At 32.4% G+C, this 138,915-nt stretch overlaps 4 protein-coding genes across 6 annotated transcripts; 1 reads left to right on the top strand and 3 right to left on the bottom strand.

Annotated features, from left to right (window-relative positions):
- Window positions 1–23,197: 23,197 nt before the first annotated feature.
- Window positions 23,198–51,691, bottom strand: LOC139481773 (transmembrane protein 41B-like). Of its 3 annotated transcripts, none has more exons than XM_071265270.1 (10): window positions 51,043–51,691; window positions 40,896–41,049; window positions 39,043–39,171; window positions 37,767–37,860; window positions 37,094–37,198; window positions 35,616–35,754; window positions 29,920–31,884; window positions 25,799–25,936; window positions 25,315–25,607; window positions 23,198–24,925 (listed from the first exon to the last, which is right to left on the bottom strand). In XM_071265270.1, exons 1-7 carry the CDS (start codon window positions 51,176–51,178, stop codon window positions 31,715–31,717), a joined length of 927 nt encoding a protein of 308 aa, XP_071121371.1. In that variant the 5' UTR covers window positions 51,179–51,691; the 3' UTR covers window positions 23,198–24,925; window positions 25,315–25,607; window positions 25,799–25,936; window positions 29,920–31,714. The 3 variants fall into 3 exon arrangements, with proteins under 3 accessions (XP_071121371.1, XP_071121372.1, XP_071121373.1); XM_071265271.1 differs by lacking the exon at window positions 51,043–51,691 and adding an exon at window positions 44,620–44,722; XM_071265272.1 differs by lacking the exon at window positions 51,043–51,691 and adding an exon at window positions 44,620–44,722 and having other exon boundaries at window positions 23,210–24,909; window positions 25,294–25,607.
- LOC139481772 (polyglutamylase complex subunit TTLL1-like) lies at window positions 44,854–83,979 on the top strand. Its single transcript, XM_071265269.1, has 15 exons — window positions 44,854–44,983; window positions 48,381–48,518; window positions 49,637–49,702; window positions 53,700–53,842; window positions 54,738–54,842; window positions 56,286–56,361; window positions 59,828–59,962; window positions 63,032–63,140; window positions 70,273–70,353; window positions 71,454–71,516; window positions 72,670–72,710; window positions 79,263–79,308; window positions 80,775–80,884; window positions 82,212–82,265; window positions 83,581–83,979. Exons 2-15 carry the CDS (start codon window positions 48,394–48,396, stop codon window positions 83,696–83,698), a joined length of 1,272 nt encoding a protein of 423 aa, XP_071121370.1. The 5' UTR covers window positions 44,854–44,983; window positions 48,381–48,393; the 3' UTR covers window positions 83,699–83,979.
- A 14,704-nt stretch (window positions 83,980–98,683) lies between these two features.
- Window positions 98,684–102,082, bottom strand: LOC139481770 (uncharacterized). The gene has a single exon (XM_071265267.1). It carries the CDS (start codon window positions 101,259–101,261, stop codon window positions 99,969–99,971), a length of 1,293 nt encoding a protein of 430 aa, XP_071121368.1. The 5' UTR covers window positions 101,262–102,082; the 3' UTR covers window positions 98,684–99,968.
- A 187-nt stretch (window positions 102,083–102,269) lies between these two features.
- Window positions 102,270–137,953, bottom strand: LOC139481771 (RNA ligase 1-like). The gene is made up of 8 exons (XM_071265268.1): window positions 137,820–137,953; window positions 118,080–118,315; window positions 117,639–117,793; window positions 116,631–116,715; window positions 113,875–113,962; window positions 111,674–111,783; window positions 104,354–104,526; window positions 102,270–102,537 (listed from the first exon to the last, which is right to left on the bottom strand). Exons 2-8 carry the CDS (start codon window positions 118,285–118,287, stop codon window positions 102,328–102,330), a joined length of 1,029 nt encoding a protein of 342 aa, XP_071121369.1. The 5' UTR covers window positions 118,288–118,315; window positions 137,820–137,953; the 3' UTR covers window positions 102,270–102,327.
- Between the last annotated feature and the right edge of the window lie 962 nt (window positions 137,954–138,915).

Here is a 138,915-nt window from a genome sequence, read left to right as displayed (position 1 = left end):
ACATTTCACGAACAGATCGTGCAGGTGTTTTATAACTAACAGGTAAGATGTTGTTGCAGAAAAAATATTCATTTCAACACAATTATTAAAGTTGTATAACGTAAAATAGGTTTTGTCATTCAGTTTCTTCATATTGAACTGAATTCCACTATGATGCTTTATGTAGAGCGATTCATTAGTATTGTATATGCGGCGCATATTTACTGTATGATATATTTATTTTTTTATCTATTACAGCGTATTTTTTTAAGCACGTAAAGCAAAACTTTAGTTAGCGTGCTTCTTTGTTTTTTTTTGTACAATCATTATGATAACACCCAATTTAATTCAAATATAATAATTATATAAATACAGGTTAAACTATGCCGATACATATTGTTTAAAGATGTCAATCTTATTTACAAAGTTTGTATAAACAATTATACAAACTAAGCAATCAAGTCAACCAAAGTTTTGCTTTACATGCATTAGGAAATTAGCTGTAAAGCCTTAATTTAGCCGACTTGCTCAAATAATAGATAAAGTAAGACACGGATTTGATAAAATTTAACTTACGGAGGAAAGTTTGGTTTTAAAATACTCTAAATAAATTCAATAGAAATAACATTTATTTCAAATGTATTCCATTTTTAAAATTTCTTATGAATCGTATAGGGATCTTTATCCTTGTTTTTTTTATCCATTTCCATATCCTTGTTTTTTTAATCCATTTCCATGACACTTCACCACTAATTACGTACATCTTGATAAAGATTGAATCGTTTGTTTTCCCGTTTAAAAGGTTTTACACTGGGCCCTTTATAACTTGCTGTTCGGTGTGAGCCAAGACTCCATGTCGAAGACCGTATTTTGACGTATAAAGGTATACTTTTATAAATTGTGACTCGTTTTGAGAGTTGTCTCATTGTCACATATGACATCTTATCTATCTGTGGCTCAACCCGATTTTTTTGTAAGCGTGGCACGTGATAGTCAAATGATTGTGTCGTGAAAACGAGAAATAAAGTAAAGCGGGACACGGAAAATTTAAAAAAATGAGAACTGCATAGTATAAGCGGGATACGGGAATCTGATAAAGCAGTAAGCGGGATCAGGGATCAGACCCCCCCCCCTCAATGAGACCCCAGAATAGATATTTTTTTATCTTCATCCTATTGTTACAGTCATGCCTTCAATAACAAATGTATCCCATGCATGCATTTTTATAGACAAAAGACCTTATGGATATTTGGGGTTCTTTGACATGCTGAATCTAACCTTGTCTCCAGTTTGGGGATTTTTACTAAGTTACCGAAATAGCCCACATAGAGGTCCAAAGGGTCTAAGATCACCAAACATGAATTGTAGCATGCATGTTGTGTACAATTACCCAAATGTGCATTGTTTGACCTCTGTGGTAGTATCCACTCGCGGATCTAGAAATTTTTATAAGTAGGGGTCCAATGACTACCTAAGAGGGGGCCCGCTCCAGTGATTCCATATAAAAGTAATCAAATGTTTTCCCAAAAAAGGGGGCAACCCCCTGTCCCCCTAAATCCTTCTCTGGCATCGAGCTGTGCATTACGGATATTTTTTTTTGTATCAAGGGTGCTCTACTTCACGTACCAATGCAAACAAAAATGTTCGCCCACACCTTACATTTCATGTTTTAATGACTGTGGATAATTTATGTCGCATACCGTTTCACCTTATACAGTTAAAATCATGCAAGCAACAATCGAGTCAAGAACATTTGTTCTACCAAAACTGTCTTTTTCAGAATATGGAAATTAAAGCAGTTGAGGGTACAACTGGGAAAAGTTAATCTTTTATAAGCTTTTCTGTCACCATTGCGTTTCAAGATGCATATTTCTCTGTTCGCAAGGGTATTTATTGCGTGGAAGATAACGTCCTCAAATGTACTCGTCTCTATTTTACACAGACTGCACTTAAACTCCGCAATATCAATCTTTGACTTCAAAAAAATACAGAAATATCTTTTAAATTTTTTTTTTAAATCAAGGAAAAACGTAATTTGAAGAATACAATATGACATTTTGAGAAGCGTTTTTGTTACAAGTTTGAAAAGCTATATATTTGATAAAGAATGAATGAGGAGTTTGTATTTCAATTTGAAAATACATTTATCATAAATTCTAAAGTCATCAACTAAGTTTTTTCATTTGTTTCAAGTGCATTTATCACATAATTCTACAATAAAAATTCCTCGCATCTTCGAAAATTCCACATCAGAAATGACTGCACTAACAGTGATAATTCATCGCATCTATAGTTAAAATGGATCGCTTTCAAAAATCGATATGCTATATTATGTTGCTTTTATAACACTTATTTGAACTTTAATGCTATGTTTGTACATAATAAAGACATATCACAATGAAAATATGTAAAAACTTTCCTTCAAATCAATTAATTTGGTATTTTCAAAACGTAAACAAATACAGTTTTCCCATGATCCTTTATTCTACAATAGACATACCCGCATATGACAGTGAAAATGAACTAGCTGGATTTGCACTTTATATACACTGTATAAGTCAAAGATACTGCTATATTTTATTATATCAATGCGATGTTTGTCTTATATCATAGCGATGTTTTTTTCATATCAAAAATTTATGAATGCGATACTTTTTTAATATAACTGCTTCAGTTTTCTAATATAAAATGAATACGATGACACGTTACAATGCATGTCAAGAAAACCGCAAACATAAGTCACAAATTTAGTTCATGACCGGCTTAATGTTTGGGGATCAATATCACTAAAATTTCGTATCTGTAACAAAATTAACGCTTACATGAACTTATCATTTCGTAAATGATGCTTGACCCTATTGATAGTTGAAAGTGTTAACAACATGCATGTTCAGTCTTTTGTTTTCAATCACATGGTTTTACCGACTAATTCTATTTGAAGTGATGATCCAATGGCGGAATTTAAATGCGGTTGTAAATAGTTTACCGACCTATTAGATTCTAATATAGATCCAGTGGCGGATCCAGGGGGGGCGGGGGTTGGAAACCCCCTTTTTTTGCCGATCAATGCATTTGAATGGGGACATATGGTTGGGACCCCCCCCTTTTATCTTGTGTTTGGACCCCCCTTTTGAAAACTGCTGGATCCGTCCTTGAGGTCACACTGCTATGGATTTTCCACATGGGTAATATCGAAATAGACAAAAAATATCATTACTTAAAAGAAAAAGAAAAAACATTCATTCAAACAGCTCCAAAAAACAATGAATTTTCAAATGGTAAAACAAATATTCCAACCAAATTAAAATGTACAAATGCTGATGTCCCGAAGTTAAAAGATACCAACTGAGTAGCCTCAGACTATAAATTGAACAACTTCAGATACAACGGAAATCAAAAATCTTGTCTAACAGAAAATGTATTTATTATTAACATAGAATAAACATATTGAGAAGGAAAACAGTTCTTTTTGGATATCAAATAATTTTCACGTTGTTAAATCGATATATCTATGAACATAATCATCTCGCCGCGTGGAAGCTCTTTTACATCGCGATGACCGTAAGGGCATTCCGATGTATTGTTGCCACAGAGATTTGACTTTCGTTTTTGACTTGTAATCGATCGTATAAATACGCGAACATTTCTTGGTGCAAAATAACAATCCGTATCGCTTGTTATCAATTCCTTTTTTCAATGAATACTAAAACAAATATTTAGAAAACAAATTAATAAGATGTATATGTCTGTTGACGTTAGAAATGTGCATTTATCTTTTTCTATATTTATAAATTAAGATCGTTCAGTTCTCCGTTAACGCGTCGCCAGTAAACTTAATTTGCGACCATCAAATCCCCAATTGATACCGTCGGAGCTTAAAATACAATACAGTTATCTCCATTCTAATGAAACTGACAGAAAACAACGTTAAAACTTGTATTTAAAATCTGTCATATGCCGTCTGCGCTTGCGCGTACGTCCGATAGCATCAATTGTCAATTGATGCCATGTAAATAAGTTACGTTATCCAATCAAAATGAACGTTACAAGCGTTGTTGCATTAGAATTGATATTTTTATCGACGTAATCGTTCTTGTACCACCATAACTGTCGTTACCGTTAAAGCTTTAGAAGTGTGCTAGTTCATATTGCACTTTACAAAAGATTCAGCACCCAAATGACGTTTTTGGAGGACTGGAAAGCAGTTATTAATAACGGGAAATTTTAAAGATTTATAGATATAAGAAGATGGTGCATTAGTTCGAATGAGACAACTTTCCATCAAAGTAATAATTTGTTTCAAGTAAACCATTATAGATCAAAGTAGGGCCTTAAACACGGAGCCTTGGCTAACAGCGAACACCAAGCTATATAGGAACCAAAAAATTACTAGTGTTAAACCATTCAAACAGGAAAACCAACGGTCTAATTTGTATAAAAAGGAGATTCAAAAGTACAGGTCAGATTTTGTCGAATCAATCTGAACGAGGACAGTATGATTCATCTTTGGCACAAGTTAGTTTCATTGTTATCAATAAAGAAAGTCTTTCATGTGTGCGAGCATATCAGATATATATTATTTCGGTGCGTTCATTATAAAATTTGCTAAATGTTATATGAGTATGTGAACAATAATTTTGATACTTAGCTATTTGATTACGACAATGTTTATTAAACCACATCGGTACAGGCATTCAGTGGCGGATCCAGGGGGGGGGGGGTTCCGGGGGTTGGAACCCCCCTTTTTTTGGCCGATCAATGCATTTGAATGGGAGCATATAGTTGGAACCCCCCCCCCTTTACTATGGGTTGGGAACCCCCTTTTTACAAATGGCTGGATCCGCCCCTGGCATTTTAAAATTTTAAAACGGTGAATTGAACCTGGTTTTATAGCACTAAACCTCTCACGTGTATGACAGTCTCATCAAATTCTGTCATATTTACAACGATGCGTGAACAAAACAAAAATATCATTTTGGTCTCTTGTGGACAGTTGTCTCATTCGCAATCATATCACATCTCCTTTTATATATATAATAGGTAAAATTGTAAAAATATGGGTACAGCAGTCAAATATTTTTACTAATAAGTACTAATATTGATATAACAAAAACACCACTATGATATTTTAAACTCGAGATTTTAAAAGTATCGCATTGATATTAGAACTAATAGCATTTGTATATTTATGTATATAAAAAAAAACACAGCACTTTAAATTTTACACGGACATAAACGTTTGCTTCTAACTAACTTCTGAATGTATATTTAGACTCAATTGCTGTTTATATTTGAACAATAAGTTTTAAAGTTAGTATTTTCTTAATTTTTCGTTGCCGAAAACAACATTTTCCGAATAGGAATGTCTGCATATTTACAATTGATATTAGACAATATCGCTATGTGATATAAGAAAAGTTTTTATCGATTCGCTTCTTCAAAAGACTGAGCACATATTTCAGAACTTGTGATTCTACCTATAATTGGTTATATAATATGATGTCCTTACATAAGACATGTGGTTTATAGAAGATGTTTTCGAGTTTTACTATTGATATACACACTTAAGTCTGCTATAGATATAGCGTATGGTTTACAGAAACTAGTATGTTCTTTTCTTTATTCATGAATATGATATTTGGCCTGACGTTGATCGGGTTGTTTTTCATATAACTTGCTATATTTTTAACATTATTTACCCTCGCCAAATTGTTGTTTTTGTCCCAAGTCAGGAGCCCCTATTATTTGTTGGTCTTGTGCGATTTTTAATGTTATTTTCTTTTATATATTTCGGATTTAGTATGACGTCATTATCAAAATGTAAGGCACCTGACCCTACTTATTCTTATATAAGAATTTTGTTGTTGATATTATCATGTGTAATATATGACAAGGACATGCAGTGGATGAATTGTATATTTTGAATTGTGCATAGATTTATGATGTTATTTATTTGAATGTTCAGCATATGAAATGTGTTGTTTAGACATGCAGCTTTAAGTATTTCCAGTCTGTTTGTAATTGTTCATTTTAGAATACAAACAGTGACATAACAGAAATAGAACATATTTTATTATTGACTACAAAATTTCATCACTGTAATATTTTCATTTTGAATGATTCATGGCACATAAAGTTTAACTTTTCACAGTTTAAATCTTTGAAACTGTTATTAACAAAAATAAAGTGGCATCACATACTTCCCAATATCTGTATTATTACATGACCAGACTCAAGCTAGCGAACAATTAGCCAGCGAACAATAAGATGAATCAAGCTAGCGAACAATAAGAAAACGCACCCACATGATCATGCCTAAAAACCGAAGATTGTTTGTATTATATCTATCATGGTATAATTTTGATAGTATTATATCTATGGTATGTAACATTTGGTTATATTACGGATATATTAACCCACTTATCCTTTTTAATTCATCTTATTGGTACTTGTAATCAAAATTGACAGGAATCCTTTTGCGCCAATTACTGTTTTTCAGGGGTATCATTTGCGCCAATTACTGTTTTTCAGGGGTATCATTTGCGCCAATTACTGTTTTCAGGGGTATCATTTGCGCAAATTACTGTTTTTCAGGGGTATCATTTGCGCCAATTAATGTTTTTCAGGGGTATCATTTGCGCCAATTTTTTTTCAAATGTATCAATTGCGCCAATATTCGGAACTCATTTGCGCCAATTCACCTGTACACATAATTATCATACATATTAATGTTTATTATTATTTTGGCTTATAAAGTATCATTCTTAAAATAATAAATCAGAGTGGGCGTGTCGCCATAAAAATTGACAACATTGAAAATAAAACTAATACTTTTAACCAATCAGAAGACAGTAAATACACCAAATTTATTTATATACGAATAAATTTATTATTTTTATGAAATAGTCTGAAAAAAGACTATTAACCGGTTAATAATTTCAAAAACTATTAACCGGTAAATAGTCTTTTTACGGGAAATTTTCCTGTACTTTCTGTATCGTTTGAATTGAATCCTCTCCCGAAACTTCCGAATGATTATTTATACTACAACTGTGCTATTTGTGCATTCAAATTATTATGACGTCAATACAAAATATAGCTTCGCGGAATTTTACGGCGTCCGATTCAAATTTAAAAAAAAAATATTGGTAACCAAAAATATTTCATTTGCACTGGTGGTAAGCGGATGGTCGTAACTAAAAGTTACGACCATCTGAATATGGGAGACAACTCTAAGGATAAGTTTTTCTTTTCCGATTTTCGTGCAGTAAAAGGTTAATTTGAGTCAAACCGCTTGTGTCACATACCCATATCGTGGGTGTGTTGATTTTGAAACCAAATTTGACGCATAAAATCATTCCAATTTTCGTAAAATAGTCATTCAAAAATTCGAGCATGATGGTCGTAACTTTAACTTGTGATGGTCGTAATGTCAACTATAGTATTTTGGATGATGGTCGTAACCGACAAAAGATGGTCGTAACTTTGAAAGATGACCGTAACTCAAGTATTTAGACGAACTTTTATCAAATTATTTTAAAAGTACTGTACACATGCATAACCATGTTAATAAACTCAGTTGTTATATAAAGTTTACTACAAAAAATATTTTCAATTGTTACTCTGATAATGGTATGCAGAAATTAAGTTAAAGAATTATCAAACATTACATTTTTGATATGTTCCAAACGACCACCATTTAGGAGAAACATTGAAAACTAATCAACTCGCATTAAGCCAAATAGTATGTTAGGGTTGAGTATTAATATATTTTTACTGTACGTTAAGGCATAAAATTGTTGAATATTTGCTTTCAGATTTTTGTTATTTACGACTTTTTATTACCTGCAATCATGTCGGCAGATGAAATTATTGAACGTACAATTTTGAACAATCTTCTTTAATTTTTAATTAGCTATTGCAGTTTTTATAAACCATTGGCTTTCAAATATTCGGCTTTTGGTGAATCATGATTAATGAAAATCCACAAATGCCTGGTATTTTTAACGTGTTGTCTTTATTTTTTATCGATTGCATGACGATCTTGCGGTACATCATTGATATTTGTTCTAAGTATTGGTTTAGAATAAAAAGAATTTAAGAGTAAGATCAAATATTAGTAGTTTATAGACAGGCTTGTAGCCAGGATAATATTACAAGGTAGAACTAAATGTACTGCGGCAAATATTACATACATATGCAGGTAAATATTTTACAATGCTACACGCTTTGAATTTAAGAATTAGATCAAATATTAGTAGTTTATAGCCAGCCTTGTAGCTAGGATAATATTACAAGGTAGAACTAAATGTACTGCGGCAACTATCACATACATATGCAGGTTGAAAATAATGTTTATGTTATATGTTTATATTGTATGAATGTCCTTAGATTTAAAAGACCAGCACGCTGAGTTGAAGCATAAAGTTCTATATTTTAAATATTATCCTGGCTACAAGCTATGTATGAATACTGTTTGCTGAAATTCAAAAAAATACATTATCATCAGCATATAGCAAACAATGTAAATTGCTAACCCCTTTGATATTCTTTAGAAAGAAGATTAAGGATTCATATAGTGAAGGATTTTTTTTAATTGTGTAGTTATTTTGACCCTAAATATGGCTCCTCTAGTAGTGGAAAGATGGTCCCAAATTGTCAAGCCTGTGCTAGTATATGATTATAAACTTTGCAATGTCAAAATACAGAGTGAATCTACCGAGTTAAGAAAGATTGGCAAAATGTGTTTCTCTTTTGTAACACCAAGTAAATGTTCACAAAATTTCATGCGTAGTCTTTCTGAAAGAATCTTAGGATAAGCCTGATCTACATTTGTAGTCATAGATTATTTTTTTTTTTGAAAGGGTTGAAATATCCCCAAATTTTAGTACTATATAAGAGAATAGGTTTTATTGTATGCTCAAAAACATGAAGACTGTTTTTTAAAGTTGGATTCAGTGACAGAATGTCCTTGCGTAGCTTATAGTAGGCTTTTAACGCCTTATTATAAAATTCTCTCTGAGCGAAGGAAAAAAATCCAGATGCACTAAAAGTTATTCCTTAATATTTACAATGTTGAGCACAATCAATGAGTCTTTTATTAAAATAAAAATCATGTTTGATATGTCTGCCTGTCTTGTTAAATACAAGCACCTTGGTTTCAATGGGATTCATTTTCAAACACCGATCTTAATCCATCAAGTTTACTTTGAAGTCCTTTTGCTGAGGTTGAAAAAATGGCAATATCATCAGCATATATATAGTAAAGAATAAACTGGTCGTGAATAAACAACAGCTTGAGAAGGGGAACTTTTAATACAATCAGGAAGTTCGTTTATACAAATTTTAAACAAATTTGGAGTCAAATTGTCTCCTTGTTTTACTCCAACTTTAGTTCTAAAGAGATCTCTTATCATACTCTTTAACTATATTCAATAGCTTAAGTTTTGTCCCTGGGAGAATGACAGTATCAAAAGCCTTCTGGAAATCAATAAAGCAGGCAAACACTCTACCTTCTTTTGTATTACAATACTTATTAATAATAGTTTTTAGAATGGACATATGGTCAGATGGTCGTGTTTTTTTTTTTTTTGATAAACCCTATTTGGCTATCACCAATGATATAATATTTATTTAAGAATTTACAAAGACGTGTATCTTATTAAAAAAGCTTCCCCAATGAATCAGTAATTGTAATTCCTCGATGGTTATTAAGATCGGATGCATCATTCCCTTTGTGAATTTGGAATAAAAAACCTGTGGTCCAGGGTTCATGGTATTTTCCATAAGAAACACAAAGATGTATAGCGGATAGCATGGCGTATTCAGAACTTTCTAAAACCACGGGTAATAATTATACCTGAACTTCGAAATTGCACCTTATAATCAGCTTGACAATATACCAATGACAATACGACTTTTAATTAATTCGATAACGGACCTGCGAATTCGCGGATATGGTCTTGTCTCGATAACGACCTCCATTACATTATTTTGATTCCTTACTTATGCTATCTCGACTTAAAAAGTATCAATTTTAAATTGTAGATTTTTCTTTTGAATTCCGTCTAGTAAGTACATACTAGTTTTTTAAAAGTTTATCTTTTCAATACATGCAAAATATAAAGAAAATAAATCAGGATACTGTTATTTCATGTGATGTCAAATTTGTTAAAAGCGCCTTTTCTTAATTCGTAACTAAGAATGATCATAACCAGAGCTGTGTTTTAAAATGAATTCTCCCTTTTTGAGAAATTTATATTGTTATTAAACTTAACCGCTTATAATTAGTTGCCTCTTGGTCGATTTTATACATTATATTTTAAGAAACAGTGATTGGTCATTTCATTTTGTATTGGTTTTTTTCCGATTCATTCCAATTTTCTTTCCTTTCGCACTTTACAGGTATCCCTCTCTTCATCCCTTTTAGTTTTTATCATTTAGTGAAATCAACTTCACAAATATATCATATAATATATTCATAAAACAATAGACACATTTAAAACTCTTGACTTGTCTTATTCGGTCCTATTTAATAAAGAGTTACGACCATCACAATTTTAAGTTACGACCATCCTGAACATTTTTGATTTTTTAGTTACGACCATCATGCTCGAATTATTGAATGATCATTTTACGAAAATTGGAATGTTTTTATGTATCAAATTTTGTTTCAATATCAACACACTGACGATTAGTATGTATGAGACAAGCGGTTTGACTGAAACATTTTTTTTACTGCACGAAAATCGGAAAAGGAAACTTTATTACTAGAGTTGTCTCCCATCTTCGGATGGTCGTAACTTTAAGTTACGACCATCCGCTTACCACCAGTGATTATGGTTCAAAGTCTACTTTTGAGATTTACGGACCATTTTGGCTGCTGTGGAGCCTAACAGACACGACATGGGTTAAATTTTCTTTTTTATGTTTCATATATTTGCAAAGAAAATTTCAATGTCAAATATTGGCCCCAAGATATGTCAATGTCTCCAGCATATAAAGAAAAAGAACGCTATATTAAAGTTTCTTGTAGATGTTCAAATGTTTATTAAAGAATACAAAAAGCGCACCATGATATCAAAATAACTTTTAGGAAATGTTGTCTGTTTGATTGTTAGGAAATCGCAATACAAAAATCAGATTTATGGGGATCGAAATCAGAAACTGTAATCTTTTCATTTATCAAAAATGTAATTCAAGCTGATAAGAAATACTTTCTAAGAACTAAAGTCCATGCTTTTCATTAGATCTATACCATCGGGATTAAAACAAAAGCGAATTGATTTTTTTATAATAAAGAAAAATTGTTTGAACTTTAACGGTGCTTTTTTGTGGACTTTAGCGTAACTTTTTATTGTGGACTTTAACGGCGTTTTCTTGTGGACTTTAGCGGAGGTCATTTTGTGGACTTTAGCGGAAAGTTTGTGGACTTAAGCGGCATTGTGGACTTTAGCGGCAATTTGATGTGGACTTTAGCGGAGTTGTGGACTTTAGAGGAATTGTGGACTTTAACGGTGCCACACATCATCAATACATCTGAACATAAACTTACGACATTCGGCAAGGTGATTCTTCTTTTGCATTAGAAGGTTTTATGTGAAAATAGTGTTTCATCGGAACATAAAAAAGTCGGTCAGTATTAGTTGACAATAAGTACCCAAATAATACCGACTGTTTGTTGAAAAATAAAATACTTAACTCAAGTATTATATTTTCGATCAAATAGTCTGGTATTCTAATGGATGAAATTGTCTTTGGTGGCATTATTTGGAATAAGTGGGACTATTCATAAAGTAAGATTTTTTCGTGAAAATTTGTTCTTTATGATTCAAAGTAAACACAGAGTAGTATAGTACTGTCAATCGTCTTTCGTATTTTAAAAGAATGACTTTTGCGAAATGTGTTTTTCATCTTCTAGACATTATAGTCAAATTCTTATTCATACGTGATAACGTACCAATAAACTCTCGCATTTTCGTGTTGAATAACGTACGTATTGCGACTACGCTAATTCTTTTGTTGATGGTGTAGTTATTATTTGCTCGCCTCGAGTGCTTACGATTGTGGTTTTAGTCCCAAGGTGTGATAAAAAATTAATTTAACTTTTTTTGGCATTTGCTGATATATATCATGAAATATGCGACTCTAATGACCAGGATAAAGACAGATCGGCTCGAAAACGCAATAAAGTATCCTTTTATTTTCATTGACACAATTACATTGTAATGTCACACACAGGGTCTTGGTAAAATAGAAAGCTGGATGTACATATATAACACTTTAACATGTTATCAACCTGAATATGTATGGTATATTTGCCAATGAAAAATAAGCACAATTTAATCAACCCTTTAAAGTTTTTTTTTTTTATATTTGGCTTTTAACCTAAAAATTGATTATGTATGTATTTAGTATGAATGAAATGTATAAATCAATCATAAAGCAATCCTCTGACACAAAAAAGAAGGCCAGCATATTATATTCCACAAAAGAGAAGTTATCATTTTCTAATTCAATCTAATTCTAGTAAGACAAATTGTGAATACCAGCAGCCGAGATCATAAAAGTTCTGTAATCAATACCAATTTTCTACATGACAAAACAGCACTTATATATACATAACAAAAGACATCACTAAAAGGTGCCTGACTTGAGACATGCACATGAACAACCCTACGGAAACTAAGCAATTTACTGATTTGGATAACTGTACAATAGACACAAAAAGCGATTATTAAAACATCAATAATAAAATCAAAACCATTCCAAAGGAGCTGAAATTGTTCTTTTAATGTGAAATGATGTCATCTTACAGTCTGATATCAGTGACTGAACTTAAATTCGGCGTAGATTTCATAAAAAGTACAAAAATGACATGACCTTGTCGAATGTGTGCATAATATATTTGTACACGATTCCAATGTAAAATAAAATATAAAAAAGTATTAAGTCATGCTTTAAAGTATGATTTAGAAAATAAAAGGTTTATCCCCTCCACTCCTACCCCCCCCCCCCCCCCTGTTTGAGGCAAACAGAAACATATTTAGAAATGTCGCATAAAATAAACTTCTGGCAGGTGGAATTACACTTCCATGAAAATTCTATATTCGATTAAAATTTAGTAAAATATTTGTCAGATTATTATTCATATACCTACTGTTAAAAACCTTGAACAATTAAAAGAAAATGGTTATTGAAATTCAAACACAAATGGTGAGTTGCGAACTAAACTTTACGGAAAATAAGATTATTTCAGTTTTTTTTCATGGTGAATTTTTCATTTTATGTGGCCGCACCCAGTAATGTCTGTATATGAAGTTTACTTTTTTTTTTACCTATTATATCTTTCAGCAGTAGTTGACATTTTTTTGCGCGTTTTGTTGCCTCTTTTAATTTGATAAAGGTGTTTATCTTATTTTATCCTTTTTTATATTTCCAAACATCAAAGAAATCCGTTTAAGGGAAGTTGCGTACGGAAAGTCATGCACACAAAGTTCAACCAGTGCGGTAAATGTAGGTTCTCATGGTGCTTCAAAGGCCGTTGATGGAGATTTGAATACATTTATGCACACTGACCTAGATCAATCACCTTATTGGATTGTTGACCTTGGAAAAACATACCAAATAAAGCGGATCGAAATATTCAACAGAAAGCAAGGCGCTATATATACAGGTGGGTAAAGCTTTCTACGTCGTGATGGGATATTTCGGTATGACGTATGATAAATCTTTTTATACACTATTTGATATTCTATGATTTGTAATTTCTTTTGTTTGTGTTCATTTTGTAGACTAACATCGCTCTATTTGGCAAAACCTTTCGGAAAGTTGTGTTCTCAATGATCTTCAACTTCGTTCTTTAGTTGGACTTTTTATGTTTTTATTCGAGCGTCACTGATCAGTCTTTTGTAGTAGAAACGCGCGTCTGGCGTATAAAATGTTTAACCTGGTATCCGTATGCTAAGTTTACTTACTGTTATTGACATCTAACTTCGATTATCTCTATCTTTATGATAAATTTCCGAAATTTGATTTGGTAATTTTTGACATGCTTTTTACGTTCTTATAAACAGAATTCTCTTTTTTATGCAGATGTTAAGCATTGTAGCAGATAGTAAAATTTCGAAAAAAAGTGTTCTATTGACATACGTTGTGTATGCAAGATAAGGAGGAGATTTCAAACCAACCGTGGGTGTAAAAACTGGGATATCAGTAATCGAATGCAAACGGGATTACACAAACAAGGAATAGCCTATACGAAAATATGAACACATAAATAAACTGCAATCTAAGCATAGGTTAATTTATTTTTAATTTGTTTCAGGACGACGTCTGCATGACCTGGACATTACTGTTGGTACTTCATTAAATAACACGCATCTATGTACCCAATACGCAGGACCGGCTGAACTCGGAGAACATCTTGTGCTTGGATGTCAATATGACGAAAAGGCACGGTTTGTGAAGTTGATGCTACGAGGAAGAGAGTACTTACATGTGGCGGAAGTCAAAGTGTATACACTGTATGATTAATCTAACTAAATAAATTATACATATTACGTTTTCTTATAGTTTACCCGACCACGTCCACTTGTATTTTTGTCCATCTGATGAGTTAAGCCTTTTTCAACTGATTTTTATAGTTCGTTCTTATGTTTTACTGTTATACCACTGTCCCAGATTAGGGGGTGGGGGGATCCCGCTAACATGTTTAACCCCGCCACATTATTAGCTCACCTGGCCCAAAGGGCCAAGTGAGCTTTTCGCATCACTTTGCGTCCGGCGTCCGGCGTCGTCGTTGTCCGTCGTCGTTAGCTTTTACAAAAATCTTCTTCTCTGAAACTACTGGGCCAAATTAATCCAAACTTGGCCACAATCATTATTGGGATATCTAGTTTAAAAAATGTGTGGCGTGACCCGGCCAACCAACCAAGATGGCCGCCATGGCTAAAAATAGAACAATGGGGTAAAATGCAGTTTTTGGCTTATTACTCAAAAACCAAAGCATTTAAAGCAAATCTGACAAGGTGAAATTCTTCATCAGGTCAAGATCTATCTGCCCTGAAATTTTCAGATGAATCGGACAACCCGTTGTTGGGTTGCTGCCCCTAAATTGGCAATTTTAAGGAAATTTTACTGTTTTTGGTTATTATCTTGAATATTATTATAGATAGAGATAAACTGTAAACAGCAATAATGTTCAGCACAGTAAGATTTACAAATAAGTCAACATGACCGAAATGATCAGTTGACCCCTTTAGGAGTTATTGCCCTTTATAGTCAATTTTTAACTATTTTTTGGAAATCTTAGTTATCTTTTACAAAAATCTTCTTCTCTGAAACTACTGGGCCAAATTAATCCAAACTTGGCCACAATCATCATTGTGGAATCTAGTTTTAAAAATGTGTGGCGTGACCCTGCCAACTAACCAAAATGGCCGCCATGGCTAAAAATAGAACATATGGGTAAAATGTAGATTTTGGCTTATATCTCTGAAACCAAAGTATTTAGAGCAAATCTGACATGGGGTAAATTGTTTATCAGGTCAAGATCTATCTGCCCTGAAATTTTCAGACAAAACAGACAACCTGTTGTTGGGTTGCTGCCCCAGAATTAGTAATTTTAAGGAGATTTTTCAGTTTTTGGTTATTATCTTGAATATTATAATAGATATAGATAAACTGTAAACAGCAATAATGTTCAGCAAAGTAAGATCTATAAATAAGGAGTTATTGCCCTTTATAGTCATTTTTTAACAATTTTCATAAATTTTTGTAAATTTTTAGAACATATTTTCCACTGTAATTACTGGACCAAGTTCATTATAGATAGAGATAACTGTAACAAGAAGAATTTCAAGTAAAGAAAGATCTACAAACACATCATGATCACCAAAACACAATTTTGTCATGAATTTATCTGTGTCCATTGTTTAATATGCACATAGACCAAGGTGAGCGACACAGGCTCTTGGGAGCCTCTAGTTTTACATAAATAAGGCCGTTAGTTTTCTCGTTTAAATTGTTTTACATTGTCTTATCGGGGCCTATTATAGCTGACTGTGCGGTATGGGCTTTGCTCATTATTGAAGGCCGTACGGTGACCTGTAGTTGTTAATGTCTGTGTCATTTTGGTCTTTTGTGGATAGTTGTCTCATTGGCAATCATACCACATCTTCTTTTTTTTATATGCTTATGTTGGTCTTTAAATCCCGAAAATATTGTAGAAAAAAGTTTTTACTTGTCAAATTTACATTAATATACTTCAGCAATCAATATTGGTTTCAATGGAATAACTAGATTAATATTTCTTTAATAAAAAGTCAACAGAAACGAAAATTGTGATCTTTAAATTATGTTCCCTCCTGTACGGGACAAGTACGTTCAGATTGTCTAGAAACGTCCAATGTTAAAGTGCATGGTTACTTTTTGTGTTGTTTTCAAAATGGAAATATTAACTTTACTAGCACAGCATCATAAGACATGTATCATAATTCCCACAACTATCAAAACTGATTTTGTCTTATGACTACTAAGGTACGACAGATCCACATCGATAAAATATCAGTCTATATATCTTTATTCTCTCTCTGAAGTGCCGGGACTGATCTTTCTAAGGGATACGACTGATTGATTGATAAGTGTTTAATGCCACTTTCAAAACTATTGTGCCATTTCGTGGCGTTCAGTTTTATTGGTGAAGGAAAGAGCTTATGAATACAAAGATAACAACATTCAAAGGAATAAGATGAATGATATAAATGTATTCTTTTAAATATTTTGCAGATCTTTAGTTTCTTTTAAGGAGGGGGAGGACAGGGGGGTACCCTTCTCCCTTCTCCCACCCCTCTTCTCCTTTCTCCTACCCCCATTCTCCTTTCTCCCATTAGAATAAAACATCTCCTTTTGAGATATTTTTTCTTGAAATATTAGAAATATTTTTAAAAGGAGAGATATTTTATTTTTTCTCCTTTCTCCAACTTTTCCTCCTTTCTCCCAGCCTTCCTCTCCTTTCTCCTACCCCCTTTCTCCTTTCTCCCACCCCCTTTCTCCTTTCTCCTACCCCCTTTCTCCCTGTCTCCCTTACCCCTGTCCTCCCCCTCTTTAAGGTTCATTCCACTGTTAATGTTATGTTGTCGTTTCATTTGTAATGATATTAGTGGTAATAAGAAACTGAAAAATTAAGTAAAGAAATGAAATAAATAAATATTGATATCACATGTAGCTATCGTAAATGTTCAGTATATGAATGTAAAATTGGTGGAAATTTCAGTAAGGCAGCAACCTAACGAGACAAGTAACCCAAAAAACATCTAATTCTTTAACAATAGACATGCACAATCATATAAACCCTAAGATGGGAATGTCACTGTCCGAGACTTGAATAGCACCGAAAATGGTTTATGAATTCACACAAGGACATGTAACTAACAGATATCTATATATACGTCATTGATCCACACGAGCAGTGAAGATATTAAAGACATTAAAGTCGGAAATGCAAATTATTTATTCAAAAAATGTTTTGCAATTGTTTCAATGAGATTTTTGCATTTTTGGGGATTTGCCCGAGACACACACACAAAGCTGGATTTGTAAAGTGAAAGTTAACAAAGTAGTAGTCCTCGAGTAGACATCTCACTTTACACAGAAGCGTTATTCTGACTCGGTGCCGACTTTTCTATGATCTTACTCCTAACTACTGCATACCTAACAATGTAGCAGCAAGTACCAATTTTCAAGTTTTTGGTCTCAAAAACATGAATTCAAAACCACCTACGCTCAGATCAAAACGGCTACCTCATCACCATCAATGCGGTTTTTCTCAGGTTTTTATTCTGGTGTTTTCTTTAAGGTTCAAAAATTTTCTCTATCAGTAGATCGAATGATTGCTTGGTATTTTCTTAACAACAAGCGTAAATTTAAAACTTCCATGCATATTCATGACAAGAACAAATTGTCAATAAATCTAGCAAGTAGATTCTTCTTAGTTGGATGGTCAGATTTCAAAAAATCTTTGTGCTGTCATTGGGAACAAATATGAAGATCAGGACAAAAATGGGGTCTTTCAACTAGCCTCCTATACAGACCGCTCACATACATTTGTTTTGTAGTTGATGCAAAAGATCTTTGATGTGCAGAAAGGACTGGATGTATACTTATATTCTGACTAGACTAGAATTAATGATGCCTAGACATCTAATTCTTTAACAATAAACATGCACAATCATATAAACCCTAAGACTGGAATGTCACTGTTCGAGACTTGAATAGCATCGAAAATGTTTTATGAATTCACACAAGGACATGTAACTAACAGATATCTATATATACGTCATTGATCCACACGAGCAGTGAAGATATTAAAGACATTAAAGTCGGAAATGCAAATTATTTATTCAAAAAATGTTTTGCAATTGTTTCAATGAGATTTCTGCATTTTTGGGGATTTGCTCGAGACACACACACAAAGCTGGATTTGTAAAGTGAAAGTTAACAAAGTAGTAGTCCTCGAGTAGACATCTCACTTTACACAGAAGCGTTATTCTGACTCGGTGCCGACTTTTCTATGATCTTACTCCTAAACGATTAATACAACTTTTTAATTCAGTGGTTTAATTGATGCATCCATGGGATTGTTATTCTATAGAAGAGAAGTCTCTAACCGACGCAAGGCGGCTCCATCTTGGGCTGTGGGTAACTTAAGTTACCCACAGCCGTTTAAGCACAGTGTAAATACTGCATACCTAACAATGTAGCAGCAAATACCAATTTTCAAGTTTTTGGTCTCAAAAACATGAATTCAAAACCACCTACGCTCAGATCAAAACGGCTACCTCATCACCATCAATGCGGTTTTTCTCAGGTTTTTATTCTGGTGTTTCCTTAAGGTTCAAACATTTTCTCGAATGATTGCTTGGTATTTTCTTAACAACAAGCGTAAAACTTCCATGCATATTCATGACAAGAACAAATTGTCAATAAATCTAGCAAGTAGATTCTTCTTAGTTGGATGGTCAGATTTCAAATAATCTTTGTGCTGTCATTGGAAAAAAATATGAAGATCAGGACAAAAATGGGGTCTTTCAACTAGCCTCCTATACAGACCTCTCACATACATTTGTTTTGTAGTTGGTGCAAAAGATCTTTGATGTGCAGAAAGGACTGGATGTATACTTATATTCTGACTAGACTATAATTAATGCTGCCTAAACACGAACATTACAGTTGCATTTAAGGGATTCCTAGTTGACGATATTCCTACCACTAGAATTGACCTTTGTAAGTAGTGTTACTACAAAGTTACAATACCATAACAATTATTCTCTAGCAAAATAAAAAAAAAAACCCACATAAATCGTAAGAAATGCAATATGTTTAGGGGGTGATCAAAAGATTAAGCAAGCAACCTGTAAAAGCAGCTAAATATGTTTCCATGGTAAGAACTGGAGTGGAATATATGCATGCATAGTATGGGATCCAACAAACCAAAATAAGATAAAGGCATTAAAACAGGTACAGAAAAGAGCAGCAAGATTTGTGAACAACAACTACACAGACCAAATAATTGACTGTATTGTAAACGCTTCTTCCAAGAAAGATCAGAAACAGTACAGATACCTATGGCCAATCTTTCATTCCAAGGACCACCAGGGATTGGAATACTTTACCTGCATCTGTTTGCAAAGTTTCCGTGTGGAACCAATCACATTCAACTTTTGAATCTGGTTCCCGCTAGCTGGAAGAAGAAGAGTATACATCTATAGCATGTTTCTAATATAGTGGTAAAAAATGTTTATGGCTTTGTATGAAATGCAGCTTAAATCTTTTCATTTGTGAAGAAACTAATTCATCAGTTTTTCTTTCAAATTTTGATATATAAGGACACACTGCACTTCATCTTGAGCTTGAAATCTGAAGATTTTACAATTATTTTTTTTCATTGTTTGCTTGTTGAAGATTACATTGATACCAGTGGATTATCGGATTTATCCAATCTCGATAGTTAAATTATAAATTTTAAAGTCCTTGCCGAGGCTCGGACTTCAAAATTGATAATTTAACTATCTCGATTGGATAAATCCAATAATCCACTGGTATCAATGTACGAATCTATATTTATATATTTTTAAAACCCCAATTTAATCAGTTTTTAGAGTCCACTTATTTCGTATATCTTATAATTATCATTTTTAATCAACATATCTGAGTTTTTTTCTGGGTTTTTCAACAAAAAAAACAACGTATATGACAAAAACTAACTAGTATATATATATATGTCATATGAATACAACTGAAAATTGGGTAGGAGTCGGTAAAAGTACGAGTTAGTTAAATCGGGAACTAGTTGGTTTAAAAGCAGTTGGCAAAGGTATAAGTTGACATGGATTAAATAAATCTAACATGAACAGCAATAAAGTCAGCAAATATTTTACTAGATTCAGATATTTCAGTTTCACATTAAACTCAAAATATTTGCAACACAATGATTTTTTTTTATAAATCAAATTAATTTTCTTTATTTGAATGGCTTTGGTCCGAATGCGATCAATCTGATTAAAATACAGATCCTATGACAAACCATTGATTACAATACATATCCTATGACAAACCATTGATCAAAATACAGATCCTATGCCAAAGCATTGCTTACAATACATTCAGTTCTTTTTGTAAATTCATTGGTGTGTAAAAGCATTGACCGAAGTACGAGGTCAAGTACATTTTGTATGAAACGCTTTTACAACCCTAAGAAATTACAAAAAGAAGCATTCAATACTTATAATAACATTTTTTAGCCAGGATCATGAAAACACGATTTCTATCAAGTTTTTCTTTAATTTACCTGTGCACTTTATTGTGAAACCTCGTGTCAACATTTCATTTCATTGTGTAATGAATGTCAATTTCAGAAGGACGCGAGATTGCTGTTAGCCAATCAAAATAACGTATCATAATGAAACATACATGGAATGTAATTATAAGATTATGTTATCTCTGAGAGTCCGCTTACGACATCTTTATACTAAATCCTTTGCATTTGTTTAGATTGCAATTTAAGTCTGGGAAGACATGACTGAATTATTTGTTAGCTGTATTGGATTTGAACTTGCTTTCAATAACTGCTGTTATCTTGATAGATTGAAACTATGTGTCTTTTGTCTATGTGTTACTTGTTTTTGTGCTGCATGCTTATCTAACCAGTCAAACCTTTCCAACTGTTTTTTTTTTTTAAGTTAGCTGTGATATTGTAACACCACTGGGAGAGCTTGTAGAACCTTACCAAATTCTTTATGTGCCTGTCCAAAAGATACCTGTAATTCAGTGGTTATCATTGGTTGCTGTCTGTAATAAAAAAAAATCGTTTCTTTCTTTTAGATAAATCAGGCCTTTGCATGGTTAACTAAATATAAGATGATGTGGTTTGAGTTCCAATGAGACAACTCTCCATCCAAGTCACAATTTGTAAAAGTAAACCATTATAGGCCAAAGTTAGCCTTCAACACGGAGCCTTGACTCACAATAAACAGCAAGCTATAAAGGGCCCCAAAAATGACTAGTGTAAAACCATTGAGTTTGAATTGTCATGGGCCTTAAGCTTTTATATCTAACTATAAGGTATGGGTTTTGCTCTTATCAAAGGCTGTAGTGTGACCTATAGTTAAATGAATTAAATGAACTCTGTTGATAGTTGTATCATCGGCATTAATACCACATCTTTTAATTTTTATAATAAATATAACAAGAGTTCACACTCTGAAATGACTCGTATGCTTACTTATGATTGAAATTATGTTGAAAGTCTGTAATATGAAGGTTAAACTACATGTATCACATAAACATAACAATACCAGTGATCCATTTTATTGAGAAAGATTATATGAAACCTACTAGACAGACATGTACACCTTACAATAATTCCACACATCAAATATAGTTGACCAGTTGCTCATACATGTAGTATCTGATAAACTGACACTACCATGTTAACTTAAGATTGACCAATGAACCATGAAAATGAGGTTAAGATCATATGAACCCTGACAGACAGACATGTATTATACCTTGCAAGCATTCGATACACAATATATAATTGACCTTATGTTTAAAGTATCTGATAAACTGACACCACCATGGAAACTAAAGATTGACCAATAAACCAAGTAAATGAGGTCAAAGTCATATTATAACTGCCAGACAGACATGTAGACATAACAATCATCATTCCATACACAAAATATAGTGGTCCTATTGCTCATAGTATCTGAAAAATAGACCAAACCACAAAAGATTTAACACTGTCAAACAAAACTGTGAAAATGAGGTCATGGTCACATGAACCCTACCAGTCAGACATGTACACATTACAATCATTCCATACACCAAATAAGGCCTTATTGCTTATAATATCTGAGAAATTAACCAAACCACAAATAACTAACTTTTGTCCACCGAACCATGAAAATGAGGTCATGGTCAGAAGAAACCTTCTAGTTTGAAATGTACATCTTGCAAACCATTCCATACACCAAATGTAGTTGACCTATAACTTATTGTATCCGAGATACTGACTTGACCATGCAATTAACCTTGATCACTGATCCATTAAATAGGGTCGAGGTTGGGTGAACCCTCTCTGACAGACATGTAGACATTGCAAGGAAACAAATGTAGCTATCCTATTACTCATAGTAAACTAGTATCTCACCCAAGAAAAACACTTATTTTTTTCAAGCATTCACTGAACCATGAAAATGAGGAAAATGAACATGTGACAGACAGAAACTTTGTAACATAAGGTATCTGCTTTCAAGGTATGAAGCATCCCTGTCTTCTACCTTTTAAAATATAACACTGTATACAAATCGTTCATGCTGTCTCTGCTGCCAACACTGAATTGTATTTATACTTCTGTGATTTTCAATTGTTTATAAGTTTGAGTGTTCCTCTAGAAAAGCGCTTTAGTGGCACATAATTTCTTAATTTTTATCTTCATCTACATATCAGATAAGTTAACAATATATGAATCAACTTAAACATGGTTTCAATGAAGATTTTCTTTTATAGAAAAGTCTGTCATACTGGTGTTTTTGAGTGGAACCTTCAAACAAACACAGATAGAACTCCAATGGCTTACTTCCCTTCCTTTAAAGCATTAGGCAGCCATAATAATGCCTCATTGACATTCAAATAATCGCAAGTAAAAAAACGGCAATACAGTAGACTTTTTTATTTTTATTAGTTCTTAATATTAAATTAAAAGTATGAATAGAAATGATCAACTGATTATTACAAAGTCTTCAGTATGCTATAGCTGGCTCTTATATATAGATATACTTTTAGATTTAGCTTATAAAAGCAAATATACAAGTTTACTTGGGGCAGAACATTGTATGAATAGAAATTTCTGTTTCTTATATCATTAAGACAGTGCACAAAGTCTTACAAATCCCACTATACAAATAATTTGTGGAATAAATCTTAAATATTCATTTTGACAAAGCACATATTCAATTCATAATTGAAACAGTAATCTTAATTAATATCTTTAGTTAAAGAGTTAATCTTTTGATCTTCTTTGACAAAATTATTCAAATCATTTAAATCTTTAATTTTTTATTACAAAAAAAATGCCCAAAATATTTTGAATAAAAATGTTGAACAGGTTTTAAAACATTCTAATTCTTCAATATAGTCTAGTTTTCAATTAGATCTATTCCATATACATGATATAAGTGGAGGTACACTTGAACTTTGATGGGTTATTGTATGTTTTGACATCAGCTTTAATAATCAGTCGGAATGTTTTTAAAGGTATATTGTTAGTGGCTTTTGGTTGGTCCCCACCTTTTCTCCCCTGACATAAAGTTTAGAACAGTTCTTTTTGTTAAAACACCAAAATATTCTAAAAATCAAAACAAAATAAAAATTGGAAGTATTTAAAAAATATTTGATTACCATTTTTTTAATTAAATAATAAGTTTTAAATTTTTCACTCACACCATGGATTATGTAAGATAATGCACTGAGATTCAAAAAAGTTTCTAATAAATAAATGTTTAATTTACAAGTACAATGAAACATGGAACATATAAATTATAAGATGCAAACTTAAATGAAATAATTGAATTCTATGTTGACAGTACTCTGTATCATTACAAATGCATATTATTGAAGGTGACTTGATTTATACTATTTTATCTAACCATTAGATATGGGTTGCGTTCAATATCGTAGTGGCTACGTAGTGCTACATAGATTTTGACTATTGAACGTGTAGCTATAGACTAGTTGTTAGATATTGATAGCAGCTATGATATTGAACTCAACCAAGGTAAAACAAAAATAAATTGGTTTTAATATTTCTACAATCTCATGAATATATAATAAACATTTGAAATAAATGTTGTTTTTATAGCAGTAAGCACAGCACAAAAACTTTAAATTGATTAAATTAAATTATTTAGCAGCCATAGTTTTACAATACATGTATCGCTATCAATTATAACAGTAAAATATCATTAAAACAGAAAACAATATCATTATAGCAAGAACTCATAATTTGAAATCCTGAAAAAGTATTCCAAACCAGTAACATTGGAGTCAAGGGTTGACTAGCTAGTACATGTAGTAATGCAGTAGTTAGACTACTAAGACCACTTGGCAAACAAGGCCCCAACAATTATTTTTCAAACAACTTTGTAGAGGAATCACTCTCATAATCAATTGTGAAAATTTTTTGAAAATTTGAAAATTTTGAAAGGTGACTTATCGACCTTATAGTTTCGAAAGATAAGTGAGAAACTGAAGAGACCAGAGTCCAAAACAACTTATAAATGTTTCAAAATACTATATAATGTACAATAAAATCAACTATGTTAAAAATTAATGTGGTAATAGCCTGTTTGCCAATGCCCGTAATTGACCCTGTAATTAGAGATCCCTTTTTTAGTGGTCTTCCTTCCTTATGAGGGACATATTTTTTTATTTACAATAGAGAGCTAGCAGAAAGAGCAATCTATCTTTGTGTAATGTGAGTAACTTTTAAGTTTTCCAAATCTTTTAATTACATTAATTTGTTGTTAAGCTAAATACCTTAGACATCAGATTATTTTTCATGAAAAATTAGTTAAACCGCTGATACATCATTTTTAATTCATCATGCTTTGCATTGGCAAAGGTCAAGTTTGTCCGGTATAGAACCAGTCTACAATTGACAAGGGGAAGTAATTTGTTTGAAAAGTGTGTAATAACAGAATCAAATGGGTAATTGGCAAATGGACTATTATAGGTTTCAGTCAACACAACAACTTCTTGTGGATAAAGCGTCACAATAGAAAAGAAAGGGAATACTTAAAATAATATTTTTTCAAATGAAATACATTTTATTAACTTATTTTCAATTAAAAAGGAAAATTAATAGCATTTTAAATCATTGATTAATGACAGTTAAAAAGGAGGATATATTACCATGAATAAGGCAAAGCTTGGTCCACAACTCTGATGAACAAAAATTACAAATGAGTTGAATTATTCCTTGAGTACAAAGACCTAACAATGCTATGTTTTACTTCTAAACCTAAGATCTTAGTATATAAAATGAAGAGAAATATACCATGAAAAATCTGCACATGAACCATTTTCAGATTTCAAGACAAGAATCAATCATTCTTAATAAAAAAAGAAGATCCTGTTTATTATAGTTTAGTTTAATATGGAAATTTGCATTGAAAAGAAACTGAAACATATCTGACTTTTATTTGATGAAGAAAGAAAAAAAGCGTACGGTAAATCCCCTCCCCCAAGTTGTGTACACTTTGGAAAATGGTTGACAATTATGGATGACCCCTAATGTAATAATCATTTGAACACAAAATTGAACAGAGCATTCATTGTAAGATCCTAAACACAGGACACCGGATCTGTTTTTCAATTAAAAACTGTGTAAATCTACCTAAATAAAATTGAGAAAGGAAATGGTGAATATGTCAAAGCGACAACCACCCGACCATAGAGCAAACAACAGCCGAAGGCAACCAATGGGTCTTCAATGTAGCGAGAATTCCCGCACCCGTAGGTGTCCTTCAGCTGGCCCCTAAAATATGCATAATAGTACAGTGATAATGGACGTCATACTAAACTCCGAATTATACACAAGAAACTAAAATTTAAAATCATACAAGACTAACAAAGGCCAGAGGCTCCTGACTTGGGACAGGCGCAAAATTGCGGCGGGGTTAAACATGTTTATGAGATCTCAACCCTCCCCCTATACCTCTAGCCAATGTAGAAAAGTAAAACAATAACAATACGCACATTAAAATTCAGTTCAAGAGAAGTCCGAGTCTGATGTCAAAAGATGTAACAAAAGAAAATAAATAAAATGACAATAATACATAAATAACAACAGACTACTAGCAGTTAACTGACATGCCAGCTCCAGACCTCAATTAAACTGATTGAAAGATTATGTCTTCATCATATGAATATCAGGTACAATCCCTCCCGTTAGGGTTTTAGTATCATACTATCATAAAATATATGAGAAGAACATAACCCGTGTCATGCCAACAACTGTTTTTTTAGAAATAAATGTGTTTAGTTCCGATGCAGAGACCCTATCAGTGAATCAATGTTAAAGCCAAAATATGCAATCTTTAATGACCTGACAACAGTATCGTAACTATATCCCCTTTTAATAAGTCTATTTAAAGGTTTTGTTAGTTTCTGAGGAGAATACTGACATTTTTGTGCTTTATAAAGAATATTTCCATAAAATTTTGGATGTGAAATACCTGAACGTATAAGATGTCTGCATGTTGAGTTATATTTACGAATTATTTCCTTATACCGGTGATAAAATTTAGTAAATGTTTTGACCAGTTTGTGATATCGAAAACCCTGGTGTAATAATTTTTCAGTAATACATAAATTTCTCTCGCTAAAATCTAATACATTGTTACATACACGAGCGAATCGTACAAGTTGAGATATATAAACACCATAAGATGGTGACAAGGGAACGTCACCATCTAAAAATGGATAATTAACAATAGGAAATGAAAAATCATCTCTTTTATCATAAATTTTTGTATTAAGCTTCCCGTTTATGATATAGATATCAAGATCGAGGAAAGGGCAGTGGTCATTGTTGTCATTAGCTTTATTTAAAGTAAGTTCTACAGGATAAATTTCTTTAGTATACATACTGAAGTCGTCATTATTTAGAGCCAATATATCATCCAAATATCTAAAAGTATTGTTAAATTTTTGTATCAAATGTTGTTTTGATGGGTCTTTGCTAATTTTAGTCATAAATTGTAACTCATAACAATACAAAAACAGGTCCGCAATAAGTGGTGCACAGTTAGTCCCCATTGGAATTCCAATAACTTGACGATATACGGAATCTCCAAAGCGAACAAAAATGTTATCAAGTAAAAATTCAAGTGCATAAATAGTATCAAAGCATGTCCAATTGACATAGTTCTTTTGTTTATTGCTACTAAAAAATGATCTAAAAGAGTTTGAACATATGTACTCGCATTCCGACTTTTTAAATGCCCAGTTAATTAGGGATGTGAATTTTTTCTTAATAAGAATATGAGGCAAAGTGGTATATAGGGTAGAAAAATCAAAACTTTGAACAGATTCAAAATCACCAATATATGCATGCAATTTATCAAGTACTTCCAACGAGTTTTTGACACTCCAAAAGTAATTAATTCCACTATTTTCAAAGGCCTTATTTGAACAATTTATTATCAGGTTTTTTATTGTACCAAGTGTACTAGTAAGTAAAACAGACAATTTAGTAGTTGAACAATGGCTGGAAGATGAAATAAATCTATATTTGTAAGGTTTTTTGTGCAGCTTCGGAAGCCAGTACATAGTTGGGACTTTCATTGTGTTTGGTTCTGCTTGTAAAGAAGTAGCTAAAAGTTTATGTTTGTTACAGATGTCGTTTTCTGAAAATGAAGTCAGTTGGAATGTTGGTGAATTCGTGATTTCCTTTTGCAGAACCTCTATATAAAATTTACGTCAAACAATAATGATATTATTAGCAGCTTTATCAGCCGGGACAAAAACAAATTCCTTGGCTAGTTCTGTTAGTTTATTTTTGATACGCGAAATAGGGTTTTTATAGTTTTTGTTGAGGGTAAAATGTTCTTTAAAATGTTGTATTCGAATATCAACTATCTTCATTACTGAATTAAAAAAAGAGTCCAAAGATTTTTTGTCAGCTTTTTCCCGTTTTACCCATTTCAAACAGTAGGCGCGGAGTGAGTCGTTGATGATATTACGACACTCATTCCAGTTAACAGTTGACGGGGGACGATATTTAGGTCCTTTACTGAGGAATGATTTTAACTCTCGGTCGCGAACGATGTTAAGGTCTCCTGTTATAACATGGGAAATTGGTCCATAGGTGTATTCTGAATTACTGCAATTACACGACATAGGTGTATTTTCAGTGATATTTACATCTTTACACAATTGGTTATAATTAAACACATATTTTCGGGTAGATTTCTTGTAAATATAACAAATGAGAGGGAGTTCAGTATTATCAAAATATCCAGGAATTTGGTCTTTAACAGAATGGTCGTTAAAAATACCGGCAATATTTACAAAATCAAAACCTTTATTGACATACTTTATTTTAATAAAATGTTTTTTATGATCTTCAGGGCGATCAATTTTTGGAAACAGTTTAGAATAACAATATGCCATTATAATTTGGACAATTTCATACTTAGGACTGTAATATGAAATTGTGTTGCAATCCTCTAAAATTTTATTTAATTTATTTATAGGTAAAGAACAAAGCTTGGTTAACAGATAATGTCTGCCGTTGTTTTTTGAAATGGAAATTAGGTCCGAAATATTTGTATGGTTGGTCCGAAATTTTCTTTGATTGCGATTTTTTCTGCGTCCATGAGAACGATTTTTACGAACAGTTTTAGAAACTATATCCAAAATGTTAACAGAATCGGTTCTTGATATATTGCCAATTCCCATGATATTATCATTAAGACCGAGAGGGTAGACTGTCTGTAATTTTTTAATCCAATTTAATTCATTTATTTTTCGTGATCGTACAAACTTGGAATGAGATTCACCAGGCTGCTTATTTACTACTTCTAAAGGTTGGACTGTTAAATATTTAATAGGATGACTGTGCTTCTTAAGATGTTGATAAATGATACTTTTGAATTTATTGGGTCTTTTAAAACGATACAGGTGTTCTTGCGTGCGTTTAGATAAATATCGCCCAGTTTCACCTACGTACTGAATACCGCATCCCGGTTTGTTTCATGTGAGTAAATAAATAATACTGTTTGTTTTTCAAGTAATATCAGTTTCAAAATTTAGAGAAAATGTGCGACCATTAAATGTGGACCTTACTGTATTGTTGGTGGAAAGACGGGGACACGTAAGTCATTTTTTGGCATGACACTTATCGATAGAAGGGTAACCACGATTTTTATTGTTAAAAACGTTAGCTATTGTCGTATTTTTAGATAAGCGATTCTGAAGATTGAGACGTGTAGATACCCTTTGAACGAGTTTAGTATTTAATATTTTTCCATTTCTAAGCTTCATATTTGTTTTTTGGTATGTAGATTTATTACAAAGGAGCAAAGACTGGCGTCCAGAATATGAACCATCACACAGTAGATTAAATTGTGTAAAAATGATAAAACTGTTCGGCTCAAGACGTCAAATGCTTATTGTCATAAGTTACCCGACAAATTTAACAAAAGATAGGGTATATCAAGGTAGCGACTGACGTCTGACTAAATAGATGAATGGGGCTGAATATTAAAATACTACTTTTTGATAGATATTCCTAAAGTAATGAACATAGAGAAGTTCTCGCTCGGACACACACTCCATAATCTAGTATAATATAAGAGCATAAACCTTAAGCACCTAAAGTATACTCTTGTGTATCTTTTGTTATCTCTATTTTACAAAATTTTCCTTTGATCTAACTGACTGACAATTTCCTTTCTCCGCACAGTAGAGTGATATAAAAAATTATTTCTAGAAACTAAGATCGCACACACATGCCGGTTGTCAGTGAAATTAACAAGGTAGTCATAGGAAAAATAGCAATAAACCATTGTCAGTAAAATTAACAAGGTAGTCATGGGAAAAATAGCAATAAACAGATTATCATTGGTCATTTCAACTCGATTGCTCGAAAAGCAATCTCGTTAAGATGATCATTGTTAATCTATAATTACCATGTAGACCGTGTATTTAAATTCTAACAAATGTACTTGAAATAATGAACAACAATTCTAAACAATACTAAATAGAATTGGCACCACTAACTAAGTTTTAGCACCTTTTAAAAGTTCCAAAAACATTTTTTACAACATAAACAAATTTAACCAAACACAAAACATCTGCAGCTAATTTGAACAACTACAATTAATACATAGTCTGTATATTATGTGTACTATGATCTCATGTTGAAACAGGTTATTCTCAAAATCATAACAAAATTAATGAATTTTAAAGTGCGTATAACTGTCAGACTACAACTTCCTACCAAATCAAATATTATAAATAAAGGTTGATTTGACCTCATAATTTTTATAATTTAAGGAACCAATTATGAAATAAGAAATAATTCTGTATATGTATATCTGTTAAAATAAACATAGAATTAATTGCCAGTTTATAGGACAGGAACTGTAAATTCAGCAATTATTGCAATTTTGTCATTTTAGATTAAAATTTGAACTTTTGTGATTCAAAAAAAAATCCTGTTTGATTCATATAAAAAATTTCAAATGCGAGTTTCAATTATTGCGATTATAACCCTATCGCATTTTTTCACAATTATAAAAACATCTCAATAATTTCTGAATTACTAGTAACAAATTCACTTATCTAATTGAACAACAACACAAAACCATACACAATATCAGAGAACTATAATATTCTGAGGTATATCTACAGAAACAAATCTGCCAAACTACATCATATTCTGGGATCAAGCATATAACTTATTTGAATAAATTTTACATGTTTATAAAATCTGACTAGCTTAATTACAGTGAAACTGGTCTTGACATAAACCCTGGTCTAACATTGTATGTGTGTACAACTAGCATTCTTTGATATTTCAACATGTGAACAAAATGGCTTCTGTTTAATCTGGTTTATACTAGTACTGGATTCATTGTATTTTAATTTGAAGAATTTAACACTTCATTTCTTACTGAATTTCTTGATATTTCTCAATAAATAATTTTGCATAGATAAAATAATTTCTATTATTATAAATAAAAGTTTCACAGTCAAGTATTTACTGTAAATTTTCAAAATATGAATATGGTAAATTATAACAAATGTATGGTCCCCAGTTTTATAAAACATACCCAATAGGTCTCTTTATCCCTCTTAAAAAAATGACAATACAGATCATATATCAAGTTCTAAACAGTTTTAAATGTATCCAATGGGATATGTCATATATATTTGAAAACACAACCTGAAAATGTTGTATTTTTTTTTATATGGAATTGTTTTAATAGATATGAATAACAAGTCAGACATATACCAGATATTCAGTAACTCAAGAACTTAATTTAGATGTTGAAATAAAATGGATACAATAAAAAGATATACATAATATAAATAAACAATGCATAACAAAAATATCCACCAGGTATCCCATCAATGCTTCAGATTTACAAAATCAAGTCAAATCTCAGTCTAATTTCTCTTGTATTTTTTTCTTGAATACGACAGGTAGTAAAGATATAACAGCAAACAATGCTAGCATGCCTATAGAAGTCCAAGATAGCATGTCACTTGATGATGTCAGCTGATGTAATGTTGTACCCGCTTGTATTGCAATAAACGTCGGTGGTATAACACCTAAAATAAAAATAAAAAAATTATGATTTATAACATTTTCAAATTCCAGACCAAGTATAAAAGTATTCCAAAATGCTGAGTAATATATAACAAATAATTTTGTGGCTAGTGGATTTAATACAAATTCAAATTGTTCGCAAACAGGAAGTGACTTGTATTGCAATAAATGCAGTGGTATACCACCTAAAATGAAATTAACAATTTTATGGTTTAAAGTATATCGACTGTGATTGTGGCTAGTCAAACAATCAACCAATTTGACATTTCAAAACCAAATCCAATCCCAACACTCTGGTGTACATTACTGAAAATATTTCCTAGAATGCATTAGATTACTAAACAGTGAATGTACATTTCATGTATTGGTTTATGAAAGAAAGGTTGTGATAACAGATGCTCAATTAAACTATCAAACATACCGACTCAAGAATCTATGGAAAATATCTGTCAATGAAAGGTAACTGAACAATTCATCTTATAAAATTGAAGACCAACTATTAAATCATTGCATAAAACAAAAGCTGAGTAATACGACAGTGTTACTAACAGTCAAATCAGTGTGAATCGCTCAATAAGCTCTTGTCAAATTAAAAAAATTAACTGAACAAGCATTCTGAGAGTATTGCATGGCAATACATAGTCCCCTACCGGGTAAAAATTCATTATACTGGAACAAAATGCTAACTTATTTTATAACTTGTCATGGTGTAAAAAGAAAATATCAAGTCAATATAGTCAAGCATGACTAACAAGAGGCTGTCACAACGACAGCAAACCGGATTTATTAACATTTATTTGTGTCCTGGCAATATCACAAGAACCATTACTGATGAATGGTGAAAGTGAAAATCGTCAATATCAAATTTGACCTCCATTTTGTCATCAGTATCAACATATTAAAATTTGAAAAGCTTAGATTGAATGGTTCATGAGTAAATGCAACTACCTGAATGGAAACACCATTTTACGATCTTTCAAGAACCATAACTCCTGAACGGTAAAAGTCAAAATCGTCATTATTGAACTTGACCTCTATTTTGTCATCCGTAACAACATATATTAAAATTTCAAAAGCTTTGGTTGAATGGTTCATGAGAAAATGCACGGACACGACGGGAAACACCATTTTTCAATCTTTCAAGAACCATAACTCCTGAACGGTAAAAGTCAAAATCGTCATTATTGAACTTGACCTCCATTTTGTCATCAGTAACAGCATATTAAAATTTCGGAAGCTTTGGTAGAACAGTTCATGCATAAATGCACGGACACGACTGGAAACTCCATTTTTCAATCTTTCAAGAACCATAACTCCTGAACGGTAAAAGTCAAATTCGTCATTATTGAACTTGACCTCCATTCTGTCATAAGTAACAACATATTAAAATTTGGGAAGCTTTGGTAGAACAGTTCATGCGTAAATGCACGGACAACTCCATTTTTCAATCTTTCAAGAACCATAACTCCTGAACGGTAAAAGTCAAAATCGCCATTATTGAACTTGACCTTCGAATAGTTGTCAGTAATAACATATTAAAATTTTAAAAGCTTTGGTTGAACGGTTCATGAGTTAATGCACGGACAACATTTGATTGCCGCCCGCCCGCCCGCCCGCCCGCCCGACTGCCCGACCGCCCGCCCGCCGTACATCCCCAAATCAATAACCGACATTTTTGTCACAAAAATCCGGTTAAAAACAGTGTGGAAAACTGATTATATGAGTGAATTTTTCAAGTCCAAGTACCATAACTCTGCACAAAATTATCAGACCAAAACAAAAAATTTAACTTGATCTGTAACTTGTCATGATGAAACTATATACCAATTATCAATCAATATCTTCAAGCATGATGAAAAAAAGTGTGGAAAACACTCTAAAATTAGACATGATGTAATAAAAAGTATATTTATTTTCAAGTTATAATCAAATATAATTAATAAATCCAAACATTTTTTCTTTCATTTGTCACAAACTAATATAGATTTGTAACTTATCTATAAAATGTCAACCACTTTTATCTATACACAATGTAATGAAATATATACCTTATAAAAAATAGATTATTATCTAATTAAAAGATTTCACTTCATAATTTTGTTTTATGTATATACCACTCAGAAAATTAGTTTATACAAATAAAAAACACTTCAAACAATTAACCAAAGAATGTCTTTAAACAAGAGTGCACACACTGAAATGTCTCGCCTTCTTTACTAATCATTGATATTATGTTGATAGTCCTAAGTATAAAGCTTTATTACAACTGTCACATAAACTTAACATTAACCAAGTAGCTAAACAAAGACCAATGAACCATGAAAATGAGGTCAAGGTCAGATGAACCATGCCAGGCAAACATGTACAGCTAACAAAGCTTCCATACAACAAATATAGTTGACCTATTACTTATTATAGTTTAAGAAAAATAGACCAAAACACAAAAACTTAACACTGTGCAATGAACCGTGCAATTGAGGTCATGGTCAAATAAATCTGCGGGACTGACATATAGATCATAATATATTTCCATACACCAAATATAGCTGACCTTTGGCATATAAAATTACATAAAAAGACCAAAACTTAAAAACTTAACTTTGACCACTTAAACATGAAAATGAGGTCAAGGTCAGATGACATCTGGCCGCTAGACATGTACACCTTACAATCATTCCATACAACAAATATAGTAGACCTATTGCATAAAGTATGAGAAAAACAGACCAAAACACAAAAACTTAACTATAACCACTGAACCATGAAAATGAGGTCAAGGTCAGATGACACCTGCCAGTTGGACATGTACACCTTCCAGTCCTTCCATACACCAAATATACTAGCCCTATTGCTTATAGTATCTGAGATATGGACTTGATCACCAAAACTTAACCTTGTTCACTGATCCATGAAATGAGGTCGAGGTCAAGTGAAAACTGTCTGACGGGCATGAGGACCTTGCAAGGTACGCACATACCAAATATAGTTATCCTATTACTTATAATAAGAGAGAATTCAACATTACAAAAATTCTGAACTTTTTTTTCAAGTGGTCACTGAACCATGAAAATGAGGTCAAGGACATTGGACATGTGACTGACGGAAACTTCGTAACATGAGGCATCTATATACAAAGTATGAAGCATCCAGGTCTTTCACCTTCTAAAATATAAACCTTTTAAGAAGTTAGCTAACGCCGCCGCCGTAGCCGCCGCCGCCGCCGGATCACTATCCCTATGTCGAGCTTTCTGCAACAAAAGTTGCAGGCTCGACAAAAAATGAGTTATCTCTCTTTGTACAGAAATATATGGTATAACATTAGATATGGACCATGATAACTCTATACTAAATCATCAGACCGGAACAAAATTCGAACTTGATCTATAACTTGTCATGATAAAACTACATACCAAATATCAAATCAATATCTTCAAGAACGAAGAAAAAAGTGTGGAAAGCTGATTTGACGAACTGACGGATGGACAGACGGACGGACAGACAGACAGACGGAGTGCAAACCTAAAGTCCCCTTCGACTTCGTCAGTAGGGGACTAAAAAGAAGTGAATATTAAAATAAAATTGAGAATAGAAGGCTGCATGTATATGAGAAGGCTATATGAGATAAATGGCACATAAAACTTAAATCTATTGAACTATATCTTTTTTTATTCTATATAGTTTTAATCACTCATCAAACTTCTGAATGGGAATTCTTGAAATCAATAATACTTACCTAAAAATGTTCCAACAAAGAATGGTACAATTGGAACATTTATGACTGGTGAAGTAATGTTTATAAACCAGTTGGGTAAAAATGGTGTAATTCTCAAAAATATGATGTAGTTCAACAAATGTTCTCTGTGTTTATCTACCTGGAAAGACAAAAGATTACATTCTGTTAGCCTTGGCATGTATGTAGTAACTTCTTACTTTTTAAAATATCCCACTGATAGGTATTGTTTAAGCATCTTCTTTAATGATGTTGGTACATATTCCATCAAACTACATACATTACATTACCATTATCATGATTATTACCCTCCCACATAAAAGAGTATCAATGAATATGAATATTTTCTGTCACCCTCCCTGTTGCATTACTAGTAACTGTACAAGTATATCTAATTTTTACAGTTTGTTCTTATGTTTTGTTGTGACATGACTGTCCCAGCTGAGGGGAGGATTGAGTGTTCACAAGCATGATTTACCTTGCCATATTCTTTATGTGCCTGTCCCTAGTCAGGAGCCTTTATTCAATGGTTATTATTGGTTCATCTCTATTTTTATTTTTTGTAAAATTGCTTTGTTATAAATAAGGCCGTTAGTTTTCTTGTTTGAAATGTTTCACATTTTTCTTGTTGGGGGCTTTTATAGCCGACTAAACACTATGGGATTTTCTCATTGTTCAATTTCATACTGAGGCCTTTAATTTCGTATATCTATGTCATTTGAACTCTGGTGGAGAGTTTTCCAATGGCAATCATACCACAGCTCCTTTTTTTAATATATTACATGAGATTTCCATTCTGTAAAAACCATCCCCTCAATATGTACTATACAAGTTATAATTAATTCCATGATATTGCCATTCTGTTATTTTCCCCCTGGTTTATACTTGGATGAGATTGCCATTCTGTAATGCCGTCCTATACAGGTAAATATACAGGTATTTTTGTCCATCTGATGAGTTCAGCCTTTTTCAACAGATTTTTATAGTTCGTTCTTATGTTGTACTGTTATACCACTGTCCCAGGTTAGGGGGAGGGTTGGGATCTCGCTAACATGTTTAACCCCACCACATTATTTATGTATTTGTCTGTCCCAAGTCAGGAGCCTGTAATTCAGTGGTTGTCGTTTGTTTATGTGTTGCATATTTGTTTTTCGTTCATTTTTTTTACATAAATAAGGCCGTTAGTTTTCTCGTTTGAATTGTTTTACAGTGTCTTATCGGGGCCTTTTATAGCTGACTATGCGGTATGGGCTTTGCTCATTGTTGAAGGCCATACGGTGACCAATAGTTGTTAATGTCTGTGTCATTTTGGTCTTTTGTGGATAGTTGTCTCATTGGCAATCATACCACATCTTCTTTTTTAAATATTTACTTTCATGAGAGAACATCACCCAGGTATTTACTGTATGGGTTTGTACTTACATGAGATTGCCATTATGTTACCCTCCCCTCATGTATGTACTTTATGGGTTTGTACTTACATGAGATTGCCATTCTGTAACTCTCTGTGGTATATATTTCATGACTAATTGTTTTCCTACTAGATATGATAATGAATAACAAAATGATGCTCCTAAACCAGAACACTGAAAAATACAAAACACAAACATTTAACTTTCATTAAATATTAAGATGACCTTTCACTTATCTACAATATATCCTAATGCTTAATTTGTATGCTTCAATAACTTTTAATTTTTAATATGTACGGTATGGACACTTGTCTATCAATGACTATAGTACATGTATGTTGATCTCTAGATTTATAAGAAGTCATGCAAGAATATAAAAACATTATTTTATTTATAAAACTATTCACCCCACCTTTAAGTGGGTTCATATAATTCCATCTTCAGTTTTCGGTAGTATTTTTGAACTTCTTGGGTTTTTTGCTTATTATTGTTAAAGCTAAACCAGATAGAGGTAACTCAATTATTACAAGTAACATCTTACTGAAATACTATAATTGTGAATAACATGACCTACAGATACAAAACAGCTCCTACCTATCATTTTTACTTGCAGGCAATCAAGATTGCAAAATAAAAACTGTATGCATGCTTCATTTGCATTAATGTTTTGAGAATTTCTTATACTGCCTGATTCTAGTAAGAACTTTCGCTTAAATTAAGAATGAAAATTAAGAATACTTACCAAACATACTAAAAATAATGCCAGTGGAAATGGGAACAGGAATCCTGAGAGAATACTGAGAAATATAGATCCTGGTATAGCAAATGATTGTAAACTGGTAGAAGTTAAGGAGTTGTTTCTTCAAATGCAATTTGAACAGTCACATATATTGTTACACATAGATATATCAGGCACTGATCCAATTATTTTAATGAGTGTATAAAAGCTAGTATACTGTAGTAATTATATTTGATTAATTGCGTTGACTGTATATGTTTATGCTATACAGTCACTGACCATATACTATCTTAAACCCTGCCCACCAAAATTTGTAATAAATGTACACATTTCTGTAAGGTGGCAACTAACAAAAAGTCATTTCCCTACATTTTTCATACAAAAATAAACCAAATTTTTTGTTTTTGTTCTTGTCCTTGATAAAATTGTATTAATTATTACGTTCATTGCTTATTGGTGATATTCTATCCCTATTGACATGTCAACCAACACATTTAATACAGGATCAAGAGTTATTTTATTATATAACTAGAACACACCCTTGACATCGTGGGTCAGTGACTGAATTAAAGTAGCTACACCTTATTTTTAGCCTGGATTCTTAGTGTTCATATTGCCATTTGATAAAGACATACTGATTATAAGGGGCACAGTTTTCTCTGCTTTCAAAATCTTTCTGTTTGAACCCGTCCTAATTTTCTTACTACATCCGAAAACTACTTGAAGATATATAATATATATTTTTTTGGTAATTGAATTTAGTGTCAATCCCTGTATAATGACGAAGTTCAGTTGTGATTATGACCTGTGTATATCGCAAATCCAAAATACACTGTTAGGTGGTGTGCCTGACAGAGGTGGAACATACATATTAGGTAACAGGACAGGTAACATGTGACATTATACTATTGGTATCAGTATCAGATTTGATCCAGAACTTGTTAATTATTGGTAATATTAATTATGCGGAAAACAAAAGGGCCTGGAATGGTGTAACTTTTAATCAACACCATTGTCCTATATTAGTTATATATAGAAAGCTGAATTCTTTGATCCGTCTTTTTTACATCATGCCAGCTAACAAATTGGACCTTGTATTTGAGTAGTATAGATGAGTACATCTTTAAATTTTGTCTTAGGTCCCAAAGGTCATTTGCAGCAAACTGGGTCCCAACAATCATGAGCAATGCAAGAAGTCAAACTAAGGGTACCAGATTTTGTGTTGTTTTTTTTTAATAATCATCTTTCATGTCACTTTGCATGTTAAGTAAAAGGATACAATATATATGTTACAAAATAAGCCCCTAACACCTGTATATAAAATTTATCTTTATATATAGATAAAACATTTCCTAATCGCTTAGCGTCCTCTATATCTCTAGGTAATTTTATATGCTGCTTTTCTGATCTGAAATATAAAATAATTGATTAAACTTTCATCTCTTAAATTAAAAGATAAAAGTTGACATAGAAATATATGATTTTCAAAGTTAATACATGATGATTTAATATGTACAATTTCAGAATCCCCAGAAAGACTTAATGAAGCCATCTTGTGTCTGTACTACACTAGCTTTAAAATAAATGGAGAATGTATCCATGGGATACAGACATGACAGATGATGCCCCTGCTTATATAACGTTATAAATCTCAAGAACGGTAAAAGTGACGCAACCCAAATTCAAACTTGATCTGTATTGTGTGGTAATAAGCATTGTGTATAAGTTTCATAACATTTGGTTGAGGCAAACTAAAGTGGGATATAAAAAAGATTCATAAATATAAATGGTGTTCAAATAAATAGAATTCAAATCTTTTATAATAGGCTGGAATATAATCAGTAATGTTTCCTTCAGCTTTTTTGGGGAAATTACTCCTTTCCAAAGGCAAATAGTTGGTCCACAATAAAAACATGATGGGATTTTTACTGCTAATCTTTTAAATACATAACTTTCATTGGGCTATATGAGAAATGTTCATACAAGTTTGACAAGGAGTTCACAAATGAGATGAATTAGATTTTAATTTGCAAATGTATATCTGAAAAAATCTTTTCATAAAAAAAAGGGGTAATGTACAGTCTGACAGAAAGTGTCAAATTTCTCATGCAAGTATCATTAGGTAAATATGTACCTATGATACTTTCATGAGAAATGCGACTACTAATATTTTGCAAGCTTGAATTATCTCCCTTACAACATAACAAATGATAACCCCTCAAAAAAAATTCAATGAAAATAAATTACACAATTTTTTTTTTAAATCTAAGATTTATGCTAGCATAAATAATCCCTCTTTAACATGTTTAATGTCTTAATGCTACTCCATCAAAAGATACATGGTACACAGGGAATGCACTATAATAGGGGTAACATCTAAATCTAGACAATTTTAGAATACAACTTGCATTTCACTATACAAAAAAGTATTTGACACCCATTGATATTTGAAGTGCCTTTCCTGGGTCCCATGTGTGTTTCTACATAACAGTCCTTATCTGGTTTTCCTCAATTTATCTTTTCATGAGAATCTAATTTTATAATGAAACTAAATCAATACTATACAATCTAAATTTCTCATCTCTGTGAAATAAGACATTAAAATTCCATTTTTTTCATTGTTTTAAAGATCTCTTTTTATTTAGTTTGCTTCCTTCAGACTGTTTATTGACATGTTTTATTCTCTGTTTTTTTAATTTATTTCAATTCAAGTGCATTTATATTGATCAAAATTTTTGTTTTCCAATTTGTTGCTTTAGCCCTCCTGATAATCATAACTTCAGAAAATAATATCATTTGCAAATATTAGCTAGTATGTGTACCTTCATGGAACCAACAAGATGAAAAACTGCAATAAAAGATCTATATATATAATTTCAAAGTTTAAATACCACCTCTGATCTTTCATGGTAACTTGCTTGCTTCAAGTGTGGGAAGCCATGGGTTCAATCCATGGCTGGGCCAAGTCTTTGGTTTTAAAACTTGTAATTGCCGTTTCTCTTCCATGTATACACAGCATTTAGAAGTAAGATCAAAGACTAAAATTGTGTGATAATCATGTGATACAAACCTTGAAGACAGTCCCTTTTTTAATACCACTAATTACAAGGACTGTCAGCCACAAATACTCACTCTTCAACCTTAGGGAAGTTTAGATAAACAATCCCTAAAGCTACGATAGATGTCAGAAATATAAGGCCTAGTATGACAAAGGACCCAGTGCTGCTTCCGTTGTTCTCTTCAGGTTTGGACTTTAGTGACGTAAACTGTGTAGTCTTTGAGTCATCTGGAAATATAAACGGAAAATTAATAGTTTAATTATACCAATTTTTTTATGTTCTTATTTTTGTGATAAATATTTATTTATAGTTATGAACAATATGTATACCGGCATAGGTATTTGGTGTTCCTCTATTGTTGTCAGATTGGTTTGGTTTTCATGGTTGTCTTATGAATTGTTGCCTCAACTTTTATTATATACAGTCCGCCAAAAGTTAAGCACCACCTACTTTTATTGCATCGATTTTTTTTCAAATTTAAAAAATCAATTGTTCCTCGAAAAATAGAAAACAATCATAATAGCAATTTTGCTAATGTATACCATAAACAAACCACAAATATAATTTTGGTCACTTATGAAGGTTCTATGCATATAGGTTTTTCGTTCATAGAAATAGTGTAAATTACACAATTAAGAAATGGAATTTAAGTTTCACTGTGATTTTATTTTTTTACAACAATTAATCACCCAATACCACTAAAATTTTCTACACATAATCTTTGGTATGTTTGGCAAATTTAATGTCAATATTTGAGTCAATAGCATGTGTAACAACCTCATTTCCGGTACAGTTTCATAACACGACCTATCTTTCTCGGTACAAGCCTTCAAAACTTAAGTTGAGGAAATCTGTTGCATTAAACAACAAATGCCACTTTTAAATCGACAAACTTTTGTAAAGGTGAATCTCTGCGATTGAGATTTCCGACAATGGCATCTCAGACATGTTTGATAGGGTTCATGCATGGAGTCAAGGAAGGCCAAAAATTAGTGTAAATGGCTGGTTGCTCTTTGGACTCGGTTAAAATTCTTGCCCTGCGTGGTATAGCGTTGTCATTCAGGTACAAGTGTCTTGACAATGTTGACGCAAGTGGGGGATTACTAAAATGACGGACTACAATATGTTAAGGCACCAAATCTCTGTATGTCTGTCCGTTTATGTTACCCTGCAGAATATGCATACCCAGCTTATAACGGTATAAGAAGCAACCCCGTACTGGAACACAACCAGCAATGCATGCAGTCCTTGTGCAAATGTTGTTTTTGGTCATAGGCTGTTTTTTCCCCTGCGAAATTCGTATTATGGCGTCTTCTGGCAGTAAGGGAAACTGACTCCCATCTGACCAATGAGTGTTTTGTCAGGTTCTTATGTTCAAGCATAGATGTTCATTATCCCATTTAAACCTGACGGTAGAGTGCCTGCTTGAAGGTACAGGTCTCTATACACCACGACGTGCTCTTCGTTTGCCTCTATAAAGTCGACGGACCAATGTACGAACACTTACACGACCACCTGGAGAAACAGTGTATTTATAAACGCACATATGACCTTTGATAAAAGGTTGGTTGACTGTTTTATCGGAGTGCAATCTTTTTGGTCGTAATGAATTTTTTTAGTGTATGTTAAAGGTAATTCATAACACCAAACATTAATATTTTTTTTGCAATAGTTAAAAAAATATTACCAGTTATATTTCGGTGGTGCTTAACTTTTGGCGGACTGTATATATGCATTTTTGCGGTATGGGCTTTGTTCATTGTAGAAAGGCCGTACAGTGACCTATAGTTGTTTATTACTGTGTCATTTGCTTTCTTGTGAAGAGTTGTCTAATCATGCTCATTGGCAATCATACCACATCTTCTTTTTATATATCTGTATCCCCCCTTTTCAATGGTTCTTTTGGAGATTTAAGCCACCTACCTTTAAGATGCCATATAAAATTAAGGAGATGTGGTTTGATTGCCCATGAGACAACTATGTATGACAATAATATAGGAGTTTCAGAGCCAACAAGAGCTTGCTACATTTTGTACATGACAATGCTCCCTTAAAACAAAATATTTACCTCTAAATTTAAATGTCTGTGTTTTTGTTGTTTGATTACTGTTTAATTTACAAGTACCTTGCATCTCTTAATACACATGTCACAAGTTCATGTACATAGTAAGTGTGTGGACTAATCAAATGACTTTTTTTTTTTTTTTTTTTTTTTTTTATCTCAAACAACTAATCATTATCACATGCTTATTACAAATTTGCACATGTTAAAATCATCAACATAAACTCTTTTAATTTAATTTTTAATAAATATGATGCTAAAGGATTCGTGTTTAACATGTTTAATGCCAAATAGCAAATACATGATGTATCACATGCATATATCAAGTGATTGTAATTTGCCTTACAAAATATACATCCAGTGGTAAATGCAAATAGATCTGTCAAGACAAGGATGTGCTGAAGTGTAATGAACAAGAACCCTTATTTGTCTCACTACTCAGACCAACATGCTAAGTCAGATCTTTAACCTGGGTTGCGTTCAATATCGTAACGGCTACATAGGGATACGTAAATTTATGACTATTGAATGTGTAGCTAGCCTAGCTGCTACATAGATATTGATAGCAGCTAGGCTAGCTACTCGTTCAGTAGACAAAAATCTGTGTAGTACTAAGTAGCTGCTACGATATTGAACACATCCCTGCTTGTCCTCAGGAAGACATGACACCCTACTTATATTCTGACAATCTAACCAAACTTTGCAACTACTCTTTTAGGCTGCATGCTTCAGCAGTGGAGCAGCAAATACCAGTTTACAAGTCTTTCGTTTGACTATGCCATGGATCCAACCCATGACATCAACTAAGCATTCCAGGCTACCAGAAGTACATTATAACATGTATAACAAGAACTTTTTGTACAATTAATCTTTTTTAATTAAAAATAATAATCTAATAATCATGATAATCACTGATAATGTAAATAAGCAAGCGTACATGAGTGCTTGTAAATATTTGTTAGTAAACTATTGCATAAATAGCTAAGACTAATAAATAATTTTAAAAGGAGTTGTCAAATTCTAGTCTAGACGCCATCTACATGTAGATACCCTACCAAGACTGCTGTCAATCACATTTATAAATCAAATAGATCTAACCAAAAGTATGTTAATATGTGTGGAATACTTTTACTAATGACTTGGATGGTATCATGGATAGTTGTCTCATTGGCCATCATATCACATTTTCTTATATCTATTTAACCTCTTTTCTAAACAAAGAAAAAAAATCGTTCACTGTTCAGTCTTTAAATTTCTTTACTTTTAAATGAAAAATTGCTGTTATAGTCAATATGGTCATGATGGTAAAAATTGAATATTGATGGTGACGAAAGGGACTGCAAGTGAGTATTGTGAGCAACTAGGTACTAGTTTTCACTTTTGAAAACTATCTTTTGACCTTTCATGCATAGCGAAGTGACGGACGTTCTGGCATAGCGAAGTGACGGACTGGAGGCCTGCTAGCATGAGCCCTGGTGTTGGTTGACTAGTAGAATTTAAGTTTTGTTAGTAAAAGTTAAACTATAAATCAGGCATGCCGAACTACTAGTACTAAATATTCAAATTGACAGTAGTATAATTTTGTACTGTCTGGTACATATGACATGTACAATTTTGGAAGGTCTTGTTCACTCACATATGTCATACCAGCCCTTTGAGCGAGTATATGATAGATCGTAGATCTGTGGGAGACGGGCCCTTGGTGTGGCCCCAAGAGAACTTGTCAGATTTCTACCTGTAGTCGATTTATTTCGTTGTTTTAGTGATGACAGATTTTCTGACGTTTTCGCTGCCATGTTGTTTTGATCGTCAAATAACCTTCAACCGAAAAAAAGATCAATATCCTTATGTATTTCTAATTCAAGTTGTCCATAACAATTCCAAAGTAAATAAATTGTTTTAAAATGAAATAATCGTGTAGTGATTAGATATTATTATATATCTATCCCTCGTCTAGATTTAGAGATTATTCAAACATCCAAGATGGCGGAAGTTATGTTGCTGAGGACGCCTTCGTAAAGGAATTAGTTCAGACCAAGGATTTATAACTAAACGTCCTTGATTAGACTATTGCAGATATATGTGTTGAACAGTGAAATGTGAATTGTTCTTTTGTGCATTCGAAAATTATATGTAATTATAATTTCAGATTTAATACTATAAATAGTAAACTTGAACTTGTTAGTGTTGTACCCCTACGGCCACAGGCTACATTAGTCTTTTATATCTCCCCTCTCTAGCAAGAGCTTTGCTTTGAAAGCATACTTATTTTCAGTGTAATAGTTAGCCTCACCGGACACAATTACGAACGATTTTTGAACTATGATTAATATTTTTTTTATGTGGACTACTTTTCTTGAATTTTTTATACCATAGAATTTAAGATGTATGAAGGCTTTCCATTTTAAATCATATCCCACATAAATTTTTATTCACATTAGGATACTTTAGTAAGATTTGCCTGACCTTGTTTTACGGGTCAAGAGAGCCACATATGGACGCAATTCCGAACAGCACTATATTAATATATCTTGCAGAAGAAATCAATGACAACAGTCTAGATTGATAAAGCATACATTAATCTTTATCTCAAACACATTTTCATAGGAAAATAAGATTCACAAGTTTGTTTTTTCCTTCAATTACTTCAGCAGTGGTTGCAGACGAAATGTCGGTCATGTGGAAAGGAAAGATTTTTGATTTTTTTGTTTTTGTGTAAGTTCCTCCTTTAACATGTTTAAAGGAGCACTAAATTCAAGTTTATCCATTTCGGTGGTGTACTTATCATTCATCTATGATTTTTTTTTTTATATAGGTCAACATTTTTTTCAGAGTTCTCTGGACTTTTCAATAAAATTAACATTTTTTTTTTTACCATAAAAAGGGTCACAAGAGTCTAAAAAACGTCAATTGTGGGGTTATTTGGGCAAGATAAAAGGCATCACGCATATGAACAGAATCAGGAGATATTTTTCTTTCTATATATTAACAAAAGAAGGCAATATGCACTTACCTTTATGTTTTTTTTTATATAACTTTCAGGCCAGATTGCCGTTCTTATAATATTTTCAGGATGATTTTGTCATCGTCATCAACATTCACAAATGGCACATAAATTGTATTATCATGGAAACAAGGGAATTTTAATAGGGTTTTTATTTATAAAAACATTTATTGATAAATATAAATAAATATGATCTCAGAGGGCAACATTGGAAATTGTTCATAATTGTGTCCAGTCGTAATTGCGTCCTGTGGGGCTATCTCTCACACAAGTATTATTATAATTTATATTCATGTAAATTACAGTAATTATATGAGGGCAGGCCGGCATTACCTGTGAAAGGGGGCAAAGTCTGTATGAATTGTTTTTTTTTTGTAAAGCCCCGGTCTCAGAAAAAGCTCTTGAACTATGCCAGGCTTCATCCGCATGAATCTAACGAAATCACCGTTCCAACTCTTGCATCAGTGTACATGGTGTACTATACTATGCAAACATCAGCCGCTGTTTGATCCATGGCTTAACCCACCAACGTCTGGCATTCCTATACTGTTCATGCTAACAGGACTATATTTTGCTCTTGTTGGAGTCCGGCAAGGCAATTATCCAACAGGACCGAACATAATCGTTCTGGTGGAAAAGCCATCCTCTTTAAACAATTGACGGTATGTTTTTTCAAACATTTATTCCCGCCGAATTGTATTCTTCTAACTTAACCGTAAATATGCTGCACTACGAACGTACCACTTTCGTACAACAGACAATCAATCATGTGCGAGCATCGTACAAAATTTTGTATTCGTGAGTCAACCGTGCGACTGTATCACGAGTGTCTTGCGACGGTCGTGAGATTGTCATATGACAGTCCTGCGACGATTGTTGTATTAAAATGGTTTATGTTGGTACTTACGACAATGGGTTTATCGCACAACAGTCGCACGACTGTGGTAAGACACTATAACGACAGCCACAAGACAGTGATATGACAAAAAATCGTAGAGCAAAAAAGGTGCATGTCCAATTTTCGTCACACGACAGCGCCACCAGAAATTATTTTTCATGAAAAATTAGTTAAACCGCCAAACCATAACTTTCAATTCATCATGATTTGCATTGGCAAAAGCCAATTTTGTCCGGTACAGAACCAGTCTACGCCTGACAGAGGGAAGTAATTTGTTTGAAAAGTGTGTAATAACTGAGTATCAAATCGGTAATTGGCAAATTGACTATTGCATACAAAGTTAAAATCATTAAATTAACATTATCATTTGTGAGATTATTTTTATGCCCCACCTACGATATTAGAGGGGCATTATGTTTTCTGGTCTGTGCCTCCGTTCGTTTGTGTGTCCATCTGTGTGCTGTCCGTTCGCTTCAGGTTAAAGTTTTTGGTTAAGGTAGTTTTTGAAGAAGTTGAAGTCCAATCAACTTGAAACTTAGTACACATGCTCCCCATGATATGATCTTTCTAATTTTAATGCCAAATTATAGTTTTGACCCCAATTTCATGGTCCACTGAACATAGAAAATGATAGTGCGAAGTTCAGGTTAAAGTTTTTGGTCAAGGTAGTTTTTGATGAAGTTAAAGTTACATCAACTTCAAACTTAGTACAAATGTTCCCTATGATATGATCTTTCTAATTATAATTCCAAATTATAATTTCTAATTATAATTCCAAATTATAATTTTGACCCCAATTTCACGGTCCACTGAACATAGAAAATGATAGTGCGAGTTGGCATCCGTGTACTATGGACACATTCTTGTTCAAACTAAAATTATTGGTTGCGCTGAAAACAGCACACATTTGTTTCATCTTTGTCGAGCAATAAAAGGAGACGAGGCAAGGACATTTGAATTTGATATATAGGGTAAATAATTATGTAGTCTTTAACAATACCATTAAATTGACAAGTGTTTGACTCTGTAATAGAAATGATGCATCTTAAACAGAATAGTTTTTCCTCATTGAACTTTTATTGATACATTGTAAATAAAATGTTGGTCATCAGCTGAGCTGTGCAAAAAATTTTGACAATCCCCCCCCCCCCCCCACTTACATTTATATTTATTTCTTGACTAATATATAGAAGACCTAGAAATGATGATAAATATACTTATACATTTGTAGTTTATAAATTAATGTCAATTCTTAGTACTCAATCTTCAGTCATTATAGTTCATTGACTGTCTGGATATTTTGCATAGTTATTACATATATTTTAGATCTAGAACAATGTACATTTATTGCCAATTTGATATCAACATTTGCAATTTAATTTTAAAATTGCATACAGGAGAGACATACATGTATCTCTGCAGAATTTTTTATCAATAAATGGAAGGGGGAGGGAGTATAATAATAATTTCACTGTATATTTATCTGATCTACACTTATTAAAATGTACTACATGTACATGTATGTCTTGAAAATCATTGCCTTGTTTTGTCTATATATGTTAAGTAAATGTATCAATGATTGCATATTTTTTAGATAAATTATCAAAATGCAGAGAACTGGAATGGCTCGTTTGAAGTATGCATGTGACATGGACAAGTCTGTCTTGTTAAATAATTTTGAAGCCAGAGGCTGGGTCCCTGTCAGTCCTGATGATGACTGGAATTTCTACTGGTTAGTTGACTTCATTTATGCCTCAAATGTAGAAATACGTTTTAATTTATAATACTTTTAAGTAGCTTGTTAAATTTGAAAAAATACCAATAGTTTTATATAAATATATAATAATAAAATTGAGAATGGAAATGGGGAATGTGTCAAAGAGACAACAACCCGACCAAATAAAAAACAACAGCAGAGGGTCACCAACAGGTCTTCAATGTAGCGAGAAATTCCTGCACCCGGAGGCGTCCTTCAGCTGGCCCCTAAACAAATATATACTAGTCAAAATCCAGTTCTCAGCCTGTTAATGTTTTGAAATTAAATGAACCGCAGAGGTTTAAAAAATATGAGGTGGACACATGTGGCACCATAAGCAGATTTAAACAAGGAATTGCTTATTTACTTTCTCCATTGTTAATGTATAGGATCATCTTAAAAGGGTTTTAGCTGTCAAATTCAATGTCCTTGATTTCACTCAAGATATATTTACACATTTAATTTTAATATATAACATTTTAAAATTTCTAACACATATATCCAAATTACAAAAAGGTCTAAATAAACAATTAACACTGCATGGACTTGATTATATGTATCAGCATTTTGTGTGTATTTACGTCAATATGCCATATAATTAACCTGGCATCAAGATTAATTGATTGCAAAACGTCATACATATCATGTATAACCTGATTTAAACATAAATATACATGTAGAAATCCAAAATGTATACAGATCAATGCAGATAGAGCATATGCACTTTTGATTTTCTAGGTCTGTTTCATATATGTTAAAGATTAAAAAAAAAATACTTTTATCGTGTATAAGAATGATTATTTGTGCATCTAATCAGTCAACCTTGCTACCCTTTCAATGTTGACATTCTTTTCCTCCTGATAAAATGGTCTATGAACAGAGTATGTGCCACTTTGAGATCAACTTTCACTACTTGTTTAAAATGCTTAAGGAAAATACTCTTTAATTTAAGTTTCTGTGACTAGACTATTTCATCTTATAATTTTTTTGTAGCAGATTGTGATTTAGATTTGAGCATTAAACCAATGCACTCTGACTCTAGCCCTTAACTACATTGATTATCTCCCCTTATACATTATTTATTTACATTACAGGGCTGGTGTACAGAGTATAAGGAATGTCTTTAGTATAGATAGTGGCTACAGATTAACAGATGATCAGTAAATTATTCTTACAAGATAAAATATACACGGTTGACCAATTAATTTTCAAATGGTCAATTCAGTTAGGGCTATTCAAGAAAAAATGTGTATCATTAGTACATGAGTGATTGGCAACTTTTCACATCATAATGAACTATAATGTTCAATAACAAACAAACAAACTGCCTTCCAAGTTCCACCCTCTCCCCTTGCATTTTTTCTGTAATAGCCCTTAGATTGCATTGTCAGTATAGAGAATTTGTTTTTCAAACGGAAAATTCACGAATTTTTACTTATAGTTAAAATATATTCATTATGACATAAACTACATATTCACAAAGTTTTATTGCTATATGCGCAGTAATAAAGAAGAAAATCAATATAATAAATGGGGGAAAAAATATTTGCTTCTTCCTGTAAGTCGTGACGTTATCTCCTGATATTGCATGACAGGATTTAGAATGTCTTGGTCTTTAATCATACTTTAACATAATCCTAAGCACTCTGATGACTTATTTTATACCTAAGTATCATCCGATAATAAGAAAATAAAATGAACAGACATGCAACTCTTTATACAGTCATGAGCTAATTTTCTATTTGTCCTATTTTCATTTCCACACCACAATTTAAGTTGCCTCATGCTAAGATCCACAACAGAAAGTTTGAATTTGGTTTGTGAGTCATTTACTGCTTTAGAGTTATGGCCCTTTTTAACATGGATAATTGAAAAGCTAGAGCAGGGGCATTAGTGTGACCTCAGAGTGAAATTTATATAAACTAGATTATCAATGCAGCCAAATACCTTAGAATGACCCATATATATACAAGTTATTGAAACTTATTTCCAGTTGGTTCCTTTAGTAGCTTAAAGTAAAGTAACAAATATTTTAATGAAAACTTTTTCTTAAATTCACTTATTTGTAGATATTTTTTTTCCTCACCTTATCCTGATGAATAAATCTTCACATACATCATTTGTACTATTAAAAAGTTGCTGAAGTAGTTATAGCCCTTAATACATCCATTTGTTTATGAAAGAATGATGTGTTTCCAGAGCCATAGTTACGTTTACTTCAAAAGGCAGATGTCTACACTTTAAAATATTGTACTATTAAAATAGATATATGTAAACTGCATCTGGCACACTTCCTGTTTTCTCATATTCTTCGTTAATAAGAGGGGGGGGGGGGGTGAAAACTGAAAAAATAGGCAAAGATGGTACATAAAGAATAGTGAATAATTGAGTAGAGATTAGGGGGTAAAGTAAATACAAAAAATAGTAAAATGGACTATAAATTGAAAATTAAGAAATAAATCACCCCTCTTTAGACCCTACTTTCTTCTATTAAACTTACCGTCTTCAAGAAACACATCATCGCTGCCAGCTGACAAAGTCATACTTCTACTGATAGTAGGTCTAACTGGTGGAAGATCATCTGTTCGTAATATGTTGCTTACAAGCATGTTTATATTATCCTTTATAAAAGACATGTTGACAATTAATCCACAGAAACTATATTGAAGTCTATTTAATGTGTCCTTATTAAAATTATCTAATTTCCCATTAGAATGTCTTAGCTACATATTGCATAATTGTGTTTATCACTATCATAAGATAACGTAATTTTGCACTTATAATTTTTTTTAAGCTTTGAATTCTGAAAGGATTAAAATATGTCCATCAAAACTTTTGTAAACAACTAGATATGTCATGTTGTAATATATATAATATATAGCTATCTGCTTTGAATTCTGAAAGGATTAAAATATGTCCATCAAAACTTTTGTAAACAACTTAATGTCATGTTTGAATAGGTAATGTTTTCTTTCTCATGCAAATTAATGTCAGATAATTTCACTTTCACATTGTCTAATCCATGTTTATGTGCATAAAAAAAAAATTCTGCATCCCACATGTAATTTAATTTTCATACCAGTATATTTTGTCAGTTTTTCTCACGTTATATTATTTATCCTCTAAGGAGGAAGGATTAATATGTCAATGATAAATTTGTTTGTAAACATTAACCTTATAAGTATTAGTTCATACCAGAGTATTTTTTTCTAGCTAAATACAATTTTATTACACTAATATGTCAAAAATAGAAGGTCACATTATATCATGTTTTTTTAATGGAATGTTGCAATATTCCCTAACTTGAAGTTGATGACTCAGAAGACAAATTATAGTTTATGAGCCACCCAAGTTTAGTCATGAAATTAAAAAAAACAATTATCTTATATAGATTAATTAAGTTGATTTAATAATACGTTAAAACTGAAAATAAATATTACGTAAATTTCTCAGAAAAATTGAAAATGATCGAATTACCAAATATGTCAACAGATAAATTTCACTATATAAATTTACATATAAATTTTTAATAACAAGGAAAATTTAGTAATTCTCAGGAAGTTTAGATTTGAAAGATAAAATGTTCGTTTCCTTCTTCTGAAGATTTATAAGTGTTTGTTTCAATAAATAATTTATCCATTATGATAAAAGAACTAATTATTACTATAAGAAAATGTACATGAAAATTGTATATTTACCCCAGTTGGACTGTATATACTTCTTTTGCCACATTCTGGCATTTAAAAAAACTATTTTTTAATGTTGTTTTTTTAAATGGAAGAAGGGTTTAGGAGGGTGTTCTGCCTGAAAAATAGGAACATACAATATTTAGTTTCTGTGTTTGTATACTAGAGGTTTCTGGTTTACATTCTGCAGGAAGTCTGAATGCATCATGCAGATATTCAAAATTCATGTCAAACTGACCTCAATTATATGTTTTATAGAGAAAACTATGCAAATGTTTTTTTTGAAATTAAGGTTATTGGTTAAGTTCAAGGTTTTACGTTTGATAGGCAATTGATCGTATATTATATATGTCTTCAATGAGTGTGCACAAAAATCAAATTGAATTAATTTATATGATATGTAATTTATATATGACTGTTGTTCTTCAAGTATAAGTCAAGAAATGTTATTAAACAAAAGTTAATGTTCTTGGACTTTAGACTTAATGCACATTATTAATCACATTGATAGGAAATTCCTATGATGAATCATTTCAAGAAAGAACAATCTTAGGGTTGTGTGTGAGGTGTTAAATCAGTAATTCGCCGTTTCAGAATCTAATGCATCCTGGGTAATATTTTCAAAAGCGTACACCAAAGCGTTTTGATTGGTTTAAAACGTTATAAACAATGGAAATTCATCCAATGACGTAACGTTATTTTCACTTTGGGGTACGAACAATGAAATTACCCATGATGCTTTAGATTCTGAAACGGCCAATTGGGGGATTTTTTGGGGGTTTATTTGCATACCTTAAAAAGCTACATATATAAAGATAGACTAAATAACTGACAGTTATACTTAATCATTCTGTAAAAAAATGTCACATGGACATGATTAAAAAGTCTGATCATATATATATACATATATATATAGCTATAGGTCACCATATCATATGTTCATTTTTGACTGTCAAAATTTTATGTGGGGATTTTATAAGTTGTTAAATATTAGAAAACATCTTGCCTTTTACAAAAGAAAATGGAAACGAGGAATATGTCAAAGAGATAACAACCCAACCTGAAAGAGCAGATTAATGTATTTGTTTGGATGATTTTCTTCTGTATATTTTGTCATCCATTTTGAAAGAGATGCCTAAACCAGCACTAACATTTTTCCATCATTTCAAAAAATTCAAAGACAACTACAATATGTCAACAATTTTTAGAAAATGTATAAATTCATGCCTTATTTGGCAGTTTTGTAATACTTGGGACAGTGGTATAACTTTTATACAACATAGGAACCAACCATAGAAATGAACAGGGCTTATTTCATCAGATTTGTTCCAAGCACCAAACAACAAAACAAAATAAAAAAAGACTCCGTCACATTAGAACGGATCACAGTTACTGAAGCTAATTGAAAACCAAATAAAGATAATAGATAAATTGTGATTTCCCTAGACTTACTTAGTCTCTTCTTTTTCAGAGTTATAAATCATTTCCCAAATCATGTGGAGTTAACAAGAAAAGATTTAATGGTTAAAAATATTAAAAGATACAGAAAAGATTTGGAAAAAGAAGGAAGTCCCTTGGCAGAGAAGGATGAAAATGGCAGATTTATTCATCTTGGTATTTGAAAAGTTATTTCGTTAAGCCCGATACACAAATTTAAATTTCACATGACCATGTTCTAAAATTCAGATTTTTATCAATTGTAGCTCTAAAAGAGCTTAATTTGGGTTGACAAAATAATATTTCTTTTTGTCATAATTAAAATAGTTTTGGTATTTTATTATGTGACTCGGTACAGTTAGATGATCTGAATGCAAGTTTCATGAACATACGGATTTTTTGTGTTATTAAAATTTGCTGTTACAAAATATTAGAAATTATTACAAATTAAGGAATGTATCTCCCTCATGCAAAGCTCTGATTCCTTTCACAGATTTGGCTATACTTTTTGGACCTTTTGGATTATAGCTCTTCATCTTTTATATAAGCTTTGGATTTCAAATATTTTGGCCACGAGCATCACTGAAGAGACATGTATTGTCGAAATGCGCATCATCTGGTGCAAGAAAATTGGTACAGTTAATTTTATTTCAAAGTCTAGATTTGTCATTGTGACATTGTACCAGTGTATCTTCATTTGAAAATATTTTAAACATCAGCTTCAGAAAAGATAGGACTGGAAGTTACCTAGGTGATATTCAAAGTCATAAGTCAGTGAGAAAAGGTCATTGTCATGGCAACCAAAAAACAATGGTGTACAGACACAACATTGAGCAGCACTAACCCCACCAAAAAATATCAGAGATGAAGAGACATTAAATTAGCATAATGATCTTAGAAGAGTCAAAGGATTAAGAGTACATCTTAGAGATTAGAAATTGGTTATCCCATATAATTAGTAGTGAGAGTTTCTTAATGCTGCTCAAAGTAATAAAAAAAAATGTGCAAATGAATTAGAAAGAACAAAGTTTAATCAATGTTGCAGTTGAAAATTCATAATTTTCTTTTTCAGACTTTATTCCTCTGACGTTCATGTTACCAGCAGACTATAACTTATTTGTAGAAGAGTTCAGAAAGAACCCCAACACAACATGGATCATGAAACCATGTGGGAAAGGTAACTAAGAAAAGAAACATTGGCACACTATCAATGAGCTGAATAGAAAAAAAAACATAGCACTATAGCAATTTGCTGAATTGAAAAAAAGGGGTCAGGAAGAAATGATCAATACTACCAAAAAAAATGAATTTAAAATTTAGACCTTATTGTCATAGGGGTTAAGACATATTACACTTAACTCTCTTCAATCCCTGCATCTTCTCTGATTTTGATGCCTTAACTTAAACATTTTGTTTGCTTAAGAAAATCTTTATATACAAAGATATCTTTTTATATACTTTTGATGAACCAACATTTATTTTCATTACTCACATTATGTACATTTGTCATTTCTATTTAAAATTTCTTTATCCAAATGATTTGTGTGACAGCGTAAACTTTTTATAGTAAACATTAAAGTATCTGTCTCTTCTATAAAACCAGGCCCAATTTAAATTTAGTAAAAAAATTTAGATCTTCTTTGCCATTGTGAACCTTTTTAGCTCTGACTACTGGCCTAAAAAGGCCAAGTGAGCTTTTCTCATCACTTGGCTTCCATTGTTGTCCATGGTTGTTAACTTTTACAAAAATCATATTCTTTAAAACTGGTTGGCCTTAAATTGAACCAAACTTGGTGTCAATCATTATAAAGGTACCTAATTTAGAAATTGTAACTGATGACCCGTCATGCCAACCAAAATGGCCGACATGGCTTAAAATAGAACAAAGGGGCAAATTGTATGTTCGGTCTTTTTAACTTGAAAACTGATATGAAAGGAGAAAATCTGTCATTGGAAAAAATGTTTAAATGATAAGATCTACACATTGATCAGCAAGACCTGATCAATCTACAAATAAGTCTAATAGCCAAAATCATCAGTCAACTATTTAAAGGGGTATGTGCTCTTTTATGACGATTTCACCAATAGTTTATGATTTGCCTACTATCTTCAAAACTATAAATGATAGATTGACACTTTAGGTAGCAAAAATTTCCAGCAAAACAATTTCAACTAATTAGTAAAATTTTGATGAAATAGTTCATTTACTCTTTATAGGAGAGATTGCTTTAATTGATGTATTTTTTAGCTTTTTTTTTGTGTGTTTCGGGCAAAGAAAATAGAGAGAAACTGTACACAGAAAAATTTATCTGCAATACAAAATAAACCAAAAAAAGGGATTTTGGTCATGAATTTTTTTGGTCATGCATTTTATTCTAGTCCACATTGTTGGAAAGGGTTCATTTTTGAAAATGCTTATAGACCAAGATGAGAGTCTCTAGTTGTTTTTCCCTGCTGCTAGATGGAGTGGACATTGGGTGTTACGCTTGACTATTCCATCATTCCTGTTTGAAAGTCTTCTATAAATCAAATAATATTACCTGAAGCTTAAAATAATCCCCATTAGTTAGAAAAGTTAGAATATTAAATTAACAAATATTCCTAATTTTATTCAATTTAGCCAGAGGAATAGGCATTTTCTTGGTAAACAAGCTGTCTCAGCTGAAGAAATGGTCCCGAGATAGTAAAACAAACAAGTGAGTTCGGGTGAAAAGAAAATATTATAGTCTATTTCTCATATGAAGGGGAGATAACTCTACTCCATTTTTTTACAATGTTTAAATGAGCCACCACAAGGAAAATAACAAGGTTAAAATATATTTAAGTGGAAATCTGTTTTGATAATTTACATAATAAATATCTAAAAAAAAAAAAAAGTTATTTTTTTACAAAGAGTTATCCCCCTTTCACTGCTCACTGCTCATTGACATTTTTCTTTTGAACTTAGTTTGGTTTTGCTTTGAAATGATTTAATAATTTTGGATTTCAATTTTAAAGATTTTTGTACTGCTTCTGTGTTGCTCTTTAACAAGAAGTATCTGCAAAAATCTGCAATACCTTGTTCATAAAACCTTTTAGCCAATTGCAATTGGCATTAAATATTCATAAAATTACAATGTTGTTCAAAGGGAAAATGTTAATGAGCTGTTAATCCACCTTGGTAGTTTTTTACAGGGACATCACAGCATGGAATTCTTAGTTTGGATGTGTAGATGCTAGCCATATTTGTTCATTATTCATTATGCTTTCATAATCAGTATATATTTGTGCATGTTTTAGCTAGAGGAATTGGGATTTTCCTAGTCAACAAGCTATCCCAATTACGAAAGTGGTCACAAAAAACCAAGTGAGTCTGTACAGCACTGCACCGTCTGAATCTGTCTTTCTGTATCAATAAAACTCTTGCTTATATATTGGTAACAAAATGATTACACTTGAGGTTTCTGTAGGGTAATATTTGTCAAAAATCAATTTTATCAGTAATTAGAATCTTTAGAGATAAAATGGTCTGAAAAATAAAGGATGGACAAATAACAAAAGACCCTCATTCCAGACTCTTATTTTATATTTATGCAAGACCATGAAAGCAAATATTATTATAATTCTTTTACCACTGAACAATGCAGTGTTACACTAAGATTCTCTTTGCCTACATTTTACAAAAAAATCTTATGTCTAGAATTGATCATAAGTAAACTGAAGGCCTGGTCATTAAAAGGGGGGCAATAGGGGTTTGTTAACATGTTAACAACACCTCGATTTTGGCAAAAACAGTTAAATGCTGATAACAGTTAACACAGTGGGTTGAAAACAGTTAACAGTTTAAATTAAACTCAGATAACAGTTACCAACACCTTGAAAAAGGCCAAAATAGGTTAACATAAAAAGGTATTGCCCCCGTTTTACAAGAGTTAAAATTTCATGATAAAATCTTTTATATTAAGCAAGAGTTTTGATACAAATACATGTGTATATGATGTGTTGTTGAAATCTATGGTTTGTCTGCGAAAAAAGTAAAAAACTTTGATTGAATTTTAAAAGTTATAATATTATAAAAAGTTGGGGGTTTTTCATGCAATCTGTTATTATATAAATATCGAAATGGACTTGGTTTTGTCCAAAACATTCAAAATAATTTTAAGCAAATATTAATCAGTGAAATTTGGAACAATTTATAATCTCTGTTGAAATGAGTTTAATAGGTTGTATTAAGTCTCTATTTTACTCATGAAATTCCATGAAAATCTCATTTATTATTTGAAATTTTATTATATATACATATTCTATCAAGAATAAAATAAAAACTAATATACTTTGATCAATATATATTTATGGAGATAAAATGTTGACTGTTGGTCAGACAAACCAAATCTTTTCAACACCTTTCATATGATTAATTAGATTTATTATTTTTATTACTCCATTGATTTCACTAGATCAGGTATTGTTAAACTTGCCTACATAATTTAGAGATATTCTTCTCAAGAAATGATAAACTATCAGCATTTTTAAAAATTGTAACACTTTCTAAATCAGCGGAAAAAAATTCCATACAGATTTGTTGCAAGACATTTGCATCAAGATTATTTTATTGCCAATCGAACATCCCTGATGAAAGAAATCGCCTTTTATTTTAGCCCACCTTGATCAGATGAAATCTTTTAGGAACTTTATCAGTTTTAATTTCTACTATGTACACTGCAAAAGCACCTATATTTGATTTTATTATATGATTTTTTTTATTGGATTTAATTTGTTTTTCATTATTTCATGCTGCTAAAAAAAAATCATATTTTCTGCTTTTTTTCTTAGCTGAGAAAATTTATTAATTTTTATTGCAAATCATCTTATTTTCTATTTATTGAATTAACATTTAAATTTTTTTTTTTTTTTAAATCTATGGTTTTAGTGTGAATTAATAAAAAGATTTGTTTAATTTGCTTGTGTTATTCTGAAAAAAGTACATGTACAGTTCAAGTTTGAATAATTATATACTTCCTTTTGAATTTAAACAACTCTGTAAAGATGAAATTATGATGTACAGATATTCATGACAAATAGAGTAATCCATATAGCAAGACCCCCATGGGTAGTCAAGGTTTTAAAGAAAACTCTCTCGTCATTCAAACAGAAATCTTCATCTTAATACAAAATTAATAAAACTTTATCACAGGAAGAATATATTCTGAATATATTGATATGATGCTGTTGATATAAGATTAGTGTACAATTCTTTTTTATAACCTTTGAAATTATTGTTTAATAGTTCAAGGTTAATTATTTTTTTACTTTTCAGTTTAGAGCGTTTTTCCATAAAAAAATTCTAATTATTAATGATGAAGTAAAAAAGTAAAAGATCTTTTTTCACATAATGATGGAAAAATGGTTAATATTGATATGGAATTCAAGGAAATGTGGTAGAAAACAAAACATAATTTTAGAGTATACAAATTTGGTTAATTTTTCTCATTTGTTTAATAACTTGAAATAGAACAAGAAGATGTGGTATGATTACCAATGAGACAAGTGTCCAACAGAGACCATATGACATAGATTTAGCAATTATAGGGCATCATATGACCTTCAACAATGAGAAAAAACTCATACTGCATAGCAAGGACATGACAAATGTAAAACAGATCAAATGAGAGAGCCAAAAGCCTGATTATATACTATAAAACAAACGGAAAAAAATATGATCAACAGCAACAAAGACAACACCTGAGAAGTGGGGTATCATGGCACAATATAAGAACATAACAATTAGTTGAAAAGGGCTTGATTCCTCTGGAGCATATAAAGCACAAAAATCACTTACTCACAATAAAATACTAAATCAAGAAGGTGCCCTTTATGAGAAAAGAAGATTCTGAATTCCTTGGGGACCAGTGTCACAAGCAATGGAGTGTGTAGCTTAGTCATGAAAAAAAAACAAGACATAACTGTCTGTAAACAAATTTTTTTAACCAAAATACTGAATAAATTCTTATTTAAGGGTAGTTATTTATATTAACAGTATATTATTTTACATAGAAAATTAACCAAAAAAATAACTTATAATTGAATGATGAATAAAAAAGGATACAAGTAAGATTTCTACTTTCATTTTCAGCTTCAAGTCTCCAAAAATATCATAGTCAATAATTCTACTTTCTATTTCAGCTTTACACCTCCAACTTCTAAAGACACATATGTTATATCAAAGTATATAGACAATCCATTACTAATTGGTGGCAAGAAATTTGATCTCAGATTGTATGTGTTGGTCACTTCATTTAGACCATTGAAATGTTACATGTAAGTAATTAAGAATCTTACAGTTATTTATTCATTTTGGTATTTTCATAAATAGTCTTTGAAATACAGTATAAACTTAACTTAGTAATCCAAGTTCTTTTCTCACAAATGTTGTGACCTACAGCGGCGGTTTGCATTTGCGCCGATCTGCATTTCATTTGCGCTGAGTTTTTCTTTTATTTGTGCCGATTTTTTTACAGGTTAATTAGGGGTAAGTTACAGGTGAATAGATATAAGAAGAGGTGGTATGAGTGCCAATGAGAGAACTCTTATTTTTCCTATATCATTTAAGACCTCTCCCGTTAGACAGTTGTACAAATGTAATGAATTATCAATCATAACATCTATATAACTGTTTTGAACTCTGAAAAGTATTGAGAAAAGTTCAATTCCATGTGATGAATGATTAATTTTTAAAATGACAGAGCATTGATCTGACTTAACCTCTGTTGATGTAATTTATCTCACAAATTCCCAGAAAATCTAGTTTAAAATGTTGAAGGTTTTCTTCCTCAAGTTTGCATAGCAGACAAATTGGGTCTGTACTTCCTATTTTTAGTTGCTTGTAAAAGGTAGGTCTAAAATAGAATTCTAACTTTTATTTTATAAATAAGCTTTCTTTGTATTCCCTGGAATTTACATGTTAAATAAAGTATAAACTTACCTGTAACTTACCTGTAAATTCAATTAGGAGAAAATATAAATCGGCGCAAATGAAACAAGAGGCTGTCACAACGACAGCAAACCGGATTTATTAACATTTATTTGTGTCCTGGCTATATCACAAGAACCATAACTGATGAATGGTGAAAGTGAAAATCGTCAATATCAAATTTGACCTCCATTTTGTCATCAGTATCAACATATTAAAATTTGAAAAGCTTAGATTGAATGGTTCATGAGTAAATGCAACAACCTGAATGGAAACGCCATTTTACGATCTTTCAAGAACCATAACTCCTGAACGGTAAAAATCAAAATCGTCATTATTGAACTTGACCTCTATTTTGTCATCAGTAACAACATATTAAAATTTCAAAAGCTTTGGTTGAATGGTTCATGAGAAAATGCACGGACACGACGGGAAAAACCATTTTTCAATCTTTCAAGAACCATAACTCCTGAACGGTAAAAGTCAAAATCGTCATTATTGAACTTGACCTCCATTTTGTCATCAGTAACAGCATATTAAAATTTCGGAAGCTTTGGTAGAACAGTTCATGCATAAATGCACGGACACGACTGGAAACTCCATTTTTCAATCTTTCAAGAACCATAACTCCTGAACGGTAAAAGTCAAATTCGTCATTATTGAACTTGACCTCCATTCTTTCATCAGTAACAACATATTAAAATTTGGGAAGCTTTGGTAGAACAGTTCATGCGTAAATGCACGGACAACTCCATTTTTCAATCTTTCAAGAACCATAACTCCTGAACGGTAAAAGTCAAAATCGCCATTACTGAACTTGACCTTCGTATAGTTGTCAGTAATAACATATTAAAATTTTAAAAGCTTTGGTTGAACGGTTCATGAGTTAATGCACGGACAACATTTGATTGCCGCCCGGCCGCCCGCCGTACATCCCCAAATCAATAACCGACATTTTTGTCACAAAAATCCGGTTAAAAATGAAATCAGCGCAAATGAAAGAATGAAAATTTTCAAAATCATACGCCCACCTACAGTAATTTTAAAACAAAAAAAAACTCAGTGGGTCAAAGCACTGAAATTATATAGCTGCATGTAAGGTAGTATTTTTAAGCCTCCCACCAACAATATGTAAACCTGCTTTAATGGATTTAAGTTATATAGTTCTTGGTTACTTATAGTGAAATCAGATCAAATAATTTGTTGTGTTCATTCATTGAAGTTTTGCGATTTTTACGAAAATCGATGGAAAAAATTGTACATGTATATTTAAGAGAAAATTGGGAGAAAGGCAAACTTGGTAATCATAGGACATGAAGGGAAATATGACCCAATACCTTACATAACTGCATATACAAATTTTTTCATTCTCTACTCAACAAACAAAAATTTCTCTCGAAAACGCACAGCCAGATTTTAGCACTGAATTTTGCCAGTGTTAACATAAAAGTGGTGTTACATGCAATAGAGGATACATTGCATCACTGGTTTTTACTGAACACCTGAAAATCTAGATGTATTCACTTAGAGGACAAAATCTGGCATACAACATCACAGTAAACACACCCAAATAATCTCTTCTGAAACAACTTCTTTATAAAAGTAAGAAGTAAAATTGAGAATGGAAATGGGGAATGTGCCAAAGAGACAACAACCCAACCATAGAGAAGATAACAGGAGAAGGTGACCAACAGGTCTTAATGCAACAAGAAATTCCCGCACCCGGAGGCGTCCTTCAGCTGGCCCCTAAACAAATATATACTAGTTCAGTGATAATGAACGCCATACTAAACTCCAAATTGTACACAAGAAACTAAAAGTTAAAATAATACAAGACTAACAAAGGCCAGAGGCTCCTGACTTGGGACAGGCACAAAAATGCAGCTGGGTTAAACATGTTTGTGAGATCTCAACCCTACTCCTATACCTCTAGCCAATGCAGAAAAGTAAACGCATAACATGGTATGATTGTCAATTAGACAACTTGATCACCACCAGAGACAAAATGTTATACAATTTAACAACTGTAGGTCAATGTAACTTTAACAATGAGCAAAACCCATACACATAGTAAGCTATAAAAGACCACTAAATGACAATTGTAAATCAATTCAAATAGTAAACTAAAGTAGATATAGGAAGATGTGGTGTGAGTGCCAATGAGACAACTCTCCATCCAAATAACAATTTAAAAAAGTAAACCATTAAAGGCCTGATTTATGAATGTTATCCACATTTGAATTAAGTTTTCACAGATATCCATTTTAAATTTCTACCAATCGTGCGACATTTTAATAACTTGTGTATTTCTTGTAAACGCATTAATGCTGATTCTAGAAAATTTATTTCATTTTAATGTGTACATTTCACAATTTGCATACATTTTAATATAATTTTAAATTTGTCCATTAACACAGGTATAGACTTGGTTTTGCCAGATTTTGCACTGTGAAGTACAATGCTAGCGTTAATGAACTAGATAACATGTTTGTCCACCTAACCAATGTCTCTATACAGAAACAAGGGGTTTGTATTTATTGTTCATAAATGTGTTCATAGTAAATTTGAGAATGGAAATGGGGAATGTGTCAAACAGCAGAAAACAGTCAAAGGCCACCAATGGGTCTTCAAAACAGTGATAAAATCCAACACCTAGATGTGTTAAGTGATGAGTCCAAAATTCTTTCATATTTCATATATTTTACTCGACTTACTGAATTACCAGTAGTCCAGTACCCTTGAAAATCGTTCTTCCAATAAGTTTTGAATTTAAATCCATTTCTGATAAAACCATCATGATTAAAAAAGATTATCATCAGATTGTTTAGCCCATGTAAATTATAAACCATCCTTTTAGTTAGGATTTTTAGATTGTTTATCAAAAATTAATTGACAAATACCAGTAGTATTTATTGTGGTGCAAAAAATCAAGGGGAATAACTCTTTTCCTTACATAAGTAATTTTCATTTCCATTCAAGAAGATACATGGTATAAAAAATAAATATTAAATAAATATATAAAGATACACTTTAGCTACAGTTAATGAAAATTGACTCTGACTCAAGTTATAGTTCAGGTGTGTTGAATTTTGTTTTGTTTTGAAAACTACACATCTGACTCAAATATTTAGTCTACCATTACCTTTATGTTTCCAATGCCTATTGTAAATTAAATCCAAACGATTTTGTCCACTTTGTTAACAAAAGTCTCTATTTTTTGCCAATTTTTGAGTTACTATCAACTATTTATGAGAAATGTAAAATAATATTTCCCAGAACACAAAAAAAGACAATGTGGTATGGTTGCAACTATAGGTCACAGTACGGCCTTTAACAATGAGCAAAGCCCATACCGCATAGTCAGCTATAAAAGGCCCCGAAATGACAATGTAAAACAATTCAAACGAGTAAACTGGCGGTCTTATTTATGTAAAATGTCTGTCATCAACTTGAAACCCTTGTTATATTGAAACAATGGACTGAAAATTCAGCCCCAAACTTTAAGACATGTACTCCTTTACAAGAAAAATGAGAAATATTGCCTCCTTAAAATAAAAAGAAAAGACCAAAATTATGTGATGCAAACAAATTTTGTTACAGGTGTTGATCTGTACAGAAAACTGAAGCATGGACACAGGATTTGCTGCTCATTTTTCAAAAACATTTTGAGAGTAAAAGTACTCTTTAAGTCATACACATTTCAGTATTACTTGCAATCGATTTTAATCTTTAGATATTTTTATGAAATGAGTCACAGTATTTTAATCCCCTTATTCATTATGTTTACATCTATTTTTTCATTGCATTATTTTTATTATGTAAACTATATAGATACATGTATATTGAATTTTGCATCTACATTTTGATTCTGAAAAAATTAAAACACAACAGTCACCGACTTATGCATATGCATGAGTTTCTTTCTGCTGCATATGCATTTGTCTCAAATTTGAACAACTAATTGTAAGAAGCAAATTAAGGATGTTCGCTTGCCATGTTTTGAAATTTTTCTCAGATTTTCTGGATCACCTGGTTTTATCCATTGAATGCCTTTATAATATTTCCCCATTGACCCCCATTTTCTTTTCATAAATCTTTTACATGTATGATTATAAGCCATCTTTAAAAGTCTTATAAAATCTGTGTTATTTTTTATTACCGTACCGGTAGCTTTAATAAAACCGCAAAAATTTAAAAAAAAATTTGGTTGGACATTGGTATCCCGTCGTCAGCGTAGTCCAAAGACAGATGGTTTCCAGTCCCAGATAATAACTTTAGTATAAGTAAATAGAAATCAATAAAATTTCAACACAATATTAATTACCACAAAAGGTAGGTTGGGATTGATTTTGGGGGTTATGGTCTCAAAGGTTTAGGAAAAAGGGGGCCAAAACAAGCATTTATCTAGTTTCAGGACAATAAGTTGTGTATAAGTATTTCAATTGCTCTGAAATTGTACCACAATGTTTAATACAATAAGCAGAAGGTTTGGATATATTTTAAAGGTTATGGGTCAAACAGTCTAGGAGTTAAGGGCCAAAAAACAAGCATTTTTCTAGTTTCAGGACAATAACTTGTGTGTTACTGTATGGATCTCTCTGACATTGTATCACAAGGTTCCATATAACAAAGGGAAGGCTGGGATTGAGTTTGGGGTTAATTTTCCCAAACTTGTATGAATAAGGGGCCAAAAAAGGGTAAAAAAAGAGGCATTTTCTAGTTTACAGACAATAACTTGTGTTTAAGTGTATGGATCTCTCTGAAATTAAACTACCAGGTTTCTTACTACAAAAAAAGGCTGGAATTGAGCTTTGGGTTCTTGCTCTAAGGGGGATTTCAATAAGTTTGGGGCCAAAAAAGGGGCCCAAATAAGCATTTTTGTAGTTTCAAGTCAATAATTTGTGCTTAAGTGTATTAATCTCTCTGAAATTATACCACAATTTTCCATACTACAAAGAGATGGTTATGGGGTGTTATGGCTCAAGTAATTTAGCAAAAAGGGGGAAAAAGGGGTAAAAACAAGGGTTTTTCTGCTAAGAGGACAATTTAGACAATTTAAAAGCAGTGTAAGGGAGGTAATCCAATTACCATTTAAAGAATACTGTTATATATGTTTGATTACCTCCCTTACACTGCTTAAAAATTATGTATTATGAAATGATGATTGTTTTGAGATGATTAGCTGGAGAAAAAAAATTATAAGTGACGATTAATTAATATTGATTTTAACCATGACTGTATGACATTTTATATTTTAATAGTGTATGATGTATTCAAATGAGTAGTTATTGTTGCAAACTCCATTAGAAATTTGAATTGAGATTATTTTTGGAATACAGGAAAGGGGTAGAAACATTTTTTTTTTTGGGGGGGGGGGGGGTTAATTTTTCTCATTTCAGATTTCAGAAATTAAAAAGAAAATTTCTTCAAATATTTGTTTTTTAGGGGATTAATATTCTACAGCATAGTGAATTGCAAAAGCAAAAAAAAAAAAAAATTCATTAGACCACATTCATTTTTGTGTCAGAAACCTCATAATGCTGCATCAACTATTTAATTACAATCCGAATTCAGAGCTGTATCCAGCTTGAATGTTGTCTCCATACTGGCCCTAACTTTTCAGGGTTGGGCCTCTGCAGTCGTATAAAGCAGCGCCCTTCAAAGCATCTGGTTGAGCACTTTAACTTGTCAATGATATACTTAAAAAAAAATCAAGGGAGAACATTTTCCCACCAAAATTTCAATGGCTAATATCTCGAAAACAAACACATTGACCTATACATCTTTTTGGCTCTTTTGTCTCCTTTAATAATCCCCTATCAATATCTACTAGTGTTATGGAAAGCTTGGTATTTTGAAACTGAGTAGCGAACTTCCTTAAGGGCATATCCAACAGTTTCAGGGGAGGTAATAACAAACGTAACCGTCGTCTATTGTTTCCCGTAATTTCACGGTGTTTTAACGACGTCATAATGGCCGTCTGAAAAGGGCGGTTTCTTTCCTCAAAGGAAAGGGTACGACGGGAATCGGCAAAAACTCATACAGTATATTAACAGAACTAAAACTCAAAACTTAAAAGATATCTTTGTCCTCTTGGTCTATTATAAAAGAACTGCAATTATCTTGATCATTACTAGGCCATACTCACTTAAGTTTCCGTTTTACTAAAATTATCTTCCATACAGTAGAAAACAACGAGAGCAAATGCGTAATGATTTATTATTGCATAGCAATACAATATTACCCACATAAAGTAACCAAAAGTTAGCGTACAATAAATTCTAATATTGCACTAGTGCAATAAATCATCAAAATCCATGACGTCATCAACGACAAAATTTTAGTTTAAACCAATTTTTACTTTCAAATATTATATTTCTATACAATAAAAGAGTTATTGCATGAATATTATTAGTTACACAGTGTGCAATTGTCCTAATACGAGAATTTATCGGGTCAATAAAATTCATATCGGGTGAGGACAATTGAACACTGTGTAACGAATTTATCCTGATTTTGTTATATTACATATTATTATATTGAAATTAGATTTTAGAACAACATCAACAAATATATTTTAGATATTTAATCTAAAACTATGAAAAATAAAAAAAATATTATGATTAAAGCAACTCATTTTTTTTTTATTAGGTCAATGGTATAAGGGAGATAATTTCAATTGACGTAATAAATAAGGGAGATAATTCCAATTGACGTGATAAAAAATTGTACTGAAATTTATTAGGACAATATCAGCCAATCAAATTGCGAGAAATTACTCAAAATCAGAATAATGGGGAATATTGTCCCTCGTAGAACATATATTGCACTCGCAAACTCATGAAATATAAAATTCCACTCGGGACAATATTCCCCTATATTCATGCAATAACCCTATATTATTGCATTATAATGCAACACAAACTTTTCCGAGATTTGTTCATTCAGGATAGAAAACTCAAAGTCTGGTTTTACTTGAGAAAGATGAAAAAAAAAATGGTTTCTTGAGAAAAATAAAATAGATACGGCGCAAACTAACATTAATCATGCATCTAGCTTTGCGTTGAAGTGTAGCTCTTCAAATGAATACGACCTTTAACCGATAAACAATGTAAAACAAAAGATGACACAGTAATAAAAAAATATTGAAATAGGAAAACATTGTTATATACACTGAAAAGTAGAAAATATCTGACGATGTTGGTGTTTACTTATGTATGAGGAAACAAACATAATTTAACCAAAAAAAATGGTGTAGGTCTTGACTAATTAGACACGCCTCTTAAGAGTCAGCGGGTTCATAACAGGATAGGGAAAAAACAACAGACATCGAAATACCATAATTCAAAATGGGGGGGGGGAGGGGGGGCTTTATCTACTTTATCTAGTACGGCATACGTTTTACCGCTAGCAAACTCTTTATATCTTGATAATGTATCAATCATTTACTTCAGATCCACTTTCGCCTCGTCGTAAATATATGCGTGATATATTTGCCACTGGAGCACGGGAGCAATCAATTCATCAGTTTCATATAGTGATGCATAATTATTAGTTCTCAACTGCTAAGTTTTCTAGTTTTAGTATTTTATTTTTATTTATATTTTATTTCTAAACGAAAATTTTAGAATTTCTTTCCGCATCTTTCTCTTTGAATTCATTTGTTTGAATAATCAATAATAATATAGTAATCTACATCAGTGGTTACATTGTGTGCAGCCAAACTATGTAGAGGGCAGTAGAACAGAAAACAATTTCCATTGTGTATATATGCAATAACTCATATATTGAAGCGTAAAACCACGGCAGCCAGGCTCGTTTAGGTGGAAAAATTACTGTCAATTTCATATACTTAAATATTGTAAATATGTCATAAAAGCAAAAACACACGAAAAAAATGGCCACAATGTATAATAAAATTCAACTTTTTTTCGGCCGTTTCGTTTGTTCTCAAGTTAATGTCTTACTGATCTGTTCTGTTAATTAAAGTTTTTTTTTCCATCTACAACTGCAAAAGGCGCAACAGATGTGTTAAAATCAGCCATGCGACTTATTTGAAGATTCATGTGACCTTTGTTGTTTATAGATTTTATTCGAAGTTCGTATCCCTTCAACCATTTATTTAGATGGTATTTTAACGTATAGATAGCACGAAACTCTCCTTACTCTATGCATCGGATATACGACATTTTTATTTCGACTAAACGAGGCTGCAAATTTATACATCCGAATTTTAGCAAAAATATGTAACTGTCGGACGGGAGCAGTCCAGAGATGTGAATATTTCTATACCCAATCAATCCTTTTTTTATGAAAAAGATTTTAAAGGTATACATTAATACGACAGCAACCAAACGACACATATAATTCAAAACACTAAGAGTCAACATACAGATTTTTGTTATAGCTAGAAGCCTGTAAAGAAAACAAAAACAAAACTGCAACATGAATATATAATACGGAGTCGGTGAAATTTTAGACAAGTGTTTGGTTGCAAAATTCCACGTGTTCTTTATTGATTTCGATATGTGAAATTATAGACAGTGTTATATAAAGCAGTGTAAGAAAAACAATTCTTTGTAAAGTAACGGTAAAATAAATAATGATTATGGATGACGGACGCCAAGTGGCATATTAAATAAATAATCAGAACAAAAACATCAAATGTAAATATAATATGATAATTAACCCTGCTTTGTACTATAGACCGACACACAGAATTGGATTTCTAACGTGTGATACGTTTGATTTAAAAGAGGGATGAAATATACCCGAGCTGGGGACAATTTTATAGTTTGTAATTCCATAGAATGCATGTTTCACACCCGGGTTTCACAATTTTGACGAACACAATAGTAAAGCTGACTGAATTATTATCTCGTACAGATACTGGTCCATTATAAATAAGAAGATGCGATATGAGTGCTATCGAGACAACTATCCAACAAAGTCACTGTGTAAAAATACATTTGTCTTCCACACCGTCGCACTGCCTTTGAAAAATTAGCGGGGAAGTATAACGTTACGTCCCGAAACGTCTTAAAATTTCTGGCGCAATTTGTGAGGCTTACGGAAGGGATTGAGTAAACAATATTATAATACTTGATTTTTCTCAAAAACGAGTATGGTGACAGATATTTTTCAAAACGTTATGACGTTCCATTTTTTTCAAAGAATAGCATATCTTACTTTGGTCAAATCGACACCGTTAGAAGTATTAAAAAAAATCTTAAATGTGCATTTCAAATGTTCATTTCTTGCCGTTTTTGGGGGTAATCATAACGTTTTTGGCTTTATATGAGTAAGAAGTAATTCTTTAAATGGTAAAGTTAGATTTTTCTAACCATCTTAAACTATTTTCCTTCAATTTGAGCCCCAGTATATAAGTATATGTTGATTGGAAAATCGTATTTATTTTTTTTAAATAAAAAATGTTTGTTTCTTCAAAATTGCAAAAATGTTCAATTTTCAGCAGTATTTTCTGCAAAAACGAAATCGATGACAAATATTTTTTTTGGCAGAATTCGATTCTCTGTCAATTGAAGAATGAAATATCTTTGAGGGAAAAAATTCTCACCGTCAAAAATAAACTGTTGGATATGCCCTTAAGTGAACATCTCAAGACAATTTTGTTATTTTATGCATCTTTTTTTTCTAGGAAGATTATAATGCTGTCCATGGAGGAAAGTGGACAGTTCAAAACATGCGTTTGTTTTTAGAAGGGACTCGTGGAAAAGAGGTAAAATATAAATAATTTTGCAAAATGTCCGTCATTACATGTATTAGTGTTATTTTCCTTATTTGATATGCCATTTTTTTGAATTTAATGAATTGGGAAAAAAAACATTGTTGACAGCATTTCTTAAAAATTGGAATTTTTTACTCTTAGAAGACATTACAAAAGCATCTGCTTAGGGGACTAATTTGAGGAAAGTTGTTCTCACATGTTAAGCAGAAAATTTAACCACCTAGTATTTGAAAATGTCTGAAAGAAATTAAATAAAATGGTACTAACACTGCCTATACCTGTAATGAATTGCACAAATAGACCTGCTGATGTATGAAGATTGGCTTTGGGCAATAGAACAATGAGCTGAATTTCATACCGAGGGAAATATATTTTTATCTATTGCACTGTTACACATTCAATAACTGTTTTATTACCTAATACATACTGAGTCAGTTCTAACAAATTCTTAGAAATAAAAGACATGAAAGTAACAACTGTATTAATTATAATGTGTAAGGAGCATACATGTACAACCAATACTTTAGAAATTCAATAAAATGAAATCAGAGTCAATCAACATTTGCAAACTGCTCTATCACAGAAGTTATTAGCAGACGATCAAAACAATAAAACCAAGAATGTTTATAAGACTCAATTTGATTGGGCAACATGAATACCTTTCAACTAATCAGATTTTAGAATAAGAGGTCATAACAGGTCAGTCCAATAGACTGCACACAAGGTGAAATAGAATGATATTTTCCAGTGCAATAAATAGACCATGGAACAAAAAATGTCAGAAAAAAAGCAAATAACATAGAAATATTAATAACACAGTAAAATACTCTTTATTAGGTAATAATAGATGCTATTTAATTAATAATGTGGATTCCTTTGAAATCATTTTCATGGGTACCAATTTTCTGGATTGCATAAAGTTTGCATTTTCATGGATATGAGATTTACTGGTTTTACCAAAGTTTTTATACAACCTGATACAAAATTTATTATTCACTGAACATTTAAATTCGTCGTCACCTGTATCTACAAAAACCACGAAAATTAGTATTCAGCAAATAAAATTGAATTTTCTAATTTTTATTTTACAGGTTACTGATAAGTTATTTGATGAAATAAATTGGCAAACAGTTCACTCTTTAAAAGCTGTATCGGTAAGTCGCTAAATATACTTTTTTTATGCTAAATTTTTTTTCTTTATATTTATAACAACATACATGACAGATTGTAGAAGTAGCATTTTCTATGGCTGCTTTTGCATTAATAGCTGTTTGAAGAGGTTATTCTTATGTTGTACTGTTATACCACTGTCCTCGGTTAGGGGAGGGTTGGAATCCCACTTACATGTTTAACCTCGCCACATTATTTAAGTATGTGCCTGTCCCAAGTCAGGAACCTGTAATTCAGTGGTTGTCGTTTGTTTATGTGTTACATATTTGTTTTTCGTTCATTAATAAATAAGGCTGTTAGTTTTCTCGTTTGAATTGTTTTACATTGTCTTATCGGGGCCTTTTATAGCTGACTAAGCGGTATGGGCTTTACTCATTGTTGAAGGCCATACGGTGACCTACAGTTGTTAAAGTCTTTGTCATTTTGGTCTCTTGTGGACAGTTGTCTCATTGGCAATCATGTCACATCTTCTTTTTTATATATTGATTTGTTTAATAAAAGAAACAATTGGACCATTTACATTTGAAGTTTTATGTCATTTACTGTAAAAATTGATGAAATTGCATGATTTGATTACAAATAATGAAGACAAAATATATTGAGTGAATAGCATGAGGTTAATTGAAGTTAACTATGTGTTGGGCAGTGGGAGTTTTGAATAGATATCTTATTTTCATAAAAAAAAAATATTCAAGTTTGAATCAAATGGGCACTTTGTTTTCTTTTTTTGTAAAAAATAGTTTCAAATCATCTCAAAGCCTAGCTATGATTGAAAAAGAATTTCCCAATCAAGTCTTATTCTTATTAAAAATGAACTACAAATTTTGGAAAATGACCTGAAGAGTACAGGTATATGCGTTATCTTATACAGGTATGCAATTTAAGTCCCAATAATTTATCAGAACTATATACTCTTAAAACAGCTCAACATTTGAAATACAGATTTTCCAGAGTTAGCGAAAAAAAAAATTGGTCCTTTAAGAAAATCTGCTGGTCCTCACTATTAATTCTATTAAAAAATACTAAAAGTGTGTCAGTCCTATTCAAAATTTTGGTGGTAAAATTATGAGGACCGCCACTTTTCGCAAACTCTGCAGATTTTATTGCTTATTTTCATTTAATGAATTATATTTACAGGGTAATATATCTAATGACAGACATTGCTTTGAATGTTATGGGTAAGTGTTAATTATAAAGGCTACCTTAGATTCCTGAGTTTTTTGTGGCATTCCAATTTTCGTAGATTTTGTTTGAATAGGTAAACCACAAAAGCACATTTTTTGTCTAGACTGAAAAGCAACATCTGACAAAACCATTAATCAAAATATCCACGAAAATTGATACCCACAAAATTAATGAATTCACAGTATTTAAGAAATTGATAGCTGCAACAATCTAATATAGCAGATGTTTCAATATATTTTTCACAGTTCTAATTTTGCGATGTGGTGTAAAAAAACAATACCACAGCCACCTGACAAAAAAAATAGTGGATTCATTATTATTTATTGGATACCAGTTTTTATGGATTTCTTTGTTATAGGCAAACCATGAAATTGAATGCTCAACAAATAAAAAATCTTCTATTGGCATTGATACAGACTTTGGCAAAAAACATGAAATCAAATATCAATGAAAATGGAACTTTTCCCTTATCCACGAAAATTGGTATCCATGAAAATAAATGAATCCACATAAACAAAAAGTCATTTGAGGGAAACATGTTGTCCAAAAAAGGATTATTTGAATCTGGAATAATTATCAATTCTGGAAAATTGATAAGAAATGTATGATGAAAACTAGTCCAATTAAGGAGGGTTAGTTAGTTTATACTGAAATAACAGCAAAAGTAAGATTAGTCATGCGCCATCATATATTTCTAATCATTTTTTCCAGAATTCAAAACTATTCCAGATTCTAATAAATCCTGGTTTAGACCTACTAACCTAAGCAGTTCATTTTTTTTAAGGTAAATTTTTTGTAGAATGGTATATCCCATTATAGTTAAGTCCACTTTTTAATGGGTACATTTAAACTAGAATGGATTGTCCCAAAAAGATTTGTCCATTTTTAAGTGGGTACATTCAAACTAGAATGGACTGTCCCACTAAGATTAGTCTATTTCAAATGTGTGTACTATCTAAATGAGAATGGTATGTCCCTCAGCAGTCCAGTCCATTTTTTCAAAGTGAATACTGTTTAACCACTCATCACTGTTTTTAAAAGTAGTAACCAGATACTGAGTTAAGGTTGAGAGATCATTCAATTATAAGTGAACGATTTTCAGTTCATAAGACAGTTTGTACCCAAAATCTAGACTGGAGTTGACCGGTGAATTAAGTTTGTGATCTGCTTTGTCAGTGATTGAACATAGTTCTTCCCAGTGAAGTGAACACTAAGCAGTATTTTTTCCAATCAGAATCTGCATTGTTTAGTTTGAACTTAGTTATTGAAATATTGACTAGGCTTTGTCCATTCAATTCAATTCAAAATATTTTATTGTTCAAATATCAAATGTACATTTAAACAAAGGGATTGGACAAAAGGCAGTGCCTATACAAATCCTTTCCCATACAAGATGGATTGAATAACATGCATGATAGTATATAATTTTCTGATAAGTTAATAGATCATACGTTGTTGCAGTGAGTCAGGGGAGGCAATTCCCCCACTTCTTGAAGTACTTTATTGTGTATATGTATATAAATAACTATGTTAACAAAGTCAAAGCAAGACCTACTGAAGGTGGTGTCGAATTTTATACCACATTAATAAGTGTTGGTAAGGAATCAAGTAGATCATTAAGTGATTTTTTACTCAAATTCACAAACTCACTGCAACAAAGTTGTTCTATTTATATGAATAACAAGAATTGATTGGCCCTTTTTTGCAATACATAAGTAATTTAGTGTACCATCTTATTATATGACTATTAATTTCTTGATTTTTGAAAATATAATTACTAATACAAAAAATAAAATAAAATATATATAAATTTATTTGCAAAAAGATGCTAAACACAATTGGTTGTTTTTTTGTGTTAAAAGTTAGGTTTGTCTTTAATTAAGACTAAAGAGTGGTACACTGTGGTTATAAGCTGATTTTTAAACAGTATAGTATCACATGAAATATTATAAAAATCTTCCAGTTTCATGAATATATTGTTGTACATATGTAAATATCTCTTTGTTTTCATCAATATTAAAGTCTGAGCAACCCTGTAGTAGGACATCAAGATTGACATTATTAAAGTTACTTATTTTTCTAAAGAGCTCATATCTCTGATAAATGTAAGATGGACAAACATAAAAGAAATGAAAATTATCTTCTACTGGATCTCCACAGGCACATATAGAGCTGTCTGACAAATGATAACAGAAAAGGTGTTGTTTTAGATCACTAGCCGCATATCTTAATTGGCAGTGGATTATATTAACTTTACGTGAACCAGTGGAAAAGAAAACAGGACAAGGACTTATGTCCTCATTCAGTTTTCTTTTAAATCCTGTAAAGCTTAAAATATTTTTAACTTCTCCATCAAGTGAATTCCACTTTTCAAGAGTATGTGGAATAAAACTGTTCTTATAACACTGAGGAGTTTTAAATTCCCTTTTTTTCCTCAGTCCATACTGGTCATTAGTGTTTGTATACGACAAGATATCAGCAGCAATATAACTAGGAATATCTCCAGAAATAGTTTTAGGCTTTGTCCATGATTCAAGCAGTAATTTTTTCTTTAAAAATATTCTGATCTTAATATCCTCAAAGGATTGATACCAAGTTTGTTTCTGTTTCATTTGTAAGATGGCTTTAGGGTGAAAAAGTGTAATGGTATAAACAATTATAAACAGGACAAAATGTATCCAAACTTTGGTTTTGAAATAATTGCCCCTGAAATGTGTATTATGGCAGATTTTTGCATTTAACTGGAACATTTAGGAGCTAGGTAAAGATATAAATGGCAAAAATAATCAACACAGCAAGTTTTGCATACCCTGAAAGTTTATAAAAGAATCTGTCAACCTGTAATGAGATAAATGACCTCTGAAATACGATTTTTTTCTCTCAATTTTTAGCAGTTGTTACCTTTAAAACTTTAGGAAATAGATTAAAAATGGAAATTACAGAAGCTAAAGAGATCAAGTATTGTACTGTCCAACGATTTACAGAAAAGAGCGACGATTTACAGAAAAGAACCAAAAAGGACCAAAAAGAACCGAAAAGAACCGAAAAGAGCATACATATAATTATTGATTATTATTTAAAGTTAGAACAATGTATATATCTATACACCAATGTCCCCCCTCGTAATAAAGGAATGTATAATTCAAATTAAGATTGTACATTTATATGGATATGTAGACTTACAAAAAAAATAGATTTCTCAGTATCAGATTAAGGCATTTAAATATTTTTGAAAAAAAAAAATCAAAGTGTCATTTCCGTTGTTTTCGAAAATAGAATTGTAAAAAACATTTGAAGAAAATTTCAATTCCTGCTACATGTAAACCTTGGCAAACTTTACGATGTTCTTGATTCGTTTCAATTTCTTAATTCAATAAAAGGAGATTAATCAATAAAAAAATACATCATTATCTATAAATTTTGTGCAAAACAGAGTCATTTCATTTCATCTTTCAAGAAATATAAATAAATGAAAAGCGCACCCGCTTTCGGTATAATTGGACTGATAATTGTTTACTCTTTATATAGCCGCCATAATAGCGTCTTTCAAGAACCATAAATCCTGAACGGTAAAAGTCAAAATCGCCATTGTTGAACTTGACCTTCATTTAGTTGTCAGTAACAACATATTAAAATTTGGGAAGCTTTGGTAGAACAGTTCATGCGTAAATGCACAGACACGACTGGAAACTCCATTTTTCAATCTTTCAAGAACCACAACTCCTGAACGGTAAAAGTCAAAAGCGCCATTATTGAACTTGACCTTCATTTTGTTGTCAGTAACAACATATTAAAATTTTAAAAGCTTTGGTTGAACGGTTCATGAGTTAATGAACGGACAACATTTGATTGCCGCCCGACCGACCGCCCGCGCGATCGCACGCCGTACATCGCCAAATCAATAACCGACATTTTTGTCACAAAAATCCCGTTAAAAACTTCGATCTCCTTTTCGGTTCTTTTCGGTCCTTTTTGGTTCTTTTTGGTCCTTTTTGGTCCTTTGGTTCTTTTCTGTAAATCGTCGCTCTTTTCTGTAAGTCGTCGAACCCAGTATTGTATTCATAATAGACAACAAAACAGGGTTAAACCTTAAGTGATGAATGATTTATTGTAATTGTATAGTTTTTTTTTACTTGTTCCTAATAACCACAGCAGTCCATTTTTTATAAAGGTTAATGTTAATGTTTTTGTGGAATGGTATATCCCTTAAAAGTAAAGTTCATTTTAAGGGGATACATTCAACTATAAAATGGACTGTCCCATAAAGCTTTTTCCATTTTTCAATGGGTAGATTCAAATGAAAATGGTATGTCCCTTATCAGTCCAGTCCATTAAATAACTAGAGGCTCTAAAGAGCCTGTGTCGCTCACCTTGGTCTATGTGAAAATTAAACAATGGACACAGATGACTTCATGACAAAATTGTGTTTTGGTGATGGTGATGTGTTTGTAGATCTTACTTTACTAATCATTCTTACTGCTTACAATTATCTCTATCTATAATAGTACTTTCTGTGGAAAATGTTATTGAAAATCTTCAAATTTTAAGAAAATTGTTTAAAATTGACTATGAAGGGCAATAACTCCATTAGGGGGTCAATTGACTATTTTTGTCATACTGACTTATTTTTAGTTCTTAATTTGCTGTACATTATTGCTGTTACAGTTTATCTCTATCTATAATAATATTCAAGATAATCACAAAAAAACAGCAAAATTTCCTCAAAATTACCAATTCAGGAGCAGCAACCTAACAACCGATTATCCGATTCATCTGAAAATTCCAGGGCAGATAGATCGTGACCTGATCAACAATTTTACTTCCTGTCAGATTTGCTCTTAATGCTTTGGTTTTTGAGTTATAAGCCAAAAACTGCATTTTACCCCTATGTTCTATTTTTAGCCGTGGCGGCCATCTTGGTTTGTTGGCCGAGCTACCGGACACATTTTTTTAACAAGATACCCCAATGATGATTATGGCCAAGTTTGGTTAAATTTGGCCCAGTAGTTTCAGAGGAGAAGATTTTTCTAAAAGATTACTAAGATTTACGAAAAATGGTTAAAAATTGACTATAAAGGGCAATAACTCCTAAAGTGGTCAACTGACCATTTTGGTCATGTTGACTTATTTGTAGATTTTACTTTGCTGAACATTATTGCTGTTTACAGTTTATCTTTATTTATAATAATATTCAAGATAATAACCAAAAACAGCAAAATTTACTTAAAATTACCATTACAGGGGCAGCAACCCAACAACGGAATGTCCGATTAATCTGAAAATTTCAGGGCAGATAGATCTTGACCTGATGAACAATTTTACTGTGTGTCAGATTTGCTCTAAATGCTTTGGTTTTTGAGTTATAAGCCAAAAACTGCATTTTACCCCTATGTTCTATTTTTAGCCATGGTGGCCATCTTGATTGGTTGGGCGGGGCACCGGACACATTTTTTAAACAAGATACCCCAATGATGATTATGGCCAAGTTTGGTTAAATTTGACCCAGTAGTTTCAGAGGAGAAGATTTTTCTAAAAGATTACTAAGATTTACGAAAAATGGTTAAAAATTGACTATAAAGGGCAATAACTCCTAAAGTGGTCAACTGACCATTTTGATCATGTTGAATTATTTGTAGATCTTACTTTGCTGAACATTATTGCTGTTTACAGTTTATCTCTATCTATAATAATATTCAAGATAATAACCAAAAACAGCAAAATTTCCTTAAAATTACCATTTCAGGGGCAGCAACCCAACAACGAAATGTCCGATTCATCTGAAAATTTCAGGGCAGATAGATCTTGACCTGTTGAACAATATTACCCCATGTCAGATTTGCTCTAAATGCTTTGGTTTTTGAGTTATAAGCCAAAAACTGCATTTTACCCCTATGTTCTATTTTTAGCCATGGCGGCCATCTTGGTTGGTTGGCCGGGTCACCGGACACATTTTTTAAACTAGATACCCCAATGATAATTGTGGTCAAGTTTGTTTAAATTTGGCCCAGTAGTTTCAGAGGAGAAGATTTTTGTAAAAGTTAACGCAGGACGACGACGGACGACGACGGACGACGACGGACGCCGGACGCCAAGTGATGAGAAAAGCTCACTTGGCCCTTTGGGCCAGGTGAGCTAAAAATGAGAACTGTTTAACCACTCATCACCCTTTTAAAAATTATAAACAAGTAGTTATAAACAAGATACTGAGTTAATGTTATGATTATTGTTTGATCTTTCAATCATTCAATTATTAGGAAGTAGTTTTCTATGAACAAATTTTAGCTCCTAGCATAGTTTTTACCCAAAATCTATTCTTGTGTTAACTTGTGAATACTATTAGTTTGAGATCTTTGTGTCAGATATTTAAGTTTTATCAGTGATGTGGGAATACTAGTAATAGGCCATACCAAAGAAGTTAGTTGTTCATTGTTTTTTCCCCCAATAAAATATAGGGATGGTGAGATTCTTTTTTTTTAAGAATCTGATTTAATTTGTTGATGTTCAAGAAAAAAGTCCATACTGCTTATTAATGATTTTTATTTCAGATATGATTACATTGTAGATGACAATTTGAAACCTTGGTTGATAGAGGTACGTATCTCTACTGGTAACTTTAAGATTGATTGACATATAGAAATTATAGTCAAATACTGTAAATTCAGAAATTATTGTGAGGTTTTTATGAATGTGAATTATGTGACTTGGTGAGTATCACAATAAAAAGATCTCACATTTTTAATAACTAAACTATAGATCTGTATGTAATTTTTTCTTAAATATATATATTTTATATTATATTTTTCACAATAATTGAACTTGCATTCTTGTCAATTTTTGAAAAATCGTAATAATAAATGCACACAATAATTTCTGAATTTACAGTTATGAGTACAGTTGCATTATATTTTTCATCTCTACTTTCTTTAATTGTTTAAGTTTTTTACTTATACTTGAATATAACTGTACAAATATATAACCTGCCCCAACTAACTTGGGAAGGATTAATATACATAAATAAAAGTAATTTCTAATATCTTTAACTAGCATAGTATTTCCTAAATCTATTTATTGTTCAGAAGGGTAATGAAGTAATAATATATAAAGACGTGGGTATTAAATTATTATCAGTTAATAAACTTAACCATGTAAACATGTTTTTGGAAATTTTGATTTTGAATAATAAAAAATGTCCCCTAAATACATAAACACAGCTGAAAAAAAGTTTGTCAGATTATACCCTGAGATTTTTTTCTTCAATGCAGGTCATGACCTGCATTTTCACTTTCATTGGTTTACAGCTATGCGATGTAAATGACAATCTAAAGCCCAAATATATGAACTGACAACCTTAAGGTTTATTGATACATTAGAGTCAAATAATAACAGGGTCCAGTGAAAACTATTGCCTCTATCCTCCATGATGCTTACATTCAATTTCTATGAATAGCAGCATTTTAATTTTGTTTTTAGAAAATGTGTGTTTTATAACATTTAGAAGTTTAAAGGGTTTGAATTTTTTCATTGATTCTACAGCACCATCACAACACAAGTTTTACAAAGAAGACATTTAGCATTGACAAGAGTTGTCACATTTTTTTAGCTATGAATAAATTCCTAAATATCCAAGTGAACTTTTAAAAGGAAGAAGAAAATTTTTGAACAATTTCAAACAAGCAGTCTGCACCAAAATCTTTTCCAACTACTATTCAGGTGACCAATATTCAGATATATTCATTGGCAGATCCAGGGGGGGTTTCGGGGGTTGGACCCCCCTTTTTTGGGCCGATCAATGCATTTGAATGGGGGCATATAGTTGAACCCCCCCCCCCCCCCTTTTTAAAATGGCTGGATCAGCCACTGATATTTTACCTGTATGTCTTAACAAGTTTTTCAAATACCTACTAGTTGGACTAAAATTTTACTAGTCTTTGGTTCCAGACTACAGGCTAACAGTGCAGACTGTACCAAGTTAGATAAATTGCTTTAATTCATGTAAATTGTGTACATCATACCACCATATAAGTATTCAATAATAATGTGTTTATCATCTATTTAAGGTAAACGCTTCCCCATCTTTGACTAGTACGACATCTAGTGATAGAATTATGAAGTACCGATTAATGAATGACCTGATAAATATTGTGATACCCCCTGGTCAGATGCCTGAGTGAGTATGATAGAATATTGAAGTATAGATTAATGAATGACTTGATAAACATTGTGATACTCCCTGGTCAGATGCCTGAGTAAGTACAAAAAGTAGCGAAACATTTCAAAAACAATTGAAATAAATCAACATTGAGCACATGTGTTGCCCAAATAATTTTTGCCGGCAAGTAGAAAATCACAAAGTCTTTTAACTACACTATAATGGTGGCCAACTTAATTCGACTTAACTCAAATAAGCATTTTGCCGTGTAGATATAGACTGGAGCCACCAATTTATCATATTTTTGTAATCTATTACAACAATACTGTAATCTCATTATACATGTAATATGTAAACATCATATATCACAAAGAAAGTATCTATTCAAAGTAAATTACACACAACTTGGTGAATAAAAAATTACAACTGGAAACAATAGTAGTAAATATCTATATACCTTCAGTAACATTTCAAATGTTAAATATAATATTATAATATTATGAATACCTGTCATTAATAAACAGACACTCGCCACCCAGGAAAAAATATGTTTTGAAACTTACGTCAAGGAGCAATGCAAGAACCGTTTCTGGGTAAAAATGCCACATCTCATCATGATTAGGACAATATTAAATGTAAACACAAAAGAAATTTTGACTGTACGATGTCTACAGCTAGAATGATTATCTTAACAAAACATTATGTCAGCTGACCTAACATAGCTTAAATCATTGGCCAATACAGAATAAGATTAAAACTGTAAGACAGTATTTTCCCACTGTACTGAGAAATGCTGAAAACATATATACATTCCTGTGTACATAATGTTTTCGGCCAGAGTTGTATTCTGTAGCAAATCCTTGAAAATTTGGTGTAATTTCACTATTTAAATAAATATACTGTCAAATTAACTTGAAAAAAGATATATTTCACATATATTAAAAAGGGTAAACATTTATTTCTTTCAACTGAGAAAACTTTATTTTAAAGACAATTAGTCTAAACTCTAAATTCCGGAAATTTTGATTTTTACAACCAATTTGTTCAAAGTCAGGAATTGTAATTTCTCGGGTGTAGTTTTTATTGATTATTAGAATTGAGGAATACACATAATTTATTGTCATGATGTAACTGACTGTCACAATCAACAAGTCTTTCTCAAATTTTGGTTAAAAATTAGTTGCATGTATATATTATATATATTCTGGAATATCAATGTTTTAATGACAAGTTATAGGTGTGCTTATTTGATTTACTTATGTTACTAAATATTCTTTACAATTTGACATTGTTAATTGAAAAAAATGTATTATCAATTTATCATGCATGATTGGTTTCTTTTCAGTGTCCGATGGAACAAAATACCACAGAAAGAACATCTAGGATATTTTGATTTGTTGTAAGTTTTATATTATAAACTTTGTATCTGCTGATTTAATCATTAAAATTGATTTCTGATACAAAAAAAATTAGCAATGTTCCTATTATAATTTGTATTTTTTGGTGTTTACTTTTAGAATGCAGTTAAGAAAGCCTTTATTCAAACATCGTCATTTTCTAGTTTTAGCTCAACAAACAAATTTCAATACTTAGGAGATAACTGGATTGTATTTTCAGCTCCGATGGCATCAATTATTGATTTGATGGTCGTAAATTAAGTTTACTGTGACACATTAGCGGACACGGTAAACAATATTTGCGACCATCAAATCACCATTTGATGCCATTGAAGCTGAAAATACAATATTGTTATCTCCATTCTAATAATACCGACAGAAAACAACATGAATTGATGTCATGAAAATTGGTGACATTGTCCAATCAAAAAGAATGTTACAAACAATGTTGCATTAGAATATGTATTCTTTTGTTTTCATGGATCCCAATTTTCGTGGACTGAGGAAAATTCTATTTTCGTGGATACTTAATTGTTTGCTTACAACCCTATAGAATATTTGTACTTGGTTGAACATTTGAATTTGTGGTTCACCTTTACACACAAAATCAACAAAAATTGGTATCCAACTAATACTAATGAATCCATAGTAGGAACAGTGATGAAATTTTACCAGAAATCAACTTTTGATATTTGAATCAGTGCTTAGGCAGCAACCATTTGATTTTCTGGGGGAGGGGGGGCTATGGTTTTTTTTGGAAGCTGCCACTATATGTAATGCTAAAATTGAAAGAAAAAAATTGTTTTCGACAAAAAATAGATTGTTTTTCGCCATAGGCGAAGAAAAAAAATTTGTCCAGAAAAAAAAAACCATAGCCCCCCACAGAAAATCAAATGGTTGCTGCATTACATTAAACAGAATGAAAATATATTATTGATATTGAATAAATACAACATCTCATGCAGGTTTAGTTTTATGAGTTGACCATGTATTTTCATCTACTAAAGAGGATAATTTTTGCCTCAGATAAAAGAATTATTGAGTGATGGATTTCACTTAGAAGAAATTAAAAGGTCCCAGTGAATAAACTACACAGCGAACAATAGCAATAACAATGGATCTGACAAAAGTTTAAATACCTTGACCAATAGGAGATGACTCTGTGGAAGAGTTTCATTTGGTTCACAATAACATAGACAATGATTTTGACTAAACATTTGGTAAGATATAAAAACTCGAAACTTAGTTAAAAAAAAAAATATCAGTGGTTAATTTTTCCTAATGTAAATACAAAATATCTTATATTTTATATTGTAGATTTGATGAAGAGCTTGCACAACAAGATGCACTCAATATGGACAAAAAGTTAGGTCCCGGTGGAATGGTGAGAGGTAGAAAAGATGGCTCACGGCCCTCACCTGCAACATGGAAGTAAAGAGGAACAAAACAAAAGATGGATTTCGTCTCCTCACTAGCTACACAAAAAGGATTGAGCTGCATGAAACATTGATCATGTCATCACATAGAACATTGCTACAAAACCATGACTAACTGTATTAATATTTTATAGCTACATGTTGGTATGATTCACTATTAGGGTCCCAGGTGGATTTTGTCATTTCAACCTACACTCAAGCTAAGTGTCTTTAAGGGGCAATTCACAATTGCTCTCTCTAAAATTAACCTCAGATTTTTTAAAATTATTGAATAAAAAAATGTTCATCATATTGAATGTGCAGGTCTTACGATAAAATACAACAGTTGGCATGTCCATTTAAGGTGGTACCCAACACTTTCACTAAAATTAATTTTGCTCGTTTAATTTTCATAAAATTTTGTCAAAATATTTACTTTGACCCTTTAACAAAAATATAAAACTTTTAAAAATTTTGAACCAACCGTTTTGTCAGAAAAATTACACTGGTTATATAGCAGTTTGACAAACATCAATTTTGATCATTGAGAAGCTTAATATTCCTTTTACAACTCAACGTATTAAAACGTTTAGCTGACTTTACAGAGTTATCTCCCTGTAGTATTAGGTACCACCTTAATAAAGGGGAACATCTATTAGTTTTGTTTCCCTTCCACTCTTGGTTAGGTAGTAATGACATCTCCACCTTAGCTGTGGTGTACATGTATTACACATATCATAATTATTTATGTTTATGTGAAATATGTGTCTGTATGATGTTTTTCACCCATTTAGCCTTTAAGTTGATTGTATCAAGAAATCTTCCTGACTTTTTTTCAGGATAAATATTTTTAGTTGATTACAAAATGCAACATGAAGGGCATTTATTACAAACAAAACTTGTCATTAAAAGTGTATTTATTGGATGTTCTGATTGGGGTAGACATTACTTACTCAGACAATGAGACTGGACAATATAAAGTTGAATTTCTTAATTCTATATTTGTTTTGTAGTTTTTTGTTTTAAATGTATTAATTTATATGATGGGTCTTAGACTAATTTTTATATTGTGCTATTTTGACCAATTTGTTCTATCAAAGACATAAACCATGTTTGTTGATGAGGTGTTATACTGGCATCAATAATTAGTTATGAAAACTCATATGTGAAGGTTGTTCCGTACCTCGGAGGGCCGAATAACACTGTTAATATCTGAATAACACTTGAAATTTTGATATTAGCACATATTGGTGACTTTTTAACATTGATTATTAATAATAGTATATTATCGAGGTATTATGTAGCTTAAAAATGATTTACAGAAAGCAGATAAGTTCATAAAAAACTTTTTAAATTTAGTGTGTACATCCAACATGGCGGCCATTATGATATCCAGGGTCACCATGTTAGATGTACACACTAAATTTAAATGATCTTTATGAACTTATCTGTACATTAGTATTTACAGTGTTATTCGGTTAATAACAGTGTTATTCGGATAATAACAGTGTTATCAGGTCATTCGTGTTACCTAAGGTTGTTTCCTATATTTGTTTTCTGACATGTCCAAATATTTTATAATATTTTCCTGGGAGTGGTTATCATTTTTGTCGAGCCTGCAACTTTTGTTGCAGAAAGCTCGACATAGGGATAGTGATCCGGCGGCGGCTACGGCGGCGGTGTTAGCTCACTTCTTAAAAGCTTTATATTTTAGAAGGTGGAAGACCTGGATGCTTCATACTTTTTATATAGATGCTTCATGTTACGAAGTTTCCGTCTGTCACATGTCCAATGTCCTTGACCTCATTTTCATGGTTCAGTGACCACTTGAAAAAAAAGTTCAAATTTTTTGTAATGTTGAATTCTCTCTTATTATAAGTAATAGGATAACTATATTTGATGTGTGCGTACCTTGCAAGGTCCTCATGCCCGTCAGACAGTTTTCACTTGACCTCGACCTCATTTCATGGATCAGTGAACAAGGTTAAGTTTTGGTGGTCAAGTCTATATCTCAGATACTATAAGCAATAGGGCTAGTATATTCGGTGTATGGAAGGACTGTAAGGTGTACATGTCCAACTGGCAGGTGTCATCTGACCTTGACCTCATTTTCATGGTTCAGTGGTTATAGTTAAATTTTTGTGTTTTGGTCTGTTTTTCTCATACCATATGCAATAGGTCTACTATATTTGTTGTATGGAATGATTGTTAAGTGTACATGTCTAGCGGGCAGATGTCATGTGACCTTGACCTCATTTTCATGGTTCAGTGGTCAAAGTTAAGTTTTTGAGTTTTGGTCTTTTTATCTAATGCTATATGCCATAGGTCAACTATATTTGGTGTATGGAAATATTTTATGATCTTTATGTCAGTCGAGCAGGTTTTATTTAACCGTGACCTCATTTTCACGGTTCATTGCACAGTGTTAAGTTTTTGTGTTTTGGTCTATTTTTCTTAAACTATAAGTAATGTGTCAACTATATATGTTGTATAGAAGCATTGTTAGCTGTACCTGTCTGCCTGGCATGGTTCATCTGACCTGGACCTCTTTTTCAAGGTTCATTGGTCTTTGTTTAGTTATCTTGGTTAATGTAAAGTTTATGTGACAGTTGTAATAAAGCTTAGATTTATACTTAAGACTATCAACATAATATCAATGATTAGTATAGAAGGCGAGACATTTCAGCGTGTGCACTCTTCAACGATTCAACCATAAGCATTTGCTATAAACGATGTTAAAACGACAAGTTTGACTAATTATATGAAGAGCTGCCATTACAAAATGGCGTTGATTTGGAACCTTCTGATTTTTTTCCATTCAAGACATAGCAAAAGAAGAAGTGGCCTTGACCTTTTCACATCCATAAACTTTCATATTGTGTATAGTATTTCACTATAGTATATTACAGAATTATTTTCTGAAGTATAAAACACCAGTTTATCAAATTATTTCAATATTTTTTCTATCTTTGAAAAAAACAAAATTCAAGCGCTGAAACAGTGTTTTTAATTTTGCATCTTAAAGGTTGTGTATTTTGTGAAAATTAGTATCTAGTTATAGATAAATACATATTGTGCATTTGTAAAGTCTGGACAGAGCAGTAATAACACAAAATATACTATAGTCACCCGAGGCGAATGCGAGGTTTAAAAAAAATTGAGTGTAAAACAAAGTCAGTTTGGTGCATGAACATTTTTTTAGTGGATAATCCTGGTAAAAAAGTTAACTCATTGATTTTTTAAGGGAAGGATGAAAAATTATACAATGCAATGCCAATTTTCTAATGTTGTAATTCAAATTCAGTCATGATCCTTATATAACTTTTAAAAGCGACACACAATAGCTCAAGTATTCATAAAATATGGACATGAATCAATCTCTTAGTCATCATATGCGGATTCAGTACGCGTATTAGCATTACAAGACACTTCCCTTTTTTATAAGAACAAATTCGGCGCAGGACAGAGTTTGTTCAAAGCAAACACAGTTTTTTTTTAGTACAAATGCTATCTGGAGCGTAAATACCGTCATGATTTGGTCAAACTCGTCAGATATAGTCTTCCCTTTGCATAGGAAACACAACAGAAATGTGTGTACAAAGTTTCGATCAATGTTCGTGACCCATATTCCCATATGCATATGCATGATGTATCTGCACTGCCAGTCCCAAATGTAAAGGGGCGAAATTGCTACAGAAACGATTGATTTTCTAATAGCCATACATTTACGAATTTTTGTTATCTTTAGGGACAATATACGGTTCAGAAGCGCCTTTGTGTTATTTTCCATCGATTAACTATCAAATGAACTTTTGAGCCTAGGCTCTGTGTTGAAGACCGGACCATGACCTATAATGGTTTACTTTTATAAATTGTGACTTGGACGGTGTGTTGTATCATTGGCACTCATACCACATCTTCCTATATCTATTAACAAGCTATGCGGGCATCATTTCCATAGAAATACCAAAACGAGGACATACATGTAGCTCATAAGACCACTCAGTCTGGTGGCAGGATGAAGTAATTGTTCTTCTTTTAATGTATCCTTGATATTTTCAGACACACCTTAATGTAATTCTGAAAATCTTAATATAGACTTCAATTTTCCTGCAGCAGATATGGCATCCCCTAAATTGAGTTCAGAGCTAAACTCTATAATTCATATCCCTTGGCCCCACTGTGCCTGAATTGTAAGGTGTCACAATATCTAGTTAGTTCTGGAGTTTGGCAGTTTGGTAAGCATCAGAGACAATCTTGAGTAAAATTGATCAGTATATATAGAGGATGTGCTACATGCATGAGAAAGGCTTTTTCTTATGGAAAAACAAATCACATCACTAACAATCGTTATTAATGAACTGACAGCAAGTTCAAATTCTATTTTTTCAGTGACTGTTTTACTTAATTGCACAGGTGTTGACTCCAATAAGTACTTGGTTATGCATGGATAAATGATTACTCACATTAATAAGCACAACTTAAAAGACTGTTAACACGTTTAGAGGACTCAGTTTTGCGTAGTTTTCTGGTTTTTTTAAAAGGTTTTTCTTTTACACAAAAACCCTGTTTTCATATCCAAACTACAAGGAAGAAACTGAGCGCGAGATCGTATAAAAGTGTCAGGTTGTGAGGTTACATGTCGATCAATTTGATCACATATATATGGATTTCTGTTGTTTCTAATTTAAAGTTCCCCAAGGGTGACTGGGGAAACGAAATATGGTCACTTGGTCTTCCCCCGACCGGCAGTAAAACGAAGTTTGGCGTTCGTTTGGCTGTGCGGGATGTATCAAGTTCGCAATCACGTCCGGTCAGAATGGGGACGTTAAATCTGCTGCCTCGTGTAAAGGGAGTGTCACGTTCTTTGCACATTAAAAACCTTTGCATCAACTCTTTAAGGGGTCCGTAGGTGGCATGTTGCAATGAAAAATTTCTGTCCCAATCCAATATCCCATCATTTTCCAGTGGCAGTCTAAATTTTCCCGATCATCATCCCGAATGGCCTCTATTATGACAAAACCTACCTATTGTTTTTATTGTTAGCTTGTTCTCGTCCTGAACATGCATGACATATTTGCCACTGGACTTTAAGCAACCAACAATCAATCAATCAATTTAATTTAAAGACGCACCAATTTTGCCTTCTGGTGCAAGTCTCATAACATCACTGATGATTCGCCCACGGAAAGCAGAATATCAAGAGAAGTTGGTTTTAGCATTACCTTGTCACACACCAAATCTCTGCGAAACTTCAATAGTACTTTTCCCCCGACCACTTGCATGCATATTAATTGCTCTGAGGTTAAACATTGACATACAATGTATTTTCACACAATGTCAACTATAGTCATTATCCGGAAAAACCTCTTATCCGAAGGATTTGGTTAACTTTTATATAAAGTCAAAATTTTATTAACAAAAATATAACTTATTTACAGAAAATACACGAAAGAACTACTATATATATTCAAATCACTCAAAAATAAATTAACTTTTCCTACAAAATCTACATAATCACATCGAAACTATCAAATTGATTGTGAATGAAAAAATAAATGGTGGAGCTGATTGACGGATAGGAAATTTCCGTAATTAAAAAAGGTACAAATGATGTTTTTATTTTTGAGTTTTTGACAAAATTGTTTGGAATTTGTCCAACAAAATTTGCATGCAGTATCGCAATAATATGTTGTGTCCTCTCAAATGTCAAATACTGTTTTTGAATCATATGTTTTCTCGTTTTCAAAGAAAAACGCGTTAAATTTCTATCTAAAAATCAGCCAACTTTAAGTTTGAAAGTTTTACTTGGAGATGGTATAATATTTATGTCTTCATCATTCCGATGATCTTTGATGATATGTGCATAGAAAATATTTACGAAAATAGCGGGAAATTTAACCAAAAAATATATTTTTGGATTTTAAGGTAACTACCCAAAACCGTAAATTGAGGGGTACTCCCATTAAAGGAATAAAATACAAAAATGTGACCATAGAAACTTTTTACGACCCGACGGAAATTAAAATATAGATATTATTCTATCATTTAAAACAATTTGCAGCCGTGTGTTATTCCGGACCATTAAACTCGTTAAATAAGCGTCTTTTTCGATGTCAGTTGCAGTACTAATATGCTTTGTTGACTAAACTGTCAACACAACTTCTGATCACATGCATCACTAGCTGCGGTATCGTAGCTCTTTAGGTCCTTTTGTTATTTTTTGACTATTTGCGGACCATAGACTATGGTCCGCAAATAGTCAAAAAATAACATAAGGACCTATAAGCTACGGTTCCGCAGCTAATGCATCACATGTCATTGGAAGCTAAAAATAGTTCATCCTTTTATCAAAGGATTGCATCAGTATTTTTATGGTGAAATTTTTCATTTCTTATTAATCAGATGCGGATTCAGGACTTTGAGACTTAAGACACATTTTAAAGTGGAATAGGCAAAAAATATTCTAGATTAACCATAAATGTGCTCCATAAGGGAGGCAAGGCCCTAGCAACTTGCCCCCTCCCCCTTAATTTGCTATGTTTAATTTAAAGGACATTGCATGACTACCCATGACTGGGTTCCAAAAATAAATAATCTTACTCCTATATTATGTTTTTCCCATTGAAAAAGACAAATGAGAAGTAAACTGGGCTAGTTTTATGGCGTCACTTTTACATTTCAAGAGTTATTCCCCATTACAAATGGATAAAAAGGCTTTATTTTTCAATTCCATTTTCTAACTAAACTTTGCCTCAACCAAATGTTATGAATCTTATACACAATGCTTATACCACAAAACACGGAGCATCACTTACCACAAAACTCAACATACAAGTATGTATTTTTGTGGCATCACTTTAACAGTTCTAGACTTTTTTTACAACTGGAACAATTGCTGAATTTTAAGGTTCTGTATTTTAGCTTAAATATACTACAACCAAATGTTATGAAACTTATGTACACTGCTTATTACTGGTCACAAAACTCAAATCAAGTTTGAAATTGGGTAGCGTCACTTTATTGGTCTTAAATTATGTCCCTTTGTAATGTTATATGCAAGCGGAGGCATCACCTGTGTCCAATGGACACATTCCCAATTTAATCTTCACAATTTTTTATAGTTTTACAAAGACAAAAGTTAGAGAGTATCAAGTAACTGTGATGTTTTTGTATTTGTGTTGGTCCTCAACATTTATGTCAAGAGTTTGTAAAAAAAATAAAATTGTGGTTATGACAAAAGGACAAAAAATATCAACAAATTGTTACCGACTACAACCTGCCATCTGTTTTTGATTTTCTCCTTCAAGTACTGGGAATGTGATAAGAAAAAGAGCAAATTACTGAGGAGATAATAGAGCATTACAATGTATTAAAGCTAATCCCCCTCTATAAAGGGAGATAATTCAAACTAATCTCTCTATAAAGGGAGGAAATTACTATAAGATACTCATTCCTAAGGATAACTATTGACATTGGTTTGACCCTTGTATTGTTAATCATCATGACCAAAATTCATGATCTCTTGACTGAAGAGTAAACCCTCTGTTAAGGTATTTGTACCTTTATATCACCACGCCACAGATTGTGTGCTCTACTGCAATCACCTTTTTTTATCTGGCAGTTTAGCGGAGGGTTTTTATCACCCAAGGGCACAGAGACTACCCCCTTTCCCTGTTCAAATCTAGGAGGGTAGTTATCCCCAAAAGGTATAGGTGCATTTCATCACAGGCTCTATATATATTTATATCTGAGGTAGCCCCTTTGTTTACATTATCAGACAAGTCATCCCACAGAAGTAAATTAGGGGCATCTCCTCACATGGTCTATATATTTAGATGTGAGGTTACCCCTTTGTTTACATTATGATATCAGAGAAGTAATTTAGGGGCATCTCCTGAGACAAATTGCTCTATATATTTAGATCTGAGGTTACCCCTTTGTTTACAATATCAGATAAGTTAATCAGTTTTGTAATTATAGTGTTATTTATCTTGTTTTAACTAATTGATTGACCAGGTTATAGTAGTGGAATACACCTGGTGTTATATTTGATCTCAATGATACTGGCCTCAATATCAAGCTTTAGTTGTTTACAGGTCAGTTTTTAATATTTTCAATTTTCAATGCATGGGAAATAATGAAAACTGGCAACATTTTTGCATTGGAACATTTTATGCTCCAGCTTTTCAAAAACCAACTGTGATGTAACATAATACTTCTCTGTTAGTCATTAATTAGTTTCTCTTTTGATGGTCTTTTGTCTTTTGATACATAATGTTTACTGACATGAAATTAATGATGATTAGTTATGATTCCTATCCCCAATGGTTCTCATTTCTGCTGTGCATATCAAATTTCAATTCCTAGAGGACATACATAGCATGTAAAAGAACTGATATTTATGAAGGACAATCATATTGCATGTTTGATATTCATCATTCAAATCTTCTAATGAACAAATTATTTTTTGAATGTCATGAAAATGAAGAAATGGGTATTAGGGGTCATTTTTAATGAGACGCCAATCCATCAATATAAGCAATTGTAATTATTATTGTAATTTAAAGGAGGAAGAGGAGGAAGGGTTTATATGGAGCCATTATCTGATCCCAGAAATAAAATCAAAGTACTGTAACGTGTAACCAGGCGTTTATATCCCAAACGTCCGTTCCAGTAAATACTTGGATCTAAGTTGTCCACAAACAATACGGTAATACTAAAAACTACAACTATCTATGTTATGCACAATGAACTAGAATATGCACACGGACTCTTTGCCGATATAAAGTAACAACAGACAAATATATATATACAACTATAATACAATAAAACAGCCTGTCCTCAAGATGGGACGGTCTGTCACTAAAAGACAGTATAGCTGGTACAGCTTGTCCTCCAAATGGGACAGTCTGTTAATACAAGACAGAGCGGTATGGTACAACTTGTCCTCCGAGTGGGACAGTCTGTCACTACCAGACAGTGTGGGCTAGTACAGCTTGTCCTCCGAGAGGGACAGTCTGCCTTGTCAATCCGATCAACCTGTACGTTCACTTGTACCCAGTACAAAGTGTCTCCTGAATATTAAAGCTCTCCTAGCGTCTTAATATTACTATCGTACGCTCTGTTGACTGATGACGGCTCATTGACAGCCAACCGACAGCCTGGAGTGCTGTTTCACTCTCTTATATACCCGTGGTCGATACCACTTTTTACTTGATAGGGGTGTTCTCTAAATGTTACCCTTATGGAGCATAGAGAGACCCTTACAATCACCCCTATAACTTTCGACCCGGCCACTAATTTTCCCGCCAAACGTCTAAATCTGCCTAACTCTTTCTCTAGCGTAAACCATGCATTTGTACACTAAGATTCTACTCAACTGTAACCTTAACGACCAATAAACATTACAGTACTGAAGTACTAAACATCGGATGACCGCAAGTTCTTGTGGATGGTCAAAAGCACATCTCTATACCTGAAACTCAGGGGTTAATGTACAGAGATAAAAAAAAATCTGACACAGGTTCCTCCTACATGGAGGATGAATAAATGACAGGAAATTCAACATCACTGTAATAACTATTACATTGTAGTGATACAAATCAGTATATTCTGGTTTGCTGTTATTAATATAACAGTTACATGTACTGGTATATATAATTTTCATCCATTTGTATATCATTCTTTTCTACTGTTCTAATAATAGTGCAGACTGCAGTGCAAGTGCATGGTGGACACTATTCTGTAAAAAAAAAGGATTTTTGTAATAGATTGGATTTGAGTAGGCATTCATATTTTCCCGCAAAACCAATCTCCCAAGCAGAGTTATCGGTCCTTGCTATGAGAGAGAGCAAGAACAAGGACCGATAACTCTGCTTGGGAGATTGCCGCAAAACTTTCTTGAGATATTCTTCCACATGCATTAACACAATTTTTAGCTCACCTGGCCCAAAGGACCAAGTGAGCTTTTCTCATCACTTGGCGTCCGGCGTCGTCCGGCGTCATTAACTTTTACAAAAATCTTCTCCTCTGAAACTACTGGGCCAAATTTAACCAAACTTGACCAAAATCATCATTGGGGTATCTAGTTTAAAAAATGTGTGGCGTGACCCAGCCAACCAACCAAGATGGCCGCCAAGGCTAAAAATAGAACATAGGGGTAAAATGCAGATTTTGGCTTATAACTCAAAAACCAAAGCATTTAGAGCAAATCTGACAAGGAGACAAATTGTTAATCAAGTCAATATATATCTGCCCTGAAATATTCAAATGAATTGGACAACCTGTTGTTGGGTTGCTGCCCTCCAATTGGTAATTTTTAAAGAAATTTTGCCGTTTTTGGTTATTATCTTGAATACTATTATAGATAGCGATAAACTGTAAACAGCGATAATGTTCAGCAAAGTAAGATCTACAAGTAAGTCAACATGACGTAAATGGTCAATTGACCCCTTAAGGAGGTATTGCCCTTTATAGTCAATTTTTAACAATTTTCATTAATTTGGTAAATTTATGTAAATTTTTACCAAATATTTTTCTCTGTTTCTAATGGGCAAAGTTCATTATAGATATAATTGTAAGAAGCAAGAACGTTCAGTAAAGTAAGAACTTCAAACACATCACCATCACCAAAATACAATTTTGTCATGAATCCATTTGTGTCCTTTGTTTAATATGCACATAGACCAAGGTGAGCGACACAGGCTCTTTAGAGCCTCTAGTTTAGGTATGTGTGCATAGATGTCCTCAATGATTTTTTACTTTCTTATATATATTTCTAACAACAAAACATTTTCATATTGTTAATTAATATGTTCTAAACAAAAATATTTTTATCAGTATTCATTGAAGAAATGAATTTATAACAAGCAATAAGAAATGTTATTTTGTCCGCGTATTTATCTGATAACAGATCGGTTACCAGTCAAACACAAAAGTTACGTTAAGTGGAAATCTTGTGGATCCAAGATTTGGTTAATAACTATAAGTCATTGCTGTACAGTCTTCAGCAATGAGCAAAACATATTCTGCACAGTCAGCTATAAAAGACATTTTTGAATTCAACCAGAAACCAACTGAGAATAGAAGTCAAATGTGGATCTAAGATTTAGAAAAAATTTGAAGTGGAAAAGGTCAAAAGTCTAGATTAACCAATTAATGTAGCTCCATTATAAGGTGATGCCTGGGTCCCTCCCCCCCCAGGCCACCCTTAATCTTCCACTGGAAGTTAACAACTATAGGTCAGCATACAGCCTTCAACAATGATTAAAACCCATAATCAGTTTAAGCCCTTTTTGTTTAACGATAACATCAGCTTCCTGTTTCCCAGATATTTTGAATTACTAGTTTGGGTATGCTTTAATTAACAGGATAGCATATGCATTCTAGTTATTTCTTTAGACTCAAAGTAGAGAAAAAACGGGGGATGCTTCAATAAAGAAAATGCATTGACTGTTACATTGTTATCCTCTGTCAACCTTAATCTTGATCACCATCAATACCTGTTGATTACATTTGATTCCCACTTAACACCAGATATTATCTGTCACATACAGGTTATTAGTTTGTAATGAGTTTAAACTTGATCTCTGAAGATGGTTTTATGTAAGTGCACTTGATCAGATGTAACTACAGGAAAGATATAGCATGTTGAAGTACCATCCTTCCCTGACAGATAACTAATGGCTTGATCCAATCGATTTCTCCTATCTCTAATGGAGGTCCTATATAGTCATCTAACACAGAATTAAGGAGTTTTTTTATTCCATGATTATACTTTAATATTGGTTTGCCAACTATACAGTATAATTCCTTTTTGAATGATTAGTGAACTGTACCAATTTGGATGGGATCGTTTTATTTTGTTTCATGATTTTAGTGATTGGTTTGCAGATGATTATACATAATAATTCCTTATATTGAATTATTAGTAAAATATATTCAATTTGGATGGGATTGTTTTAAGAGTATTAGGGGCCCAGGGGCGGATGCAGGAATTTTCGAAAGGGGGGGTGCAAAACATATGTTCCGATACAAATGCATTGATCGGCAAAAATAAAGGGGGGGGGGTGCGCACCCCCGGAACCCCCCCCCCCCCCCACCCTGGATCCGCCACTGGGGCCTCTGTGGCCGAGTGGTCTCAGTAGTTACTACTGTAATCACTAGTCAGTCAACACTGAGGTCGTGAGGTCGAACATGGCTCGTTCTGGTGCACTCAACTCCAATCTTAATTGACTAGGATTTTCAGTTTTTCTATCAAAGGTCTGTGGTTTTCTCAGGCACTCTGGCTTCTTCAACCAATAAAAACTGGCCTCCACGAAATAGCCTAAATGTGGCACTTAAAAGTGGCGTTAAAACACCAAAAATCAATGAATCAATTTTAAGAGTATTATTATTTTATACAAGACTTTATAATAATAAAATGTCACATTATAGAGTGTTTATACTCCTCTTGATAAAGTCAAGGGTTTAAAATATTTAGAGATATATTTAGAAAAACACTTATGGTCTATCTGATTAAATGACAAAATTTTTTTGGTATTTTTACTGCCTTCTCATGTCCATAATAAAAGTTAAGTTTGATGTTTCAAGATTTAATGTTTGAAGAATGAAAACGTTTTTCTTTGTAGTTATAATTTATAGATTAAAAAAAACCTATATTTTCAAATCAAATTTCCTGTTTCATATTCATTTCTCGGTAGTAATTTGTGACTTTTCGTGTGAAGCTTTAAATTAAGTATATATCATACCAATATATGCTTTAAAATATAGAATATTTCATAGAAACACTTTAACAGACAATATCGATTCTGACGTAATTCTGCATCCGCAATCTTAGAATGACCTTGAACAGAATTACGGTCATCAGCTTACATCCTAGTGAAAAAATGCGACAATATCAGATTCACAATAATAAAAACTTGCAATTTCATTGATTAGATTTTACATTCTTGTTAGAGTTGAAGTGCAAGCATTCATATTAATAAATGCAATAATTAATTTCTGAATATATATTTACAGTACTTAGTTTTGATTGGTTTATTTTTCAGTTAAAAAGATTTCCCACTCATTCCCAATGAAAAAGTTGGAGATATGGAATTGCTGGTATAGTTGTGGCTTCTAAAATCTTCCTTTTTATTTTTAGGTAGACCGCAATGATGGATGCATGCACATTATGAAGGACTTATATCTGGTATAGTTGTGGCTTCTAAACCCCCCCCTTTTTTTTTTAAGGTAGACCGCAATGAAGGATGCCTGCACATTATGAAGGACAAGTTGGTCATTGGACAGACTGCTACAGGATTTCACCATCCATTCCAAGGGTGCCAGATAATCATGGCTACTATCAAATTAGAGATGTGCCACTGTGGCATCATTATGATTTGCCACCCTACAGAGAAGATGATCAAAGTTCAGCTTTAATTGATGTCTGTAAGTATTTAATTTTTAAAAAGCAGTTTAAAATTAGCAAATGGTTTGTAGATATGGGGTATATGTCACTTGGAAACAGCAACCTAAATGGCCTATAAACAACCAAAAGACATGATGAGATGGTGATATACAGTGTTTACCAATATACATGGCAGGTGTCACTAAACGATAGATCAGTTACAGCTAATTTCCTAATGCATGTACAGAAAGACTTTGGTTTATAGCTTGCTTGCTTTGTTTGTATATTATACAATTATATTAGGATAATGTCCAATTAAATTTAAATATGATATATACAGGTTTAACTATTTCATATTTATTGTTTGGAAATGTCAAACTTAATTACAAAGCTTGTATTAATAATACAAACAAAGCAAGCAAGCCAACCAAAGTTTTACTCTACAAGCATTAGGAAATCAGCTGTAACTGAAACACATAATCTGCTTATTATAAAAGAATCTGTGTGGGTTAACATCATTTTTCTGTTAGATGTTCATTTGCACAGGGAACCAGACCTTTATATCTCAAATGATCATATGATCTAGGACCAGTAAAAGTAGTTTAAATATTTCTAGATTAGTTGAATACATCCTCTCTAGCTAAGGGTTTTGATCCATTCCCCTCCTCTCAACCTTTGGTAGCTTGAGGAAGAGTTTTGGAGAAACAAGTTAATAATTTCTATTGGATGCAGTTGTAACTTGCTGTCATAGGCTGATCCAGTGGGGGATGGGTGCAGGGAATCACTGAAGCATGACTGGAGCAGCCCCGTAATGAAAACTTCTGGATCCGCCACTGGCTGCATTTCAACTTGCATAAACTTCAGATGATAGAGGATATGCTCCAAATCTCACCAATACAATCCAAAACTGGGTTTGTACTAACATGAGCAACACAACAGGTGCCACATGTGGAGCAGGAGCTGCTTACCCTTCAAGAGTACTTAGTTGGGTTCCTGTTGCTATGTCACATAGCAACTCCTGTTGCTATGTCACATAGCAACAAGAAACCTAACTAATTACTCTTGAGGGGTAAACTGTCTTGTGTTTTTTTCTATTTTGTGTTTTGTGTACCGTTGTTTGTTCCCTTGTCTTTAAATATTTTAGCCAAGGCATTGTCAGTTTATTTCAAATTATGAGTTCGAATGTCCCATTGGTATCTTTTGCCTGTCCTTTTGAAAATATTTCTGCAGTTTCTAAAGATGAAAACATAAAACAATCAAAAAAATCATTAAAATTGCAATTCAAATGATTTTTTGTATCCAAATAATGTGTTCAAAATTTATTCATTAAATTTATATTATTATACCCACGCTTTAATAACCCCGCTTTAAAAAAGGGGGGGGGGTATACTGTTTTACCTCTGTCTGTCCGTCGGACCGTCAGTCCGTCCGTCAGTCAGTCCGTCCCATGAATATTTTTCGTCGCATTTTTCTCAGGAACTACAATTCAAGGATTTCTGAAATTTGGTTTCAGGGTTTATCTAAGTCAGCTATACCGTGTGATGCGTTTTCAGATTCATCACTCGACAACTTCCTGTTTACTGAACACTTGCATATTTTTACACTATTTATTTTTTCGTCGCATTTTTCTCAGGAACTGCAATACAAGGATTTCTGAAATTTGGTTTCAGGGTTTATCTAAGTCAGCTATACCGTGTGATACGTTTTCAGATTGATCACTTGACAACTTCCTCTTTACCGAACACTTGTATGATTTTACACATGATAGCCAAGTTGAACATTTTCGTCACACTTTTCTAAGGAACTACAATACAAGGATTTCTGAAATTTGGTTTCAGGATTTAAATAAGTCAGCTATACCGTGTGATGCGTTTTCAGATTCATCACTCAACAACTTCCTGTTTACCGAACACTTGCATATTTTTACACTATTTATTTTTTCGTCGCATTTTTCTCAGGAACTACAATACAAGGATTTCTGAAATTTGGTTTCAGGGTTTATCTAAGTCAGCTATACCGTGTGATACATTTTCAGATTGATCACTTGACAACTTCCTGTTTACCGAACACTTGCATATTTTTACACTATTTATATTATCCATTTGCGGCGGGGGTATCATCAGTGAGCATTAGCTCGCAGTTTCACTTGTTTTATTTGTAAAATATCTTGCTTTACTTAAAAAAAAATCCTAAAAAAATGAAAACATATAAAAGCAGCTTGCCATAGTGGGGAGCATGAGCCAATAACTCCTAAATCTTCAAACTTCCTACAAAACTACAAGAGTGGCAAGATTGGCAAAAAAATTTTGGGACCTAATTTGTCCTAAATCCAAGATATCACTTCAGTATCAGGCCTTTCAAAAAAGGTCTTGACCTTTTCCAAACTCTTGTCCTATATTTGAACCATGTTGAAATTTTATTTTCAAAAACACATTTGCATCTACTATTAACAAATATGCTGCAACCTGTACCAATACAAAAAAAGTTAAAGACTTAATGCTTTGGAAAAGTTTGGTTTAATGGTTCATAATAATAACACAAAAACAGTTAAGATGTAAAAATGAGCAGAGATTGTCTATGGCTTAATTTTTCATGAATCAATGTTTAAAAAAACCCAGAAATTTATGAGTTTTCAATAGAAAAGTTATATTATTCAAATTATTGTTCAAATCCAAATCCATATAACTAATTTCTGAATCTAGTTCCTGTATCAATAGTCCAAAGAATTCAAACTCATGTTATCCTATACAGATTGTTCATTATGTAGATTTAACAATGATAATCACCAAAATCCCAAATATTCTCATAAAGTTTGGTCTTTCTAGTATCTGGACTTTCTTTCTTATTAAGATATTCTATAAAGATAGTTCCTAATATAGACAGAGCAAGGGAAATCTCTAGAATCCAGAAAAGTTTAACTCATAAAGTTTGGCCTTAGGACTTCCACTCTTATTAACACATCCTATATAAATAGTTCCTGTTGTAGACAGAGCAAGTGAGTGTGGATATAAGATTCTCATGTCACGGAGATTGTAGTAGGTAATACTTTGTCCTTGGTCGGTCAGTATATGTAATAAATTATTGTTAACATCTGTAACAAGGATATTATCTGATGGTGTTGTTAGTATTCCTTTAGGTTTAAATGGTTTCTTCACTGTGTTGACATCAGGTTGACCAGTGTAAGTCCCTAGTACGTCTCCTCCTGGTGATAACACTACCACTCTACCTCTGTAATCCTTATCTAACCAGTCGACAACACAGATGTTACCATTGCTGGTAGTAGTTACCCGTACAGGGAAGGTAAATAATCGTTTGGTACTGGTTAGAAATCTGGGCAAACTAAATAATTGTTTCTTATGATTAATATGTTCATATTCCTTTAGTTGCTTTCCTTCCTGATCCATGACCACCACTACACCTCTTCCTGTGGCAGAGAATGCATCACCTCCAGACCCGGCTCCTATGATGACTCTGTGATCACTGGTTACATGGACACCGATTGGGTCCAATGGTTTTACATCATACCTGGAATCAGTTATCTCCCCTGTCACGGTGTTGATTAGTTTGAGTTTAGTCCCATCATCTGGTATGACAAGAATGTTATTTGAATGAGTTTTTGCCATTCCATAAATCTGAGTGTTTTGACTTGTTATAACTTCAGTTCTATTTCCCATAAGTTTGACATGTTGTAACTTTGATCTGAGATTATCCCCCATCCACATAGAACCATCAGAACATACTGCTTTCAAATGAATATTGTTAAGATCTGTTGTATAAACTTTGGATATTTCTAACTTAATTTCACCCTTCTGTTTTGATTTCAGTTCTACTTTGCCTTTATTATAATCTTCTTCTTCAATTAACTCATGTCCATTATGAGCTTTAGTGATACACTTTGGACAGATACACTTATTACAAGTTTTACAAAATAGACAGCAAGCCTGGTTAGAATGTTCATCACATAGGACTTCACTGAATATAATTGTGTCCTTTTGCCCTCCAGGTTTTCCGATATCATAAATGTTAAGTATTTTGTGATCTTTCCCAATCTTTAGATGAACCCCATCCTTACACTTGTCACACATGAGCGACTCACATGTGCTACATTTCCATTTAATCTTATTTCCACTTTCACATAACTGACATCCAACTGGAATTTGACATTTTTGTATTGAACTTGCGAACGCCATTTCAAAATTTAAAGAAGTTGGACTTTAAAACTGTTATCTTTTTCTATATATAAATCAATATCTATTTAATTCTACTGTTTTGACCTGTGTAGAGCTATAACATGACCTGATCCCAGTTATCTAAATTTTATTTATTTAGGGTAAATACACACTGTCAGACCTTTTTAAGATTGAATATGAAAATTTACCTCAGGGAATAATATACATTAATAAAAAATGGTCAAGTCCATATCTCAGATACAATAAGCAATAGGTCTAGTATATCCAATGCATGGAAGGATTGTAAGGTGTACCTGTCCAACTGTCAGGTGTCATCTGACCTTAACCTCATTTTCATGGTTCAGTGGTCAGAGTTAAGTTTTTGAGTTTTTGTCTATTTTTGCTAATACTATATGTAATAGGTCAACTGTATTTGGTGTATGGAAATATATTATGATCTATATGTTAGGTGCTCATGTTTTAATTGTTTTATATGGAAATATTTCATGATCTACATGTCAGTCGCGCAGGTTTTATTTGACCTTGACCTCATTTTTTATGGTTCATTGCTCAGTGTTAATCTTTTGTGTTTTGGTCTGTCTTTCTTAAACTATAAGCAAAAAGTCAATTTTATTTGTTGTATGGAAGAATTGTTAGCTGTACATGCCTACCTGGCATGGTTCATCTGACCTTGACCTCATTTTCATGTTTCAAAGGTCAATGTTTAGTTTTCTTGGTTTATGTTAAGTTTATGTGACAGTTGTAATAAAGCTTTATTATTAGGACTATCAACATAATATCAATGACTAGTAAAGAAGGCAAGACATTTCAGTGTGTGCACTCTTGTTGACATGTTATTATGGGCAAGGCTATTTTTAATATGGCCTGTATGTTTCATATACCAGATGTGAGTTGATATGTGTATGCTTGGAAATTGTGATAATTGTTAATGATGTGTAAGTTGTTATGACCTTGTATCTATTATGTTCAAAATCACTTTTGTCAAGTGTCTGACAAAAACTCAACACATTTCTTTTGATTTGTATTTTATACATGACAGAATAAATAAATACACAAAATTAATGTGCTATCTTGTTTCATTTTCCTCAATGAATAATTCATGAATATTCATCAAAGAGTCACATGACAGTCCTTGGAATTTTGCCAACTCTGTGAATATTGATTTTTTATCGTCCGATAACTCATACTTTGAAACATCGACACAAATATGAATTTTACGACAGGAGAGTCGTGGTTCCTTGATTGGCCATGAAAGATTCAGATGATGTCGATGAACCTGTTATAATAAAAAAACAATTATTTGCATTATCAAAGAATTTCAATGCAAGGTTGTGGACTTATGCCACATCAATGTGTTTATCCTTCAAGTAATAACTGAATCACTGTCACTGCAACTACAGAAAGCTTGACATAGGGATAGTGTCTGGCAGCAGTGGCATTAACTAACTTAAAAGCTTTATATTTTAGAAGGTGGAAACCAGGATGCTTCATACTTTGAATATATGCCTTATTTTATAAAGTTTCCTTCTGTCATATGTCCATTGTTCTTGACCTCATTTTCCTGGATAATTGACTACTTGATATAGAAGTTAAATTTTTTGTTATGTTAATTTCTCTCTATTAATATTATATAATTATATTAAGTATGTGCGTAGCTTGCACGGATACTATAAGCAATAGATTTTCTATAATTGGTGTATGGCAATATTTTGCGATGTACATGTCAGTATGATATGTTTTATTTATATGTGCATACCTTGCAAGGTCCATGTGCCTGTCCGACAGTTTTTATCTGACCTCACCCTCATGTCATGGATTAATGAACATGGTTAAGTTTTCATGGTCAAGTACATATCTCAGATACTATAAGCAATAGGTTTTCTATATTTGGTGTATGTAATGATTGTAAAGAATAAGGTGTACATGTATTTTTGATTTTATCTGACCTTGACCTCATTTTCTTGGGTCATGTAAATTTAAAGTGATACTTGTAATAAATGCTTTAAATTTGTGACTACCAACCTAAAATTGATAGTCAGTAAAACAGATGAAACATTTAGGTTTGGTGCTTTTGGATTAAAGAGTTTTGTTTCAAATTATAATTTCTAATAAGTGATGAGTAACGACTGATAAAAATCGATACTACAGCAAATTTAATTTTTTTTTAATTTTTGGTGTTTAAACACCCTTTTAAGGGCATACCATACAGTTTTGATGAAAATTTTCATTTAGGCTATTTTTTGCCTGATTAAATGAAATATGTAAAATATACCTTCATGTGCTAATTTTTTAGTTAAATGAGGTCGAAATTTTGTATATTTGCTCAAAATTCCGATTTGTGGCCATATTTTCCTTTTCGAATCAAAGACGTAACTTTTTGTTTTAAAAGATAAACAGAAATTGTTTTTTGTTAAATAAATTGAAATGTCTGAATTTTATAAGTATTCTTATAAATTATGCATTTTTTATTCAGAAATAACTCATATTTATCAAATGGTCATGAATTGAGAAAAAATAGTAATTTTTTGCTGTATATTTATCCAAATTAAAAAAATTGCACTATTTAGTTTTATAAAATTTGATCCACATGATCTACCTGCAAAATGAAACAAAATGTCGTGTTAAAAAATGGGGGTCCATGCACTCGTTTTCAGTTTGAATGATAAAAATCAGTCGAAAAAATGCAACTTTTCCCGATATCTCACAGTTTGACGTCGCAAAAATAACATTTTACGTTAGCAACGTCATTACCTCCCCTGTAACTGTATCGTATGCCCTTAAGCACCGCATTTAGGTTTTTTTCTTGGTGACCAGTTTTTATTGGTTGAGGAAGCCAGAGTGCCAGGGAAAAATCACTGACCTTTGATAGGATAACTGATAGTTCTAGTCAATTAAAATTGAAGTCGAGTGCACCTGCATGACCTTGGTTCAAAATTAACAACCTCAGTGTTGATTGGCTAGTGATTACAGTAGAAACTACTTAGACCACTCGGCCACCTATGCCCCACTACAGTAAATGAATAATGCAATCTAATCAATTAGGCTCAACTAAACTTTAAGTCAAAACAATTGTGAGTGCTGAAACTACTTACTTTATACAGAACACCAGCAGGGCAGTGCCACACCACACCTTCTACACGGCCATTACTATCAGATGATTCAAACCAGTCCTTTACACTATCTAGTTTGAAGATTGGTGGATTTTTAACAGCTATTGATCCATGAATGACTAGAAAGTGAAGTGGATTCTTTTTGTTTCCAATGCCTAAAATATATAAACAATGTTGGATTTAGTATGGGAGGGTCCAGAAACGGTCATATTTGCCAGACAAGACCGAATCTGAAATCTAAAAGAAAGATTGGGATTTAGAACAAAAATAACTATTTTACAGAAATAATTTTGATCCTTTCGTTAAGATATATTTCTTGATTGCCATTTTGTACTTGTCTTTATTTTAATATCCCTTTCCTGTAATAAAACTGCCACTCTAATGAAGTTTTCAAATCCTAAGGGCCCTCCTGATAACTATATTAATACCTTCGGGCAATATTGGCTAATAAATACTTATCACTGTTTACCTGTGTTTTTAATTAACACCCGACACTGATCACAAGCATCAACTTTTAAGTCATCTCAAAATAACCGAAATAGTGTGCAAAAAAATCCAGATCCTTGATTCTGACTTATTTTAATGATCTGCTATATTTTATTTTTTTAGAGAAAAAAAAACCTATAATCATATAATAGAGTTTTGTTCATTATGTTTCAACTTTTGATCCTCATGATACCAAATGAACATAAACAAGTGTTTGGTTTTTAATAGACAAGCATAAAGGATAAAAACGTGATTTACATAAAAAAAATATTCAATTCTGTTGTAACAAGCATAAGGCCAACTAAAATTAATTAGTAGATTTTCATCCAAATTTTTGAAAAAAATGGGGCGGGTGGGAGGATTTTATTTTTTAAATTTTATTTCATATGAAACCTTCTTGTCACGTGTTATTCATATATGCAAGTGAAATAATAAGCTTATATCATGTAAATACATCCATAAGGTATCGTGTATAAGACAATAACAATCAAAACCAAGGAGTAAGGCCAATTAAAATTAATTGATAGATTTTCATCCCCGCCCGCCCCTCTGAAATCTTCCCGCCCCGATTTTTTTTATTTTTGAAAAAATTACGATTTCCGGATTTTGTTCATTTCCGTTACCTGTAACCGTCGATATTTCGTTTCATGTAAAACTTCCTGTTTTAAATTTCGGTTTTCGTATTACTTAAGAGTATTCTAACTGGATGATTAAGTCGATATATTCTGCTGATCTATGATCACAACATCATTTACCGAGAATAAATTAAAAGATTGATTATGAGAAGGGCGTGAAATATTCGCTGTGTCCAAGAACGCAAATCGCCGTACACTCATGATGTCACAAATGACAAATGTTTGCGGGTAAAACACATTTGACTGGAATAAAGAAATTGACACAAGCATGAACCTTTTAGATTAATGACCGTATATTGAGTTCAGAAAATCGACAAACATACGCATTTTTAATTTATTAATTTACAGCAAGCTCTTAGAAATAAATTTATCCATGCCTTCGGTTTTTTTTTTTGTAAAAAAAAAAAACCAGCAAACATCCTCTGTCACAATACCCACGATAGAGTCATTATTAAATAACTCTGTTCTACATTGTAATTATACATTGTATTTGCATCTTGCATATTAAGGACCAACACTATTATTTCAACACTGTTTGAGTTTTCATTTTATTCTGTACTTATTGTACTCGTGTTGCATACCAATGGATTTACTTCATTTTATTCGGACAACAAAACATAGCTTAGAAAGCAAAATATATTTCATGTAGGTAGTCCAACTGAAGAGAGCATTTCCTCACATTTCTGCTGTTTATTATAAAATAGGTTTCTAAAGCGGCAATTACATGTAGAACAGTGGTGGCCAATCAGAGATATATACTTGAATACGAATTTGAAAAAGCGGCACCAGCATATGGAGTAAATGTGTCTCAATATTGATACGTTACTATAGAGCTAGCTAAAAGTACATGTACGCTGATTTTGTTGAACGAGGAATACTGCTTTCTCAAAAGTTGCTAAGACAGGGCTATGAATCATTAAATTAAGGTCATCACTCAATTGTATGGTTGTCATCATGAGCTGATTGGCCATTATGACAAAAGTGTGTCAGAAATCATATCTCAGTGATATTCTTCCTCAGTCATAACAACCTCCATCCTTACCGAACTGAACAAACAAATAACATGACGGGTGTCGTATACGGTACAGGAAATGCTTACCTTTCCGGAGCACCTGATTTCATTCCTGGTTTTTAGTGGAGTTTGTGTTGTTTCCTACTTATTATTTGTCTTTTGGTTTTATGAGTCTTTGGTTACTCCTTGGTTTTGATTGTTATTGTCTTATACATGATACCTAATGGATGTATTTACAAGCTTATTATTACCCTTGCATATATGATCGAATAACACGCGACAAGAAGATTTCATATGAAATAAAATTTAAAAAATAAAATCCTCCCACCCGCCCCATTTTTTTCAAAAATTTGGATGAAAATCTACTAATTAATTTTAGTTGGCCTAACCAAAGACTCATAAAACCAAAAGACATTTACATCAACAGTTACAAATAATAAGTAGGAAACAACACGAACTCCACTAAAAACCAGGAGTGAAATCAGGTGCTCCGGAAGTGTAAGCATTTCCTGCACCGTATATGGCACCCATCATGTTTTTTCTTTGTTCAGTTCGGTAATGATGGAAGGTTGTTATGATTGAGGAAGAATATCACTGAGATATGATTTCTGACACTCTTTTGTCATAATGGCCAATCAGCTCATGATGGCGACCATAAAATTGCTTGAGTAATGACCTTAATTTGATTGATTCATTATGAGCCCTGTCTTAGCAACTTTTGAGAAAGCAGTATAATTCCTTGTTCAACAAAATTAAGGTACTTTTAGCTAGCTCTAGAGTAATGTATCAATTGAGACACATATACTCCATATGCTGATGCCGCTTTTTCAAATTCGTAAATATATATATCTGATTGGCAACCACTGTTCTACATGTAATTGCCACTTTAGAAACCTATTTTATATTAAACAACAGAAATGTGGAGAAATGCTCTCTTCAGTTGGACTATCTATATCAAATGTATTTTGCTTTCTAAGCAATGTTTTTTTTTGTCCTAATAAAATGAAACAAAGGCATTGGTATGCAACACGAGTACGATAAGTACGGAATAAAATGAAAACTCAAACAGTGTTGAAATAATAGGGTTGGTCCTTAATATGCAAGATGCAAATATAATTACAATGTAGAACATAAAGTTGTTTAATGACTCTATCGTGGCGTGGGTATTGGGACAGAGGATGTTTGCTGTTTTTCTACAAAAAACGAAAGGCATGGAAAAATTTATTAAAATCTAAGAGCTTGCTATAAATTAATAAATTAAAAATGCGTATGTTTGTCTATTTTCTGAATTCAAAATACGGTCACCAATCTATAAAGTTTATGCTTGTGTCAATTTCTGTATTCCAGTCAAACGTGTTCCACAATTCTGACGCTTTTGGGTTTCATTCACAGTCCAAATTTCTTGACACAAAGTCATTGTATAAATAAAAGATATCCAAGGTGTTTTTCTCACAAACATTTGTGTCATATGTGACATACTGCGATTTGCGTTCTTGGACACAGCGTATTACTCGTAACCCTAATATTTCACGCCCTTCTCGTAATCAATCTCTATTCTCGGTAAATGATGTTGTCATCATATATCAGCAGAATATATCGACTTAATCATTCAGTAAGAATTCTCTAAGAAATAGGAAAACCGAAATTAGAAACAGGAAGTTTCACATGAAACGAAATTATCGACGGTTACCGGTAACGGAAATGAACATAATCCGGAAATCGTAATTTTTTCAAAAATAAAAAAAATCGGGGCGGGAAGATTTCAGAGGGGCGGGCGGGGATGAAAATCTATCAATTAATTTTAATTGGCCTAAAGTAATTTATAATTTTTTTTTATGATAAAGCTATTGAAAATTTACATGAGAAATTTGCCAAAATGATCAAGTATACAATAGAGTGGGCAACTGATGAAAAAAGTTCATTTGGCCCTTTAGGCCATATGATCTGATAACCAGATGCTTCGCAGGGCACAGCTTCATACGACCGCAGAGTTCAAACCCTGAACAGTTGGGGCAAGAATGGACACAACATTCGAGCTTGATACAGCTCTGAATTTGGATTGTGATTAAATAGTTGACACAACATGGGTTTCTGACACAGAATGAATGTGGTCTAAGAACTTAAACTTAAAAACTTAAAAATTTTAAATTGGACATTTACCTATTATGGTCCAATATCCAATATATAAATACATGGTTAGATTCAGCATATCAAAGAACCCCAAGAATTCAATTTTTGATGAAATCAAATAAAGTTCAATTTTGGACCCTTTAGACCTCAATGTGGACCAATTTGATAACCATCCCAAATATCAAAAAGAAACTAAAAGCAGGGCATAGCTTTATACGACCGCAGAGGTTGAACCCTGAATGGTTGGGGCAAGTATGGACACAACATTCAAGCTGGATTCAGCTCTAAATTTGGATTGTGATTAAATAGTTGACACATCATAGGTTTCTGACACAGAATGAATGTGTTCTAATGAACTTAAAATTTTTGTTTTCTCTTAGAGCAATTCACTATGCTGTTGAATATTAATCCTCTCAAAAAAATGTTTGAAGAAATTTTCTTTTTTATTTATGAAATTTCAAATGAGAAAAATTGAACCCAATTTTTTTAATCACATCCCCCTTTCCCTTATTCCAAAACTAATCTCAATTAAAATTTCTAATGGAGTTTGCAACAATAACTACTCATTTAAATACATCATAAAATATTAAGATGTAAAAAAACTGCTTGTTATCACTGAATGGTAAAGATTATTTTAATTTATCAGTTGGTAGTAAAAAGTGAATATACATTGTATATTGTATATAACAAAAATTTAAGTTGATTCTGGACAAAGAAAGATAACTCCAATTAAAAAAAAATCTTGCTATTGCACAATATTTTGCAATTAGATATTTCTTGCTTACTATTCTGGACAAAGAAAGATAACTCTAATTAAAAAAAAATTTGCTATTTCACAATATTGTGCAATTAGATATTTCTTGCCATTGCGCAATACTGTGCAATTGAAAAGACTTGCTATTGCACAATACTTAATATAATAATTTTAGATCCTGATTTGGACCAACTTGAAAACTGGGCCCATAATAAAAAATCTAAGTACATTTTTGGATTCAGCATATCAAAGAACCCCAAGATTTCAATTTTTGTTAAAATCAGACTAAGTTTAATTTTGGACCCTTTGGACTTTAGTGTAGACCAATTTGAAAACAGGACCAAAAATGAAGAATCTACATACACAGTTAGATTTGGTATATCAAAGAACCCCATTTATTCAATTTTTGATGAAATCAAACAAAGTTTAATTTTGGACCCCGATTTGGACCAACTTGAAAACTGGGCCAATAATCAAGAATCTAAGTACATTTTTAGATTCAGCATATCAAAGAACCTAACTGATTCATTTTTTGTCAAAATCAAACTAAGTTTAATTTTGGACCCTTTGGACCTTAATGTAGACCAATTTGAAAACGGGACCAAAAGTTAAGAATCTACATACACAGTCATGACAGTTAGATTCGGCATATCAAAGAACCCCAATTATTCAATTTTGATGAAATCAAACAAAGTTTAATTTTGGACCCTTTGGGCCCCTTATTCTGTTGGGACCAAAACTCCCAAAATCAATACCAACCTTCCTTTTATAGTCATAAACCTTGTGTTTAAATTTCATAGATTTCTATTTACTTATACTAACGTTATGGTGCGAAAACCAAGAAAAATGCTTATTTGGGTCCCTTTTTGGCCCCTAATTCCTAAACTGTTGGGACCTAAACTCCCAAAATCAATACCAACCTTCCTTTTGTAGTCATTAACATTGTGTTTAAATTTCATTGATTTCTATTTACTTAAACTAAAGTTATTGTGCGAAAACCAAGAATAATGCTTATTTGGGCCCTTTTTTGGCCCCTAATTCCTAAACTGTTGAAACCAAAACTCCCAAAATCAATCCCAACCGTTCTTTTGTGGTCATAAACCTTGTGTCAAAATTTCATAGATTTCTATTAACTTAAACTAAAGTAACAGTGCGAAAACCAAGAAAATGCTTATTTGGGCCCTTTTTGGCCCCTAATTCCTAAAATGTTGGGACCAAAACTCCCAAAATCAATACCAACCTTCCTTTTGTGGTCATAAACCTTGTGTTAAAATTTCATAGATTTCCATTCACTTTTACTAGTTAGAGTGCGAAAACTAAAAGTATTCGGACGACGACGACGTTGACGACAACGTGATAGCAATATACGACGAAAAAATTTTCAAATTTTGCGGTCGTATAAAAATCTAAATACATGGTTTAAATTCAGCATATATCAAAGAACCCATTATATTCAATTTTTGTTGAAATCAAACAAAGTTTAATTTTGGACCCCGATTTGGACCAACTTGAAAACTGGGACTATAATCAAAAATCTAAATACATGTTTAGATTCAGCATGTCAAAGAACCCCAAGGATTCAATTTTTGTTGAAATCAAACAAAGTTTAATTTTGGACCCCGCTTTGGACCAACTTGAAAACTAGGCCCATAATCAAAAATCCAAGATCATGTTTAGATTCAGCATATCAAAGAACCCCAAGAATTCAATTTTGTTGAAATCAAACAAAAAAGTTTAATTTTGGACCCTTTGGACCTTAATGTAGACCAATTTGAAAACGAGATCAAAATTTAAGAATCTACATACACAGTTAGTTTCGGCATATCAAAGAACCCCAATTATTTAATTTTTGATGAAATCAAACAAAGTTTAATTTTGGACCCTTTGGGCCCGTAATTCCTAAACTGTTGGGACCAACACTACCAAAATCAATCCCAACCTTCCTTTTTTGTACATAAACCTTGTGTCTAAATTTCATAGATTTCTATTTACTTATACTAAAGTTATTGTGCGAAAACCAAGAAAAATGCTTATTTGGGCCCTTTTTTTGCCCCTAATTCCTAAACTGTTGGCACCAAAACTCCTATAATCAATCCCAACCTTTCTTTTGTGGTCAGAAACCTTGTGTTTAAATTTCATAGATTTCTATTTACTTAAACTAAAGTTATAATGCGAAAACCAATGTGTCTTCAGACGACGACGATGACGATAGCGCCAACGTCATACCAAAATACAACTGCAAAAATTTTGCAGTCGTATAAAAAGGAAACAGAGGTTATACATACCATAAGGATTGGCATTGACATTTGTGCCGATCAGCTCTGCTGTATGACCTAATAGGTTGCATAATTCTTTGACCTCTACCACAAGGTCATATGGTCTTTCACTATCTTCCCTGAAAAAGATAAGTATGTTCAAACACTATTCCTTATTTGTTTTCTTTGTTAGTGAGTTTTTCACTTGTTTTCCTAAAATATAAAATCATAGCCTCATGACAAGGGGAGATAATCTATTTTTCTAAAATAAAGATTTTAGCATATAAACACAGCATCATACATGTGATTCTTCCGGCGGGACTCAAAATCTCCCGCTTTTCAGACCCTCTTCCGTCCCTCCCGTTAAAATTTGAAATCTTCCGCTTTTTGAAAATGTCAACCTCGAAAATTTCAGTAGACATTTTTGTTTACAAAATTTGAATACAGACAGAGAAAAAGTCTGAGAATCTCGAAATCGATATGGGAAAAGTCTGAGAAAACCAGAAGACACTATTTTCTGTTTTGATTTTGTTTCAAAGGTAAAAATGCAATTAGCGTCCTGTAATCAATGAAGGTGTTAAGATTACACTGTGTATACAACAATAAAAGACAATTGGCAATACCTGGTGATAACTAGCTAGTTTAAGACACTTTAATGATTAGGATGATTAAAAGCGAAATACTGACAACAGATTAGTTGTATAAACAACGACTTTTTTATGCTATAATTAATTTGATGCTGTTGATAACAATTCTGCAAGGATCAGTTACTGAATCTCAGAGACAAATGAAATCAACTCAAATATTATATGTATGGCTTGTATTCCATCCAAGCCAATGGAATACCAATATGAATATGTTAGCCTTGAACACCTCTAAAATTTTAATATTTGACAAAATGCAAACCGTATGTTATCCCCAAATACTCAAGCAGCAAATTAAAGAAGACCAATTATCTAACCAAATTCAACTCTGCCTGGAGATCTGAGTTCAAATGGTGCAAGTCCAGTGCCTAAGGTCAAGACCATGCTCACTACACTTCATGCAAAGCTATGGTGGCCCTAATGACTTGACCAAATATGGAGACAGCTTCCCAACAGAAAGCCAACTACAAATGTTTATCATTTCAACACCTTCTGTTATTAGCATGATTAGTAGTGGTACCAAAAGTTGACAATGTAGCTGAAGCAGAGATACTTTTTGCCAACTATGTATCATGGCTATTCACTTACTCTTGAATTATACATAGTAATAAATATTTGAAAAGCCCTTATCTTCTATTTTTTCAAGTAAAAATTGCTATGCAGGTGTTGAAAGGTATGGAATCATTGCTTTGTTAACAAAAAAAGAAGATACATGCCATGTATGCAGTTTGAACACACACAAAAAAACATTGCATGTGTCGATAAAAGGTCGATTAAAAATCTCCAGTTATGAAGCCCAAACTCCAGCTGAAAATTTCCAAATCTCCAGTTGTGGCTTGACAACTCTGTCACATGTCTGCAGCATTTATCATTTTGTTGCTGAAATTGTTTAAGGTTAATATAAATTTGATAACTTAACATGAGAAAAAAACATTTTTCTTGCTACATCGATGTTGCTATATCATTATATCATTAGGTTTTTTTCTTTTTATAGCAGTTTTCATAAAAATAGGCAAAACTTGCATTTTACCCCTATGTTCTTTTTTTAGCCTTGTCAGCCATAACAGGCAGGGTCAGTTGGCACAATATTAAAGAAGATACCCTAAAAACGATTTTGGAAAAGTTTCATTTAATTTAGCCCAATAGTTTCAGAGTAGAAATTTTTTGTATTTAAGTTAATGGACCGACTTTTGACTCTGGTTTATATTAATTTTTGACAGGTTACCTATGACATCCTGTTACTCGGTCTATTAAGAACACTGTAAACAAGTAACATCAAACATTTAATCGGTGTGATTTGAATTTTTACTATTTTCTGATGATTTTGTCGTGTAAAGAAAATATGAAGCAGTATATTTTCTCCAAGAATTGTACCAATTAAATGTTTGATGTTACTTTTTTAAGTTGCTCTTAATTGACCAGGATGTTGTAGGAAATCTGTCGGAAAATAATATAAACCGGAGTCAAAAGTCGGTAATGTGAAAATAGTCTATTTATAACTATGTTTTAAAAAGCTTATTGTTTTAAAACAGAGGAGCAAACATCCTAAGCAATAATTATTCATAAAGTTTAAGCATAATATATTACCTGAGAACCACACCTAAACCATGATCAAGATCTACTGATGACATATGCCAAACATACTGCTTGAGTTTCTGTTCAATTGGTACCCAACCTAGAAAACAAAATATTACAAATGTTAATGAAAGTTAGCATGTATTTCATGGTTTTCTTTTTTCTTTCCAGCAAACTTGCAAGAGTTATCTCCCACTTCCAATCTTTGATTGTATTTTTAAGTATAATGGTATGCCAATTTTGTATTACTTCCTGTAGATTAAATATCCACCAATGTCTATGAAACTAAATTTTTAGGTTTATTCAATGGTAGTGTTTTGCTACGTTCTTTAATATTAGTTACTTGTTTATCAAAATTTACCATTTTAACAACAACATGGAAAATATGACAAAACTAACTGTATTTTAGGAAATGGTACCAGAATATTATTATATCAAAATCAAAAGTGCAAGTTTGAATTTAAAAAAACCCAATCTTACAGCAATTTTTTAATTTATTAAAAAAACAACACAAGAAGTTCTTTGTTGCTAATTCTCTTATAATCAACTTATAAGCGGTCCAACGATTTACAGAAAAGAGCGACGATTTACAGAAAAGAACCGAAAAGAACTGAAAAGGACCAAAAAGAACCGAAACGGACCGAAAAGAACCAAAAAGAGCATACATATAATTATTGATTATTATTTAAAGTTAAAACAATGTAAATATCTATACACCTATGTCCCCCCTCGTAATAAAGGAATGTATAATTCAAATTTAGATTGTACATTTATATGGATATGTAGACTTACCAAAAAAAAATAGATTTCTCTATCAGATTAAGGCATTTAAATATTTTTGAGAAAAAAAAATCAAAGTGTCATTTCCGTTGTTTTCGAAAATAGAATTGTAAAAAACATTTGAAGAAAATTTCAATTCCTGCTACATGTAAACCTTGGCAAACTTTACGATGTTCTTGATTCGTTTCAATTTCTTAATTCAATTTACCGTATTAAACGATGGGCTACATGGGAATAAAAGGAGATTGATCATTATCTACATATATTATAAATTTTGTGCAAAACAGTCATTTCATTTCGTCTTTCAAGAAATATAAATAAATGAAAAGGGCACCCGCTTTCGATATAATTGATAATTGTTTACTCTTTATATAGCCGCCATAATAGCGTATAGATTAAAGGGTGTGAAAAAGTTAATGGCCTGTTGATTTCTATTAATTTTACCAAACAACAACTTAAAACAGATATGTAGATTAGTGGAATGATGTCAGATGGTGATAAATGTTGGCCTGTGGTGCTACATGTATCTATAGAGAAACGTGTGCATGGAGATAACGGGCTTTTCCTTGAGGAATTCAAATCCTTGACAGGTTTAACGTGTCAAAGTAACAATCAATGTGTTTTCATTTAATATTTAATACACATACACACACACACACGAAAAGAACGAAATATTCGTATTTATTCAATAACTCCAGTAAAGTTTTCCGTCATGTTTTAAACGATATTTTGTTTTGTTTTGTTTTTGTCCGATTGTCCGAATGTCTGTGTTATATATATATTCACTGATGAATGGAACACATTCCAAAAAAAAATATAAGTAACTGTTGTAATTTTCGAAATGAATTAGCGACCAAGATTGAATAAAATATAATGGCACTTAGCTTATAAATATAATTAACGTAGAACGATTGTTTGACAGTAATGAATTAATATCTTTTATTTTCTTGTCTCTTCTATGTTTTCTATTCCATAAGATAGGCATCCGACCCTACCTATAATTTTTCACATGTACAGTAAGTTATTATATGTAGTCCTGTCGCAGTATAAGGTTTCAAAACCTAAGAATAAACTTTTGTGAAAAATATCTTTTTATTTATAATAGATTTATATAATTTTGCAATTTGCTAATTTCTTCGATAACAAAAAAACTTCGATCTCCTTTTCGGTTCTTTTTGGTCCTTTTCGGTCCTTTTCGGTTCTTTCCTGTAAATCGTCGCTCTTTTCTGTAAGTCGTCGAACCCACTTATAAGTGGTTAACTGTTGGACATACATGACTTAAGTATAAAGAGTTCAAACTATCAGGGGTCAATATTGCCACAAATTGATAAGTAATTGTTCATCACTTTTTAATTTAAACAGAATTCTAGTTGAAATCTTATTGAAAATTTAGGATAAAACTGGTCAAATTGAAAATTAAAATGGGAAATGTGTCTAAGAGACAACAACCCAACAAAAGAGCAGAAAATAGTCCATGGCTACCAAACGGCCTTCAAGACAGGGAGAACATTCTGCACACATAGGTGAATTTCAGAATGTTTGGTTTGATTGTTGGTGTTTTATAGCACTTTTACTCTGTTGGCTTTATTATCTTGGTCAGTTTATATTAGTGGGAAAGGGCTGGAGTATGCAGAGAGAATCACTAAACTTAGGAAAGAAAACTGACAATCCTTGTCGATTTAGATGGGAGTTAAACACAAATCGCCATGAACTGAGTTAGAACTCACAACTTCAATTTCTTTTGAAGATAGGCACAAGAAGCTGAAATCGTGAAATTAAACTTGACCTTCATTTAGCATGTTTAGTCACAGGAAACAACATATTTAAATATGAAAAAAAAACATCAAACCATTTCTATGTCAAAGAACGATCACTGTTCAGCAGCTGTTGCCCATCGTCATTCCAAAAATCAATAACCATTTTTACTTCCTTCGAAAACTCTGTTAAAAGCAACTGTATTCAATAATTTTTAAAGGAAAATCAAATACCTGGTATATGCCCATTTTCATCCGGTTGAGGCAAACCATCTATTAGTGGGACACCAGATGATGGAATCCAGTTTTCAGGAACTTCCTGAAAAAAATATTTGGTAAAATTGAAGATACATTGTAACTCTAATTTATTGACCACATTGGTGGAAACTTTTATAAAACACTCATGTTTACACTCTTACATATGAATATGCAGCTTGCTAAAGACACCCTGTTCAAAATATACCAATAATATGTGGACATGGTGGATACTTCACTCCCAACATCAGGAGAACCTAAATGTCATGTAACAAACTATTGTTATGAGTCCCAGTTTATTGAAGAAAGGGGTTCTTTTACTTAAATCATTCACTAAATTCTATCATAGAAACAAAATATTTGGATTGAAGTTTAGTTGTATCTGTTGAAATCTTATAACAGACAAATATCTTATTTCAATTTTATGGTGATGTTGTTTTTAGACATTATTATTATAACAAAATATTATAGCTTTTTCTAAAAAAAAATTAAATAATATAAACACATTTACCTGTCATAATTTCTAAAGCATTCTATCTGACTTAGTTTGATCACATATTCTAGAAACTAATACAATAAAAAGTTTTCTTGTATATTTATCCTTTCCTCTAGATAGATATAAATATTTATCGCTATTTTGTGCATTTTTCCTTTGATCTTTTTTTGTGATAATTTTCATATCATGCTACTCGCTTGAGATGTAAAACTATCGCTAGAAACTAAGCATGCACGTGGCATTGCTAACGAAATTGATATGAAATTGACATGAAATTGACAACGTCCTCATCGGTAAAATAGAGATAAAAAAAATTATCATTGTTCATCTCAACTCGATTGCCTTTCTCCCTTTTGCCGTCCCGGCTCAAGCAAGAAAATCAATCTCGTTGAGATGATCACTGATAATCTATAAATATAGGACAACATTTTCATAATGACTAAAAATAATCTTTATAGTGTATTTAACTTTGTCATCAGAATTCATCTTACCTTAAAATCTGTCAAAACATTCCACTGAAATGTGGGTTCTGTCCCTTGTTTTCCATCTCTAAGCCATTGCTGTTTCTGATTATGGAACTTCTTGAAATTTTTGTCTGATTTTTTGTTTGGTTTTCTGTCTAACCTTGCCCACAACCAGGGTTTCCCTGGAAACATCATTATGTAAACATTAATAATCTTCATGATTTAATTTGCTATGTTATTATAAGGTAATTCTTGCTGAAGTTAACAATTCCTTAGTCTTTATAATAACTTTATCAAATGTCTACAGATGACAACTATGAAGATAAACTTATTTGAAATAATTTCATTTGAAAAGCATTTAAATTTTTTCTTTAAATTCATGCTATAAAAACCCAAATTTTTTGGTACAACAGCTACATTACAACTTTATCATGTTTATGTACATAATGCAGTAAATTCTTTAATTACCACAGAATTCTGCAATATAAACACAAGTCCCGTCTAACTTTTCTGTAGCCCTAGCTACCCTGATGTTATCTTCTATGGCCTGTGGTCTTACTTCATCAACAGCTACGACTTTATATGGTTGGTAAGATCTTTTATTAGATTGTTCTTCTAAAACTGCTGTCTTGAACACACAGGAAATCTTCTGTTGCACAGATCCTAGACCTTCCATCTTGATTCTTTACATTGAACTCTTCAACCTAGTATGAAGAAAACAAAATGCAATTACAAAAATACTGTGGTTTATTATTATTCATGGGATATGAATTTCATGATTTCATGGTACATGTACATGTTAACCACAAATTTTAATGTTCAATGATGAAAAATTTTCTATAGACTTGTATGCTGACCTTTGTAAACATAGGAAATAAAGTATCCATGAAAATACATTTTTATACCCCTGTTTACGTGACATACAATTGTATACTGTTGACTGTCTGTCATTCTGTTTGTTGAGTGTCCTTTCATCCTTCTGTCCATACATTGTTATCATGTCGGACAATAATGCAAAAAAAATTAAACCAATTTTCATAAAACTTTGGTAAATTGTTTAGAGATACTGACGTAAGCTCTCTTTCCATTTTAATAAATCTAAGAATTTAAATTTTCGGGTTGCAAAATAATTCATATGAAAGTTAGGATTTTCCAGTTTTCTGACAACATGGATAATAAGTCAAATAGGCTTTGAGCAGTTTTCATAAAACTTTGGTGAATAGTTTTGTCTCATGTTTGTGCATGTATATATGTATAGAAGCAGCATTTTTCATAGATTTTTATTTAGGTATTGGGAATTAAAATCTATGAATTTACATATGAATGCACATATACTTGTCATGACAGTAAAGGTTACTTATTTTATAATGTCAAGTGATCTGTATTTACTTTAAGAAGTTAATAATAATATACTTATACATTGTATAAGTAAATTTTGTAATTTTCATTTTTTTTTATATAAATTTGGAATAATCTCCCCTTAATTTTCTCAAAAATTTACTTCATCTTTCTACAATACTTTAAATTCTCAAGTTTTGGGAAGAAATAACATACTTTTTGTACCTATAACAATTTTCTCTGGTTAGCTCATAATTTTGTACTAATGTTCACTCATCAATGTTTCATCTCATTATTTCAACAAAGAAACTAATTGCACACAGATCTTTTAAGCCATTATGCAAGGCCTTCTAAAAATAACCATTGGGGCTTGTAAATGAGCAGTGTTCTAAAGATAGCATACAAATGAGATTTTTCTTGTCAATGAAATTACAATAGAATGCTTTATAGTTAAGACATCTGCAAAAAGTTTAATAACAAAAGTAACGAACTCTGAGGAAATTTTTAAATGGAAAGAAAATGTCAAAATCAAAAGCTCAAACACATCAAACGAATGGTCTGCAAAGGACAGACAATTTAAAATTCTCTATTAGATCAAATAAGTCCTTTGATTTTCAAGAAAAGGAGATAGTACAAGTATGACTATTTAACTTGAGTAAGTAAAAAAATCAAAAGTAAGCCAATAAAATACCAGTAAAAAAAAATACTCTTTATTTTCGTATATACAGTCTGGGTTTATTGCTGGAAGATCACCACCACTACAACTACTAGAATTAGGTAATAGATAAATGGACAGAAACTATAAATAATGGTCATGAGGTTGATTGCATATATACAGACTTCATGAAAGCCTATGACAAAGTACCACACAGGAGAATCAACGAAAATTAAGAACTTTAGGATAGTTAATTATCCAATCCTAGATTGGATAACAAACAGAATTTCTGTCATATAGAAAACAATGAGTTTCAGTGAATGTGTAAATATGTAACATCTGGAATACCCCAAGGCTCAGTATTAGGCCCCCTGTTATTTTTTCTTTACATAAACCACCTTCCAGCCTGCATCACATCAAATGCCTACTTATTGTCCGATGACACTAAAATCTTCAGGATCACTGAACACAAAACAGTCCAAGATATACTTCAAAATTATTTAACAACTCAAAAAAGTGGAGTGATACGTATACATGACTTCTGAAATTCCACCTAGAAAAATGTAAACATAAGTTATGAATATAAGCAGAGCTGTAAGAGAGGACAGCACAACATACAACCTTTTAGGTCATAATATTATCAAATGCAGAGAGGAGAAGGATATTGAAGTAGTTAAAGACAAAGATTTTACCTTCGAAAAAATATATATATGCGAAAAAGTGAACAAAGCTAACTCAATTTTTTTCGGCATTAAGAAGAACATTTAAAAATCTAAATGAATACATCTTCTTTCCACTATATAAAATGTTGGTGAGAACACATTTAGACTATGCTAACTCAGTATTGGCACCTTCCATCATCGCATAAAGTCATTTAAAGATAAAACGGAGAATGTACAGAAAAAGAGAGACAAGTCAGATACCTTGCTTCAATAAATTTAGCTATCCAGAAAGATTGAAAAAGCTTAATTAGGCTACCAACATTGTTATATCTATAGAAGGGTCATTATTGAGACATATAAGATACTAAACTGGAAACTAGCACATTCCTCAAACTAATATTAAACACAGAAAATAGGAACAGTACAAGAGTTAATTATGCTAACAGTAACAAAATTATTCACCAACAATTTAAAACCAGTCTGACATATCTGAGGAAAAATAGCTTTGCAGTAAGAATTGCAAAATTATGGAATAAGCCTCCAGATAAAGTTAAGAAAGCTCTTCTATAAACGCATTTAAAAATAGACTGGATTTAAGTACTGGAAATACGAAGAAAAATGAGGATCCTGTACAAGAAAACATCATTAAGTAAGTAAGTAAACTGTATCATACAAATTTATTTATATGAGGATAGAAATGCCCTTTACCGTTATGTGTCAATCAGTCTGTATTGGATACCCTTAGAGTCAAATTTGTTAATTTTACTGTGTCTAAATATCCCTATTGTGTTTCTTCAGAAGTCTATAAGAATTATTGTTCAACGTCCTTGGAGGACTAATAAAGGACGAAATTTTTTCTAAAATCTAATTTTACTGCTCTCAATATATTTGTGTGTGACTAACTTAACATGCGGTGGTAAAGAGAGAGAGAAAAGGCATGCTAATGTAATATGATACAGAGGATATAGATGATTATACTATTTACAAACATCCTCCCGGAGCACCCCTGTGATTCCAGGTATGATACGTACTGAATTACGTTTCCAACACCCATATGCAAATCAAGTATATAACATCCCCGCCCCGAAAGAAAAGAAATTTCTAAAATTTCATGATGGTTGCTGGTAAACGTAGCATATAAAACAAAACTAAAATTTATACAGACAGTCAGCCAATAAAGTAAGCAAAACATCCAATTCAATACCACAAAAAAAAATAACTTCTCACCAAGCTTGCATGTGCTGCTGTAGACTAAAGCTCTATCCGTGTATATCTTTCTTATTACTATTTCAGGTCTTAAATTGAAACATGTTAAATGAATCATTATTTCACTGAGATGTACAATTTTGAGGAATCACAATTCATTTGATAAGTCTAGCAGAGACCGGAAACTCTTACTATTTCAGATAATACAATCATATAAAATATCAACTTTCAAACACATTTTGTTATCACTAGCACTCTCAATTACATAACATAAAAGAAAATATTATAAGAAACACACAGGTTTTATTCCTAGAACAAGTCAGTCAACCTCATTTGACACAAACTCTACTCATGAAACGACCAATACAAATTAGTAACAAATACAAAATGATAAGAGAGAGGTAGCAGACACACACAATGCATATAAAACAAAACAAATCACAATATCAAATAACATACAAATCAATTTTCAAAACGTTCAACAAGTCTCAAAATAGTTTACTATTATCAGCGATAACTGGTTCCTGTCCTTGGAAAACTGTACTGGCGATGCAATCATCACCGACAGCAACAGGTATACATGTAACATGAAAACTGTATGTGGCAATGCAATCATCACCGATAACAAAAGGAATAATATCAAACGGTATGTGGCGATGCAATCATCACTGACAACAAAGGGAATTCATCAACACCGTGTGTGGCGATGCAATCATCACCTACAACAAATTAACTTCTCCTTTATTCTGCTATGTCATGTACAAATGTATGTGGTGACACAAAAGTCCAAAAACTATACTACATGTACTAACAGTAGTCAAAAACTAGAATTTGGCAAGACAATTCTCACCGAATAATAATCTTACACAAACCATATATATACAAAATATTTGCACAAGGCGTTTGTCCTTTCTCTAAACAACGACGTTAAACTAAACTAACGGAGGTGGCCTTGTTATTCATTCCAACATATAATGGAATTAAACAGGTATTTCCAAAAACACCAATTCTAATGTTTTATACACTATGTAGTGCTTGCTCATTATCATATAGTTGGTCACTGCAGTCTAAAAATACATTCCTTATCTGCATGATGATTTTGTGCAGACGATACACACACTACGCTGATTCAGTAATTTAGGTCATGTAGGTCAAATTCACACAATCAGAATGTCAATTAATTTATTTATAAAGACGGAATGCAAACAAAAAATACAATGTTCATAACATCAGAGGGAAGTATTTGAGGTCCTCCACCATTCAATATCCTTAGGGGACTGATAAAGGACAAAATCGTTTCTAAAATCTAATTTTACTGCTCTCAATATATTTGTGTGTGCCAACCTCAACATGCGGTGGTAAAGAGAGAGAGAGAAAAGGCATGCTAATGTAATATGATACAGAGGATATAGATGATTATACTATTTACAGTGTTCCAGCTAGGATTTCAAAAGGGCAGGGAGCCAATCCGGAAAAAGGGCATTTAATGCGTGATATGATAATATGAAAAGGGCATGTTTTATAAAGATATTAATCAAACATTGTGTTTATTCGTTGAATCACTGGTTTAATATACAAGAACAACATCATTAGCCCATATAAAACTCTATCTACTTTTTAGGCTGAAAAACTTGTCAAGCAGCTTGTCACACAAGTTTTAGATCATTGCTTGGCACAGTTGAGTTTTATATGCAGTATGTTTTGAAAGGTGACCTGCTTCATTCTGTTTCTATGATCGGACACACTTTATCAGTTTTACCTTTCTTCCTCTGCTGTGCTTATTAAATGGCAATACAGCTCAAAACAGCTGTGCTCAGTAAATGCAGAAAATTAGGATATAGGAACAGTGAAAATTCGTATTAAAAATGAAGAATACATAAAAAGATGACCAAGGCACCCTACCAACACTGCTACTAAGACCCCAGTGATCGGGAAGGACGTGCGCCCTGCGCCTATAGAGCATATCGACCAGAAATGGCGCATAGAGTGACAAATATAAGCGCCCTCGTGGCGCCCGATATTTTTCACTTCATTTCGAAACGTTTAGATATCGTCAAATGGATTTCCGATCGTGTTCCGTACCGCCATGTGTGTATACACAACTATGTAATGTTCCTCCAATGATAGGAGCACCTATATATTTTTGGGACGTCTCGTGTGTTTTCCTATTGGGGTTACACTAAAGACCTGAAAGTGGACCTGAAAGTGGACCTGAAAATATACGACTAAAATTATTCAAATTGCAATAACTTTTTTATTATTGGATGGAATTTCTTCAAATTGGAATTTTATTAATTGTAAACTGGGCCCGCTCCAGTCATGCTTCAGTGATTCCCTATATAATCAACCAAATTTTTCCCACGAAAGGCCCCCAAGCCCCCCCCCCCTGGATCCGCCTATGACTATAAACTTTTTATCACAGGCACTTGTCTCAGAATTTTGTTTCCCTTTATACCTCAGTGGCGGATCCAGGGGGGGGGTTCCGGGGGTGCGCACCCCCCTTTATTTTTGCCGATCAATGCATTTGTATCGGGACATATGTTTTGCCCCCCCCCCCTTTTGCCCTGGGTGCCCTTGGTTAGCACCCCCCCTTTCGAAAATTCCTGCATCCGCCCCTGTACCTTAATATAACATATTATATTAAGATATATAGGAAAAAAATTTCTGAGACAAGTGTCTGTGCTTTTTATGCTAATCGTTAAACCAAGGATTTGTATAGTAATACAAATCCTTGGTTAAACTTAAATATTTTTATCACAAGTTGGTTTGGACTCTTCTTGCATGAAATTAAATGCAAATGTTTTATAATCTATGTTGAATTAACTATTATATATCCAGGTTCATTCAGGACTTCATTTTTAATTCATCAGGTCCGACGTTTGTCACAAAGTGCAGGTTCCAGACTTGGGACACGTTTACAAAGAATGTGAAAGGGTTATCATAGTCATAGTTTAAAGGCACCAAACCTTTTTCTGAATTATTTATTTCTATGGTATATTATGTCTCTTTGACTTATAAGTTTTGGCATGCAAGTTTTGATTATCATATCTTTGGTATCCGTCAATAAAAATTAGAAAACAGATGTGGTGTGATCTCAATGAGACAGATCTCCACAAGAGACCAAATGACATCGAACATGAAAAGTTAACAACCATATTTTTCTTCTATGTTTATTATTTACGATTTTAAAAAATATTAGCGGAATTTTTGGCTCATTCAGATTTTTAATTTTCCGTTCAGGTCCGAGTTTTCACACCCCAACGATATTTTTTTATATATATATTTTTATATTATCATTATATTGAACTTTTTGTTTCACAAAATCAAAAGTTGAAAGATATCCACTGAATATTAAAAAAAGTTATTGAAGTTAGAATTAGCCCGACCATAGATTTTCAGGTCCCTTCAGGTCTTTTCATTTCTCCATTCAGGTCCAACTTTTGGCATCAAACACTTGTTTTTAATTTATAACATTTTAATTTTAATGAAATAGGGATATTTACAATTAATAAAATTCCAACTTGAAGAAATTCCATCCAATAATAAAAAAAGTTATTGCAATTTGAATAATTTTAGTCGTACATTTTCAGGTCTTTTCATGTCTTTTCAGTTCAACTTTCAGGTCTTTAGTGTAACCCTTCCTATTGTAATAGAACCATGCAGTTTAACATCTCGGGTGTTTTCGTATGGTAATAATAGAACAATGTGGTTTAACTGACTACCCAGTATATTGAAAACGAGGCAGCGAGAAGAGTGGAAGTTGTTATTGCACTCAAGGACGTATAACTAATATACGTCCTTGTTGCACTGAAAGAAAAATTTAATTTTTTTATTGTTCTGACACCAATCAATATTATCACGTTTGTAAACATTGTACAGCACATATATAGTCCATCCCAATTATCCCTTTTTGTAGTATATTGCCCCTGTATTTTTATTATTTCTTGTGTATAAGTTTGTCTTGACATTTTTCATTTTTCAGATTACCCGCCATTTATTGTCACCCATTGTTGATTTTGTTGATCATTTAAAATAAATATATTTTCTTCTTTTAAACTATAAAGTATATAAAGAAAATTAAATAAATAAAACTGCTATCTAAATTAAAAGCTAGTATAATTCTGAACTTCCATTTATATGATTTATACTTAAAATAAAAAAGAGACTTAATTTAAAATAATACTTAACTCTCAAGGTAAGTGTGGGTTGTCCGCGCTATACCACTGAATAAAAACATAGCACTGATATAACAGTAAAGAATTAAAAAAAAATAAGCTCATAGATAGTATCAAAACCTTCTGTTTTTGTTTTTGTTTATGGTAATAAACTTCTAAGCAGCCTTTTTGTCATACAGTCTTTTTGGTCTTCTCTTTTTTGTCAGACTCTAGTGTTGGTTATATATTACTATTGTTTGATATAGTTCATATCTACATACCGTTTTCAGCATTAAAAAGTATTAAATCACAGACTGAAAATATTTATGTCGTTGGCTAAGTTGAAGAAGATTATTCAAAAACCATTTCATGCACCGACTACCCCGAAAATCTATACCCCAGCATTATTAGGAGACAGCATTATAGGTAGACTAAAACAACAATCAACTCTACCTATACATCAAGAAATATACTGGTGGTGTCAGGGAGGTAGGACAGCAACTAAAGCCTTGGATTGGGTCAAACAAAATCTTGACACAGAAGTACAGCTGATTCCAGAAAAAATCTGGCTATATATTCTTATAGGAACCTGTGATTTTTCATCCTTCAACAGAACATCAAAATATATATCACTGAAATTTCAAAACAATGCCGAACTAGTTGAACATCTTATTAACAGGTACAAAGAAATTATCAAAACACTCAAGGATCTCTCACCAGACAGCCAAATTACAATATTAGAAATACCCTTTTTTTCAATACAAGCTTGGAACAAATCACACATCCATAAAGACCCGGAAGTATTTTATGATCAAGACGTCCAATTAGAGCAGCAAATAATCGAAATTAACAAAGCCATAAGAACCTTGAACCATCAAAACTTTTCTCCAAATTTCAACATAGACTTGTATAGGACATCAACCAGGCAACAAAGAACATATCAAGCAGGTACTTCACACAGCTGTAGGCAAGGAAATACCAAGAGTAGGAGATTGTATAATTTAAGCCTCTTGGACGACGGAATTCACCCAAACATCCACCTATCCAAAGCTTGGTTGAGGAAACTTACAAACCAAATCTCGAGAGACTGTTGGACAAAAAACAAAGCACCAGAAGAAACTGATGTAAATAACAACATCTAGGGAGTAAAACATCAGATAAACATTTAGAGAGTATAATAACAAAAAGATATCTATAATAAATAGGCTAAATTTAGAAGGTTAGTGTGGGTTGTCCGCGCTATACCAAAAACTATACACTCGGAAAGATAGGTCAGTGTGGGTTATCCGTGCTATACCAAACATCAATCTAGTGTATATTAATATTTTTATTCTATTTTTGAAATTAATAGGTTAGTGTGGGTTGTCCGCGCTATACCGAATACCATACACTCAGAAAGATAGGTCAGTGTGGGTTGTCTGCGCTATACCAAACATCAATCTAGTGTATATTAAAAATTCTATTTTTGAAATTAATAGGTTAGTGTGGGTTGTCCGCGCTATACCAAACACCATACACTCAGAAAGATAGGTCAGCGTGGGTTGTCCGCGCTATACCAAACATCAATCTAGTGTATATTAAAAACTATATTTAAACCTGAATCTAGTAGGTTAGTGTGGATTGTCGGAGCTATACATTTTAAATCTTAAGAAAAAGGAAAAAAAAAAAAAAAAAAGAAAAAAAAAAAAAAACTCAATATTTAATATTTAGAGATTATAAATACTCCCTAGCTGTTACCAAATAAAAACATCAAAATGCAGGTGCAAATGATGAAGAAAAATTGTTCAACTGGAGACCTGCGAACCAGCACTATAACAACAAGATCATATACACTGGATAGAAATACTACGCTAGAAAAAAAAATGGAGGCATGCCAGAAAGAACATATAAAATTTGAATTAAAGTCAGGAAAAATTTTTGTAATAGAATTGAGCACTGGAGCATACGAAACCACCAAAAGTGAAATACTTAACATCCTTCAAAGTGAAATAATGAAAGATCAATTTGTAACTCTACCCGTCCAAAATGGTGTAGAAAATTCAGGACTTACAGTAGACTTGTGTTACAAAGTATTTAACAAAAAACTTAATGGAGAAACAGGAAATATGCTAAAATTTACTATAAACATGTATCACACAACTTGCAAAATCAATGTGAATGGTAGCAGAGTGGACTTATTTATCAACAACATATTTGATAAGCTATGTGAAAAGCTAACCAAAGACCACGGAGAGATCAACATCCTCAACAAAAATATTCAAACATACTTATCTCAGTTGAGAAATTGTTCCTCAGAAACTATACAAAAATCAATAGCACAGGAAAAGAGTAAGAAAGAACAACTGAATAACCCAAATGAGGAGTTGTTATGTATTGAACAAACCGTCAATACAGAGGATGAAATAAGCAGTTTAGAAACATGCATGAGAGGAAGAAAGGAACATTCCCAAGATGAACAGGCAAATACAGACGGTAATACTAATACTGCAAGTCCAGACAACTGTATTTGTCCGTATTGCAATAAATATGTAGAAGAAGGGATTGGATGTGACAGATGTGATTACTGGTACCATTACCAATGTGAAAATCTGTCTAACAAAGTTGGAGAAAATGAGCTGAAACAGTTAGATTACATCTGCACATTATGTAATGATGACATAATGTATGAAAGAAGAAACATAACAGAGTGCGATCCATCTTCAGAAGATAACAACATAAACATAAATATAAACACAGGAAGCACACAAGATGAGCAAGATGAAACAGGACACAATGATCAGATTAGAACACGGATAGAACCTGATCCCATTACCATTAGTATAGACAAAGATTTACCATCCAGGTCTAATAATATACAAAACCAGATGAGAGAAAAGACAGATATGGAAGAAACTGACTTGAAATTGATTTTTACACCTAACATCAATGAAAGGTCAGAAGGATCAGCAAAATCAAAACAAAGACCAGTAATTGGTAATGAAACAGGACCAACAATAACCATTACAGAAAATGTGAAGGAGAAAAAAACAAATGAGAGTCTGGTGAAAAAGAATCAAAAGGGCACCAAAAACAAAAACGACAAAGAGGAAACTATCATTGCCCAAAAAACAAGGATACTTAATCTAGAGAATGAAATCAAACACATGAAGTCAGTCCTAGACACAGTTACTAGAAGAGAAGAAACACAACAAAATGCCCAAGCGCAACAATGTACAACGAACAACTTACATGGAGGACCAAATAGTGATACACACAATGTATCAACAGTTACAAAACCAAATGAAGGAAATGCATCTGGAGAATAGACTGAAAATAATGGAAAACCAAATGATACAGAACATGTGTATACAAACTGCGCTTACCACCCAAATGGCAATACAAAATAAACATAGCATACCACATCATTATGGCTTATACCAAGGACTACCTGGAAATGGTCACTATATACAACCAAATGTGATGCAAACCTATATGCATGCACCACCTTATGCATTCCATAATTCTCATATACCAACCCAGCCAGTCCTAAATCCAATGGGTATGCCACAAATGTCAATGCATATACCACCAATTCCAATGCATATGCCACCAAATCCAATGCATATGCCACCGAATCTTATGCATATGGCAACAAATCTAATGCAAATGACGCCAAATCCAATGCATATACCGCCAAATCCAATGCATATATCGCCAAATCCAATGCATATACCGCCAAATCCAATGCATATATCGCCAAATCCAATGCATATACCGCCAAATCCAATGCATATATCGCCAAATCCAATGCATATATCGCCAAATCCAATGCATATACCGCCAAATCCAATGCATATATCGCCAAATCCAATGCATATATCGCCAAATCCAATGCATATACCGCCAAATCCAATGCATATACCACCAAATCCAATGCACAACTTTATGCAAATACCAACGAATCGAATGCACAACTTCAGCCAGGCACCACCATACTCTATGCATAATATACAAAGGCCTCCAAATACAATACATAGTTCCAGACAAATGCCTAGGCCTCCAACATATAAGAATGGAACTCAACTACAGCAAAATATGCCTACACATGATACTGAGAACAGAACAACATCACATCACATGCGATGCCCAACCGAAGCAGTGATGTCTAGAATTATAGATGAACAGCAGCCACCTATAGAAATACATACAGTTGATATAGAACCTCACTGTACAAACACGATCATCAAAGAGAATAATAATGAAACACTACCTCTGAACAACTGTGAACAAAATGCTGAAAATGAAGTTATTCAACATGTCGGTAAAGAAATCAACAGCAAATCCAATGCAAGGGTACAAGAGGAATATCAAACACTAGATGAGTCCAATCTACTGGATCCAAAGCAATCTTCAAACAATGGTCACCATTTTCGGATCACAAGCCAAAAAGGACTACCCCCAGAATTAACAAAAAGAAGAACAAACCATCAGGAAATTTAAGTAAGAATATAAACATCATTACATGCAATATTGAAGGATTAAAAACCAATATTGCATATCTTCACTCTTTAGATCACTCAAATACAATACTATGTCTACAAGAGCATTTCTTATGGGACTTTCAAAAAAAAGAAATAAAAAAACTCCTTCCAACAATGGAAGACCACACAAGATGTTCTGATACAGATGACCCTCTGGATAGCTTCAAGTTACCGAAAGGAAAGGGAGGGGTATCAATACTCTGGCCATCAAAATGGTCCAGCAAAATTAAAAAACTAAAAGATGGAAATGAAAGGGTTATTGCAGTTAATATTACAGCAACCAATGATATATGCCTTATCAATGCTTATATGCCAACTCATACGACGAATTCACAACATGAATATATGGAGTGTCTGGACATTATTTCTGACATAATACAAAAGTATGAAAATACACACAAAATAGTGCTAGCAGGAGACCTGAACGGTACATTACAAACTTCCAGAGCAAACAAGCATGATAAAATACTAAGACAATTTACTGGAGATGTAAACTTAACTACTGGTGTTGAAATAGAAAATACCCATACCTTTTTTCATCATGCTGGAAATTCATCCTCACAAATAGATTATATACTTGTACAAGACAAAAACTTAGTTGCAGAGTATAAAATTGAGGACAAATCAAGTGCAAATACCTCCGCACATACAATTGTAAAGATGGAAATAACCTGCCAGATGACAAATACCAGATATTCTAGTAAGAAAAACAATAAAGCAAAATTCAAAATGCTTTGGGAGCAAATAGACAAAGAAAGCTATAACAACGCTATACAGCAGGATATCAATTTAATTGAACAGGAAAAAGATGTCAATATTCAATTAAAAGTATTAATGGAAACACTAAATAAGGCAGGAAAAAGATCAGTTCCAACTAAGCTATTACAAACCAAGGGACCAAAATGGAAAGCCTCGCCAGAAGTACTTATAATTCTGAAATCATGTAGGGAAATATATAAGAAATGGCAAGACATAGGGAAACCAAAAGAACACCACCTAGCAATTGAATTAAGAAATGAGAAAAAGAAATTAAGAAGTAAGCAAAGAGCAGAACATGCAATAGATAGACAAACATTTTACCAACAAATAATGGATAACCCTAATACTCAGCTTTTTTACAGACTGATAAATAGAGGCAGAAGCAACAGCCGAACTACAACCAATTGTCTGAAAATAGATGGAGAGTATATATTTTGTCATGAAGATCAAAGGAAAAGATTTGCACAATATTATGAAGACCTCAGTGTCCCAAAAGAAGAAATATATGACAATTCCTACCTAAATCTATGCAAATTTCGACAAAACTATGTACAAGAGGCCTTAGAAGAGTACGAACACAATCCTGAACTCTTTACAGACACAGACATAGAGAAAGCAATAGATTGTCTCAACACCAAAAAAAGTCTGGATGAATTTGGACTTACAGCTGAGCATCTTAAATATGCCAAGAGCACAATAGCACCAGCGATGAAGACAATATTTAACAACATTCTGATACACAGAAAGGTACCATTATTTTTCAAATCTGGTATACTCACACCAGTACTTAAGAAAGAAAAAGACCCAACAGAGACCAGTAACTATAGAGGCATAACAGTAACACCAATAACTGGGAAAACCTTTGAATACTCATTTCTAAACAAACTGATGAAAGAGCCAAAAACAGACCTCCAATTTGGATTCACCAAAGGTCTATCGCCAATCATGGCAAGCTTAATTATTTCAGAAGCTAGATATGAGAAGAAAAAGGGGAATGACAATTTTTATATAAATATTCTGGATGTAAAATCAGCATTTGATGTAGTCCAACACACTATACTGATGGATAAAATGCTCAATCAAGAAATCCATCCAACATATTGGAAAATATTAACAGAATTATATTCTGATCTAACTACAAAAGTTAAATGGCTTGATGGTATAAGTAACCCTTCCAAATTAAACAAGGTGTAAGACAGGGAGGAATATTATCAACCCATCTATACAAAATCTTTGTCCAAGATCTCCTAGTAGAATTAGAACAAAATTCAATAGGATACCAATTAGGAAATATATATGTATGATCACCAACTTGTGCCGACGATATAGCCTTTATATTGAATGACAAGCATGAACTACAACTAATGCTAAATGTGCTTGGAAGATATGCAAATGAACACCACTACAGCATACATCCAACAAAAACCCAAATCATAGATTGTTCAAAAACAAAAAGTGATTACAAATGGACACTTGATGGAAACGATGTAACAATTGCTAAATCAGGGGTACACCTTGGATTAACAAGAGCTGAAAACAACGAAAGTCATATAAATGTACAAGAGAGAATAAAATTAGCAAGAAGAACTAAATATGCTCTTATGGGATCAGGGTGTCATGGTACAAATGGTCTAGACCCCCCAACCTCATTTCAAATCTACAAAACTTATGTCATTCCAAGGTTAATTTATGGATTGGAAGTGTTACCTCTAACCAGATCTGATATTGAACAGTTGGAAAGATTTCATAGAAAAAATCTTCGCCAGTTACAATCTCTTCCAGAAAGAACTGCCAAGTCTGCAGTGTTACTACTGTTAGGAGCACTACCAATAGAAGCAGAAATTCATAAAAGAGTATTGTCTCTCCTACTTGCGCTACTAACATGTGAAAATGAAAAAATACATCAGCTTATAGAAAGACAAATAACAACAAATTTTGATAACAAAAATAGCTTCTTTTCTAGAGTTATTGATATCTTAGATCTGTATGAACTTCCAGCCATTATGCAACTTAAAAGCAATGTTCCAAAGAAAGAACAATGGAAAAGAACTATCAAACTGAAAGTAGACAAATTTTGGAAGGACAAGACCTTAATAGAATCTGAAAGAAAATCTAGCTTAAAATTCATGAATACGGAAAACTTCGAGATCAATAAACATCACCAAGTCTGGAAAATAAAGCATTTGCCTCGTTTTGAACTTAGAAAAGCAATAATCAAGACTAGAATGATAACTGGAACATACATACTTCAGGCAGATCAACATAAATTCACTCCATATACAGTAGATCCAACTTGCCAATTATGTAAAACTGCCAATGAAGACATTACTCATTTCCTGACAACATGTCCCATACTCAGTACTATGAGAGAAAAATATTTCCTTGATATAAGAAAAGAGATCACTGATAAAATCACTCCAGCAAAATGGAACTGCACCTTCATGAGCAAAACTGCAATAGTACAATTGCTAATAGACTGTTCAAAATACAAGGAGGTGTTTGATAGCTGTGAAAAATTCATGGAAAACATTGAAAACAAAACTAGAAACATGCTATTTCAAATGCACATAGAGAGACTGAAAATTTTAGACAACAAATAGAAACACATAATGTGCATATATATATATAGTTACATGTATATAAAGATACATATATCATAAAGTGGAAGAACTGACAACCAAATGAGAACAATGATTATCATAAGTAACATATATATAGTACCAACACAGAGTCTGTCATTTAATTTAATAATAATTGTAAGAATCTTAAATATTTAAAGATCACTCCTATCCTCAACAGCCTTATACATCTATTATATGGTGCTTATCATTTATATAACCTTTTAAAATCTATTGATGGTGACAAAACAAGTTTTATATTCTTGTTTTGACATTTTGTAAACATGACTTCAGCGAATTGTTGTTTTGTTCTATCAATTAATGATACTCTCTACTGTTAGTCTTGTCATTGTCATGAAGTAATAATAATACAAGAAGTGCAGAGGAAATGCCAGAAATGTCCTCTGATACGGAACGGCTGGAATAAAGTATGGTTTCGACGAATACCCAAATTAAATTTAATGTACAAAAAAAGCATGAACATGTACAACATTTTGTACAAGGCAACACAACCAGTTTGAATATTGTAAATAAAGGTTACCGTATTTATTCTATTTAAAGCCCCCTTCTAATTAACGCCCCCCTACTGAAAATAGTGTGTTCAGAACTTTTGACTTCTAATAAACGCCCCCATTTTGTAGTTAAAAAAATTAATTTAAAACTTACCCATTACAATATTTCAAAGACATCGACCCGGTCACTCAGAAACATGAAACGAAAAATCAATAACGTTCATGGCGGGTCTCATTGGGGTCTAAGCGTGACGCTGGATTGCGGATTTTTTGTAAGCGTAACACGTGAAAATCAAATTATTGTGCCGTGAAAACGGGAAATGAAGTCTAGCGGGACACGGGAAATTGCAAAAAAATTGAGAATTGCTTTAATACGTACATAGTGTAAGCGGGAAACGGGAATCTGACAAAACAGTAAGCGGGATCCGGGATCAGAACCCCCCAATGAGACCCCCTCCATGTTTTAATCCACTCCGATAATACAACACAGTGTGTACAAGTTCCAAAAATAGATCTGTCAGTTACACAGTACGTTATAAATTTTAACAAATTATAAGATGTCACATTACCGATAAACGCTATTTATAGATTATGGAGACAATAAGAAACATGTGTATGTTACTATAGTCTGTTTCAACAAAATTCAGGTAAAGGTCAATGAAGTAAGGTACGAAATTCGTTTCTCTAATTGACGCCCCCCTTTCGGAAATTGTCTTCGCCCCCGGGGCGTTTACTAGAATAAATACGGTATCTTTAATATTGTCCGGTTTTGAGAAAGTTAAAATAACTTATTGTATATTCATTGAAATTGAAATTACAAAATCACAGGAACAATATCCATGATATAATTTGAAATCATAAAGGTAAGTACCACCACCTCTTCGCATATATATACTGATACTTTTTTTTTTTTTTACAGTAGTCAATTTAAATGGCCCACTCATTTGACAACATGGCCCATTAATTTTTTAAATGGCCCATTGAATTTATTTTTGGGGGGCCCTGGGCCCATAGTGAAAAAATCCTTCCAGATCACTGAGACCCTCTTTAACTTTTCCCATTTAACTCAAAATATAAACATATATATTCTTAAGCTAGTATGTAGACATATTTTAGAATATGTTAAGCGGGTTACTCAATGCTAGGAAAAAATCAGATTGAGTTATCTTTCTTTATTCAGGTGTGCTCCTTCTTTGGAGGATTATAAACAGACCGTAGAAGATCGATGTAAATATGATCAACAATATGGCGGCCGATTTTGTAATTTTCGTATCAAAAATGAGGGCAGTCAATGACAAATACTTCTGGATTTGCTATTTATTTCACGGAAAAGAAGTAAAACAATGTCTTCAACGAGTTGGTTATGGTTTTCAACTTTCTATCATTACATTTTCTCCATGAAACTACGGTAAACATTGCAAATTATGCCCAAGTTGTCGAAGGCACATTTCTTCAAACATAATTGCTGACTGACCGATTTTATTTGAATGAATTAATGAATTAATGAACAACAGATTATGACACCAGTTGTAACCGTTGATTAGCTTGGGGTCATAATCAAACTTGTCATAAACTTTTTGCCTGGTAAAATTTAGTAATAAGCGGATAATATACAATCAATCTTTAAAAAAACATGAAAAAGGCAGGCCGCCCTGGAAACTGTAAAAAGGGCATAGGGTGGCACTCGGGAAAGGGCGGGCGTCACACCCTCTAAAAATGACCTAGCTGGAACACAGATTTACAAACATCATCCTGGAGCACTCCTGTGATTTCGGTATGATATGTACTGAACTATGTTTCCAACAACCATAGACAAATCAAGTGTATATATAACAATCATTACTGTTATTTTAAAAAAAAATTAATGTGATTCGTCAAAATCAATTTTTTTTTATCTGAAAGAAGGTGTACAATTTATAGTCATACAATAATACTATAATTGAATTTGAATTGGTCATGAATGTACCAGTGTTCTCCCCAGGATTTCTTTAAGGCTCAAAATTCAAGGGCGCGTAACTCTTTTTTTTAGAGTGAACTTATGTGATCTGAAGCAATCAGTTATAAATCATGACATGCTATCTGAATAATAATGTTTTGTGTTATGTGTTTAATAATGCAGAGTATTAATGAATTACAAGAATATATATATGAAATAAATTGATTTTAAACACAAAAGTTATTCATATTCAGTCAATTAAAGAAGTCAAAATATAAATATTCATCTTTGTACTCTCTGCTCTTTCTAGGGATTATATTGTTTCAAGATAGTGTTATTTTGTTGGACAGTCTGTTCCTCAATTTTGTCTTTTCCCTCTTTTATTAGGGTTGAAAATCCCCTCTTACAACAAATGTACAATAACTTTTGCTTATACCCCCTTTGGCATTTATAAGTCATGAAAAACTCAGTCAGCCAGGCCATTTGTCATTGAAACCAGAAACATGGTGCTTGCTGTTAACACTTACTAAAACTTTAGCTCGGTTGGTAGGAGAAGCAATGACATCTGCTTATACTGACAGTGTAGAGGTAGGTGTATTCCGGGAATCCCCCTTTCATTAGAAGTCATTTGGTTAAACAAAAATCTACTTCCATCATCTACCTTTAGCTTAGAAGTCAACCATTTGTTATTAGCAGAGAACATGTTCATTCAGAATCTGTTAAATCGATTACGGTTTACCGTTAAGACATTTGGTATACAACTTTTTAAAACAAAAATGTTTTAATGAACAGCTGACTAGTTTCCGTAGTTGACATTACGCTTCCATGTGTATTATTCTTAAAACCTATCTTTGGCAGGTAGATATAAACGAAACTTTACAAATTTGTTAAAGTTAAGAGCATTGAAATTATTTACTAGTGACATTATACAGAAGCTGCAGCGAATCCGTACCCGTGGTTATTGTCACATATTTCCCGACACACGGATTTACGATCGATGTTCAATGATCATGATGATCATTTTATTTCTAAAAACACAAGTTTCAGACGAATTTACCTTGCAAGCAACATTTTTTCACTTTCTATTAAAATAAATAACACCTAGTTATCTTTAATCAAAGTCTATTTTATTTTTTTCAACTACAAATAATCTCTTTCATAATTTTCATCGTAAATATCTTTATCCATGTGTATTCAAATTTATCACGTGTAATCAGTGCGTTCATTGCTCGTGTTAAAATAGATTCTTCTTCTCGACCAATGAAAAAATCCGTTTTTTAAATGGTCGAGTGATCATACACACGATGCGAAAATACAATGCATTTGCGATCTATTTCTTCAATTCTGCTCTGAAGTTTTTATTTTTTTAAATTTCTTCTACACATATATATCTTCTTAATAATCATTTACGCTATTACATGATAACATAGTCCGATAAGGGTGAGATAAGCGTGATCAAGCGTGGCTCAGGTAAAACTTATTATCAGTTATTGCGTAACACTGACTGACCTCTCAGCGGTGATCAGCAGCTTGACAATTTTAACCAACATTTATAATGAAAATGTCAAAATTAATACGCTGCGGGATCAGTATTAAGGGACAACGGCCAATTAAGACGCTGCGGGATCTACGAAAATGAACACTGTGTTCCCCCATTAGGCATTACAACCCTTCTCTATTCGAGAGAAGCTCTACTGTGATAGTCGACTTTGGTATATTTGTACCCCCTTATTGAATATTCAGTTACTGATAGGATTTCAAACTCTGTGCCACTTGGTGTAATCCATTCCCCCTTTTTATATAAAAAGACCATAATGAAATTTTCCCTATCATTTTACACCTCTTTACCTTTCATATATGATGTTTAACAAGTTGATTGAAGATTGTAAATGACAACATGGAAAACAAGCCATATGTCAGGAGGCAGTGATGAAATTTTATTTCCACGACATGAAATAAAATAAGGGAGACAATTTCAAGGGAAACAACTAGATTTCCCGTAAAAAAACAAGGATTACACTAAAGACCTAAAAATGGGGAAGGTCTAAAACGCGGAAGTGGAAAACGCGGAAGTGAAAAATTGGTGTATTATAATTAATATCTCTGGAACCGCTTAAGCTAAATCAATAAATAAAAGTGATTCTGAAAGCTATTACAATGGGCTATAAGATTAAATTAAAAAAAAAAAATATTTGAATATGCTTTTTTACCGAAAAGTTGACCGGAAGTGTTTCTTAGTGTGACTCTGACAACACATTTTTGAACAGTAAAACTTATATTCACGAAAAAGCATATAACCCGGTCAAAGTCTGTAAATTGATTCTTAAAGACCTTTAAATGACAAATAATATGATAGAAAGAAAAAAAAAATATATTACTATAAAAGGGCAAAAAGTTGACCGGAAGTCACCCTGGTATATAAATGATGAAGTCAAATTTTCAACTTTGAATTAAAATTCCAAAAAAAATAAAAATCCCGGTCAAAGTCTGTAAATTGATTCTTAAAGACATTTAAATGACAAATAATATGATATAAAGAAAAAAATAAATATATTACTATAAAAGGGCAAAAAGTTGACCGGAAGTCACCCTGGTATACCAATATTGAAGTGAAATTTTCAACTTTGAACTAAAATTCACAAAAATATAAAAAGCCCGGTCAAAATCCAGAACATGATTCTTAAAGACAATTTAATAATAAATGATTTGATATAAATAACAATAAAAATATATCAAACTAAAATTGCAGAAACTTGACCTTTGTCCTAGCTTGTGTTTTAATCTTGACCCCCTTTTATGAAAAAAAAGGAAATAATGACTAAAACTAGATATAAAATACTTGTCATTTTTATTTCATTATATCAAATTTCAAAAGTATTATAGCATACTAATCATTTCTGATATTTCATATTTTTCATTTAGATATTAACAACCCTCCTCCTTT

Source organism: Mytilus edulis, chromosome 7 (genome assembly GCF_963676685.1).
Source record: "Mytilus edulis chromosome 7, xbMytEdul2.2, whole genome shotgun sequence".
Lineage (NCBI taxonomy): Eukaryota > Metazoa > Mollusca > Bivalvia > Mytilida > Mytilidae > Mytilus > Mytilus edulis.
Note: the sequence above shows the minus strand (reverse complement) of the source record. Positions and strands in the feature narration are given on the sequence as shown.

Coding starts and splice junctions, on each gene's coding strand:
- LOC139481772 (XM_071265269.1), top strand. CDS start 48,394: ATGCAGAGAACTGGAATGGCTCGTTTGAAGTATGCATGTGACATGGAC. Junction 72,711..79,262: donor CATTGCTTTGAATGTTATGG/GTAAGTGTTAAT, acceptor TTTTTATTTCAG/ATATGATTACATTGTAGATG. Junction 80,885..82,211: donor CCCCCTGGTCAGATGCCTGA/GTGAGTATGATA, acceptor GTTTCTTTTCAG/TGTCCGATGGAACAAAATAC.
- LOC139481773 (XM_071265270.1), bottom strand. CDS start 51,178: ATGTCTTTTATAAAGGATAATATAAACATGCTTGTAAGCAACATATTA. Junction 37,199..37,766: donor CATTATTTTTAGTATGTTTG/GTAAGTATTCTT, acceptor TGTATTTTTCAG/TGTTCTGGTTTAGGAGCATC. Junction 31,885..35,615: donor CTTTGTTGGAACATTTTTAG/GTAAGTATTATT, acceptor TTTTTATTTTAG/GTGTTATACCACCGACGTTT.
- LOC139481770 (XM_071265267.1), bottom strand. CDS start 101,261: ATGGCGTTCGCAAGTTCAATACAAAAATGTCAAATTCCAGTTGGATGT.
- LOC139481771 (XM_071265268.1), bottom strand. CDS start 118,287: ATGGAAGGTCTAGGATCTGTGCAACAGAAGATTTCCTGTGTGTTCAAG. Junction 111,784..113,874: donor GGTTTAGGTGTGGTTCTCAG/GTAATATATTAT, acceptor TATCTTTTTCAG/GGAAGATAGTGAAAGACCAT. Junction 102,538..104,353: donor CTGCTGGTGTTCTGTATAAA/GTAAGTAGTTTC, acceptor TTATTATAACAG/GTTCATCGACATCATCTGAA.